At 50.5% G+C, this 129,399-nt stretch overlaps 9 protein-coding genes and 1 non-coding gene across 29 annotated transcripts; 3 read left to right on the forward strand and 7 right to left on the reverse strand.

The window, feature by feature from the left end:
- Positions 1–2,185: 2,185 nt before the first annotated feature.
- On the reverse strand, positions 2,186–6,702 carry POLR2H (RNA polymerase II, I and III subunit H). Its single transcript, XM_010959169.3, has 5 exons — positions 5,427–6,702; positions 4,422–4,505; positions 4,245–4,338; positions 3,474–3,557; positions 2,186–2,536 (listed from the first exon to the last, which is right to left on the reverse strand). The coding sequence occupies exons 1-5, from the start codon at positions 5,497–5,499 to the stop codon at positions 2,419–2,421; spliced, it is 453 nt and encodes a 150-aa protein (XP_010957471.1). The 5' UTR covers positions 5,500–6,702; the 3' UTR covers positions 2,186–2,418.
- A 190-nt stretch (positions 6,703–6,892) lies between these two features.
- Positions 6,893–21,786, forward strand: CLCN2 (chloride voltage-gated channel 2). Of its 2 annotated transcripts, XM_010959164.3 has the most exons (24): positions 6,893–7,677; positions 9,953–10,109; positions 10,251–10,382; positions 10,737–10,865; positions 10,952–11,085; positions 11,191–11,268; positions 11,351–11,429; positions 11,547–11,672; positions 11,773–11,857; positions 11,947–12,048; positions 12,932–13,016; positions 13,153–13,308; positions 13,701–13,770; positions 14,007–14,117; positions 14,340–14,553; positions 14,882–15,015; positions 15,289–15,461; positions 15,588–15,702; positions 15,933–16,006; positions 16,240–16,299; positions 16,441–16,479; positions 16,655–16,759; positions 20,989–21,075; positions 21,217–21,786. In XM_010959164.3, exons 1-24 carry the CDS (start codon positions 7,600–7,602, stop codon positions 21,409–21,411), a joined length of 2,718 nt encoding a protein of 905 aa, XP_010957466.2. In that variant the 5' UTR covers positions 6,893–7,599; the 3' UTR covers positions 21,412–21,786. The 2 variants fall into 2 exon arrangements, with proteins under 2 accessions (XP_010957466.2, XP_010957467.2); XM_010959165.3 differs by lacking the exon at positions 16,240–16,299.
- Positions 21,702–30,647, reverse strand: FAM131A (family with sequence similarity 131 member A). 3 transcript variants are annotated; one of them, XM_074366817.1, is made up of 6 exons: positions 30,131–30,647; positions 27,814–27,956; positions 25,490–25,583; positions 25,058–25,240; positions 24,773–24,889; positions 21,702–23,453 (listed from the first exon to the last, which is right to left on the reverse strand). In XM_074366817.1, the coding sequence occupies exons 1-6, from the start codon at positions 30,165–30,167 to the stop codon at positions 22,975–22,977; spliced, it is 1,053 nt and encodes a 350-aa protein (XP_074222918.1). In that variant the 5' UTR covers positions 30,168–30,647; the 3' UTR covers positions 21,702–22,974. The 3 variants fall into 3 exon arrangements, with proteins under 3 accessions (XP_074222918.1, XP_010957468.1, XP_074222926.1); XM_010959166.3 differs by lacking the exon at positions 30,131–30,647 and adding an exon at positions 28,556–28,761; XM_074366825.1 differs by lacking the exon at positions 27,814–27,956 and having other exon boundaries at positions 30,131–30,285.
- A 284-nt stretch (positions 30,648–30,931) lies between these two features.
- EIF4G1 (eukaryotic translation initiation factor 4 gamma 1) lies at positions 30,932–49,866 on the reverse strand. 9 transcript variants are annotated; one of them, XM_074366713.1, is made up of 33 exons: positions 49,718–49,866; positions 48,841–48,897; positions 48,525–48,618; positions 48,141–48,227; positions 46,868–47,044; positions 46,557–46,656; positions 45,346–45,458; positions 44,439–44,531; positions 44,168–44,234; positions 43,042–43,878; positions 42,681–42,769; positions 42,401–42,587; positions 42,175–42,308; positions 41,890–42,048; positions 41,557–41,742; positions 41,161–41,358; positions 40,796–40,942; positions 40,350–40,586; positions 40,048–40,152; positions 39,771–39,930; positions 39,467–39,567; positions 38,764–38,866; positions 38,426–38,528; positions 37,969–38,201; positions 37,707–37,825; positions 37,411–37,583; positions 36,965–37,090; positions 36,718–36,799; positions 35,076–35,174; positions 34,832–34,966; positions 34,622–34,703; positions 34,341–34,481; positions 30,932–31,551 (listed from the first exon to the last, which is right to left on the reverse strand). In XM_074366713.1, the coding sequence occupies exons 3-33, from the start codon at positions 48,582–48,584 to the stop codon at positions 31,367–31,369; spliced, it is 4,818 nt and encodes a 1,605-aa protein (XP_074222814.1). In that variant the 5' UTR covers positions 48,585–48,618; positions 48,841–48,897; positions 49,718–49,866; the 3' UTR covers positions 30,932–31,366. The 9 variants fall into 9 exon arrangements, with proteins under 9 accessions (XP_074222814.1, XP_074222804.1, XP_074222797.1 ...); XM_074366703.1 differs by having other exon boundaries at positions 41,557–41,745; XM_074366696.1 differs by having other exon boundaries at positions 42,401–42,605.
- Positions 39,647–39,722, reverse strand: LOC123618139 (small nucleolar RNA SNORD66). Its single transcript, XR_006726544.1, has one exon. It is a non-coding gene; the product is annotated as a small nucleolar RNA SNORD66 (small nucleolar RNA).
- Positions 49,867–54,009: 4,143 nt separating the features above from the next.
- PSMD2 (proteasome 26S subunit ubiquitin receptor, non-ATPase 2) lies at positions 54,010–62,565 on the reverse strand. The gene is made up of 21 exons (XM_074366859.1): positions 62,377–62,565; positions 61,873–61,929; positions 61,332–61,496; positions 60,428–60,549; positions 60,037–60,261; positions 59,580–59,738; positions 59,278–59,422; positions 59,035–59,095; positions 58,635–58,781; positions 58,355–58,461; positions 58,019–58,146; positions 57,720–57,807; positions 56,832–56,994; positions 56,611–56,712; positions 56,292–56,437; positions 55,962–56,045; positions 55,558–55,726; positions 55,371–55,465; positions 55,040–55,166; positions 54,499–54,617; positions 54,010–54,351 (listed from the first exon to the last, which is right to left on the reverse strand). The coding sequence occupies exons 1-21, from the start codon at positions 62,509–62,511 to the stop codon at positions 54,169–54,171; spliced, it is 2,727 nt and encodes a 908-aa protein (XP_074222960.1). The 5' UTR covers positions 62,512–62,565; the 3' UTR covers positions 54,010–54,168.
- A 5,494-nt stretch (positions 62,566–68,059) lies between these two features.
- On the reverse strand, positions 68,060–98,137 carry ECE2 (endothelin converting enzyme 2). Of its 7 annotated transcripts, XM_010947874.3 has the most exons (20): positions 97,886–98,137; positions 93,592–93,875; positions 81,072–81,158; positions 80,592–80,727; positions 80,167–80,382; positions 79,587–79,711; positions 79,324–79,470; positions 79,104–79,169; positions 75,402–75,590; positions 74,569–74,711; positions 74,071–74,185; positions 72,581–72,691; positions 71,607–71,705; positions 71,426–71,503; positions 70,775–70,878; positions 70,476–70,586; positions 70,291–70,358; positions 69,911–70,101; positions 69,706–69,801; positions 68,067–69,026 (listed from the first exon to the last, which is right to left on the reverse strand). In XM_010947874.3, exons 1-20 carry the CDS (start codon positions 98,079–98,081, stop codon positions 68,850–68,852), a joined length of 2,739 nt encoding a protein of 912 aa, XP_010946176.1. In that variant the 5' UTR covers positions 98,082–98,137; the 3' UTR covers positions 68,067–68,849. The 7 variants fall into 7 exon arrangements, with proteins under 7 accessions (XP_010946172.1, XP_010946174.1, XP_010946176.1 ...); XM_010947870.2 differs by lacking the exons at positions 93,592–93,875; positions 97,886–98,137 and adding an exon at positions 81,437–81,616 and having other exon boundaries at positions 68,060–69,026; XM_010947872.2 differs by lacking the exons at positions 81,072–81,158; positions 93,592–93,875; positions 97,886–98,137 and adding an exon at positions 81,437–81,616 and having other exon boundaries at positions 68,060–69,026.
- Positions 89,813–91,865, forward strand: CAMK2N2 (calcium/calmodulin dependent protein kinase II inhibitor 2). The gene is made up of 2 exons (XM_010947875.3): positions 89,813–90,195; positions 91,081–91,865. Exons 1-2 carry the CDS (start codon positions 90,027–90,029, stop codon positions 91,149–91,151), a joined length of 240 nt encoding a protein of 79 aa, XP_010946177.1. The 5' UTR covers positions 89,813–90,026; the 3' UTR covers positions 91,152–91,865.
- A 722-nt stretch (positions 98,138–98,859) lies between the features above and the next one.
- Positions 98,860–103,930, forward strand: ALG3 (ALG3 alpha-1,3- mannosyltransferase). 3 transcript variants are annotated; one of them, XM_074366896.1, is made up of 9 exons: positions 98,860–99,081; positions 100,674–100,773; positions 100,868–101,015; positions 101,125–101,285; positions 101,755–101,875; positions 102,306–102,511; positions 102,668–102,743; positions 103,334–103,479; positions 103,624–103,930. In XM_074366896.1, exons 1-9 carry the CDS (start codon positions 98,886–98,888, stop codon positions 103,784–103,786), a joined length of 1,317 nt encoding a protein of 438 aa, XP_074222997.1. In that variant the 5' UTR covers positions 98,860–98,885; the 3' UTR covers positions 103,787–103,930. The 3 variants fall into 3 exon arrangements, with proteins under 3 accessions (XP_074222997.1, XP_074222998.1, XP_074223001.1); XM_074366897.1 differs by having other exon boundaries at positions 98,860–99,044; XM_074366900.1 differs by having other exon boundaries at positions 102,668–102,744; positions 103,337–103,479; positions 103,624–103,870.
- Positions 103,924–115,703, reverse strand: VWA5B2 (von Willebrand factor A domain containing 5B2). Its single transcript, XM_074366907.1, has 21 exons — positions 115,544–115,703; positions 114,877–114,985; positions 114,522–114,667; positions 114,263–114,433; positions 112,185–112,404; positions 111,847–112,004; positions 111,202–111,333; positions 110,844–110,968; positions 110,288–110,443; positions 109,728–109,838; positions 109,439–109,647; positions 109,239–109,350; positions 108,568–108,753; positions 107,947–108,118; positions 107,546–107,859; positions 106,869–107,058; positions 106,405–106,761; positions 105,326–105,463; positions 105,158–105,241; positions 104,836–105,080; positions 103,924–104,749 (listed from the first exon to the last, which is right to left on the reverse strand). Exons 3-21 carry the CDS (start codon positions 114,658–114,660, stop codon positions 104,201–104,203), a joined length of 3,768 nt encoding a protein of 1,255 aa, XP_074223008.1. The 5' UTR covers positions 114,661–114,667; positions 114,877–114,985; positions 115,544–115,703; the 3' UTR covers positions 103,924–104,200.
- Between the last annotated feature and the right edge of the window lie 13,696 nt (positions 115,704–129,399).

The following is a 129,399-nucleotide window of genomic DNA, read 5'->3' on the forward strand; positions in this document are numbered from 1 at the left end:
GAGAGGAAAAGCTACCATGTAGGAAGAGGAGCCAGGAACCTAGGGTTCCAAACACTGCCACAAATACCCCCAGGATCATTAAAGGCATTCCAAAACAGAATGAAAGCCAGTGTGCCAGGAACCTTATGTACATTACCTTTTTTAACACGCACGTCTCTGTAAGGTGGGTACCCTCATCTCTACCTTACAGATGAGAAAATGGACTCAGAGAAGCCAGGCAAGTTCCCAATGGTTTCACAGCCTGTGAGCAGGTAAAGAAACACCCTAGGCTGACTTAGTCTGGAGCCCATACTCTCCCCAGTGTGGTGCACTGTCCACTGTATCAGTTAGTGACTCTATTTATTGGGAAAGATCTCCAAATCCTTAGGAAGTCAACACATCAACAGTTAAAGAGTTCTGCGTTGAAAACGAAAGCTCTTGGTGCAGGTGACCAATTTGGACATCTCCAGGTGTCCCCCACTCCAGTCACAGACAGAACAGTTGCCATAGAGAAAAAAAATCAACAAATGCGCAAAGCTCAAAAGTGCTGTCCAAATCTCAGGTGGTGTCAGTTTCTGCATGGAAGAGAATCAGTTCATCCACACTACACATTCCAGCTGCACTCAATGGAGTGGCAAGTGGACCTTTTAATTTACTGAAAGACTAAAGACTAAAGTAAGTTATATCTAACAATCAAATGAAATACTTATGGCACCTGAAAGCCAGTACCCAGGACGAAATATGTCAAAAGGACCAGAGACACAGAATTAAGGGCTCTCAGCACAGTCAGATGAGAGGCAAAAACTGCAAGAACTATGTAGCCAGAAAGTTCCAGGCATCCAGTACTGGCATTTGACTTACCCCAGGGCAAATGCAAATAACTCACAGGCTTCTCCAGTGTGAAGCTGCCCCTATGGAGGACCTAACCTGTTCCCAAATCATTCTGTCTGGCTGACTGTGTCCCTTCTTCCCTTTATAGAAATGACAAAAACTGTTACAAGAACACTCTTATCTGTATTCAACTGTACGTCAGTTCTCTTCCTTCTGTCACCCGGGGCAGCAAGACAGTCTGCTCTGCCACTCCTCAAACTATTATTGGTAATTAGGTTCACTCTAACCTAAATCTATTCTTCTCCAACCCCTGCAAGAAAATCTGACGGCAGGGAAAGGTTCTAGGATTCCATAAAAATTCATCCCCACCCCCACTTCATCTCCTATTTCCCTCTCCCATCACCCCCACCCCACAGTAAAGCAAAAGAAACACCTTTTCCTCCCCCCTGCAGAGGCCATTCATTTTCAACCCATTTCCCTAAATACTATTTCTAACACCTGATGTAAAGACCTGAAAATGATAGGGAAGGAAATACCCCAGGCATCCCAGCAGGAGGACCAGCTCCATGGCAAAACCAGGAGAGCAAAAAAGACAACTGCTTAATACACACTCACAATCTTTCTAGATTGTTACCCTGGGCTTCCCTTGTAAGCACCACCATTTCCTCAACTTTGTTCTCCCCCTACTTTTAAATTAGTGACTGCAGTCAGGCTGTTGTATTGTCCTGGGCACTGGCACTGGACTGCCAACCTCATTGGTATTGCTGCCCTGTCCACTTCAGTGGTCTGCCCGGCAGCTCCCCATTCAGTGTCACTGGTAAAAACCACCACCACTTACCCTCCCTCCAGGTCAGCACCAGAATGTAGAGCAGAGAGCTAGCTCCTCCACCTGCTTCCATAACCACCAAATTGCTCTTCCTCTCCTCTTCAGAGTCGTGTCCCATGCCTGAGTCTAAAAGCCTCAACCCAAAGCTTCCATAAGAATGATGAACATTTCCAGGCTATGCAAGTGACTCATTCAAGTCAACGTGCTCTGACTTCCTAAGCAATGGAAAGGGTTGGAAGGACACAGCAGGGCTCCTTGCCTATTCAAAATTCTATGCCAAATGGGTGGTATCTTCCGGCCTGGGGTGCCCTCAGGAGACAAAAGTACAATACTGTCTCCCAGATAGAAAATCACATTGGAGGACAGATGCTGGAGGTAGTCAGCCAGCAGGCTGAGACAACCCTCAACCCAGATACAAGAGGTTGATAGATCCTACCTGACATGTGAACATCTGGCGGTGGGCCAGAAACATGATGTACCGTACACAAACTGGAAAAAATGATTTTAAAGTAAATGGAAAAAATTTTTTTAAAAAGGAAGGGGAAAGAGTCTGAGAAAGTAAAGTTTAATTTTAAAAAGCATCCACATGAAACAACTTCTGATTCCTTTTAAGCTCTCCCATTGAGTCTTTCACAAGCAAGTCGGTTTCCCGTTGAGTCCAGACCTCCTAAAGATGCAGCCACAGTGGACAGAAAACAGGTAAACAAGAGCGACTGCTCCTTGGGCTTGAACGAATATCCATGACCTGAGTGACTGAGCAGCAAGGTTGGCTTCTGGGTGGTTCAAAATGCCAGTTTCTTCATCAGCAGATAAACTCTGGAATCCACTTCAAATCCATGCAGGTTGTTGGCATCACCCTGCAGCCTCATGAGCAGGCCCCCATAGGACACGTAGGCAGAGCTGAAACAGAACACCCAGTCCCATGAGTCTGAGGTCCAGAGCAATTGCTACTCTACTCAACAGTTCTCCACCTTAGCCTAAGAAAAAGAGGCACCCTCATAAAGTTTTGTCATCAAGAAGCAAAATTCAGACAAAGATGAATGCACAGACATGTGCAAGGCAGTGTTCTTTATATCAGCAAAGGTGGAAAATACTCCATGCCCAGAATAAGGGAAATGGTCAAATCAATTACAATATGTCCATTTCCTGGAATGTTACACAGCTATCAAAATGTTTAGGAAAAGCTTTAAATTGACTTGAGGAAACACGTTTTACATAACATTAAGCAAAAAGAACAGAACAAAACATTGTAATAAACAACATGATCTAACAGAAAAAAAGTACATAGGAAAAAAACCCTAGAACATTCAAGAATGTTTATGTAAAAGATTCCCTCTGGGTATAGAATTATAGGTGACTTTTTTCCTTCTTCAAGTTACTTCTCTGCTTTTCAAATTTCTTACAAAGGGCACATATTGTTTTAATAAGATTTTAAAGAAAAGAAAAAAATAGTTGAGCAGGGAAACCAAAGAACTGGGGATTGGACTGCAGAGTAGCAAAACACACACACACACACACACACAAACACACACAAAAACAAAAAAGCCTAGCAGTTTAATCACTTACGCTGCATTTAGTTCTTGGAGAAGTAACTTTCCTTTGCATTTCACACAGCAAGACGTTTCAGTTCTGACAGAGGACAAAGTGAGGAGCCTACACTTCAGACTGGAAACTGTTCCCAAAAGAGTTTCTTTTTGGGTCCTGCCTAGGTCTGAGATGCTTGGGGAGAGAAAGACCCAATACAGGAAGCCTAAGCAAGGCACATAGTTTTAGAGCTCAGTCCAAATTCTCACAAAAGAGAAGGGGGAAAGGGTTCTCACAAGACCATGGAACTTACAGGCGTGTTGCTGCTTCGGTAGAAGTTTCATCTCCCTCAATCCTATACACTTTCCCATACATTACGTACTCAAATTGGTCAGCCCTGTGAAACAATAGTGGCAGTTATTCTCAAAAGCAGTTAACAAAAAGAGGACCTTTAAAATGGTAACTGGTAGGTAAGTGCCAACATCATAACAACAGGCACTTTCCAAATGATGTCATTCACTCCTCACAGCAACCCTGTGAGCTAGGTATGACCATCTGTATTCTACTGATGAGGAAACTAATGCAAAAAGGTTAAAGTTATTCAACAAGTAAGTGGTACAGCTGAGATATGAACTGAGTGGGGCTCCAAAGCCTTCCCATCACACCAAACTCCCTCCCAAACAACAAACATAGGTCATTCAGTAGTCATTTCCTTAACTATCAAAAAGCTACAACTCAGGGGGGAGGGTATAACTCAGTGGTAGAGCGTGTGCTTCGTATGCACGAGGTCCTGGGCTCAATCCCTAGTACTCCATTAAAAAAACAAATAAACCTTGTTACCACACCCTCCCCTTAAAAAAGTTTTCAAAAAATAAATAAATAAAAAGCTACAACTTACATACATGTAATCACTGCTCTGGATAAACACCTGGATATCTGGATTCTTAGGTGCAGCAATTTCCTTAAGGTTACATAGATTCTACTAATAATCATTTATTCTACAAATTAAGTAAGGGTCTTTCTATACCACTTATCTACTTAGTCCTCAGGCAAACTTCAAGTACTCCCTTCTCCACTCCCTCACCTGGAAGGCCTATCATCTGTGGGGTTATATTCACCATCATCCAGAGTACCATCTTCATACAAGGTACTGGCTATGACCAACCGGAACTTGTCACCTGAAAATCACGGCAATATCAGAGAGTAAAGAACAGCTGAAACAGTAAAAAGCCTCTCACTATTGTCTGTGTTCAATACTTACCCAGGTCTACAGGGTAAATCTGAATGTTTACATCTAAGATGAGGTCCATCTTGAAAGATTCGCTCTCACAGTGCAGTCGAGACACTGGAGGGAAACAGGGAAAGAGTGACAGAGGTAATTGCATGGCCCAGGGCAGACCCTGCAAACTCACTTTGAGGGACTGTATGCAACAGAATACTCAAATCTAACCCAATCTGCATCCACTGGCTTCTCCTCTGCTCTCACAGAAGTGCAGGCCTAATCAGAATCAAATATACAAGGAGAGAAAAACTACAGCAAGTAGATAGAATCCCCAGAAAAGATTCAAAGATTCTCTGGCACCAAATACTATCTAGGTTCTAGGCCTGCTGAGGTAATTAAGAAATAACCTGATCTGGGGTCAAGTTATTCATTCATCCAAAGGTTTCATCTTTCAGTGCCAGGCACTGTACTAAGGGGATTATCAAGGTGTGTAAGAACTGGTTTTCATCCTAAAAAACATCTGTCTCCAAACAAAGGAAGAGACACCAAGGACAAACAATTATTGATCAATGTTATAAAAAAAAGAGGTGTGTATCAAGCAGTCAACTCTAACTCTAAGAGGATTTCACAAAGAACCAGATTCTGAGGGCGAATTATTCGCTGTACAGTCTTGAGTGGATTGCTGAGTCTCTCAGAGCAAAATGGGTGAGACACCACCTACCTCATGGAGACTCTTAAGTAAATTACGACAAAGTGTGTGTAAAGTGCACAGTACAGCGCCTAGCACAGAGTGGGTAGCGAAGAGAAAGATGCCCAGAAGTTCACTAGTGCCTCGAGAAAAGGCCGCCCAGGCACCGGGCACAGCATGTGTGAAGCCAGGGAGAGCTCAGAATCTCCGTTTCCACATCTATAAAGTTTCCTGAGGAAGGTCCCTACATCAGGACCTGTAGGGGCAGACCACGTGAGATGGGTGGACCAGGGGCCCAGGGGCGTGGCCCCAAGATTAGCCCCTTCCCCCAAACTGCCCCTACATATCTTACTTACCTCGGTCAAACTTCTTGCCCTCTGGATCAATGTCTTTCACATCAAAAATATCCTCAAACAGGATGCCCGCCATGGTGAGGAGTCCACGAGAGTAGAAAAGGCGCTGAGCGCGCGACCACGGCTAGGGGTACGCGCACCCCCGTCGCGTGGAGAAAAAGAGGGGAAAGACGAAAAGCAGCGCTTGAAGAGCGGCAGCAAAGAATTAGAATGACGCATGCGCACGGACAAGCAGTCACACGGCCACTTCCGCCGCCTGGCTATCGGGGCTTCTTAACTTCCGCCCCGAACTATTGTTTCCTTGAGGCGTCAGCTTTAAGGGCGGGTCTTAGGTCCAGATAACTCCGCCCCAGGGCGGGGACACCATAGGTCCCACCCCCGGCCGAGGTGGCGTGGTGGCACGTTCTCTCCGGAGGCTCTACTGCGCCCTCTTCAGAAGCCGGGTCAGGAAGACTGGAATGCTTGGGGGCCTATCCCAGCCAGGGACCTTGATCTCTGGCCCAGAGAAGCCCAGCCCTGGCCCTACCCTGCCGGTCAGCGAGCCTGCCGAGGCCACAGTCCGCGCGAAGGGCGAGCGGAGCAGAACCCTGCTCCCGGCAGGGCGCAGTACCCAGCCCCTCCAGCTGGCACCGAGGCCCCCCCAGGCCGGCCAGGGCCGGCTCGGCCCAGCTGGGTGTTACCCGAGCTGGGTCCATCCAGTTTGGGAATTTGCCATGATATTACCATGAGAAAAAGGAAAGCCTGCACTGTCCCCTCCCCTGGTATTGCACCCTCCTCACCCTTGCTCTCCTCCCTCGCACCGCCCCTTCAGCATGGCATTAACCCCTTCACACTGCCCTCCTCAAGCACTGCCTCTTCAGCAAGGTTCTGCCTTTACCCCTACCAGAGCCCTCTCTGGACACTGATCTCCTATGAGCCCCTTCATCCTGGCACTGTCCTCTCCTACGGATACTACCTCTTCCTTTACATTTCCCCTTCCTCTAGGGTGCTGGTTCTCACATTGCCCCCTTCCTGGTCACTACTTCCTCCTCCTGGGAACCCCCTCTGCCTCCCACGTGCCCATTCACCCTGGAACTGCCTCCTTCCCACACTGCCTGTTTCCTGGGCACCGGCCTCTCCCCTGACACTATCTCTGACACTGTCCATCCACCTTGCGCTTACCCCACCCTCTGCTCTATCGTTCTCCCGACCCTGATGGAGAACACAGAGCCCCAGCAGACTGTTCCCCGATGGCGGCTAGATGTCAGCAGCTACTCGGGTTTCTCCTTGGGCCTTGTCAGGGAGAAACGACCTCTGTTCCACCACGCCCGCCTCCCAGGAGCGGCCTCCTTGGCACCTAGACCTCCCTTCCCTCTGGCCTCACCCCTTGCCGTTCCCTCCCCACCTCCACCCACCACCCCGCCCCCGCACACTCTGCCGGCCAGATTGCTCCCTGGGGGAGCCGCAAAGAAGGGAAGGAGAAAGGAAGGGGGTGAGAAAGACCGAGGGTCCCAGTTCCAAGCACCCCCTTCTGGGCCTAGCGTCCCCCTCCAAGTCCCTCTAGTTTTGTTTCTCACCCCTCGACGGAGCAGAGGGGCCAGGCCAAGCTGGTCTGGGCCATTGGCCCCGCCGGAGAAGCAAGAGAGGGAGCCACTCCTGAGAGAGAGATTGGGCCCCAAAGTCTGATTGAGACGGCTCTGCAGCCCCCGGGCTCAGGCCTTACTGGGCCCGGCATCTTCAGTCCCCTCCCGCCCAGGCGCAGGGAGCCGCAGACCCGGCCTGGCCAGGCCCCTGCACGTGCTGGAGGACCCGCCTCGGCTCTGGCCCCGGACTCCCCTCTTCAATCACCGGCCTCTGCGGAGAGCGGGCGCGGGCTCGCGCGTTCCAAGCGCCCCCTGCTGCCTCTCCGGAGCCTGGGAGGCGGCCCCAACCTGGACCCCGGCCGGGCTAGGCCGGCTCCTGTGGATGGGCCGGCGGGCGGAGCAGCACGGAGGGCACCGCCCTCGGCCCGCCCGCCGAGGAGGGGACGCGAGCGGGAGGCTCCGCCAGCGGCGCCCGCCCGGGGCCCGCCACACTCTGCACTCGGCCGTCCGGGCTGCGGGAACGGGACGGGTGTGGGCGCAGGCTCCGCGGGTCAGGAGTCGAGTCCGGGCCAGAGCCCGAGCCGCCGCGGGAGGCCAGAGGGCTGTGAGCGGAGATGGCGGCTGCCGCGGGAGCGGCGGGGGTGGCGGAGGAAGGGATGGAGCCGCGGGCGCTGCAGTACGAGCAGACCCTGGTAAGTGAAGCCGAGCGGAGCCCTGAGGAATGTGCTCCTGGACCGCTGCTCCTGGTTACCCGTAGAAGCGCGAGGTCCTGGGGCCCAGCCTTATCCCACTCCAGCCCTCTAAGCTGGGGAAACTGAGGCTTGAGGGCCTGAGAGGCTGGAGGGCTAAGGGGTGGAAAGCTGCTTGCAGGTTTCTGGCCGAGGCTGGGGGCCTGCAGAGGACAAGGACTTCAGGTGCTAGTTCCAGATGTCCTGCCCTTTACCCACCCTCCAACATTTTCTTTGCTCCTCCCCACTACCACCTGGGTCCAAGTCTCAGCACCCCACTATCATTTTCCAGACCACTCACATCCTTGAACTTTCTGTACACTCCTATCTCCACCATCCAAGACGTTCCTTCTGTCTCTGCGATGTGCATAGAAGGATAATCAGACCCAAACCCAGCCCTGGCCCTTACTCCTGGGGTCTGGCAACCCAGCATTGACTCCAGGAACCCTTTGGTCAATTCTCTGGGACAATGTGGCCTGCCACCTTAGGGACAGGAGTTTTATGGAGAATGGGTAAAGCAGGAATGGGTGTGGGAATTGGGACCTTTGTCCATGCTGACTCTGGGTATATAGCCCCTACTCACCCCAGGACCGTCCCTTAACATCATTAGAAGCAGGGGTCCTGGGGCTTTGAGCTGACTCATGGCCACCACTGTAACTCAGTGTTTGAGAAACTTATTGCTCCTGCTTGTGTCATTGGGGTGGGGGACCCAAAGTCTAGGGAAGGGAGTGGGCCCTGTAGCTCCTTTTTATCAGTGCAGGCTGGAATTTGCCCAGGAAGGAGGCAGGGAAGGAATCGCTTCAGGAGGAGGGGGCCTGGGCTATAACTGAGGCTGGGAGGTGCCCAGTTACAAGATAGTGACTGGATGAAACAGGATGACAAGGAGAGGTGGCAGGGATGGGGGTGGAGCAAGGGTAGAGGGGTAAGCCTTTGCATAGGGTGGAAAGTGTCTGTCAATTTACACAGACCAAGAATGGGGCATTGGCCAAGGAAGCCAGGCACCTGGCCTCTGAAATCGTGTCTATCTTTACACCAACCACCTCTCCATCTCCTTCGCCTGGTCTCTATCTCTGGAATGAGTTCTCAGGGTCAAGCTCTCTCCCCAGTACTCTCTGCTTCAGCCTCTCCCCCTTGTCCTTCCAATTCCTTTGTCTTTCTCTCACACACTCACCTCCCCCTCCTTCGCTGAGTGTGCCTCTTTATACTCTACTTTCTCTCTTTTCCCCCTCCCTTCTGCCTCTCTGGTCTCCTTTCTCTTCTCTGCCCCTTCCCCCGGCCTCTCGTCTCCCCCTTCCTCCTGTCTCTGGTTCCCTTTCCTCCCTCTCCTTGCTCTCTATCACTCTCTCTCTCTGTGTCTCTATCTTTCCCTCCCTCTGCACCCCCACCCCAGCCCCAACAGGAGCCCTTTGTGTCCCGAAGCTCTGCGGGTGGCAGCCGGAATCTACTCCTCCCCACCCCCCAACACACGCCCAGCTTGGCAGGTCTAGCCATGGCTCAGCCACTCTCCCGTCCCATCACCCCAGTGTCTACAGTCACAGCCCAGCCATCAGCTTCTGCTGTCCCCCAGCCCGCCACTGGACTCAGGGCAGCTCCAGAGTGGTGCTGAGACCACCAAGCACTCTCCACCCACCCAGAGAGACTTTCCACTCCCAGCTGGGTAGGCAGGCTGGTGGGGGGTGGGGGTGGAGAAAGGGGACAAGGGGATTAGGGTGGGTGGGAGGGGTGCAGCTGAGTCGGTCACAGGCCAGAGGCCCAGCAGGAACGTGATAAGGATTGGGGCCCCGCCTGTTCCTAGGCCCAACGCAGCTGCCCCCAGTTCCCTGAGGCCCTTATTGTTACCCATGTGTCCTTGACCATCCCTTATTCTCTGACCTTCCCTCCTCCCACTTTCAGACTGCCTTAGGTTTTTCCATCTTTTCCTCCTCTGGAGCCTTCCCTCCCACTCCTCTTCAGTTCTCCTCCTACGCAGTACCACCCCAGGCCTGTGAGAAGAGGACCGATTATTCTGCCACCCCCAGAGCTGTGTCCCTGTACCTTGGCTGTTTCCATCACTCCAGCCAGGACAGCCCCCACAGTCTGCAGTGTGCATTGTTCCCACACCCTAAGCCGAAGTAGGGACTGTGGGTTTAAGAAGGGTATAATGTGGGAGCTGGGAGAAGGGGAGTAGAGGCCCCAGGAGCTCTCCCTTACATCCCCACTCAGCCCATGCCTGCTAACCCCCATCTCCTCTATTGCTCAGATGTATGGCCGGTATACTCAGGACCTTGGGGCCTTTGCCAAAGAGGAAGCTGCTCGGATCCGCCTGGGAGGGCCTGAGCCCTGGAGGGGTCCACCTTCCCCTCGGGCTCCCCCAGAGCTCCTGGAATATGGACAGAGCCGTTGTGCCCGATGCCGCAGTGAGACCTGGGTTGGGGCAGGGAACTTGGCTGTGCTGTGCTGAGGGGATCAGAGACCACTATAGCTGCCCATAGGGGAGGGGGACAGAGGGAGGACCACTTCGGTGCCAGCCTCCCCTTTCTTCCCTTCCCTGCTCCCAGTCTGCACCGTACACTGCCATAAGTTCCTAGTGTCCAGGGTTGGTGAAGACTGGATCTTCCTGGTCCTGCTGGGGCTCGTCATGGCACTGGTCAGCTGGGCCATGGACTATGCCATCGCTGCCTGCCTGCAGGGTGAGGACAAGGGCTGGCGGGGGAGTGCTGGGAAGAACCCATCTGCTTCCTCCATGCCACACTTGTCCAAGTATCTTGGCCACTGGCCACTCCCTCTGGACAGCCTTACTGCCCCGTCTTCAGGCATGATCATTGCCTCTCCCATAGCCCACAACTTCTTCCTTCCCTTGTCCAACTGACCCTCTTACCTGTAGTGATCTTTGTCCCAGTGAATGTCCCCAGCCTCCTCTCTACCCCTTGTGCCCGGGTTCCGTGTGGTATTCCCTGGGACAGCTTGTCACATCAGTACATCAGTGGCCAGGCAGGGCCTGGGTATGCACATCGGAGCTCCAGTAGCACATCCTCTCCCCACAGCTCAGCAGTGGATGTCCCGGGGCTTGAACACTAGCCTCTTGCTCCAGTACCTGGCCTGGGTCACCTACCCCGTCGTCCTCATCACTTTCTCAGCTGGATTCACACAGATCCTGGCTCCTCAGGCTGTCGGTACAGTAGGAGAGAAAGCGAGGGCAAGATGGGACCTCCTGAAACGGGCATATCAAGTGACTCTCCTAGGACTGTACCCTCTCCAGGGTCCGGCATCCCCGAGATGAAGACCATCTTGCGGGGAGTGGTGCTGAAGGAATACCTCACCCTCAAAACCTTTGTAGCTAAGGTCATCGGGCTGACCTGTGCCCTTGGCAGCGGGATGCCCCTTGGCAAAGAGGTGAGTGTAGAGTGGGGAACAAGGGAGCCCCCCCAAAGGAGGAGGAAGCCAGACCAAGATCAGGGGGTGCCCCTTCCACACTCACCACCTGCCCGCACCCCCTAGGGCCCTTTTGTGCATATTGCAAGCATGTGTGCCGCCCTCCTCAGCAAGTTCCTCTCCCTATTTGGGGGCATCTATGAGGTAAGGGGGACCCTGGGAGGAGGCAGAGGGAAGGGTGGGCTGCTGAGCCCACACTGACTCCCCTTTCTACCATTCTCACCAGAATGAATCCCGGAACACAGAGATGCTGGCTGCCGCCTGTGCTGTGGGAGTGGGCTGCTGCTTTGCAGCACCCATTGGGGGTAGGCAGTCAGGCCAGCCCAGCCCTGCCCTTGGCCTTGCCTCCTTTGCCCCTCTCATCTGCATCTGCAACCTTAGGCCAGGCCACGGCCTCAAGTGGTGCTCTCCCTGCACCGCAGGTGTGCTGTTCAGCATCGAGGTCACCTCCACCTTCTTCGCAGTGCGAAACTACTGGCGGGGCTTCTTTGCTGCCACCTTCAGTGCCTTCATCTTCCGCGTCTTGGCAGTCTGGAACCGCGATGAAGGTGAGGGGACCTGAGGCATGAGGGGAGCCCCCGAGATGGCTGGGGGTTGGAGACTCTCGTGGCTGCACCCACCTTCCTCTGTTACTCTGCTTCCCTTCAGAGACCATTACGGCTCTATTCAAAACCCGGTTCCGGCTCGACTTCCCCTTCGACCTCCAGGAGCTGCCAGCCTTTGCTGTCATTGGGTGAGGAGCTGAGGGAGTGGGGTAAGTTGGAGAGGAGGAGGTAAATGAGAGAAGACCTCCTTTCACCCAGGTGCTTCTTCCCTCTCCAGTATTGCTAGTGGCTTCGGGGGAGCGCTCTTTGTCTACCTGAACCGGAAGATTGTGCAGGTGATGCGGAAGCAGAAAACCATCAACCGTTTCCTCATGAAGAAGTGAGTTGACTCTGGCCCACTTTGGGTTGTGTGAGCATCATGGGTGGGGCGGGTGACCGGGGAAAGTGGTGAGACTGAAACGGCAAGTTGTGGCCCAGTCAAATAAACAGGCATTCCATTGAGAAAATCAGCCAATGGTGTCTCCCAGGCGATTGAACACTTCGGCTTTTATTTGAATCACCTGAAATGTATTTGAAGTTTTAGTCAGTGGGAAAGGGCATTTTGGGTGAAAGACTAAGGCCTCCTTGAGGCCCTTGGCCTGGCCCGGAGAACAGTGCTCCCTGGATGCTGTTTGGGCCTTACCTCCTCCCCTGTGGATTTGTCTCTGAAGCACAGCTCTCTCAGTCATGACCCTGAGGATTGGGAGTGGGGAGTCCTGTGACATGACTTCTGTTGGGACTGATATCCTTCAGAGAAAGGGCATCCAATAGAACCTGCTCCCTTGGGCACCTTTGGTCAACTTCATGTGACCTGAGCTTTCCTCAACACTGGCCTTCACTCTTATGTCACCACAGAGAAATAGATGGAGGCAGAAACTTCTCCACACTCACATAATGAGCTCTTCAGCTGGGGTTTCTGATGGGGGAGGAGTTGCAGCTCGGCAGTTGTCCAGAGAGGGCTGGGGATGGATTTTCTGCTGCTGCTGCCCACTTAGGGAGTCAGGAGCCAGCAGAAAAGCATTTGGGCTCATTATAACCCTGGATGGCCATCACCCTCAGGGCCATCATATCATGAACAGCAAAGAGGGTCTTCTCTCAGAACTGTGTCCTTTTATGTAAGAGCGAAGGCTCTCCTATGGCCTCGGCCCTGAGGTATGGGAGGGCACCCAAACCTATCACCAGTCTGTAGTAGGTGTTTGATGCTGTGAAACCTACATCTCTAGACGCCTGCTCTTCCCGGCACTGGTGACCCTGCTCATCTCTACTCTGACCTTTCCGCCTGGCTTTGGACAGTTCATGGCCGGACAGGTAACCCCAGGAAGAACAGGAATTGTGTTTTCTCTTGGGATGCGTCCCTTCTAAATCCAACAGCCCTTGCTCTCCTGTGGGCCCCTTCCCTTCATCTTGTCAGTTCCCCAGCCTGAGGAACCCTGTCCATCTATAGCTCTCACAGAAAGAGACACTGGTCACCCTGTTTGACAACCGGACATGGGTCCGCCAGGGTCTGATGGAGGAGCTAGAGCCACCCGGAACCTCACAGGCCTGGAGCCCACCACGCGCCAACGTCTTCCTCACCTTGGTCATCTTCATTCTCATGAAGGTGGGGCTGTTTACATATATATACCCAACATAGGCTTACTATGATTATGCCGGGCACAATCTAAGCACTTTCCAAATATTAACTCCCTTTAAGCTTCACCACAATGCTCTGACAAAGGTACTATTAAGTACCCTTGTTTTAAAGATGGGAAGTTGAGGCAGAAAGCGGTTAAGTAACTGGCCCAAAGTCACACAGCTAGATGGCAGAGTGAAGATTTGAACCCAAGCCACCTGGTTCCGGAGTCCTTCCCTTTTTCTTTACCTCTGGGGGATTCTGAGATAGCTGGGACGTTTGTGCCTGACTAATAAGGAAGGTAGGCTTCTGGGGTGAAGCTGGGGGCTGCCTGGGGCCAGGTGGCACCTCTCCCTGTTTGAACGGCCTCCTGCCTGCAGTTCTGGATGTCTGCACTGGCCACCACCATCCCAGTGCCCTGCGGGGCCTTCATGCCTGTCTTTGTCATTGGTGAGTCCTCAGCTGCCTATTCTCCCAGCCTGCACCCTCTGGCCACTCCTGTCCATCCCCTCTCTACCTGGGAATGGGTTTTGGTCCAGCCCCAGCCCCAACCCCGACCCCTGCAGGGAAGTCCTCTGCACTGAATGACCCACTGGCCCCTTCCCTACCCTCTGACCCTCTCTCTTCCTAGTGTCCCTGCCCTCCCCCTCCACTACCTGTTTCTCTTCCCACCCCCCTCCCTGAAGGAGCAGCATTTGGGCGTCTGGTGGGCGAAAGCATGGCTGCTTGGTTCCCAGATGGGATTCACACAGACAGCAGCACTTACCGGATTGTGCCCGGAGGCTATGCAGTGGTGGGTGAGTGCTCCTGGTCCCAGTCTGTCTTGGAAAACTCGTCAGGGCACAGGGCCTGAGGCTTTGGTGCCCCCTGCTGGCAGAAACTAGGCTTCCTTCAGATGCAGAAACCCATTCCCCAGAATTGTACTGAGTGGCCCCAAGGGGTCCTACAGGACTGTGTCTGGGTGGGGAGGGTCATCTGGGACCTGGGCACTCTGAGAGACTGAGTGTGGCTGTCCCCAGGGGCAGCTGCACTGGCAGGAGCAGTGACACACACAGTGTCCACGGCCGTGATTGTGTTCGAGCTCACAGGCCAGATCGCCCACATCCTGCCTGTTATGATCGCCGTCATCCTGGCCAACGCCGTTGCCCAGAGCCTACAGCCCTCACTCTATGACAGCATCATCCGAATCAAGAAACTGCCCTATCTGCCTGAGCTGGGCTGGGGCCGCCACCAGTACGAAGGACTGGGTGATGGGGGGGTGGGGGGTGAGGGAGGGGCAGAAGGCATCCTAGGACCCCCTCACACCCACCTCCAAGAAGGTCCTCAGCCAGTGAGGCTGGGAGATCAGCCACCCTGCTCCCTCCTAGTCAGAGCTGACCTTGTCCACTCCCTGGGGGAGCAATGGCTGGCCCACCTGATCAGAATAAAGTCAGTGGGTACTCCTTGATGCTTAGCCCTTTTCCTCATAGGCTTTGAGGCTTTCCTTATGGCCCTGGGATGGTTGTGCTCCGGCTACCCTCCCCATGCTGACCGCAAACCAAGTGCCTTTCTCCGCCCTCAGGCAGTACCGGGTGCGAGTGGAGGACATCATGGTTCGGGATGTTCCCCACGTGGCCCTCAGCTGCACCTTCCGGGACCTGCGGTTGGCACTGCACAGGACCAAGGGTCGCATGTTGGCCCTAGTAGAGTCCCCTGGTGAGACCAGGAGGGGGCCCAGGTGCTAGGGTCATCTAACAGGGTCATCTCCTAGGGTCAGGGTCATCTCCCAGGGTCGCTGCTCAAGAAATGGGCGGGGCAGGAGCTCAGGACAAGTCTCCTTGGTTTCAAAGGGAGTAAGCCAGCACTGCCAGCCAGGGTTTCCTCGAATGTGTGGCCTGTGTCCAAGGCCCCATGCTGAGTGTGAGAGAAGGCCAGAGGGTAAGAGGGCCTCATTCACGGCTCCTGAACCCTCCCACCTGCTCCATCCAGAGTCCATGATCCTCCTGGGCTCCATCGAACGCTCGCAGGTGGTGGCATTGCTGGGGGCCCAACTGAGCCCAGCCCGCCGGCGGCAGTACATGCAGGAGCGCCGCACTGCCCAGACCGCCTCACCCTCTGATCAGGAGAATCCCCCCAGCCCTGAGACCTCTGTCCGCTTCCAGGTGAGGGGAAAAGGCCCACGGTGGAGGCACCCAGACTTCCTAAATGTCACTGTGTAGACTGATTGAGAGGGTGACATAGAGGTGGTCTGGGGCCACAGGCTCCCCAACGCCTTTGTGTCTGTGCAGGTGAACACAGAGGACTCAGGCTTCCCTGCAGCCCGGGGGGAGATGCACAAGCCCCTGAAGCCTGCTCTCAAGAGGGGCCCCAGCAACACCACAGACCTCAAGGAGAGTCCCACAGGTGAGCCCATCTCCTGCTAGCCTTGTGTCCTCCAACAGAGCCAGAGCCCAGCCCCTGAGACCCACTAGGATCCCTGCCCAGCCTTTCTACTGGAGCACATCCCAGCTAAGATGCTGTCCAGATGGGCCAGGAGTCGAACTGGGACGCCTCTCCCCTTGCCCTTCTCACCTCTCCTGGTCCTTTCTGGCAAAGATGACCTTGCCCTCGGGTCCTTGTGTTTGGGAACACAGGGAACATGGAGCAGGCAGGCATTGCCCTCAGAAGCCTCTTCTGTGGCAGTCCACCCACCGAGGCTGCTTCAGAGGTGAGTGTTTGGAGCCTCTCCATCTGGCTCTTTCTTTCCAGCTCTCTCTCTGATGCTGAGACCACCTCTCCATTAACCCTGCAGTGCCTGCCTCCATTCTCCTGGCCCATCTGCCCTCCTAAATACCAGCTCTGTCCCTGCAGTGTGCCCTTCCTCCTGGCCCACCACTTTCCCTCACCTCCCTCCTCCCTATAACATCAACTCCTCTTCTCTCTGGTTTGGCTCTAACAAAGTTGGAGAAGTCAGAAAAATGTGACAAGCGCAAGCTGAAGCGGGTCCGAATCTCCCTGGCGGTGAGTGCTCCCTTTCTGCCTGCAGCTCAGAAGCACTAGACAGGGAGGGCCAGGGTGTAGGCCGGGCAAGCCTCCCCTGAGCTGGGGAGATACAGCCACCTCCCCAGCCCCTAGGTGCCAACCTTCCTTCCTCTCTCCTAGAGCGACTCCGACCTGGAAGGCGAGATGACCCCTGAGGAGGTAAGGTGTGACTGGACTCTGGACTCTGTTTCTTCCTGGGTGTGTTCAGTCATCACCTTGGCTACTGTCCCTGTGGGAGGGACCATGGGATAGGAAAAAGGGCAAGTCAACTTTTAGGGAGGTGAGAACAGCTATTGGCACCTTCTCCCTAACCCCCCTAGTCTTGTCCCCTCAGATTCTAGAGTGGGAGGAGCAGCAACTTGATGAACCTGTCAACTTCAGTGACTGCAAAATTGACCCTGCTCCCTTCCAGCTGGTGGAACGGACCTCTTTGCACAAGGTAGGGCCAGAGGGCCAGGGCTGCCTCGGCTCTCAAGAGCAAAGAGTGGGGATCTAGATCCTCCCACAAGTTTAGATTCAAGCCAGTGGGGAGAAAAGAGACAGCAGAGAGCTCTGTGCTAAGATGTTTTTCAAACACATTGCTTCAAACCATGGGAGGTTAGGAGCCAGGGCCCCTTAGCCTCTTCCTGCCTACGGTGGAGCCAGGCATCATTTTTCCTCTGCTCAGCCTTACCCCTAGGGAACTCTGAACCAAAGCAGCAAAGACAGGGCTTGAGCTGGGTGGAAGCCAAAAGGCCTCTGACCCTCTAGGGTCAGAGCTGGGCAGGAGGCTGCCAGCACCCAACAAAGCTGATACACCCACACTGAAAAAAATGGATGAGAAACAAGCAGGATAAGAAAATTTAATAAACAAGCTAACAAACATCTACGTAGGGGTGGAGACACTGTGGAGAAAAGATAAACAAAGATGAGAAGTGCCTAGTGGGGGGCTTGGAATGTCAGACCCCAGAAAGTCTGACTTAACGTAGGCCAAAGAAAAACTGGTAAGGACACAGGAAGATAGCTCAGCAGAAGGGCAAGACAGCCTGCATAAATGGGGAGAAAATTGGTGTCAAGGCAGGTTGCTGGGGGGTAAGGCTGATGCCGATGGAGGGTGGGGGCTTTCTTTGGAGGACTACCTCAGGGGCTCCCCAAGAAGGGGTGGCTGGCATCATTGGGCACCTTCAGGCCTCTAAGTGAAGGCAGGGAGTATGGGCACACCCAGCAGGCTGCTAGGGTGGAAACCTGGGGGGTTTAGCTAAATTGCTGACTGACTTAATGTGCGAGCTTCTGAGGCATGGGGTTGGGAAGGTGCAGAGGTGGGAGATACTCCCAAGGTCTGCAACTTGGGCAGCTAGCTTAGACGCAAGCTGTGCCCAAGAGCCAGCCTAGGACAGACAAACAGAGGCTGGGGCAGGAAGGACGGGACGACAACAAAAAGCAAAAGGTAATAAAGGCACTTATAAACCTTGGGGTAAAAACCTTGGATCAAAGTGAGTGGGGAACTGCAGTGCAGTTGCAAGAAAAAAAGAAGATAGGCCTGTGAATAATACATTGTATTTAAATAATACTTTTATTTAAAGCCTTTCTTCCTAAGACCTCTAAAGCTTTTCCATCATCTTACTTAATCTTCAAACACTGCATGATGATGATGATGATGCTGACATTTTTTTAGTGTCTGCTATGTGCCAGGCAGTGGGCTAAGTGCTTCACATGTTTAATTTAATCCTCACAACCAAACTGATGGTTATTGTGATATTCCAGTTTTTATAGATGAGGACACTGAGATTCAGAGAGGTTAAGCAGGTTTCCCAAGGTCACACAGCTAGTAGGTAGCAGAACCAGGCCTGGAATCCTAGATGGTCTGACCCAAAAGCCTGTGGATTTTTTAATAGCTTTTTAAAAAATTGGGGGGTGGGAGGAGTAATTAGGTTTATTTATTCATTTATTTTTTAATGGAAGTACTGGGGATTGAACCCAGGACCTTGTACTTGCTAACCAAACATTCTCACACTGAGCTATATCCTCCCCAACAGAAGCCTGTAGATTTAACCATTTTAATACATGGGGAAACTAAGGCAGTGAGGAGGTCACTTGCCCAAGTCAGTATGGTGGAGTCAGGCCCAGAGGCCAGATTTTCTGGCCCCTATCCCAGGAGTCTTTCAGAAGGCCACACTGTCCCTCTCCCTGTCAAATAACTGTTCCCAAGCCCAAGAAGTACGAGCCCTCCAATGGGCTCCCTGGTGTCTAATTAAATTAAAATGAAAAAAACAAAGTAGGTGTTTGTTACAAACTTGAAAAATCAGAGGAAGAAAAGAAGGCTTTGAGGAACCAACTAAAAAAAGTATAAAGAACTGGAAGCGATAAGAACATAAAAGATGAGAAGTCACAATGTCCTTGCCGGCCTGAGGAGTCAGTAAGTAGTAGCCCAATTAAGTCCAAGAAAGGAACATTGAGAGGGGAGAGAGAATACACTGGAGATGTTTTAGGAGCCTGTGCAACTGGACCTCCCCGTACTAGCCTAGCCGAGCACCTCATTCATTCAGGGCCACCTGCAGGGCAGCAGTTGGGGTGGGGGAGGGGTTGAGTGCCAGCAGGAGGCCAGTGGTTTGAACCGAATTCTCGCTCTACCACGTGGTAGCTGGCTTTTTAACCTTGTCACATTTCTTAGCCTCTCTGTGCTTCACGTTCCTTATCTGTAAAATGGGATCCTTGAACCTGTATCGTTTTTCTGAGGATTAGCATTGATAACGTATGAAGCACTTTCAACAGTGCCTGGCACATAGTACGTATCCAACATATGTTAGGAATTACTGCTACTACTTTTACTGAGAGGCGAACAGCAGGGGACTTTAAAAGATGGTATTATGCAGGAAGGGCTGAAGTGTGGAAGAGACGGATGTTTTCAGAAAAGGATGAGTGATTATATGAGGCTGGAAGCTGGGGTGCCTGGCAGCATCTGAGGCTGGGAAGACAGGCTGGAGTGGGCTTAGGAAGTGTGTTATGGGCCATGCTGGGGAGTCTAGGGTCTAACTCAAGTTTGGGAAAGCTCTTAGGATGGCAGAGCCAAGTTGGAGGGAAGTAGGACAGGAAGCAGAGCCCAGTAGGAGGTTGCGGCCCCTCCTGGTGAGGATTGTGAGGGAGTTGGGGAGAATGGCCAGGATGTTCAGAAAGTAGATCAGTAAGGTTTAATGGGACAAGTGATTTGCAAACCTAAAAGGCTTAACTTATAATCTGCCAGAAGCTCACTCTGATCAGGATTGTGAAGAACAGCAAATCCAGGGGAACTATTTAGTAGAATCCTTGGGAGAAGATGAGAGGGATTATTAAAACAGAAGAAGTCAAGGCCAAGGGATTAGTGAAACAGGAACTCTTAAAACAACAGCATGTTAACTTGTGGCACATAGGATTCAAGTCAGATATGAGGAGGAGCTCACTAACCACATGACAGTTATGACATAGGTAGCAAAGGAGCACAGAAAAGCTCATTCTAAAACTGAACTTCTAGCTCCTTTTATAAGTAGTCATGCCACAGATGAAGAAAGTTAAGAAAGTTCTGGAAGTCCTTTAGTAAAGGATTTAGCAACTGTATAAGAAATCATTTCTAAAGTGCTAAGATGATTACAATGAGTTCTTAGTAACTGGTACTCAAGAAGCTGGGTTATTAATGCCCATTTTGATTCAAACATTAAGCCAAAAGGTTTACAACTAAACTCAAAACAGTGTGATAAATGATAGGCCAAAAATTCCAGGAACTGCTGAGTCAGTAGAGTGTTTTTCAAGACATCTGGCCCAAGAAAATCCACTTAGAGCACAAGGGGAACTGGCTGGTAGTTTCTGAACCCTTGGTGATTACATCTGAAAGCTTGGAGGGCCCAAAGCAAGAAAAACATGGGGGGATGGGGGCAACTGTTATCCCCCTGGACTGCAAGGTATATGTCAAAAGGACCTTGGGTGCTACATAGGCCCCAGAAAAAGCAACCTGTATGAGAGATGCAGAGTGCTGCAGGCCAAGACTGAGATGTCAAAGCCAGGGTAAAGGGATTCCAAATGGGAAACGTGTGTCAGCCACTGAGGTGGGCTAGAGGCACAGGATTCAGGGCCAGTACCTCTAAGCGGTTGTGGGGTGTGTGGAACCTCCGTCCCGGGTATCTCCATGACTAATCGGACATCTGCACAGGACAACCAGGGCTGTGCTTCCTCCTTCTATAGTGTGATGACAAGTGACCTGGGCTGCAAGACCACTTCTTACCAATGACCCTGAGCGGTCACTTCAGCACTCAGCCTCATGCTGCCTCTCCCATAGAATCGGTATCATACTTACTTCTCAGGATACTACTGAAATTAAATGCTAAAGTAAGAAAGACCTAAGACCTAACCCAGTGCCTGGCCAGTCATTAGATGCTGGATTTGAACAAGTCATTCCCTCCTCTGTCCTTTCTAACGTGGGACGAGGATTGCTCCATCAACATAAGCAACATAAACACTCCCAGTATCGAGTTTCTGAGGCCTGGTTACAGAAACACTCTCATTATTCCTCTTTTTCCTCCAGTGGGCCCGTCCCCTTCCCCTCACCATCCATGGCACCCCTCCTACTCCCTACCACCACCTTCCTGGGTCCCTCTGGCCTGTAATTTAGAGCTGTCCCCTCACACATCAAGTCCAATGTGTTTTTTCTCCACCCCACAGACGCACACCATCTTCTCACTGCTGGGAGTGGACCACGCTTATGTCACCAGTATTGGCAGACTCATTGGAATCGTCACCCTAAAGGAGGTGAGATGATAGTGGCCATCAAAGCCACTTCCACATCCAAAAAGGCATGGAGGCATATGTCCTGCTCACCTGGGGAAGTGCTGGGGAGGAGTCTGAGCAGGGAGCTCCAAGTCCACACATCTGACCCTCTCATCTTTCCAGCTCCGGAAGGCTATCGAGGGTTCTGTCACAGCACAGGGTGTGAAAGTCCGGCCACCCCTTGCCAGCTTCCGTGACAGTGCCACCAGCAGCAGCGACACAGAGACCACTGAGGTGCATGCACTCTGGGGACCCCGCTCCCGCCATGGCCTCCCCCGGGAGGGCAGCCCTTCTGACAGCGACGATAAGTGCCAGTGATCCCCTGGAAGGGCAGCCCGGATCCTACACCTCTCCTGTTCCTCCTGCCTTGGGAAAGTGGGAGCACCAGCCCCGCTTCCAGACGTGGGGTGCTAGCTTCTCGTGGCTCATCCTACCTGGAATCTGACCCAGTGCCTACCTGCAGCAAGTGTCCCAAGGGCAGGAAGATCAGCACTGCCCAGCAGGATGGGGAAAGGGTCACGTGACCCCTGCTCCCCCTTTGAGGGGGGAAGGGGTAGAACTAAGATGGGTTTATACTGGAACCTCCAATGACCAGATGTATATAGAGATTTACAAAGATTTTTATATTAATTTAATAAAACAAATTCTTAAATAGAACAAAATAAACACCTAATGAGCCACTTATATATAGAATGCCTGTGCCCATCAGCTCTGTTCTTACCTTGGGCCCTCTCACCTGCCAAAGCCTACAAGGCTCCAAATTTCAGCAGCCACCCACACCCACCACGGCTGTAACACTCCAGAGCCCGCAGTCCATGGAATGCAGGATCTGCAGTGGCCATCACCATTTGTTCATCAATACCCTGGCTGGGGCAGAGGCCCCTAGAAAGGTAGTTTTGTCCTTTCATTCAGCCAAGAAAGGCACTACCTTCTTTCCTCCCTGAGGAGAGACACTCCTCAGGACTGTCCCTCGTTGGCACAACTCCTGCAGACAACTGCCCGGCCACTGTGTGGCCCCCTTGTGGCCCTCTCCAGAAGAACATCCAAATCTCCACTCTGGCAACCAGAGCCATCCCTTCTTCCAATGCCACCACCCTAAAGAGAGCTCTGTGTGAATGGGGCAGCCTGCTGGCTGTGAGGCCCCAGGATCCTGCCCCTGTGTCCCACAAGGGGCTGGGAAAGGGCCCAGACCCCATCACAGGGGCCAGGAAAAGGACCAAGAGAGTACAGGCTTTCATCATTCTGATGCCTCCCAGAGAAGATTCCACTGAAAGAACAGACCATACCCCTCTTTAGGAAAAAGAAGATTTAGAGACGATGGAGAGGTGAAGCACAGCACGAGCCCAGGTGGGCAAGGGGCCCTCGAGGGGTGGCTCAATCTGTCCGCTCCTGGAGGGTCAGAGCCGGCCCCCCTGGAGGGGATGATTCTGCCAAGCACTGCACATGGACTCGGAGGTGAGGAGAGAAGCAGAGAAGAGAGGCAGGAGGACGGGGCAGGGGAGGCCAGGCTCCCTCCCGCTCTACCCCACACAGCCCAGTCACAACCGCCCCCTTAGGGGTTCACATCATCTGAGGAGAAAATGTGTACGTGGTGTTTTTGATTTAAGAACATGAACATCACTGTCTGCCACAGCTGTAGCCATGCCCCAGGGGCCCCAGGCAAACCCCGGCAAACCCCAGGAGTGGGGGCAGGACATGCGCCCCCAGCCTGGCCCCTGCGTCCTCTGGAACACTTTCATGCAAAACACACAACGGAGTGAGTGCTCCCAGGAGCCCTCCAGGCTTTGAAGCTCTGCTGGAAGCCTCACCCGAGCTGGGGCACGGAGGCTCTGTCCCCAGCAGCAGCCAGGGGACACATGCCACCACCGGGCATGATTTGGGTCACTGTTCCTCTGGCTCCACCTCTTCCTCGTCTAAGGATACCACCCCAGAAGAAGCTACATCAGAGGCTTGCTGCTGCCATTCCCAGCTGCCTGCTGGTGGCGGGCAGAGCGGCTGGCAGTCCTTGCAGGAGGCTGGCTCCTCCTCGGTGGCAGGGGAAAGGCAGGACTCTGTGAGGGGCGAGCTGTAGAGCGAGTCCTGGGCCTCCAACGGGCCCAGGCTGCGGAAGGCACTTTCCCGGCTGGGGGGCAGTTTGGCGAGGAGCAGCTCGTCGCCCAGCAGCTGGGAAGCCAGGCGGGCCGGGGAGCCCAGCAACCCGTCCTCCAGGCTGCACAGACTAGAGCACAGGGTCTCTGGGGACACGGTCTGCGAGCAGTCGCTCTCGGGCTCCACGGAGCCCTGGCGCAGAGGCCGGGAGAATCGGTGGCCGGTGAAGAGGTCCTGGAGGTGAGGCCCCAGGGGCAGCTGCCCAGCCGTATCTGCAGAGGGAGAGGAAGGAGACAGACCTGCTAGCCCCATGTCAACTGGCCAGCCCGAAGGCCACGTCCCCCAGACTCCACCCTCATGGGAGCTAGATAACTTGGAGCAAGTCACTTAACCTCTTGGTGCCTTAGATTCCTTAATGGTGAATTGAGGGTTCTAACCTTATGGGGCTGTTGAGAGAATAACAGAGTGGTACACAGTAAGAAAGCAATGAATACAGGGATACCATACATGGTTGTGCAGGTTGCTCACTGCACAAGGGGAACCTGTCCAAGACAGTGAGTGAAGGCTGAGATTCAGCCCTCACTCTCTTCACCAAGTAGCATGCCCTGGCATGGGGCTGTGCCTGCCCAAAAAGGGGGTGCCTTTTTCTAATTTGCACAAAGGTTCCACGTGGGCTAGTAGTGGCCTTGGATAAATATTAGTTATTATCATTATCCTGGGGGTCAAAGCAAGCCTGGAACTCAAACAAAAACACTTGTGGTTCACAGCTCCACCTTGGCCTCAAGCATCCAAATCAGTCCCCTCTAGACCACAGCAGCAGTCACCAATCTGTTCTAATGTATTGCCCACCCTGGAGAACTTGTTAATTAGCTTGAGGGGTGGGGGTGAGTGAAGGCAATCTTCAAAGGCAAAGAGGTCAGGGGGGATGGTGGCCTGTGAGACTTGAGCCCAGAAGCTACAGAGAAAGTCAGCCATGTGGTTGAGAGAATGGAAGATGAAAGGATGGCCTTTGCACAGCTGCATGGCCCCCGCAGGGTCCCCTCTGCAAGCACTGGCCTTGGGAAAGGCCCACAGGCAGGTCTCAGCTGGAAGGCAAGGATGCTGAGCTGGAGCCAGCGGGCCTGTGGGCGGTCCAGGCCCAGCAAGCCTTCCTGTTTGTCTGGGGCCCCAGCCCCGGGAGGAGCTGTGCTGCCACAGCCAGCCAGGAGGCTGCCTTGAGAGGGAAAGGCAAGGCACTGCAGACCCTCCCAGAGATCAGCTGCACAGAAGATGTCAGTGAGGTCTCTGGGCCTTTTTTTTCTCTTAAGGACTGCAAGGCTCAACTTCCCAGACCGGCAGAGGAGGCTTAGCACCTATGGAAAAGGAACCACTCCATTTCCAATTGCTGACTGCCCACCCATAAGCGTGGACAGCCTCCTTCCTCTGGAATGTCGAGAAGTACCTGGACAGAGTCTGTCCCTCCCCTTCCTCCTTCCACAGGCTGAGGACATTCTGGAACTCCCCTTCCAAAACAAACGCTTAGCTCTGAATCACAAGGCTTATCAGGCAATTCCACCCCAGCTGGCAGCACTCACACAGGATGTCCCCTCACCTGAGTCAGTTCCCCCAGCAAAGTCCTCATCATAGGATTCATCCGTGGAGTCCTCACCATCCACTGAAGACCATGCCCGAAGCTTGGCTTCTGCAATGGCAAATTGCTCAGCCACTCCTGTCAGGAAGAACACAGAATTCATTTAGCAGAGAAAAGCTGAGGCTTGGGCACAGGAGAGGGGAGCCATTGGAGTGTGGAAAGACTCCAACCCCCACATCAGGCCCAAGGAGATGAGAGCGAGCATCCCTATGACAAACGTGTGGCTGACCCCCTTGCTGTACCCACCTGCTGCAAAGCGAGCCTCTTGTTCACCCTCGCTGAGGTCTGAATAGGAGGAAAAGGCTGATTCCAGGGCAGCAGGCGAGTCACTTGGCTTGCTCCAGCCCTTCCACTCAATGAGGTGAGCCACTCGGCCCTGGGCCATGGCGGTGGGCTTGGTCACGTGGTCCTTCACCACCTGGGAAATACCTGGAGATGGGGCAGAGTGAGGAAATCTGGTAAGGGCACAGGCCAGGGAGCATCTGGGAGGGAAGTGGAAGGGTGGTGGTAATTAGGGTCCACATATGCCTTTGGGTGGGCAGAGAGGGCTGGCATTCAGCTGAGAAAGGGAGGAAAAGGAAGATCCCAGCAAGAGCTCACAGGATACAGTCCCCAAGGGCATGGGCAAAAGGGAGAAGAAAGGACCAAATGGTCAAAAGCATGGGAAAAGATGCATACCATGCAGGGAGGATCTGGCCAGTGCAGCAATCTCCTGGATAGTTAGGGCTCTCCGGGACTTGGGCAGCATCGCGACTGTGTCTCCAACATTCACCTTGGGTGATAGCATTAGAGGGTGAGTGCCCCTCTGACAGCAGCGTCTCCCACACGTCTATACTCTACCCAAGGCGTCAAGGGGATATGGGAGCTGGGAAGAGATGTCAGGGTATTTCAAATGTCCCAGTGGCTGCTGGGATATGTAAGAGACTAAGAAGCCAGGATGAGCAAACTGTCCTCCTGGGGAGCAATGGAGACTCGGGCAGGCCCAAAGGAGCAGAACAGCAGCTAATTCTCCACCTTCCCTGCCTACAGAGGGGAAGGAAGCAGGTTGGCAAGTAAATGGAGTGGGAAGATAGAAGAGGAAGGGACAAGGGTATGCCATCAGGTTCCTCTGGGTCCTTTCCCCCTTGCCCCTCTCCTCCTCTCAGTTTTCAGACCCACATTCTAGCTGTTTCTAGAGCCTACAGGGCCACAAACTCAGCATGACCAAAACCAAACCCAATACTTTGTTCCCATTTCCAGCCCTGCTTCCGGACTTCCTTACTTTGCATCACCCCACCATTCTCCCCTGCAGCCTGGCTCCAAGCCTCAGCATCACCATCAGCTCTCCCCTAAGCCTTGCTGACCCATATCTGTTGTTAAGACCTAATGATTCCATCTCCAAACTTCCTCTTACACAACCCTCATCCTTTCTACTCCCGCTGCCACTGCCCCTCCTTAAGGGTGAGCCCTCAGTGCCCTTTGCCCCGATTAGTACAAGTGGTGGTCCCCCCAAGCTCTAACTCCATGCTATTTTCTCAGCCCAGAATGTTGTGTAAATGTACCCCCACACACACCTCCCATGACTGTCTGGCTCTTTGTTTCTCATCTTTTGGGTCTTGGCTGAACCACTCCCTCAGAGAGCCTTCCTGGCCACCATACCAGTTGTCCATCCTCCCTCTGTAGTCTGTAACAAGTCACCATCCTCCATCAACATAACCCCGTGTGTGCCATCATGGTCTGTTTCGTATGTTTCCTTATTACTTGTTGGTCTTAGCTCTTGTAGTTTGTAACTCTTTGAGAAATTCAGTGTCTCTCAGTCACTGCTGCACCCTTGAGTTTAGCACAGTGCCTGGTACAGAGTAATCTCTCAAAACACATAAGCTGAATGAATGAGGCAAATTACAAATGTGAACAAATTATCTTCCTGGAGTGCAACTGGTCACAACATGTCCTTGTTTAAAATCTTTTCTGGGCTCCTCCAACGCCCAATGAAGTGCAAGCTTCACAGTCAGGCACTGAAGGAACCCACTCTGTGAGGCCCTAGCCTCCTTCCAGGCCTGCTTGGAATCCACCCCTGATCTCCTCTGCCCAGGAAAAGCCCACTTCTCCACCTTCCCGGTAAGGAAGCAGCCCTCCTGCCTCCAGGCAAAGGAAAGCAACTTTCCCCTGGGCCTTGCCTGACAAAATGTTCTCTTATCATTTAAGGCCTGACTCTCAAGTGCCACCTCCTATTATGTTTTCAGTTCACAGTTTCTGTCTTCTTCAACGCCCCCACCCCCATCACAGCATTGCCTTTGCATCTTTCTTGAGGGATCTTGGGATGGTAAGGCCTAAATCTGATTCACCTGGGTTCCTTCCTCCACCCTGCACCTGGTTCAGTGCCCCCTGGCAGCCCCAGCAAACGCCTCCCTCAATGAATGAATGAAATCAGAGGCACATGCCCCCTCCCCAGCATTTCCTAGCTCTCCTCCATTACGTTCCACCCCTCAGAAAGGGACTCCGCCTACCCCTTGACCTCAAGCCCACCCTCTGTCCCTCCCCTTCAGTACCTGGCTGACAGGGCCCCCAAGGTGGCTCCGGCAGCTTCTGGCCAGGCCTGGGGGGAGGAGCACCTGCTGGGTGTTTTCTGGCTCGCTCTCCCTCCCTCCCATCACTCCCCTCAGCCACCGCCATCCGTGTCAGCGCTCCGCGCAGCTGCGGCCCAGGCCCAGAGAAAAGGTGTATGTCACCCTGGCAACCCATCACCATGCAACAGGGTCTCCCGGGATACGGCCCGGCCCGGGATGCGCTGACGTCAGGGCCCAAGGCGCAAGCAAGCCCGCCCGCTGGCACCGCGCCGAGCAGAGCAGACCGGCGCGGGGGCGGTCTTGCAGCCCTGCCGGCCGGATAGCGCCTCCGCTCGCAGGGAAAGAGAGCCAGAAGCAGACTGGCGAGGCGGGGGTGGAGTACACAGAATCTCTTGGTGTGGATGCGGGTGGTGGGGGCCGCCCCCCTTCCCTCTACCAACACGAAGGGCCCAGCACCTCTGGCAAGTCCTGGCTGTCCACGGAGGAAGGGCGGGAGGACCGGCTCCAGCCTCGGAGGGTCCGAGCAGATCCCAAGGAAGATAGAGAGAGGCCCCGAGGAAGTTCGATCCACTCCACAGCCCACGAGGGGTCCGAGGCCACTGAGGAGTGGGGGAAAGGCTGTTCAGTTTGGCTCCCATTTCTGCCAAGATTCCCCCACCTCCTAGACTATAAGCAACCACCTGGTGCTCTCCACAAGCCTGAAAGCCCCTGTTCCACAGCCCTGACCTTCAGACCCCTGGGGCCATTTTGTGGCAGCCATTGGCCACTGTCCTCCTCAAGATATATTCTGCCACCAAAACCCTAAGTATGAAACCTAAACTTTGAAAAATTCTGAATCTTCTCGGGTTTCTCAGCCTACCTATTCCTCTTGGAAAGCACACCACATTCTTCCACCACCATCACCACCCTCTCCCCACCACCACCTTAGACCTTTTGCAGGCTTGCTGCCTTCCTTCTCTTGGTTCTTTCCTCTTGCCAGCCTCAGCTTGTACGCAGTTCTTTACTCTTTTCTGACAAATCTGTGATTTTTTCCACCTTTCACCCCAGTCCCCTAAAGCTTTTTTCTGATGCCTTGTCTGGTCCTATTTCAGCCTGGTTCCCAGTATCTAAGCCAGAGTAATTTTCCTCTTGCCACCAGAGCACCCTACCCCTCAGCTTCCCATCACCTCCCAAATCACATCTCTGTCCCTGATCTCACCTCTGCGACTTGTCTGACAAGTCCATCGTCCTCCAGGCCCTTCACGCTGCCACAGAAACATTTTGCCCAGCACAGAAATCATAGGCATGCTGGCTGTGTTGATGCAGAGAACCAAAAGCCCAGAACCGCTCCAGGCTCAGCTCCCAGTTCTATTCCTATTTTGGCTCCGGATGTGGAGCCAGTCCCCTCCCCACTTGGAACCTGTGCCTAGTCACATAAGGAGAACACTTCTGCCTCATGGCTTTGAGGAGGTGGGAGCTGAGGCCCATCCCTTAGACAGTGCCAAGAGGCAATGTACATCACAACTGACCTTTAGCTGGAGCAGCCGTCTCTGTCCCTGAGCCTCAGCCAGCTGGTGGTCCCCAGAAATGCTACCAACCAAAAGGAAGACACAAGGTTACAGGCCATTCCTGGCCCCCAGCTGGTACCTAATCAGGGCTCTTCAGACCAGTCATTAGGTCAGCCAAGACTTCCTGAATGCCAAGCTTTAGCAGGGCCAGAGGGATCAGAGCAGCCTGCTGCTTCTCAGCTTTCAAAAATCATGAGATTAATTTAAGACTACAAATCCCAGAATTCCTCATGGGAGCCTAAGTAAAGCACAAATCTCAGCTAGTCTTAGCTCAAAAGAATCTCAAGTACCAACTACACTAATGCCTGTGTGACTGACCGCCTGCCCTGAAGACCCAGAACCCATTCCAAACCCAGCCCTCAACGTCACAAGTTCCCACTGGACTTAGGCTTGGAGAAATCCATGACAGTGGAGTAAAGTAGGCTGACCCACCTCAGACATCTAAGGCCAGGCCCCAGTGTGCACCACCATCCATGGGAACTAAGGCCCAAGTAAGGGTCAGCAATTGTGGGAAGGATGCCCTGAGGGCCTCCCTTTGGGCTCCTGTTTCCCTCCACAGGGTACGGTGATTTTTGTTTTTGTTAGGAGTGGGAGAAGGTAACTAAAACAGTTGTACAAGGTGAGAAGTGACCAAGTGCTCACAGGTGCCCCAAATGGGGCTGCGGGTTCCCTTCATCAACCAGGATACTCTAAAGGGGATGGTAAATTTAGTCAAAAACTCTGTAGTAGTAGGGTGCTTGGCCAGCGTTCGCAGGCTACCTCCTGAAGGGGGTTGGGACACAGCTAGGAGAAGCAAGTTACCAGCACAGGGCCACTCCCAGGACAGTGAGAGAAAAGGTGTAAGCTGAAGGGGGTGATTGTGAGTGGGGCAGTCGCCACGGGCTGAAGAGGGTTGCCCACCCCTCCCTAGGCTGTGCGCCTCCTGCCACCCTCAGCGGTGGGAATGCAGGCAGAAAGACCACGAGTCCACCCTGCAAAGCCCAGAGGCAGGCAGGCAGGCAGGCAGGCAGGCAGGCAGGCAAGCAGGCCTTGGGAGCGAGCCCGAGTCGGTTTAGCCCCCTCCCCGCTCCGGCCTGCTCCTTTCTCTTGCCGGGCCCGCCTCCCCAGTGCAGGCTCCTCCCTCTTCCAACACCGGCCCCCTCCTCAAGGCCCCCACCCCCCCGCGGGCCGCGCTCAGAGCAGCCGCAGCCCGACTCCCCAACCAGGGCCCGGCCTCCGCCTCTTACCCTGACCTGCCGGGCTCCGAGAGCCGATACAGCCCATGGCCGGGCACCCAGGCACGCTAGCCTGCGCTCGGGGCCTGGGCCATCGCCTTGCAGAGGGTAGGGCCGCGGCCGCCACCGGGAGGGGGTGGGAGCCGCGCGTCCACCACCGCTCCCGGGAGAGGGAACCGGGCCGGTGACGTAAGCGTGGGGGTGTGGCCACTCGCGTCACCACCCAAAGAAGGGTGGGGCGAAGCCGACGTCACGGCCACGCAGGGGCAGCCTGGAGCCGAGTCCAGCGAAAATGCTCGTCCTCTGCTCCCAAAGCTGACAGCGGAGAGACCCAAAGAGACGGGGGTACCAATGGGACAAAGCAAGGACAAAGACTCACTGGGTCTCGGGGTGTGGGGATGCACGGAAGACCTCGGTGCATCTGGCCCCCTTATTTCAGATGAGAGATATCGAAGCCATAGAGGGCTTCAGCTATAAACAGCCTGAAATCCAGGGCCTTCACACGCAGGCGTCTGCGTCACATTCCGGTAGGACACAGACCAGCAGGTGTGTTCCATGAAGCCCCCCCCCACAGTTATGTCTCCAATCTCCCCTCCTTATTATCAACAGGGAACCCCACCATGTCCACCTTGAAGGCCCAACCCCCTAGGAAAGCGACTCCCCAGCCCCGCAATCATGGACAGGGGAAGAGGCAAGAGGGGTGCCAAGTTACCACCGGGAAGTGCTACAGTGCCAGCTCTGGAAAGGAGGCAGCCCACCTATCCAGACTCCGTCTCCAGAGGGAGCAGGCCATAAAGCAGAGAGGCAGTGAGCTTAATTGAATTCATGTTTAATAATTACAGGCACCGTGCCCCCCCTTCCCCCTGCCCAGGCAGCAGCAGGGGTGGTGCAGGGGCTGGGGCATATGCCCCCAGCAGCGAGGACGGCAGTCCCAAGAGTGATTTTCAGAAAATAAAAAAAAGACCCCAGGGGCAGGCAGTGGTGCCCCCCCCAAGACACACCAAATTTCAAGACTTTATATATAATATATCTCTGTGCCCCAGGGGGAGAAGGACACCTGGCAGCATCCTGGAGGGGGGCCCCAGGCAGCCCCAAGCCATCCTGCCTCTTCAGCCACTTTATTAGCTCAGACACATCGCACTACAGGCACCCACTGCCACCGCCGCTGCTGCCGCCCCCCTGCAGTCCGGGCGGCTGGCTTGGCCATCGAGTGTCCATGGGGCTCCAAGTCCCCGGCCCCACCCACCCTCAGTTGTGGTCAGACTCCTCCTCCTCTGCCTCACGAAGCCATTTGAAGAAAGCTGTGACAGATTTAAGGGCCACGCCCTTGCCCTGCTGCTCAGCGGGGTCCTTGCTACTCTCCCAGCTATAGAAGGCATCCTCCTTCACCACATCCTCGTCATACAGCGCATCAAAGAACATCCGAAGCAGGTCTGCAAGCAGGCAGGATAACAGTTAGAGACATACTCCTCCCACCCCCATCCCACCTCCCCAGGGATCCCTCCCCTAAGCTCCACCGTTGAAACAGTCCTGACCCACCGTGTTCAAATGTGTCTGGTCATTCCAGAGCGACTAGGTCTCTGACAGGATGCTAATCTCATAATCTAAGAGACTGGTGTGGAAGAATGAGTCACTTGGCCAACACTTAAAACACCTACCCAGCCTCACCCCAGCAGCTTCAAACTTCTCCACTCAAGTTATATATAAATGGAGAAAATTATGCAGAATTTGTACTCCTGAATTTGGGGAATCACAGAAGTCTGAGATGTATCTCTCACAAAATTCAAGGGTATAAACTGGAACTTCATTCACTGGCCCCCATTACAGATCCTGACAAACCTTTTTTCTTTTCAAGACATGCCACCCAAAATGTGCTGCTGTGGTATACCTGACAAATTCTTGATCTCAACCTCCTCTTACTTTTCACACATCTTCTGAATACACACACCCTTCTCTGGCCCTGATACTTCCACACAAGCTATATAGCCTTTGCCAGGAACATCCTTTCTCTTGTCACATTTTAATCACCTTCCTAGTGCAATTCATTTGGCTCAATTCAAGCACCCTCTGCTTTGACCCCCTTTCTCCCGCACCCCTAGCTACTCGTAAGCCTTCCGAAGCACTTGTCCTATAGTCCCTGAACATAATCCATCCCATTCCTCACACTGCACTGGCAGTCTTTCCAAAGCAAACATTACATTCCTTAAAGCAAAGGAAGGCTGTGTAGTGAATACATTTCTTCTCAGTAAAAGAATAGATCTAGGTCCAGGCCTGGGTGAAACGCAGACTGAGCTGCCTAAAACAAGCTGTAAGCCAGAATGTTCCTCAGGGCACACACACTCTCAAATCCACAACCACTGCCTGTGGACAGCTTCCCACCCCCATCGCACAGCAATAGCAGCAAAGCTTGTTCTCCAAATCCCATGCACACCCACCCTGGGGACCCTATACAATCAAATATCCTTTCTGCCCTGTATTTTCAAGCCCAACTTTCTCTCGTTTAAACACAAAAACATCTTCCTTTACAACCACTATCTCTTTACAGCCGAACAAAAGTGGTTTTTGGGTTTTGTTTTGTTTTTTTGCCTTTTGACAAGAGATTGATTGAATTCAAAGATTTTGTCTACACTTGTTTTCGTTTCTTTTATTCCTGGTTCCGTCAAATATTATTCTGTCCTTTCCAATCCAGATTCTTCCCCTTGTTCCCCCAAATACTGTTTCTGCCAGGGTGGCTTCCATGTTTTCACACCCCAGAAGCCCTAATTTTCAGGCCTGCTCCTGTGGAACTCTCAAACAGCATCAAGTATTACTGACCACTTCCCTTTCCTAAAATTACTCTGCCTGTTGTTCAAAGGGTTCTGTCCTTTGGTCCCTCCCTGTAGGACCTCTACCTCCCTAAGGTTCCATCCAGTGGGCAATCCTATACCCTCCTGTGACTTACACGTATGTTAGTTGCCCTGTGCCAGCAACTCAAGAGACTGGCCTCCAGCCCTGACCTCTTCCTCTCTCCAAATGAATTCAGATACCCAGCCGTCTGCCTGAGATCTGTGATTACCCGCACGCAGGGGACCAAAAACTCAGCATGAGCAAACTCAACTTGATCTGGTGTTCCCTACTGCCAGGTGAATGGCACCCTAACATCTCACCTGCTAAAACCATCCTGGGAGTCATATATGACTTCCAATTTCTCATCACCCCCCCACACCCAGCTACTTATGTCTTGAATCTACCCACTTGTCTCCCATCTCCATTGCCACCAGTGAGGTTCAGCCACTACCAATATGCTCATGATCTGCTGATCCTGCCACATTCACACTCACCCTACTCCAAACCACTATTTCCACTAATGGCCAAGTATGATCTAAAAACTAAGAGAATGTGTAAAATCCTTACTTAAAATCCCACAAAGGCCTTTCCCTGTCCTTCGGCTAAAGCCTAAAACTCATCCCATGGCTTACACAGCCCTGCATATCCTGCCCACGTCCATCTCTCCACCCATCTTGCTGCACATGACTGGCTGCTGTGCTCTCCCACGCTGGCCTTTCAGCAGTTCTTTTACCTTGTGTCCTCTTTTCTACCGCAGGGCCTTCTTTTACATACACAGTTCTTTCCTGTCAACTCTCCCCCTCCCATTTGTCATTCAGCCCCCATTTGTCGATTCCCACTCATTCTCTCTGACTAGGTATACTCCCCCAGAGAGCATCCTGCAGGACCCATCTTCCAACATCATCTGAACCCATGCCAACATGGGAATTATGTTTGACCTAATCACTGCCAATATCCCAATGTCCTGGCACATACCTATTTGCTGAATACATAACCTCGGGCATGTTAACCTAAGCCTCAGTTTCCCAATAGGGAAAAGGGGGCAACATCATCTACCCTAAACAATAGTTGTGAGAATTGAGGCAAAGAAAAGTATCCCAGCCCTGTGCCAGGCAGAGAGAATACACGATACTTGGGAAATATTACCATTTATCACCTCTGCATTCCAGGCATCTAACAGCTGGCTAGGCACAAAATAGATAATCTTGAAGCCCAGATCTAACTCCTTCCACTTGTAGGTAAGGAAACAAGTGTTGCAGGGGAAAAACTGAACCATCGGGGTATTCTGCTCTCCAATGACCACTCACTTTTCTTGGCTTGAGACCATTTCCACGACTGCCCCCTACTGTCTGGTAGCTTCTCCAACCCACCCCCACCCATGTGGTCTGGCTCTTACTGGGAGGCTGTTCTAAGGTCACTACAAGGGCCTGGAGGGCATAAAGCGCCTGCAACTCCTTCTGCTCATCACACAGGTATTTCTGTAGCAGTTTCGCTCGCGCTTTCAGCACCGCAACGTCCACTCGGAGAGGAGTCTCAACTACAGGGAGGAAGACAGGGTCTAAGTGGAATAATGCACCATCAACCTGGTTCAGAACCAGACGCAAAAACCAAAACCTCCCTCCCTCCACGTGTCTGTTGGGCCCACCCTTGCCCCACTAACTCCCCGGTGCCTCTTACAGATAATTGCAGAATAGCAGACAGTTGTCATGAGGGCTCGAACTAATGTGTTGGATGCTACCTGCTGCTCACTCAGGTTGGACTGTGCAGGAGAAAGAGAAACAAATGGCCCGTAAGTTCTGAATTGTGCCTGAATTCTTGCTGCCCCCACCCACACGTCAAGAGCCACATCTCCTTTACCGTCTCCCCCAATATCCATGAGAAATATACCTCTATCCAGTCAAACACCCGCTGGTTACTGCTGTTCTCCTTCAGCAGCTTCTCCAGCTGCCTGCTCAGCTCCTCGGAGGAGAGCAGCCTCTGGCCAGGGGATTCTGACTCCTCTCCCAAAGTGTACTCCAACTTCTGCAAGCAAAAAGGCCCACAGTTAAGAGGTAAGTACCTCATGTGAGATGAGGGAAGAGGGAAGAGGCCAGCCCCAAATGCTAGAGTTAACCTAATTCCAGCCACAAACCTGTGCAGTGATGAATGCACCGACATCCTGGCCTTCAGGAAGAAATTCCTTCCAGCTGAGTCCAGCCTCTCGCCACAGCATCCCCACCTTTTTGGGACCCTGAAAAACATAAGACCAACTTAGCAACTCTTTATCTCCAAGACTCTTAGCAGCTCCACAAATGTCATCTAATAAATACATACTAAAAACCCACTAAATGCCTGCTAGCAGCTCAGGATGCTATAAAGGTACTGAATAGGAACAGTCCGTCCATGCCTATGGTCTAGTACCACAGACATCAGTCAAACAACCACCCGCAGTCACAAGAACTCATCCGCCACAGTGCTCAGATCTAGGGGGGATGGCCTGAGAGCCTCTAGGAAAGTGTCAATTAGCTGTCATGAGATTCTCAAAGAATTACTGGACCACAAAAGGTAAACAACCAAATCCATATATCTCATCCAAGCCTTCCACACTCATCTACATTTCTTTTTTTTATAAATAGCTTAGTTTTCATTATTTCAATAAATGCTTATGGGGGAAACAATTTCTAACAAGTATGCTTATTTGAGTCCCAAGCCCAGAAAATTTTAGAAGCATACATAACCCCTAACCACCCCCAATGCAAATCAGAAATCTTCACGTAAGCAGCAGCCTGAGTCCATTTTCCGTAAGGGGCAAGAGATGACAAATGCATCACTGTTTCACAGTAACAGATATTCACAGTGATGACATCAACCCATAACAAAATCACCATAGTTCACGGATTTCAAAAACGCTCATTTTAACACCACTAAAACCTTAAGTTGTCACACAGTTCACACATCATCACATTTAAAAAATATGATCGTAAGTCTTTTCTTTCTTAGCAGTGCGTAAATAAAGTGTACTATGATCTATGGTACCTTAGAGTCAATTAAATAAATAAGTAGTTCAACATGCTTTTTCTTTTAAACAGAAATTATCCTGCTACATATTTCTACCTAAAAGAATTAACATGATGCTGAAAGAACAATTCTTTTCAATTCAAAGTCTCATTCCTCTAAGTTCTAGATAATTCTTTCAAAACTATGCATCACTAGGTACCATACCCAACTTGCCTTTCCCATTTCACCTTTCCACTTCGCTAGTCAAAATTAACCTTCACAAAGCAGCTTTGGTTCCCTTCCAGGAAGGCTTTCTGTCATGAACCTACCAAACAGACACCCCCACCCTCAACCTCACAGTCCTTAAGGCACTCCATTTCAACTACTTATTTCACACTTTACTTCACACTGTTGTTTTTATTAAGCTGTCATTTCTTACTTTTTTCTCTTCCAACTTGTTTCCCAACTGTTTTATTCACTGCTGTGTTTCCATTGCATAGTATGTGGTAAATGTTTTAAAAGAGGCTAACTGAATGAATGAATCAATCAACCAGGGGCTTAGGGCCTTAGGTTCCCATTCTCCAGCCTTGGCCAGAACCCAGGACAGGAGCTGGCCTAAGGGAAAAGTGCCAGCCTCGGCATTTCCTCTCCCAAGTACCAACACAGCACTACCATCACCATTAACCCCACCCCACCAAAAGGACCATGAAACTTATTCAGGGTTACCACCAACAGCCAAAACTGCATGGTGGGAAGAGAAGCCCTCAACACATGACCCTTAAAAGACTCCCACTCACCATGCTTTTGCACAGGAGCCCCAGGATCTCTAGCAACAGGGAAGCAGCCTTGCCCAGGGGTCTCAGAGGTTTTGTAATCTCCCTACAAAAGAAAAGTCCAGTGTTGATAGCCTCCCACATCTTCTCAACACACTATCACACCCCTCCCTAGACCCACGGGTCTAAACTGCTAGAGCTCTCTTCCCTCTCCACCCCTACTCTTCTTCCTGTCTTAATCTCCCCTGAATTCCACCAAAGGGGGGCTTACCTGAACAGCTCCCCCATGGGCACCCCACCATCCTGCAGAATGGGCGTTACCAGTTCTGCTAGGTAGAGCCACACGTGAGGGATGTCAATTTCCATGTCTTCAGCCAATTCCAGGATTTCATACAGCCTGCAAAGAGAATTCAAAGTCAGGTCAACCTACGAAAGACACCCCACCTAGGAAAGACATACTCCCACCCTCCTTCTGGGGCAACAACGGCATGGCTAAAGGATCAACTGTGGAGCCCCTCAGGAACATTTCCTAAATATGGGACAATTATCTCAAGCTAAGCCTCCTTGTCCTTAGGTGGCTCACCCCATCCCTGCCACAAATAATGCTGACCAGGATGGCAGAGGAGCCTACACCCTTATCCAAGGTTCCACAGGTCCTAGAAAGGAGGGGAATTAGTGGGTATGTAAAAGGAGGAGGCCCACAGAAGTTGATCATACCCTTGGTAGTACTGAGCAGTGGAGAGGTGCCCAGCACAGAGCAGCTGGTGCAGCAGCCGCCCCATATGCTCACGGGCAATGGCGCTCCGCTCTAGTGTGGACTCGATGCCGTGCCGCACAAAGATGAAGAGCAGCGAGGGCGAGGCCAACTCCTGCACGCACTGCACTGCCTCCTGCAGGGGCGCAGGGCACAGGAGGGAGAGCAGTTACTGTCTGGCCCAGACCCTACACCCATGCCTGTCAGCACAGGCCCCTTGCCACCCACTACCAGCGCTCAGACCGCTCCCACTGCCTACCTTCATGTCATTGAGATGGAGGTATTCTTCAATGATGGCCCTGGATTTCTTCTCCAGCTCCTCTTCAGAAAGCGCTGCCTTTGGGGGGCTCACAGGAGGCAGGGCAGCTTCTCGCTTCACTGAGCAGAGAAAAATAGATCAGAGATTCTTCACTTCCAGTCCTCCTAGCACACAGGATCCGGAGCCCTGAAGACAGTCTGGGGACTGGCTAATCCCAAACCAGCCCATACCCTTCCCTACCCTCCCCGTCCCAGACCCTTACCAGCATCCCGCCCACGGTCCCGATCCTCTGTAAGGCTTGCTGCCTTGCGCAGTCCCTCAGGCTGGGAGGGCCGCTCTCTACTCCGCTCCTCCACTTCCTTGCTGAAGCTCCGCTTGGTGGCAGGTGTCCGTGCACGATCAAGCCGGTCCCCACGGTCACCTCCCCGTTCACTCCGCTCTAGGCGGTCTCCTCGGTCCCCAGCTTTCTCACCTCGTTCTCGGCTTAAGCTACTCCTGGAAAAAAGACAGGCACGTTATCTCTCACCTGAACTGCCCAGGTACCCTCTCAGTCAACTATCCGACATGCTGAGCAATTGTCAGGCCTTGTCCTTGGCATCAGGAATATGCCCCAGTCTCAGCCAGCTCTGAGCATTACAGGTGTGAGAATTCCTATGGCAACAGCCAAAACCCACTCAGTACTCTCAGTGTGAGGAACAAAGACACCAAGGAAACCTCACCTCTGTACCACACGTCTGTTATCTGTGCTTTCTGTAGGAACTGCTTGTTGAAGGGCTGAGAAGCGATTCAAGGTACTAGTAGCTGGACGAGCAGCTTCTGATGCTGGGGAGGCAGAAAACCCAAATAAAGTCTTTATTTTCTTACATTCTATTTCCTACTGGCCAGTTTAGGACACTTGATCCCAGTCCCGACACTAAAGTTGCTCACTCCCTAGTACCAAGTACACACTGCCAATATTATCTAACTATTCTATACTGAGAGCCTTCTGTACAGACAAGGCTCTGCCCTCAAGAGCACTGATTAATAACCACTCAGCTCCTTACAGTGGCCTCCATACCTGCGTCAGAGGGCTTGGCTCCTGAGCCTCCACTGCTGCCCTTGCCCCAGCTCAATCGCCCTCCAGGTGCAAAAAGCTGGTTGTTAGAATCAATGGAGCCAGGCTGAGGAAGGAAAGGGAGCGGAGGAGAGTCATGGGTCTGACCTAGCCAAAGCCCCAGCCATCCCCCACCACACACAGCTGCAAGTGGCCTAAACTGGGGGCCTGGCACACTTTTCCTGTAAAGGGCTAGATATTTTAAGCTTTGCAGGCCACACAGTTTCAACTACTCAACTCTGCCGCTGCAGCACAAAAGCAATCACAGACAATGATTAGAGGAATTAGTGAGGTTATATTTCCATAAAATTATAGACACTGAAATTAAAATTTTATATAATTTGTCAGTATCATTCACTTTTTGATCTTGTTCAACCATTAAAAAATGCAGAAACTTTCATCCTTAGCTTGTGGGCTGTACAGAAGCAAGGAATGGCTGGATTTGGTTTGCATGTCAGTGTCTGACCACCGGTCCAGACCAATGCGAATACATTCCCCTAGCGTTGGCAGTCCTGTCTAGAAATCTAACCAGTTTGTCTTAAGGGAGAAAATTCAGCTGTCATCTTCCCAACCTCAGAAAGTGAGGAGACTAAGATCCAAACCTGTGCTTAAGGCCTGTATGACCCCTTTATTCTCCTATTACCCTCTCCAAAGAACACACCCCTACCTTTGTGATCTTGGTAAGTCGTGAGGTGTCAATAGGGCGGCTGCCCTTGCTGATGGGGACTGTGTTCCAGCCACCATCATCCACAAGTGGAAGGCCACGGCCTGGGACAAAAAGGAAAGCACACTGGAATAATGAGTAAGTCCCAGCAACCCTGTTCCCCTGGGCTGCCCTCAGTCTCCTTTCCTCAGATCCTCAGTTCCATCATGGGGTCTCAGTGGCCCAGACACGTGGCACTAACAAGAAGTCATCAATGGAAAGCATAACCCCTCACACTGTCCATCCTCAGTCCCAGCTTCAAACTCACTGATGGGTGGGCCTGGAGGGCCACCCCGACGCTTGTCGCTGCCCTTGGCCATTAGCTGCTGCACTTTTATGTGCTCCCGATGCTCCTCCATCTCAGCCTCCTTGTGGATCTGGTCAATTGTCTTGGGACCCTGGTCCCCTCGGCGTGGCACCCAATTGCTCTGTGGGGACAGGCCAGTCACAAGATAATTACATCAGAGAAGGCCAAACAGCGTCAGGATCTGGTGGCTATGGGGTCAGAGGCAGCAGACAAACAGTGCAAACGAGAGGACGCATACCCGTCGCAGATCCAGTACATCTTGCAGCATAAAGCGGATCCGGGATGAAGTCTTCTTTTCCTTAATGATTTTTTCCATCTGGTTGAAATACTGATCCATTCGGGGCTAGCAAAAAGCAAAGGGATCAGGTCAGGAACTTCTAAGACCTCACCTCTCAGCTATAGGCCCTGCCCCTCCACAGGCCTCAGCTCCACCACTGTGCCTCAGTGACTTACACACAACAGCTGCAGAGGGTGCTTGTCAGTGGACAGCATACGACATGTGCTCTCCCATATCCCTCTCCCATATCCCAGGACCCCTACCTTGGCCTTTTCAAAGTCCAGGTCTTTGCCAATGGTGGTGAGCAGACGGCAAAGGCATTCGAGGGACTCTTCATCATGGTTCTTAAGTAGTTTAACCACACAGTCGTGCATTATCGCCTCCGTTAACATCTTCAGTTTGAACAACTCCCCGATGAACTTTATGTTCCCTAAAGAGCGCCGCCGGGCAATGTCTCGAGCCTCTTCTAGCTCTTCCTTCAGGCGTCCCCGTTCCTCTGCCTGCCGGTCATGGGACAGGGATCACATCAAAAAGAAACCCAGCCACTCGGCTAAAACCGTTCTCTCCTCCACTAGCTAGATTTCTAAACCTAGCAGCAAGAACTCATGTCCTAAGGCAGAGAAACCCCTCAAACACCACTATCCCCACCCCAACTTCTGCAGCTGAGTAACATCTGGGTGGGCAGTGGAATTGGGGGATTTTCTCTCACCGTAGCAGCTTCATCCATCTCTTTTTGCTTCTTCTCAAAAACCTCATCATCATCTTTGTCCTTTTCAAACTCCTTCTGACATCGATTCAACAACAGTTTCCGGAAGTTCACAGTCACTGTTGGCTTTTCTGTAGTGGGCACTTTCAGCTGTATGTCAAAGAGAATGTCACATTCAGACCAGTCCAGGGCAGAGAGAACCCTCCAAGAGTCTCCAACTACCTGACCCAGGAAGACCTCTGGCCCTGGCTCTGCCTCCTTCTGGCTGCCACCAACAGCACAGGCTGGAGGAGAACCAAGAAGCTGGACTCAGAGTCTTAAGAAAAGAAGTGAGAAGCTAGACCACTTAGAAAACAGTGGAAACTAACCGCCATGAGGCAGCGGCACATGTTGGCATAGGCCACAGAGAAGTTGGGCTCTGAAATGGCCTTCTCGAAGATAAGGTCAATGACCCCTTTGAGGCGTTCCTCAGTGTCGATGGCCAGCTGTGTCACTTGCTTCATCAGCTGCTGGAACATCTGGGGTGTCAGCTTATTCAAGATGGAGCGCACCCTGCGGAACAGGTCCTGGGAGGAGAGGGGACAGAGAAGACACAGGATCCAGTGAAGTTCTCAGAAGAACAGGGGCCACTGGGAGGGATGGAGAGGTTAGTGGGGACTTAGATAGAAACTAGTGATGAGAATGGACAGAGGCAAAGAAGGTAAGGCTGGCTCGGAGGGCAGACCTCGGGAAGACATGGAGACCAAAGCACAACTTGCAGGTACCTGGGTTTTGCTACCATCAGCATCCTCTTCCCCTCGGTCCTTATCAGCTGCCGTCCGCTTGCTGCTGGGTTTCCAGGCCTTCTCAGCTTTGTTCAGCTTTATATCTTCAGTCATTGACACTGTGGCAATAATCTTGCGTGGTTCCTTTCGGGGCCCCTGCTGAGAGCGCCGGGGTCCCAGACCAGCCTGCTAAGCAAGAAATGGGGAGAAGACACAGAACTAGTTAGCACAACCTGTGACACCACTACCACACACTCCAGGGCAGGCTTCTCCCCACCCCATAATGACATACAGGGAGTCACCACCCCCACTCCCTTTGCCAGTCCCACTCACCGGCCCTCGGGGCAGCTCCCCACCTGGCCCACCCCTTGGGGGCCCACGGTTGCTAAGGGCTGGTCGGCCAAGGTTGGCAAAGGACGGAGTGAAGTCTGGGCCACAATTTATGCCTTGAAGTCTAGTAGGATCCAGTGACCGCAATGGTGTCTTATTGGCCTGTGAAAAGGATAGGGAAGGTTATCAGAAACAGGCTAGGGCTACTGACCACTCTTTCAGGACCTCAGTCTCCTCCTCAAGCCAGCCAACCAGCCCAAACTCCCCCTTTCCCTCAAGCCTACCAACCTTATCCAACACCACGTCACTGATATGGGGCAATCCCTCTGGCTTCTGCATACTGGCAAATATGAACTGAAAGCCAAGCAGGAACTCACGGTCATAACGCTTTTTCTCCTCAAGGTTTAGAGGCTTCCACTGATCTGCAAGGAAAACAGGATGAAGCAATCACACTGTTCTCTCCTGAGGCCCTGACAAGAACACCTAGCCCTTTTCAACCCCTCCTACAGCATACCTGACTTATATTCATACTTCTGTTCCCCGGGCTGAATGTTCTCAGCATTTTGAATCTTGTCTTCCTTTGAGTCCCAGGTCTCATCTGCCTCCTCAGGCCGTGGGGGCACACTGGTGCCCTCAGGCTCGGGGCTGGAATTACTGCCTACAGGAGGCTGATTTTCCACTTCTGGTACTCCTGGGTTCACCTGTAACCATTGGACATTCTGTTTTGGTTGCAGTGTGACCACTTCCATACTCAAACCTTGCCCTTCTCCCTCTGCTACTTTCTGCTCCCTTACCTCCTTGAAAGCATCCAGAAGGTCTCCTACAGTCTCCTTCTTATTGAGCTCCTTAATCTTCCGTCTCCTCTTTGGCACAGATACTGCCACTATTTAGGGGATTAAAAAAAAAAAAAAGGAGTGGGAAGAATTTAAGGAATACCCCTAACCCCTGGGAAAAATAAAAAGTAGCCACTGTACAGTAATTCCTTTTTAAGTCTCTAGATTTAAAATCCTTTAATTTAAATTCCTTAAAAGCCCTTAGGTTCCATTACAGGGCTTCTCTGACCCAGGCACAAAGGCACAAATGGGACATCACCAATGAAGAACAAGAACCCCACCCTCCAACCTGCCCCACCTCAACCATCCAGCCACACCTTACCTTGGGTGGCTGCCGCCGCCTCCAAATTCTGGGACTGGTGAGCTGGAAGAGGGGTGCTCTCTGGGGGGAGTGGTTCCTCTCCACCCTTCTCACTCTCAGGTTCTCCTGCTTCTCCTTCTTCTTCCTCTTCTTCCTCTTCCTCCACATCCTCCTCCTGAGCAGGGGAAGCAGCTGGGGGAGCCACAGCTGGAGTGGCAGCTAGGACAGTAGGGGGAGCCACTGATGCTGTAACCTCCTTGGTCTGATCCTCTGGCTCACTGACCGGGCTTAAGTCCACAGCTGGTGGCGAGGGGGCTCCATTGAGCAGTTCCTCGGGTTGGGCAGTTGGAGCAACAGGCATGGGGGATTCAGAAGGACAAACTGAGGGAGGGAGAGGGGCAAGCTCCGGGCTTGACTCCACCTCTGGTTCCAAATCTTCAGATGGGACCGTGCCATTAGGCTCAGGAAGAATTTCCACCTTGTGAGATGCCAGGGGGGTGGCAACCTGGAGAGGACTGGAAGGGAACTCAGATTCTGAAACTTGTTTGCTAAGCGTCACTTCTACTTCCAGTATGGGTTCAGCAAGGGGAGCAGGTTCTGGAGAGAGGCAGTATGGCTCCCCAGGTTCACAGGGCATGGGGGTTGTTGATTCTTCTACAGACATCTGTATCATCCCCGTTGTCATAGTGTCCCCAGGAATAGACCCCAGGACTGCAACATTAGGCTCAGACCCCGGTTCCAAGATTGGGGGTGGTGATGGGGTCGGAGAAGGTGATGAAGGCTGGGATTCTGAAGGGCTGTGCTCTGGGCCAGGCAGCCCTGGCCGGTCCCCAATGATTGCTCCCTGCGACCGGTCATCTGCACCACAGGAAGAACGAGTAATTAAAGGCAAGTCTTTCACTGCTGTTGTTCCTCCTCCCAGTCAAAGCATTCCCAGCCTAACACCTCCTGCTCTGCCACAATCTTCTCCCACCTAGGTCTTTTCCATTCTCATCTAAAATCCAATCCACCCTCACTCAAAAATCCCATTACCCAAAACCTAAGTCAGCCTTCTCTGGCACCCGGTTCAAGTTGCTCCACTTCCTTGGCATTCTAAATTGTTTCACCCCTTTCCCCATTAAAAGCTCTGCCCCATCTGCTTACTTACCTGGCCGGACAATGACAGCAACCTGGGGTGTCTCCCCATTAGCCTGAGGCTCCAGACCGCCTCCCGTCTGCAGGACACAAAGGGTTACCAAGTTTGCCCTGAAGAGTCCCACAACCCTTCTTTACTAGAGTCATTTCTACTTTAGCTCTGCCTAGAAATCCAGGAAAGCAGGGAAATAAATCCCTCAGTTGAAGAAAAGATCAAGGAACCTGGGGAGTCCAGGACAGAAAAGCCATCTCAGCCAGGGCATCACTCAAACAACAGACAGTACCTGGGGAGGAGTGGGTGTGGAGGTGGTGCGGGCCCCAGACATGATCTCCTCTGTGATATCCTTCCCTCCTTGATTTGGATCTCGAATTCGGATCTGGGAAAAGAAAGCTATGGGATGAGTGGGAAGCAGGAGGAGCCCACCTCTCCACCCTGCCCCACTCCTAAGACTCCAGGCCAACCCCCCCACCCGCCACCAGGAAGCAGGTGGGTGAGTGCCAGAAACCCCATGAGTTCTACTGTCAACCCATCCAGCTGCTCTTGTAGTCCCTGCCCTGGCCCCCATCCCTAAGACACCCCTGACCTCACAGAGCAGCCCCGGGCATCACAATGCCCCTCCCTCCCTTAACCCTGCCCCACCAGCAGTCCCCGAGGCAGTGGCTGCACACCCTGGGGACAAGGACCCCCCTCTAGCACCCATCCAGCTTACTTGTGGCTTGTCTGCCTGATCTCTGGGGGCAGGGCCCAGATCCAGAGGGTGGAGCCAGGGTGACTCAGCGGCTTCCCCAGCCCTGGCACCCTATTCTGGGCACCACGCCCAGGGCTTGAGGATTGAGCAGAGGCGGAGGCCTCAAGAGCTTCCAGGACTGGGGGGGGATGGGGGGGTGGGGCCGCAGAAAACAAACCATTTCCAAGGCTAGCCACCAGAAACCCAAAACCAAACTTAGATCTTTCAGACCCCAGAACCAAGGTCTCTCAGGAATTTCCCCACCAGCTACCTCAATCTTCCCGTGAGCTGCTCCTACACTGAAATCTTAGTTACCTTAAAGAACCTGAGCACTTCACAGATCCCCATTCTCTGCCTACTCTCACCTGAAGATCTCCCTCAACTTCCTGCTCCCTGACCCACAATGTGCTTGACCTTGATTCTCCCTTTCCAAGATATCCTAGAGCCCCTTTCTGCTACTCACCGTCTTCCGCTCCCTCTTGGGAGCAATCTGGGGTGGCTGGTTCATCAAAACCGGGGCGGGGGCCACACCAGTGGGAAATTGCTGCACACCCTGGGCTGGGTAGTAGGCGCCAGCTTGAGGGGAGAAGAGGGTGGGACACAGAAAGGAAGGACAGTGGCAGTGTCAGGGCCCAACCACATACAAATGCCTGTTTGAACCCCACCCACCACCCAAGAACCTCTCATCACCCACAGGTGGCCCTGTGCCCTGCCCCACCTCCCTCCCCAAGGGAACTAGGTGTCTATCAAAGCTGGGGAACCAGTCTGAACTGCGTTTACAAGAATTCCTGACACTGACACACACACACCCCTTGTAGGCAGGCACTCCTTCCCCACCACACACTAGCTACCAGGACTACGTCTGTTCTTCTTCTACCCCATAAGGTATGGTGTTTGCACCCCACCCCCAGCAACACATACACAAATACTCTGAGAGAGCAACTACTTAACCTGAAACAGAATCAGGTCTTTGGCTGGGAATGATAAAAACAGATTTGCCAACCCTGTTCCATTCAACCTGAGTCCGGTTCCAGTCTCCAGCCCTTTGCTAAAGGGGCAAGGAAACAAAAAGTAACATTATGAACCGGGCCCAGGATGAGGAAAACTTCCTTAAAGCAATGGTCTCCAAAATGGGATACATTCTTTAATCTCATCCATAATCTCTACTTGTTTGTTTTTGACAAGCAACATGAGTGTTATTTGTTTAAATTGTGCATACATATAAACAAACAAAAGCATACATGTATTACAGGTACATACTCAAAATTTTTCCTGATGATCAAAAAATTTTGGAAACCACTGCCATAAAGAACAGACTAATCCTTTCCTAGAACATAAATGAAAAACAGCTACAAAAACCTCCCAAATCCATGTTACATCGGTTCCCCCCAACCATGGAATGAGAGTCACAGGAAATATTTATTAACAGGCCCTCAAACTGGTGCCTAATCTATATCCCTTGACACGGGGAGGACTCCAACTCTCAGCAATGGTATAAAATCCCCTTCCCACCAACCCCCCAGTACCAGTTACATATTAAGCACCAATCGCTACTATCTCTTAACTTTATCATTTTTAGACCAAGAGACAAGCCTGGGAAAGGTCTTAGGAATTAGTAAGCAAGTTTAAATGCTCCCTGGGACACAGTCTCACCTGACTCCCTCCCCTGCTTACCGTAGGTCCCAAACTCTGTAGGGCTTGCACCTGGATAGAAGCTTGGGGCTCCCGGCTGCACAGGATACTGCTGTGTCGGGACAACATATGTAGAACGTCCCTGGTGGAGGGGAAGGGGGAGAAGGAGGGGAAAGGAGTTGAGGGAGCTATGAATACCACAGACTACAAAGAGAATGTAAGGCAAGACAAGACAAGCCAACTCTGGGTAATGACCAGAAGGAAGTCCCACCTCTCAAGAAGAGATGGGACTAGAGGGTCAGGGTTGGGGAGGTAAGGATAGGGATACAAGGTTCTGTAGCTTCCAGCCTCACCTGTCCAGGGATGTAGTAGGCCCCCTGGGAGGCTGGGTAGGAGATCTGGGAAGGGATCATCATTACTTGGGATCCAGCAGGGTAGACATGGGCAGCAGGACCAGGGCGGGCAGGGGCTGCACTCTGCACTCGGGAGGCTGCACTGCTCGGGGGCTGGGCCCGGCTAGGGTAGAAGTGCTGTCAGGAGGGAGGAAGGCAGTTGGCATTGGGAAGGGGAGAAAGTGGACAGCAAACTGGCCATTGCAGTACGTCTGTAGTCTGGAGAGAAGTACCAGGGGCTTCGGAGCATGGGGACCAACACTTCCAAGACCCACTTGACCAACTGATGGTTAAGTGGCCTCTTGTACTCACATGTGCCCTCCAAATTCAGGTACACACTTCGCACTCTATATTTACTCCCTCCCTGCCATGCATACTCACATCACCTCCACCAGGCTATCCGTCTGCAGAGATTTCCTAACATCCAGACGCATCATGCCTAAGTAAAGCCTCTTTCAGCAACATACTCCCCAGCATGCATTACTCCATCCTAAGGTACTGAGAAGCTAACCACTAACATGCAACAGTCTCCCAGTTCCCAGGTACACATTCTGCAAGATTTACCCCTAACATGCATTGATCAGCTTCAGACTGAGGACCTGGATCGCAAACAAATCCCCACCCTGAGGACCCCCAGTCCCTGTGTCTAGTCCTTGACTAGGGTGGATGATAGGGTGAGACCAGGAGAGAGTCCACGATTAGCAAAGGGGTATTACCTGCAGAGACCTGAATCCTCCCTGAGAGCACATGGGGACAGGAAAGAAGAGAATTATCCCCAAGGTGATGGGGGGGGGGGGGATGAAGGAAGCAGGACAAGAATCCTCTCCCACTTAGTGAGGAAAAATTTAGAGAACAGAGAAAGGCAAGAACCAACTGGAGGGTATCCTGCCATAGTCCAAAGAGAAAGAAGGGATGGGAATGGAGCAATGGCAACCTCCCAGTAAGAGGAACTAGGAAGCAGGAGTTGGCAGTGGGGCCCAAAGCACTGCTCCCAATTCTCAAGGCACCAGGACCCCTAGTAATGCCATCCCCACAAACTACGTACTCCCCAAGGGACCATCCACTGTAAATAATCAATAGTGCAAAGTGCAGAGCTGCATGAAAGAACACATAGCAACTGTCAGGACACTGGGTAGGTACAGGGCCTTCATAGTTTCCATCCTAGGCCCAAACTGGCCTAAGCTTTACATGGCTCCCACCCAGGCCCCTTACTCCCCTCCCCACAGCCCCTCACCTGGCGGGGCTGAGAAGGCGTGTTCATTTGTGTCGCTTGAGGCGTACTGAACACCACCGGTGCTGTCTGCCCCGGGGGAAACGCTGGCTGAAGGGGGGGAGACCAGAATTCAGCAAGAGGGGAAACCCGGGTGGGGCAGAAACTCAAGCTGGTGAACTAAGGGGAGCAGATCCGTGGCAAGAGCCTCTACAGTCCACATGTACCCTCCCCATGACAGCCCCTGGGAACAGCCCAGGGGCCTTGTCTCAATTTGGCAGCAGGAAGCTGCACTTTGCCCTGACACAGAAAGGGGTGGGAAAATCCAGAGGCTGAAACCTGTTCCTGACCCAGCTGCCTGGTCTCCCCCACTCCCACCCCAGTCTCTCCTAATTCCTCCCTAATTACCTGTGGGAGTCCAGGGGATGGGGCAGGTGGGGGGCCTGTGGGCTGTGGAGCTTTGTTCATTTCATTTGGTGCCACATCAGGGTCCCCCCAGCACCTGTTGGGAAAGAGTGGAGCTCGGAAAGGGGAAGGGACCCAAGCTTAAGGCAAATGGAATGGGGGAGGGGTTGAAGCAAAGGCTAGGTCCCACACCGAGCCCCGGAGGTGCCAAGGAGGTGAAGGAGCAGAAGAGATCCAACTTATGTCCCCACCAACACCTTGTCAAACCCGCATCACCTCCAACCACCCCCCTGATCTGCTGAAACAGACCCTCACTCACCCCCTCGGTTAAGAATAAATCCACGGTGCGGCCTACAGGTTCTGGGCATCCGAGGGCCTGGGGTTGGGAGGTGAGGGGTATCAACCTGGCTCCGCGGGGCCCAAGACCAACCAGACCGGAAATTCCAGGTCTCGCTGGCACCAGGCTCCCGGATCACAAACGGAGCTAGTAGCTTCGGCCGTGGTGTCCCCACCCCCCACCCGGGGACACCGGGTTCGGGGCCTGGCCCAGGGGCACACAAGGCACGCCTGCCGCGGATGGCTGCGGGGGCACCCGCGCGAGGCCAGAGGCCAGGCCTGCCGCCGCCCAGCAGTGGAGGCCAGGAAAGGCAGCAGTTGGGCCGTAAGAGGCCAGGCGGGCGGCAGCCGAAGAGGACCCGCTTTGAAACAAGTGAGGGTCGGCCCGGAGGGCGGGCGGGGCCGGGGGCTCCTCCCTGCCCGCCGCCGCCGTCTCCCTCCCCTGCGCCCTCCCTGCGCAGCGCCGGCCAGTGCCAAAGAACAACGTGTCACTTCCCGGCGGCCGGGCCGCAAAGGGGGGAGGGGGCGACAGGCCAGGAGCCGCGGTGCCTGCGCCCGCGGAGCCTCCTCGGGTCGGGCCGAGGTGGCACTTAGCGGCCGGGGAACCCGGCGCCCTCCCAGCCCGCGGGCACCGCATATTCCGGCCCCGCGCTCCTCCACCCCCACCCAGCAGCCAGGCTGGGCCAGGCCGGGCACACGTGGGCCGGGGATCGGGCCCTGGCGGGCCGGGGCCCGGGCTAGGGCCGCGGGGCCAGGGCGCCGGGGCGGCGGCGCAGGGTACCCGGTCCCGGCCCGGATGGCGGCGGATGCGGGGGGAGGGGGTGGGGGGGCCGGGTCGGGCCCGGACATGGCGGCTTTACCTTCAGTCTCCTTCAGTCCGCGCGGCCGAGCCCCACGCAGCCGCACAGACGTAGTCCACAACCATTTCCGGCTCCCCGCACGGATCCCGCTCGGCGGCCACCGCTTCTCCGCAGGCGCAGCCGGCGCCCCCACGTGACCGGCGCAGAGGGCGGAGCCGCGCCGGGCGCTGCGGAGCACATGGGATTTGCCCCGCCTCGTCATGTGACAGCCAGTGCCCGCCCCCGTGTCCCCTCCCGAACTTTGGAACTCTCAGACCGACACTCCTCAGCGTCTCTGTTCCGCGGTTCTTTATTTCATTCATACTTTGAGCAAGCATTTATTGAGTGCATACTGCGTGCCAGGCGAAGTCCTGGCTCGGGGCTGAAAATACTGAAATTAAAGACTCAGTGCTGCTTAAGTAAATAATGGTACGAATACGGAAAGAAATACAAATTAGGCAGCCTTTGAAAATAATGTAGATTAGAACATTGAGAGACCTATTAAACTGAATGCTATGCTAAAAGGATGGAAACATTCTAACTAGGGAATTAGTAGATTTGTCTTTTTATAAAGATCAGCCACTCCCAGGGAGGAACTGAAGTCAATCATGGAAAGTTCACTAGTGAGGGAAGAAGTAATTCCAAAACCCCTCCCTGCCCGGTAGCCAGAAGATTTTGTACGCCTGAAGGGACATACTAGAGTCAAATGTCAGAGTCTCAGAGTCAGCCTGGATTTTACTTCAAACTCCGCTATTTATTCTTTGGCGATGTACCCACTACCTGCCTACTTAGAACATGTTGTAAAATGGGAAGATTTGAAACTAGGCGGTCTGGCTCAAGTCTGAGCTTTTACCCACACGCTTTCACTCTATTGGATTGTGGGGATTAAAGGAGTTAATTCTTGTGAAAGTGCTTAAAACAGTGCCTAAGTACCTAGTAAAGGCTGTTTTCTTTCTCCTTCCTGCCCCTCCCTTTCTCTCTCTTTGTATATATACACATATAATCTCAGAAGGAAACATTTTCTCAGCACCAATGATGAATATATATATGACCTTTGTGATCTCATTAAATACTCACAATTTCCTGCGAAATGAATTGTATTATTATTCCCACTGTATATGAGTAATTGAAGCTCCAAAGAAAGAGCAAAGTAGGCACATAGAGAAACCCTAATGAGAATGAAAATGCAGGTCTAGAGTGTTCTCTGTGACACTCTTCATTTGAGTTCAGTGTCTTAATCATGTATAGCTGGCTCCCTTCTCTACTCTTCTTATTTATCTTTCTCCCTAAGTAAACTAATAAGTGAAAATCAGTTACTGCCTACAGACCGATTCAACCTACAGAAATCACTCTCAAACTCCAGAACAAGGTACTGCCTAAAAGCCATCTTCACCTAATCACTCTACAGATATCTGAAATTGTGTATGCCCAGATAGAAATAAAATTTGTCATCTCTTCTTACTTGATAGAGTCCTCCTTTTGCCTCCAAACGTGTTATTGCTCATGTATTCTTTTTCAATGAATAGTGCCCAACCAGAAAATCTGGTATTCATCCTACATTCCTTCCCATCCACATGTTACATCTCATCAGACATCAGATCCTATTGGTATTTGGATCAAAATCAAGTCCTGTTGATTTTGTCTTTAAAAAAACTCTGCCCTTTCCTTCTGCCCTTTCCCATCTCTCCATTTCTACTGCCCTATTTCAGGCATTCATTTCCCTTGCCTGGTCTCCAGGCCTCTGTGGTGAGCTTTCTCACCCAGATAGCTAGCTGGTCATGTCACTTTCCTATTCTCATTCATTGGCCCGAATTGAGAGATATTATCAATTTCTTAGTGCAACAAAGCTCTTCCAAATCTGATCTAACTTGATCTGAGCCTGTCTCTGTCTCCCACCACATTTTCCCCTACGTCTATATGCTTAGCAAAACCAAATTACCCATGGTTTCTGAAAACAAATAGCTTGTCTGCCTTCTTGCTTTGGCTACTCCTTCAGCTGTATCCTACCCTCTTTTCCTCTGGATAAACTCATCTTCCTCCGAGAATCAGTTTCCTAAAATAATCTCCCCTCACTTAACCAGGTGCTTAGGCCCTATTTCAATGATCCCAGCATATCTTGTTCACACTCCAGAACTGATCACAATTTAATACAATTGTTTTCTTTCCCATTATGTAAGTTTTGTGAGAATAGGATTTGTTTATTCAATATTTACACACCACAAACTAGAATAATGTCCAGTGCAGAATAAGTAAGTCTCCGTTGATATTTGTTGCTAAATGACTTAATGTGAAAGTTAAGAGCCACTGTGAAAATTTTACTCTAAAGTACAATCAGTGACTCGGAGAGAGAATTATCCTTTTATTTGTCTTTTTTCAGTTTACAATACTAATTTTTTTCATGTTTTACAACTTTATTTAGATATGTTACAGACAAACTATACATACTTAAAATGTACAATTTGATGAGTTTTGACAGATACATCACTACCATTAATACAATCAAGATGCTGACCAATTCCATCACTCTCAAAAGTTTTCTTCCTTTGTAATCATCTTTCTCTTCACTCCTGTCCACAGATAACCACTGATCTGCTGTTCTGTCACTAGAATTGAATATAAATGAAAATTTGTATTTATGAACTAATAGAATATGGACTCTCTTTTTTAATCTGGATTCTTTCATGCAGAATAATAAATCTGAGATTCATTCATGTTGTTACTTGTGTCACTTGTTTCTTTTTATTGTTGAGGAATGTTCAGTTGCATGGAAATCACATTCTAATTTCTTATTTTAACATCACCATTAGAAATCAGGTGAGGTACACAACATTATAAATCAATTATACTTCAATTAAAAAATAATATAAAATAAAAGCTTAACTCTCCCAAAAAAAATCAGGTCAAGCAATTACTATATCCCCACTGTAGAGATAATAGAGGCTCATCAGACACACTGATTTGCTGAAGACTATAGCAGTTCCCATTAAAAGGGCTTTACAGGTCTTCTGACGCCCAAGTCCAGCACTCTACCTTTTATACAGGTTTCATACAGGCTGCCAAGTAAGAGCGGAGAAGATAATGCAGACCCTCAATCCAAAGTTGTTGCATCTCCAGCTAGCCCAGAGCCTGGACTACAACAGGGTCCACTTCACAAGTCTCCAAGGCTACAGAGACATTAATGTAGTGAATAAAGCATAGCTTTGGAGTCAGGGACTTAGATTCCAATCCTGGCTCTACTACTTAGTATGTGACCTTGAATAAGTTACTGAACCTCTCACCAAAACACAGGGATAATACTTATCTCTCCAAGTTGTTGTGAGATCTCATTATTACGTAGAACAATTATTCTTTCAACATTTATTGATGGCTTAAGTACCGGTCACTGTTCAGTGGTTAAACCCACAGTAAGTGTAGGATCAATGCTAGCAGTGATCTGAGAGAGACACATGTTCTCCTCTGCTGCATCCACAGGGGTCCAGCCCCCTCACCCCCGACAGCAGTGTAGCTATGCTTGTAGCAGCCCCACCAGGAAGAAGCACCACAGATCGAGTGATTACATTCCAGGAAGAAGCCCACATCTTTCCCATTGCCCTACTAAGAGGAAGGTCAGGGTCAAGCTTCTTTCAAGGACAGCCCAGAGGTAGATATTAACATGAATGAATCTCTCAAATAGCAGCTTCTCCAAAAGGACAAGAGGGTCATCCCTTTCATTCAGCAGCACAGAAGTCCGGTTGGAGTGGGACTGGAGGGGAGGGGTATAGGTGAGTGGTAGAGTAAGTGCTTAGCATGCATGACGTTCTGAGTTCAATCTCCAGTAACTCCATTAAAAAATAAGTAAGTAAATAAATAAATAAACCTAATCTCCCTCCTTCCCCCACCAAACGACAACAACAAAAAAAGAAAGAGTGAGGCTAACTCTGCTGCCTCTTAAGAGCAAGGATCCTTAGTCCAAAGTCAGGGAATGACAGGCTTGAGGTGGGTGTGCATTGGTGGGTGGGAATAGGCAGTATATGGGATCCACAAGCCCTAGAAAGTTGTTTCTAAGAGTTTTTGTAAAAATTTGTGTATACACCTCCTAGAAAGAACCATTACATATATCAGCTTCTCAAAGGTTCACGTCCCTAAAGAGGAACCACTGTTTCAAGATGATTACGAAGGTGGGAGAAAGGAAAGGGTCTTAGTTTTTCCCATTCAGGGCAGCCTCCCTGCTAGCCCAAGCTCAGAGTTGCTACAAACAATACCCTCTCACATCCACTCCCTACCCCAGTCTGGCCTCCAGCCACAATACCCCAGAAAACAGACACAGAGAGATCTCAGGGATAAAGGTCTTTATTCAACAAAGTTATCTCAGTCAGTAACAAAAGAACAGGAGGTAACAATTCCCCCAAAGGTCTGGAACAGTGTCCACCCCTGGCAACAGGAAGCACAGCCCACTGACATATCAGCTACAGCTCAGAGCCTGTGGTGGCCATTTAGAGGTCATAGTTGGGGTTCTTCCGAAGGATAACAAAACCTTCCAGAATGGGGGTGACAGGAAGAAACTCCTCAGTGGCCAATTCTGCCCGCTCCCCGTGAGCCAACAACACTGGGGTTGTGTGTGTCTGGAACCCTGTGATGGTCTTCGGCTTGCCGGCCTGGCCCACCACATCCACTGCCTGTTGGGTGAGAAAGCTGAGATGAAGGAACTCTGGATAGGAGTGCAGCAGCAACCCAGTGCCCATACCAGTTGCAAAGAAGCAGGGATATATGCATTCTGTAAGCTCTAGAATACAGCCTGAGCCCTCCCATGTTCAACCCCTCACCTGGCCCACACGGACAGACACTGGCAATGGCCGCAGCTCCTCATCGAATGTGACCAGCATTCGGGGCTGCATGGCAGCCACCAGTCCATACAATACATAGTGTGACTTGCCTAGGATGACTGAAGGAAGAATACAGGACAAATGTAGTTAGAGGCATCAGGGCAGACCTGGCCTAAACCCTGGGACCCACTCCAGCCCTTGCTCTTTAACCCCTCAATAACACTGCTGAACCCACAACCTTCCCTACTACGAACAGGAGATGCAACCACCTTACTCTGCCTACAGCCTGCAGACTTGATCACTTTTCCCCAGTCACTGAGGGGCAGAAACTGGGCTCAGTTTTGCATCCTCAAAAGAAAATCTCTTTGGGCCAGATCAAAAGTGTAGGAGATGAAAGTCTTATGAGGCTCAAAGAACCTTAGGAACCCAGAGTGGTACAGAGTTAACTCAGAGTCTTGCTCCTAAGTTCCCAAGGTGTCCCTGGTAGGGGTGGAGAAAGGGCACCATGTGCCACCATAGAAAATTCCTGACAGCAACTCACTGTTGCGGACATCCAGGAAAGAGACAAGCACAGTGAGCAGCCCAGCCACAGCCACTTGACTCATAAGCTGCCGGTCACTGTGGTAGGGGCAGAGGGTGAGCGTGCCCTTCCCTAAATGTGTTAGGCCCTGAAAAAAAAGAGAGAAGTGGAGATGGGGAGTCACACCTGAGGAAAACTCACATAACCTGGCCACAAAGAAACCCCACAACTTGCTCACATTCTCCCTTCCAGGCCGAATGCAAGGTCCCCTTCACATAGCGTTGGGTCTCCCTTTCATCACAGACACCTCCCTTGGCACACTTGCTCTAAGGAGAAGAGTTCTATTCTTTACCTGCGCCAAGCGCACCATGAAGAGGTTGTTGGGGTCCTTAGCATGATACTGGGCTAACTGGCGCAGCATTGCAGCCAGACGGGCATTATTGGTACCTGGAAATGTTAAGCATAATTACAGAGACTTGAAAAAAGGGCCTCAACCTTTCCCCCAAGGTGCTTATGATCTCTTTCTGATTGGTACTCACCACTGCCCACCATGCCCATGGCAAAGATGGAATTATAGGAAACTTCTGGATCAGCATCATGAGAGAATTTGCTTAGGGTATCCAGGATGTTGAGTCGTGGATTTGAAACAGAGATTAAAGCCAGTGCTAAAGGCACAGCCCTTCGGAGTGTAGGCTCCCCGTATCTCAGCTGGTGATAAAAGAAAGTAACAAGGAAACTACAGAAAGCAGCAAAAACAAGCTTGGTTTTAGGAACTGACTGACAGGTAAAAGGGGCCTTAACCAATTTTTGTAGAAAGAGCACAGCAAAAAGACCATTTCTCCACTGAGAAAACTCAACAGAGAAGTCTCCTGGGCATCAAAGGAGGACCTGAGAGGAACTTCAGGTATCAAAGCCAATATAATTCCAATCTTCTCCTACTTACCAGGTGGCCAAAGGTTCGTAGTGCCATCTCTGCACCAATCTCCTCCCCCATAGCAATAAGGGCGATCCCCAGCACAGCCACTCCCTGCAAGTGAAGAGGCAGCAGAACCCAATGAGCTCAGGGAACTAAAAACTCACCCTTGACTCAAACCCCATCTAAGAAAAGAAAAAAAAAAAAAAGCCGTCCTGTGAGGCACACCCTGATCCCCCATTTTTGAACCCAGTCTCATGCTATACACAGCGATACCCAGAGGGGCTCAAAAATGAGCGCAAACCCACGCTTATCTTTTCTCAGAGCCTCATGTGGACTGTGCCCAACTGCCCACAGAACCTGATGTGCTCCCATGTCAGCAGGGGCTTCCTTCTTGTCCTTGTCCTTCTTTTCCTTCTTGTCTTTGTCCTCCTCCTTTTCCTTGGAGTCAAAGTGTTCACTGCAAATGTGGAGCAGCTGCTGCACCTTCAGCACATTCCCAGAACCTGTGGCAGAGTGTAATGGCAAGGAAGGGTAGAAATGAGAAGACACCAAGGAAAAGCTTACTCTAGGAACAGAAGCTAAAGAACTGAAGGCAGATCAAAATGACTGAGAAAGGAGAAACTGTCTGAAAAAAGGTCCAAAAGTGAAGAGTCACCAGAGAAGAACAAAGACAGACCTGCATAGGCACACACATCCACCAGCGTGTTGGCAAAACTGCGGAACGGCTCTGACACAACCTCCAGTGCAGCCAGGATGGCTTCGATGGCCTCTCCCTTCCCTACAGGAGAGATTCAAGGGGTCAGAGGACACATAGTCCCTTCCAGCACAGCCTGACACATAAACCCTCCTTGTTGTACCCAGTTACTATCAGCCTTTTTCCCAGAGACACCTCCTCACCCAGGTGGTTGAGGCCCAGTCCAAGAGGAAGCCAACGGGCATAAGTGTCCTTGAGCTCAGTCTCTGACTTCTCCATGATGGTCTGAAGGATAGTGGAAGTGACATCGCCATTGCAGGATCCCACTGCTATCATTCCACATGCTAAAGCTGTCACACCTGCCACCTAGAAACAGGAAAAGCATTTACACATGCAAAGTTATTAAAACAGTTGTTTACCTATCTTGATTCAAAATAGCCAATTTCATAGTTCACTGAAACCACATAAGGTAATAATCCCTTTCTGGTGGTAGATCAGAATAACAACAGCAGCAACCACTCACTGAATACTTACTGCACATCAGCCACTACGCCAAACGCTTTGTGTACTATTAACATTTAATCCTCACAACGCCATGAAGCAGGTCCTGCTATTATTCCTCTTTTATTGATGAAAAAAATGATACCTGAAGAGATTCAGTTACATGTCCAAGATCACACTGCTTGTAAGCAAAGGTGGCAGAATCTGAACTGAGGTTTTTTTGACTAAAATCTTTGCTTTTAGCCACAATACTATATCTAACAATCACTAAAATGATTCTGCACAAGTAAGAAAATTCAAAGTTGGCTAATGACTAAAACAGTGAGTGAGAATTACCCATCCCAAGCTAGGTTAAGTTACTCCCCACTCTATTCTGGTACTTCTTCATGGATACCAAGGGCTGGAACTCAACACCAAAATGTTAACTCTTTATCCTCAATATCACCTGAAGTCAATTCCAGGCAATTTTACTGAAATGATACACCTTCCCCTCACACACATACACTTTTTTCCCACTATTTATCACAGAGACTGGTAGGACTAAGAGCACCTTCCCTATCTCCCCTAAATAACCAAGAGCCTCTACTCACCTCCATGCTGGACTTGGAATCTCCCATCACAGGTAGTAGCAGTGTTAGAACATCTTCACGATTGGAACCAGCATAGGCCAAGCCAAGCCTGCAAAAGCCAGGGAGAGGCAGGTCCCCGACACACATCCAAGGATAACACAAGGAAGAAACAAAATAAGGCTTGGTCATTGCAACAGTCACCAAGAGCCAAAACTCAACAGGCACAGTGGTAGTCTTTGGCAATACAAAGGTGAAGGGCCCAATTCTGTTTTCACAGAGCTTACAGTCTGAGCACCACCAGGAGAAGCAAGAAGCCTTACCCAAAGATGGAACCAAGTCTCATAGTATTGCTGTTGTGGAGGACGTAGTCTGAGAGCAGTGCCAAAGCAGGGTCACACTCATTCCGGACCCCAGAGTTCACGATGCCACAGGCCAGGAGGGCTCCTGACTGCAAAATGCAAACAGATTCTTCACTCAGGGTACTCTACATTCCTCACCACAAAGGATGCAACATGGGCCTCATTACAGCACTGCCTTACTGGAGTTTAAAACCAGGTAGACCTTACCAGTGAAAGGGAAGCCCTGAGGGCCCTAGAACATTGGCAAGGTACAGGGGAGACTGGTTGTCCACGTTAGTGGATTGTGCTCAAACCCACCTTGATATAATCCTCAGAAGAGTACAGGTACTTGTCAATCTGGGTAAGGCCACCATCCACATCCCACAGTAGAATCATGCCAAGGGATGCAGCTGCACTCAACATCCCTAAACCGAGAAAAAATCTTTCAGTCTTAAAATGGCCCTGCCCTGAGAAAACTGTTATAAAGAGCTCTCCAAAGACCAGCCCTGGGGATCCCTTGTCAGGTTAACATATGAACATAGGAGGACAACACAAGTGACCAAAGCTACACCAACATAAAGTAGGAACAGAATTATACCATGGTCCTTGTTCTTGTAAAGCCATTTGTTGCCATCATCAGTCAGGAGCTTGTCCTGGCCAAATGCTGCATTCACAAAGCCGTTCACAAAAGAGGAGGCCAGGTTCATTCGGGCAGAGTCCACTTGAGAGCCACTGCCCCCAAACCCTGCAAAGGCGAGAAATGAAGAAAGAAAGCTTTAGAGTAGGACAAGAAAGGAACACGACATGGCAGCTTGTCTCTGATTCTGAGGTGGCCCCCTAGGATCTTCTATCTATGCCCCCAACAGTGACCTAGAGAAAAGGTATGTAGGAATTCTGAGTTCTATAGGACAAGCATGTTGGGCCAAGCCATCACTCTCAGTACAAGGGACATAATTACCAATCCTCCAATCCCCACACACATGGGGATGGCTACTCACTGTTGTTCTCTAGATGGGTTTTATAGATGTCATCAGGTACCTTGGGCTCCATGATGTCCAGCTGAAGAGAAGTCAGAGGGTCACAACTGCTCCCCCAGTCCTCCCCTAGCTGTCCCTTCTGTTATCCCATTGAATGACAATTCTAACCAAGGAGAGTCTAGTCAGAGGCACAGTCAGGGAGGTGAAATGCCAAGCAGAATCACAAGCAAAAACCTTGATGGAAAAGGGCAATGAATCTCTCACCTCCCGAGCTAATGCCAAGAAGTTGCTGTTGAGCTGTACATTGGACATGATCTCTGTCAGGTCTTCATACTCCTCCACATCTTCACTCAGCTCTAAAAACACCCCATGCCGGCCTAGCATGAATGCCATTTGCTTCTGTACAACCCTGTGGGAGAGAGTCATCACATCTGCTCAACCCTCATCCACTAAGGGCACAGAAAAACACTTCAAGCCCTAACCACAAACTACAAGTCCCAGCACTTCATGCAAATGTCCCATCCATGAGCTTATCTCTCCCCCTGCCAACTTCTTCCTTTACATACACATCCTTGCAGGAGGTAAAAATATCTTCTACCAGCTCCATGTCATTGAGCATCAGTGCCAATCTTAGAGCTTCAGGGAAGCGACTGAACTTTCGGAACACACCCAAGGCACAACGCAGCAAGGCGGAGTTCTCAGGCTCGGGTACATAATTCACACAACTACAAAGGTAAAAGTAATAAAGGAATCAGAAAGTCCCAGACATTCATTTATCCCATTTAATTCACTGACCCAAAACAAATATACTGAATGCCTACTATATACTAGGCATTATGCTAGTTCTTGGGACTACTAAGGAGACATGCTTCTGTCCTCAAGAAGCTCACAGATGTCAACAAGTTAACTACAGCTTGATTGCTACCTTCAAAGCAGATGCTCTTGGAGAATAATGGAGGCACAACTGAGAAAGAAGTGCTGGAGAGGGTAGGCCTGCCACCAATCCCTACCTTGCTCACTCACCTGGTGAGATAGAGGCAGACCTTGGCATATGCATTCTCATCAATGTCTTTTTCCAGCATATCCACCTGCTCAATTTCCATGAGTAGGTCGCAGGCCTCGTGCTCTGCATTGTGGGCCATGTTGTAGGGGACAATCTCCTTCACCAGGGTCAACAGTGGCTCCCGCTGCGTCTTCTCTGCATCATCCAGCTCCTGCCACTCCTTAGCCACTTCTCCTGCCAGATGCCTATGGACAGGCCCAAACCATTAGGGGAGCACAGATTCATGGGAAGCACTTCCCTGTGGATCAAGGAATTCAGTGTCTGGGAAACTCAATGCACTGGTACTTCAAGAAAGAACTCAGAACTATACCTCAGAACTCCCTTCAGACTCCCAAAAAGAAAAGGTCTTACCTGACGTACTCATGACCCCATGATGCCAATTCCTCCTGGGAGCCCACTAGACGATATTTGAGGCACTCACGCTCCCCACTCATGGTCATGGCCAAAACTGAGATAATGTCAGCAGCAAAACGCTATAAAGAAACAAATCCTTTGAAGTCAAATCTAGGGTAAAACTAATGTTACATTATGGAATCAACAGCACTGTCACTATCCCCAAAATTAAATGTTAATTACATTACCAGCCTTGATACTAAAAATTTAAACATGTTATCTCAACTAAGCCTCATAATAACCCTAAGGTTAGTTTGGCTGTCTCCCTTTTGAACCAACATGGCTGAAGGGTGGTAACAAGGGGAGAGTGAAGAAAGATGGAGACTGAATTTTATTCCAATTGCAATAATAAAACTATTACAAGGTTTTAAGGAGAAAAGACTCATACACTAGAAAGATCACTATGGCTGCTGTATGAAAAACTGTGTAGGAGGTCACGGACAAAAGGAAGAGTCAGTTAGGAGGCTGCTGCAGTAGTTCAGATGAGAATTAGAAATTTCCTGGATTAGGATTGTATCAATAGGCAGAAAAGTTACTGAACTGGGGCTATATTTCAGAGATGAAACAAATGAAAGTACATGGTGTATAAAGTACAGACAGAAATTAAGGTTAAAAGTAAGTTAATAATAAATAGGCCATGATAATGGTATCTCAAGGTGCAACATAAATGACAGAAATACTGTTTTTTCTGAAGACAATCTTCCTGTCAGTTCTTATGTGAGCATTTTGACTATGATGAGCTCTGTTCAACTAGCTCAGATCTCAGATCCACCAGTCTTCCTGTGACTCACCATGTGCCCCATGGTCTAGATGAAAAGGAATTACTAAACTAGGCCTCCACCAGCTTTGGAAATAGTTTTACCTTATTCTCTCCAGGGGCCATGTTCTCATAGATTTCCTTCAGTTTGCCATAGTGTGGACGCAGAAATTTGAGAGGCTTGGGCACTGAAGTCATGGAAGTTGTGGAAGAACGAATCTGCCTCCGCAGTTCCTCCAAGGCTGGTCGGTATAGGGACGTGTCCTTTTCCTGATCAGGAGACATTAGGGCTCAGACAAAAGGAGTCTCATCCCTTAAGTCATAATAGAGGTATTTAACAACTCCTCTAGGAAAGTTAACTGTGCCTTATTGATCTATGATTGCCCAACTCCCTGCACACTGCCTGCCACAAAAACAAATGACTCCACTTAAAGAGTTCAAGAACTGCTTCTCCTACAAGAGAAAACTACAAAATCTTTCAAATATCTTTTGTTACTCCCCGACCCTGACGATAACATTGTCATAACACAGACCCTAAAATACAGTTCATCTCTCCCTATACCTCAGAGTTGTTGCACCAAGTTGAAATAATTCAAAGAAGGAAAGATCCACATATGCACCTGCTCATGATAACATTGTGACTCACCCCGAGTCGTTCCACGAGCATCTCCAGTTCATCCTGAAGTTGTTTGTCCTCCTCAGACTGGAGATTGGGGGAAGAAGCTCATCAAGAGAAGGAATCCCAAACACATCCTCCTCCCATTCACCCTAGGGCAGGTGGAGAGTAAGCCTGCCTCCTTAGAAGGGACCAAGTGCACAAAGGAAGAGAGCGGGAATGGGAAACCCTGATGGGAAGGCAGCCTGGCTTCTGGGTCAGGCTCTGCTTGGACGCCGTTCTAAAAAACGGGGTGACAATGACCCGCCCGGGCCCACCTCACGAGGCAGTAGAGAGGACTGGTAGAAGCGGCGGAGGTGACAGCGCGGAATGGAGGATGAGGGACAGAGAGGCGGGGTGCCGGGAGCCCCGAGGGCCGCCCCATCCGCCCTCTCCGGGGCGCCGTGGGGCGGTTGGGAGTCGGGCCCGGGGCCTGAGGAGCCGTCGTGACTCAGCCTGCGGCCTCCTCCGCCGGTTCCTGGGGCCGCGCCTCACCAGCTCCTGCTCTTTGTCCTTGTCCCCGGCATCCCGCCGCTCCTTGCCGCTCGGCTTCTCGTCCCCGCCACCGGGGGACGTCGCTGGGGGCTGCTGGGTCTGCAGAGGTGCCTTGTCCCGGTTGCCCTCCTCCATCTCCGCCGCCACTGCCGACCGGCTGCGCGCGCACCGGCTGCGCGCGCACCGCCCGCACCGCCCCGTTTCCCAGATGGCCTCGCGCGCGTCGCCCACGGCGCCCCTCTTTCTCGAGAGCCCGCCTGCGACCGGAAACGCCGCGGAGACTCGCCCACCCCCGCGGCCTGGGACTCCCAGCCCTCGGATCCCGCCCTCCGAAGTCGTCTGAAAACTACAATTCCCAGCCTCCCGCGCGCCATAGGCGCCGCCCCGGCTCGGACCTGGAGTTTCCTGAACGCGGTCTGGGATTCAGGTGCGCCCGCGGCTGTAGATACTGAGCCGGCTGCGAGCCGAGACCGCCAGTAGGTTTCCACATAGCAGTGTGAATACTACCCACAGTGACACCCCAGTTGGCTGTGTGGTGGGACAAACGGACGAAATTCTTGAAATCCAGAACGCTTGATTGCCGTCTGTTTGAAGTCTATGTAATCTGTCTAGCCCCACACCACTGTGGAATATTAACCTCATAACATTCCCCAGCCAGATGAGTGCTCTAATATTACCATGAGGATGTGGATACCACCTTAAATCCACGTGCGGAGCCAGTGGATCTAATGCGAAGATCTGGAGTTAAAAATGGAACAAGATAAGGTTTTGTCCTCAGTCTGTCTTTTGTCTTCCTCTCCCCTTTATGACTTAGAAGAAATGTAACCGACACTGTTTATGTCAGAACTGATTTTAAAGTGTATATATTGTTCACACAACCTTTTGAGTTTGGTAGGATTGTGTCCATTTTACAAAGGAAGTCGTATAGTAAGTAGTAAAATCAGGATATGAATCTTGACCTTTCAGTCTCTGAAGCTCTTGACTGTTTCAGACAAACCTCAAAGTTCTTCAGTTTGGGCTATGCGTATGTGTGTCCAGAAGGTGAGAAAACAGGAAGAAACTCTTCTCCCCTTCATATGATGAGAACACTCACCATTTGGCCTGGAGTCTTATTTAATGGGTTCTGAGGCAATAAAGAATGCAGAAAGTGTTGGGGGGGGGAATAAATCCTGGCATAGCACAGATAGCACTGAATGAATGTTGGCTAAATATTTATAGAGATATAGATGTAAAGGTCTGATGTCCATTTTAAAACGTGTTGCTCTTTTCCACTCTGTGCTTGGATTCCGAGGATGACCTTTCATTTCCATCACCAATAGAAATTGGGCGGTCCATACCTGTTCTGCCTATTCTGTCTCTGGCTTTGTCACACTTTCTTCAGTCATCTGTAGATGTATTTCTTCTAAATCTCTTTTTCCATGACTTCCTTCTGTCAGATCTCAGATTTTGTCTCAGTCATATCCCAACCAGTACCTTAGAAGAGATGAGGTGATGTGGCATAAAGCACAGGCTATTTACAGGCAGTGACTCCAGATGAAAAGTATCAAATATTTGTTGTACTATGTTTCAACTTTTTTGTAGGTTTAAAATGTTTCAAAATAGAAGTTGGGGTGGGTGGGAGAACATAAACTTTAGAGAGGACAGATCTGGTGTTTAAAACCAAATTCTGCCCTTCACCAGCTGTGATACTTGGGCAAGCTTCCTAACCTCTCTCAGCTTGGTTTCTTCTGTGAACTGTGGGTAGTAAAGTATCTCCCTCCTAAGTTTTTATGACAATGAAAATAAGACAATGTATAATAAGTGCCAAGCTAGTTGCTTGGCAACTGGAGAGGAAGCAGTTGTCATTTTCCAGCTACCTCAAATCTGCAGGGCTGTCTGTCCCTTGCTTGCCACCTCCAAGCACTCAAGACCCAAGCCTCTCTGGCCAAATGCAAATGTCTGGCAAGTATATTCAAGGCCTCACAATAACATTGATATCCTGCCTCAAGCTTCACTTCAGTCAAATTGCTCTCCCAGAAGCACTCCTTCCTACCATTTGGCCAAATCCCCAGCCTTGTAGTCAAATTGCTCTCCGATCAGGGGGTAGCCCATCACCTGTCCCTTCCTACCACCTTCCTTCAAATTGCATCCACAAACCAGCTGTGCTTCCCCCAAATTCATGGCCTGAGCTGTAGAGCTGCACATCTGCTGGATGGCTCTACTCATCTGAGACTCTTTCAACCCAAAACATCACTTTTGTAACACCAGAAATGCTCCAGGCAGGATACAGCATTGCACTATTTCCACTGAGTTGCTACATTCTTTGTGTGATATTTTTCCAAATCAGATTGCACTGTGGCCCTTCATACTGCTAATTCCAGGAATGAAAGCAGATGTTACAATACCTTCTTTTTCATACCTACTGTTACAACTTCCCTTCTCCAGACTCTTACCTCTCCTTATGCCCCCTTTCATCTACCCACTTCTGATCAGCCTAAACATTTCACCATCTCTGAACATATCCTGCCCCTTCGAGCTGATAAACCTTTTCACATTGCTATTCCTTCTGTATGGAATACCCTTCCCTGTTTTCATCTAGCAAATTCTCCCATCCTCTGTACTCCAGCTCAGTACCACCTGTGCAGGAACCCTTTCCTCTTCTATCCTTCAAGTTACTCATTTCTTCCCTGTGCTTCTACCGTGCTTGGTACATACCTCTCCCTCCCACTTCTCTGAGCTCTTAGAGGACAGGTGCGTCTTACTCATCTTTGGGCCCCTAGCACCCAATCTAATGCTTGGCTTGTGGTAAGCCTTAACAGATATTTGTTGGATAAATGAATGAGTGAAAGGCTTTGCATTTATCTTCAGAACATCTTTGTGTGCAATGGCCCACTCAGGGCTCTCTTTGCAGCCCAGAGTTCAGCATTGGGAAACTGTCAGGTGTCTCCATTTGTGAGTCATGATAGATCTACTGAAACTGTGCTTATCTTATGGGAAACTCTCTTCCAACTTGACATTTCCAGAGTACTTCCAAGTGTGAAACCATACTGTGTGGCACATGTTACCTTACTAATAACTGCTCTCATGTGTCCACCCAGGAGCACCATCTTTTATTCCCCTTTCTGCCCTAACACACTAAAGCATATCACAGAGAGAGTAGGATATAGCTCAAGTAGTAGAGTGCATGCTTAGCATGTATGAGGTTCTGGGTTCAATCCCCAGTACCTCCTCTAAGAATAAACAAGTAAATAAATCTAATTACCTATCCCCACCAAAAAAAAAAAAAGTAAAGCATATCACAGATGCATACTTATCAGCATACTTATCAGCTTGGCAGGCCACTAAGGGTGAAGGTTATATCTGTCACCTGATGTTCACCTTACCTTGCCTCTGGAACCAAGCACCTGCAGAGTGCTCAACAAACAGTGCTACCTGGCTTAATTTCAGCTCAAAATGTGCTTAGGTTTTCTGCAGCTGCCTGGCTGCCACATGTACCTGGCCCAGGTGGCCCAGGTGACCCAGGTGAGCTGGGTGGCATAGAAATGCACCTGCTGGTGATGGCCTCACTTGGAAGCACAATGAAATTGCCCAGAAGACACATATATATGCTTAAGTCAAAACTCTGTCATGACTTAGAAGACTAAATGGTGGTGATTAAAAGCATCTGAGTTCCAAATTTGACTTTAATGTAATCTGTCTTAGCTGACACTGGAAGTTGTGTCATCTTTTTCCTTAGTTTCTTCAGTTGTAAAATAGATACAATGATAAGGCCCTCCTTACAAATTGTTACAGGAATTTAATGAGATGATGTTCTTAAAGTGCTTAAGCACAGGGTTGAGCAAAAAAGGGACTTGGTAAATGAGGGTTGCTTATCATCATCAACATCACCATCATCATCATCATTTGACACTTTGACCTTTTGCAAAAATGGGGTTTTAATGTCACAGTGGCCAGCTAGTCAGTATCCTAAGATGGCCTCTGAAGTCAGGTGTCAGGGGAAGGGCAAGACTTTATGATGCCAAGCCTCTCTCCTCTATCATTACACTGACATTATAAAGCTCATTCTCTGGGCAACACTCAAACTTCACAAGCCATTTCTTAATATTTATTTGGGTTCCAGAACTTGCTTAGCCTTTGAAGTCACTTCTTAAATTAAAGTTGATCTCGTCCTCAGAGATCATCTCATCCAACGCACTTATTTTACAGACTGCTAAGGTTACTGAGATCTGAGGAGGGAATAAGCCGTGCCTGGTGTCACACAGTTAGGGGCTGGCAGAGTTGCAGCCAGAACCTTGTTTCCAGACGTGACTGCCCTCCTCTCTCCAATACATTTTGCTGTCCCTCCTAGACTTGTGCTCTCAGAGCAGAGACTCAAGCCATGCTTCCCCTTGGTCTTGGAGTTCCCAAGGCCACTTTGCTCTGAGTAGCCAGCAATTTCCTTCCCTTGGTGAGCAGCCGCACTTCCAAGTAACTTGATAGAGACCCACATAGAGCTCTTTATGGGGACAGTCTGATGCTGGGGCAGGATTCAGACTGTGGGATATATGCTGGTACCATCACCCAGGGACCAGTGACCAGGGACCCCAGCAGCAATCACTTCCAGAGCTTCCCTCTTACCCTTCCAAACGAAATACAACCACTCCTACTTACACCTTGGGGAACACTGTTTTTAAGAGAATTGAGATTGAGATCTTTTCCACTGTTTTTCTCTGGTTCTCATTTTACAGATAAGGAAACTGAGGCATTAAGAGGTTAGGGAACAGGCTCAAGCTCTTACAGGTATCAGAGCTTCAATTTCAATCCAGGTCTCTGACTACAGAGAAGTGATTAGGGTGAGATCTGTAAAATGGAAACTGGAGCACTTATAAAATATGTTGCTGTGAGGGTCAGATGAGCTCACGAAGGTGAAAGTGCCAACAGAAGAAGGGTCACCAGAGGGAAGGAACCATCTTATTCATCTTGCATCACCAGTGCCTGGCACATTATTGGTAATCCATACACTTTAAAAAATCATCTATGAATGTATAAATAAATAAACGAATGAGTGACTAAAGAAATGAGCCGCCTAGCAGAGGTGCCTGGAACACAAGAGGTATTCACTAGATGCTCCTTCTCCCTCCCTCTTTCTGGAGGGCGGCAGCTGTACCTGGAATCTCTGTGCCTGGCACTTGGTAGGCCTCAATGAGCGTGTGTAGGTGGGAATGAGTGGGTCTCAGGAGCACTAGCCTTAGAGGACATGAAGAAACGCATGTCCCCTCAGCCACAAGGAGAGGGTGGTGCTCTGAGCTCCAGAGAGTGAAGTGTTATCTTACCAGGTCTTCCCTCCACTGCAGGGTAAGGACCACCCATCTTCCAAGCCAACCCTGGCCAAGCAGTTACCCAGACTCAGTGTCAGGCCCAGCTGCACGCACCAGTGGAGGGCTGTGGTAAATGCTTCCAGCTGTAGGACAGCTGGCGATGGGGACATGGGCTACCAGTAAGCAGAGCATGTACTCCACCCAGGCAGACTCAACTTCATTCTATTCCTACATCCTGCCTCTCTTTCTGTCTTCTTGGGGCTTCAAATTTCAGACCCCAGTGTCTGGTAAGCGAGTAAGTGAGTGTCTAGAAGAGTACCTGGCATACAGTAGGTGCTCAGTAAATATTGGTAGAATGAGTAAATGAAAACAGGACCAAAGGAAGAGACAGGCTGACTGATGCATGTCTATTTATTGGCACAGGGTCCTACAGGGCCAGGGTCACTCCCTCCCCACCCTGTTTCCTGTAAAAATAAACTCTATCCTTCCCTCTCCCTGCTCTATCTGCTTTTCTGCTTGGTCCAGGGAGAATCAGTCACCCCCCCCAAGACTTGTACCCCAGGACACAGGAACTAGCATCCCCTACACATGTACACTTCTCTGAGCCCAGGGGACCCGGGAGGCAGCAGGGAGGCTCATAAAGGCCCTCAGGCTTCCACTAAGAGCTGAGCACAGCTGGTCTATCAGCGAGGGATGGCAGCAGTATTAGGAGCAGCAGCACGAGGAACATGGGGTGGGGGCAGCCCCTGAGGGCAGGACTGAAAGGAGCTCAGTCTATTCTGGAGAGAGCACTGAATGAGCCTCGGGGCACACCAGCCAGGCCCTGCGTGGTCAGAGGGCGGCAGGCATAGCAGGCCCCATGGTCACCCAAGCCCAGTGAGCTTGGGACCAGAAGAGGTGGACTCCTTCCTGTGGGAGCCGGTGCCCCCCCACCCCATCCCAGCCTCCTCCAGGCAGGGTGACACGGAAGAATGTCACAGTGAATGGTGGGGGCTCTGCTGGAGGCAGGGGCACCCCCAAAACAGAGGCACGATGTGGTGGTCAAAAAGGGACCAGGACTCATGTCATCTGTGGTATAGAGGGGCCAGACCCAGCCTAGCTGGCATTTGCCTTCTCCAAACCCCAGAGCAAACAGCCTTGCCGGGTGAGCTGCCCCAGGCCCTGGCAACAGCGGGCCATTTCTCCCCTGACCCAGGTCTACCACACCTCACACAGCTGCCCTGAGTTCATGGGGGAGCCGACAGGGCAGCCGAAGTGCCGTAGGAAGTCACGGGAGTTGGAGAGAGTGCCCAGCACGCGGAAGCGGGCAGGGCTGTGGGGGTCGGTCACCAGCCCCTCGTGAGAGCTCTCGGGTGTACGGACCGAACACCACACCTGCAGGCCAGGACAGACATGGGGACATGTGGTGTCTAGTTCGGGCAGGGCCACAGACTCAGCTGCAGCAGAGCCATCCCTGGGACACCCACTACCATGTCCCAGCCCCTCAGCTCTGGAGGCCTCAGGGACACAGGACAGGGCTTAGCCAGCCCCAACACCTTGCTATCAGCACCAAGGCAGAGGAATGTGCCCTCCTCCCAAATTCCTTGAAGGCCTTTCAAAGGTACCCTGGATACTGGGTTGCCCAGGATGGATGTGTCTGAGGGGAAGAAGCCCAGCCTGCAGAGGATGCCTGCTGTAGTGCGAAGTACCTGGAGGAGACCCTGCTGAGTCTGCCACTTACTTTATTCCTGGGTAGCTCTGGACGAGCCACTCTGTCCCCGAGCTTCCTCCTCCACAGCCACCTCACAGGAGCATCATAAGGATCAATCCTTCTCCCTCCTCCCCCCTCAGGCAGGGCACCCTGCCCTCTGACATCTGCAAAAGCCTCCTGAAGCCTTCTCCCTCCTCGGGCCCCATTGAGAGGCTCTGACCACGAGGCCTTCCCAGACCACCTTCCACACTCCAACTTCAGTTCCATTTCCCAGTCCCTTTTCTGCATGCCCCAGACTTCTAATGACATGCCCAGGAGCAAGCAGGAGAAGGGCAGATCCCTGGCCTCCCAGGAGGGCAATACCTGGGCAAATCCCACAAAGAAGAGCTGGTGGTTGGTGAGACCCACTGCTGGCAGCTGCTGCTCCTCCCCATGCTTTCTCAGCCATGCTTTGTAAGCCTGGATTCGGGAACAGGGGTGTCAAGTCCATCGGGGCCTGCCCCCTACCTCCACGCAGAGCCCTGCCCCCCAAGGGTGGGTAAGCCTCAGCCCCTGGAGGGTCACTCACGTTGTAGGCAGCCTTAAGCCCCCCGTTGTCAGCAATGTTCTCCCCCAGGGTCTGGCGGCCGTTGAGCTTCTCCCCGTTGACCTGGTACTGGCTGTACTGCTCCTCCATGCAGGCCGTGTGATTCCGGAAGGCTGCCAGTGATTCATTCTGCCACCATGGCCGCAGGTTCCCTTCCTTGTCATACTCTCGCCCTGAGGAGAACTAACCTTTGCATCCCACTGAGACCAGAGCTCAACCCTTGGGGGCATGAGTCCTCCTCCCTTCCCATGAGCCTAAGGCCACAGACCCCCAGATCCCTGGGGCCTGCTCCCAACATCCCACGGTTTTGCAGGAGCCACTGGGAATTCTAGGCTGGAGGAGACAACTGCATGGACCTCTACCTTGGTCATCAAAGGCATGTGTCAACTCATGGCCCATCACCACACCGATGCCACCAAAGTTCAGGGCCCTGGTAGGGGAGGAATGCGAGTGAGGACATGGTGGAGGGATGTCTAGATCCCACCTTCAGCCCAGCTCATCCACAGGCCCAGGCCGCAGCACCCAGTGCCTCCTGCCTCAGACACACTTGGGGTGGTTGCGGGCATAGAAGGGAGCCTGCAGGATGCCAGCAGGGAAGACGATTTCATTCTTGGTTGGAAGGTAGTAGGCATTCACTGTCTGGGGGGTCATGCTCCACCTGTGAGAGGTAGAAAGTGAGGGAAAGCCTGAGTCTTCTGATGCCCCTCCCAGCCCAGCAGCCCCAATCTACATCCTGCAAGAACCTTGGCCTTGTTTGGGATCAGTCTTGCCACTACCCCTCCCCCAGCCTTGGAAACCTCCCTCACTTCTCCTGCTGCCCCAAGTGTCTGTGTCCCCTTTTCTTACTGGTCCCGGCTAGGGGGCTTGCGGAGCTGGTCAGCCATCACCTTAGCAGAGAAGTTGTACAAATTTAACATGTTCTGGAAGAAGGAATCTTCAGAGACTTCATACTATGGGAGTGGTGAGAAGCAGAAAGCAAGTGAGATAACACTTTGGAGAAGTCAACAGTCCCAGTTTGGCTACTAATTAGCACCTTTCTGAGCCTTAGTTTCTTCAGCTATTAAAGAGGAGTGACAATCTAATAAATAATAATTGCCAGTATTGAAAGGGCACTTGTATTGCAGCTGCTTTATTTTTTTATATATGGTCTACTTTTATTCTCACAACAACCTGATTAGATAGGTGCTAATAGGACTCCACTTTACAGATGAAGAAACTGAGTCCCAGAGAGGTTATATAACCAAGGTCACAGTTTAGGTAGAAACAGGATTTGACCCAGGTTTGACTGCAAATCCCTGCTTGTGAACATTGCATTCTACTACTGTCCGGCCTGCAGCCTGGCACACAGCCAGCACTTAAGCAATGCCAGTTGCCTGCACTTGCCTCTGAAAGGAAACCAACAAGCACATCCTTGCCTCCCAGTGCTTGAGTCCTGATTACTGAGCCCTGTGCCCCCACCAGGGCTGAGGTTCAGTACTGGTAAGCAGGGGTACTCACCCCATCATAAACATCATCCAGCTCTTTGGGATCCAGGATGAAGTCCGGGAAACCAATCATGTCATAGATGGCATCTGCCTAAAGAGACCAGGTTAAGGGTTTCCCTCCCCAGGCCCCCCCCCCCAAACTGTATTCTCCATCCTCACCTCAAGATGGCGCCCCAACTCTGGCCACCACTCACTTTCTCCTTGGCTGCCTGGCGGGTCTTCTCATCCATCCAAACCAGGTGTCCCAGGGCCTCCTCAAAGGCAGTCCGGATCTCGCTGATCATCCCCTCTGCCTGGGAGTGAGGGGGCACAAGTCTTCCTCCCACTAGCATTAATGCATCCTTTCTCCCCATCCACCCTAGGGTCCCACCCCGTTCTTCCATGGGAGTATGTGGGAGTACCCAGACTCTTGAAAGGCTGAGCATCTGGGGAGGATGAGAAGGAAACTTGATTTGTGAAGGTACTGGGGCTGTGGTGGCTTTTTTTCTAATTAATCAAAACACTGACAATAAGTTAAGTGAATTAACATTGTAACAATATAGTATGTTGATTTTTATCTGATTATAAAAGGAAAGCATTAATAAAAGAAAATTTGGAAAATTAAGAGTTGAAGAAAATAAACCACTTAAAATCCTATCCCTCAGAGATAACTCCTTTTAACATTTTTATCATCCACTTCTAGTATCCTTCTCTGCTGAGATAATCATATATAATACGAAATTATTTGTGCAACATATATATATTTTGTAACCTACTTTTTTTTCACTTAACAATCATCAGTTTTAAGGCTGCCCCATAATTCATCCTAACCACAATGTTTTTCCAGTCCCCTGTTTTATTTTCCCCTATTGTAAACAATACTACCATTTATATCCTTGTTGGTAATACTTTAAGCCCATACGTTATTATCTCCAAATGAATAAATATTATTTTTCTAATTATATAGGTAATATAAACTCATTGTAGAAAACTTGGAAAATATAGAAAACTTTAAAGGAAAAAAAATCCCTCATAATAATCCTAACCATCCAAAGGAATCACTGTTAATTTGTTGATAAATTTCTGTCCAGTTCTTTTCCCTGTATTAACATGCAAATATAAACAGTGAATCTTAACTAAAAGAAGGGGTGGGGTTTGAAAGGCCTTGAAGGACCCCTTGAAGACTCACAATTTCCTTGCTCTGCCGGTCGAATGTGGCCTTCACAAAGAGGGAGCCCAGAGCGAAGCCGAGGGCGTCATCCGTGTTGGAGATGCAGGTCTGCCACCTCGGCGTGCAGGACTGTAAGGGGTAAAGAGCCAGGCCTCCCAGAGATGGCTCTGCCCTCTAGTCTGAGGGCCTTTCTTTGTGTCTGGGGCCAGCCCCTCTCAGCTCTGCACCGTGAAGGCCTGGGTCTGGGGTGCCATCTCTCCCTCGGGCTCCAGGGAAAACAAAGGGCAGTATCACAGAGCAGTGAAACCTCAAGAGGAACATGGGTGCTGCCCACTCAATTCACAGCCCTCTCCTCCTCTTATGTTTATAGAGGCCCACCGGGGTCCAGACATTTCTTTGCTCAGATGCACATCTCAGTCTTACATCCAGTCAGTCCCCAACACCAGAAAACAGAGTCACCAACTTCCTCCATCTCCCTATCCCTACATTCAATCTATCACCAGATTCTCCTACCTCTGCTTCTTAATCTCTCCTCCATCTACCCTACTGTCACTTCTCTGCTCTATAACACTATCATCTCTCGCCTGAAGACTGCAGTGACCCCCTAACCAGACACTCTGACTCCATTCTCATGCCCTTTCCCCTGTCCCTCCCTCTGTCTTCTATTTAGCTGCAGAAAGATGATCTAATACATAAATCTTACCAGGTTACTCTCCTGTTTAAAACCATCCCAGGTTCCCTATCCCTGAAAGGATCAAGGCCAGGCTCCTAACCACAGCATTCAAGGATTGAATGCCCCACTCATGGATTGCCCCAGGCCCACTTCAACCACCCTCAGCCTCTTGGCTGCCCTGTCCTCAAACTCATACCAGAACACATGCAAACCCACCATGCTCCTTCTAGCCTCTGGGAATCTGCACATCCTGTTCCTTCGGCCTGGAACACCTTCTCCCTGGCTTCCTTGGTAAACTCATTCTTCAAATGTCACCTCCTCAGAGAAGCTTTTCTAATGACCCCCCACATGCCAGGTAAAATGTGCTGTCCCCACCTCTGTCCTATAGCATGAAGAAGGTCTTTTATTCAATGTGAGCACTTATCACCCCAAAATATAATGTTTGTGTACATGTCCACTTCCCCCACTTAACAGGGCATCTTGAAACTAAGAACTGCACTTACTCATCTTCTTCTTCACCATCATCATCAAAGCTGAGTGCCTACACATACCATGCATGGGGTAGGTGCTTCACTTACATGAACTCAGTCCTCACCACAACCCTGCAAGAAATTCTTGTTTCACAGGCCAGGAAATGGGAAGTCAGAAAGGCTGGCGATACACTCAAGGTCCCATAGGCCAAAAAATGGATGAGATGGGATTGGAACCCAAGTGAGCTTGATTCCTAATCCCGTGCCCCATGCTACATCATGAGGCAAATAGTGTCTGAAACACAGTAGGTGTGAGGCATCAGTTTGACTGAATTGGAAAGTGGGAGCAGAATCAGAAAGCCCACCTTCTTGGTGCCATAGAGGATCTCTAGCAGCTTCTCTTGTGCAGACTCAAAGCGGCGGTCCAGGCTTGAAGTTGTCTTCTGCACCAGGTTCCAGATCAGGTAATTGTTCAGGACACTGGCATGCAGGTAGCCAGAACATAAGGAAAAGGCAGGTGAGGTACCATTTCCACTCCAAACCAGCTCCACTAACGTGCAGACAGCAGGAGTTCTGAGAGGCATATGTGGGAGCTGTCCCAAAATCCCTCTCTCTCACCCTGGGACCACACACCTGCCTGAAGAAGTCAGGTTGGAGCAAGGTGTGGAAACAGAGATCACAGGTGGGCCCCCGAAGCCCTGGCCTAGGGCAACAGCCTACAGACTTTCTGTTTTGATATTTGGAAGGCCCGGGGCCTTGTCAAATGCTGCTCTGTGTGGGCTGTGCCAGTCCCCTATGCCCAGCCCCCGCCTGGGACCTGCACCGAGGCCTGAGCCCTACCCCCGACACCTTGGGTTCCCCACCTTGGCTCTGTGCGATTGATGAGCTCTGACACCTGCTGCAAATAATCTGTCCCATACACCACCACGGGCTCAGAATCACCCAGCTCCAGCGGTGACAGCAAGAAAGACAGGAACTCCAGCCAGTCCATGGAGGGCGCCAGGGCCTGTGAGCAAAAAATCTCAAGCCTGCTTGCCTGCTTGGCTTCCAACAGACCCCTCCTCCACTGATGTGCTGGAGCTGGGAGCCCTTTCCATTGCCATGGCAACAGCTACTAGCTGCTTGGTGGCCCCCTTTCTATAATAAATTCGTTCTCAGGCTTATGTGCTTCTCAACCTGGGAACTCAAATCACTTATTATACCACTGGAAGGAAAGCCACTGTGTATGGTGTGATAGCTGGGATGCAGACATTCAAATATTTTCTAAACAGTTGATACTCCCTTGCTTCCATCCAGGGTCCCTACATACCTGGCCTCTCCTCCAGAACCTCCCTCACCCCATTTCTCCATAATCCAGCGACTAAGAGGTTGATGCCTGGCACAGTAAGGATCCTTGAGGAGATTTCTCTTCTGATTGTTTTATCAACATCTTATACAAGCTGTCATAGATTTAACATAATCCCTCTATGTGTCCCCATGCAACATGAAAGGGACCAAGGGATGGCCTAGTGGGAGGTGTCCTAAAATGGACACCATTTTTCCTTCCAGGATAGCAACAGTGCAGCTGGGAAGCTCAGAAAAAGCAAGGAAATGAGGAAAGAACTGGCTGCCTCCAGAAGATGGCATGAAGGGAAGCCGGGCAGCCTGTGCCAGGGGCTGGCCCCTCCCAGCTGGCTCTATTCCCTGCCCGCCCCACCTGCAGCTCCATGATGCTCATCTTGTGGTAGATCTTCTCCTCATCCCGCCGCTGGTCCTGGGGCACTGTGATGTTGGCCAGTTGTATCTCCAGCTCCAGCACCTGCCGCATCTGCTCCCGCGTAGAGGCTGGCTGTCCGCCCAGCAGCATACCCAGCTCCTCCATGTAGTCCAAGTAGGCGGTGAGCACCTGTCAAGGATCCGAGTCATCCTCACAGCCCAGAAACAAGTCCTGCCCAAGGCTGAGAGGACTGTTCTGGCTAGCACCTCTGCTCACCATCTCTTCTGGGGACCTTCCCCACCGAAGTTTTCTTGGATGCCCCTCATCATTTCTATCATACTGTTTATCACCACCTACTAGGATCTTGTTTATTTGTTTATGCACTTGTTCATTATCTGTTTCCCCAAAGAAAAGGTAAGTTCCAGGAAAGCACTGTTCCGAGTCACAGCGGCTCATTCACCACTATATCCCAAGGGCCTGGAACACTGCCTACTGTAGAACAGGAACCCTATAAATATTTGTCCAGTGAATGGACCTGCTTCCCATACTGCTCTGCCTTCCCAGTTCCTAAAGCTATTCTATTTTCCCAGCCCTTCAGTGACCACATGCCGTCACTTAACAGCTGAGTAGACCCCATGGGGAATTTGGTCTACAGTGGCTTCAATTTCCTTCCACCTCTCATCCTGCCAGGCCTCAAAACTTGCTGCCTTCCCCTCTGGTCTCCAAGGAGAAGAAAAGCACAGAAAAGAAATATGTAGTGACCACATGTATACACACGTATCAAATTCTCTGCTGGGGCTTTACATATAATGTCTCTCTCCTCCCACCCCCACCTTGCCTCACAGCAACTCCATAAAGTGGGTATTAGTTCAGTTCCATTTTACAGATAAGGAAACAAGCTTGGCAAGGTTCCACGATTTGACTTATACCACAAACCAGCAGATGGGAGAATCCAGGGCCACAGGCCAAGCACTACCTGGGCCCAGAACAAACTCATGTCGCCTCACTCCCTGCTGGCACTAGAGTGGCATGGGAGCCGGGGCTGTTTACTCTGTTCTCCACTGAGGTCTCTGGCTTGAGCACAGCATCTGGCACATAGTAGGTGCTCAATAAATATGTGTCGACTGATGGATGAAAACCTGTGAACAGACCCTCATCTCTGCTTGGCACCAACTCCCTGTGGCCCCTTCCCTGTGACCACTCCTCACTCGCCCTGAAGCCCTGCCCTGGGCTCCTTTCATTGCTAAAGGGCTTCTCCTCTTCCACTCTACTGAGAAGTTTCAGATCCTTTAATATCCATTATCTGCACTTCAAAATCTCTCCTTTCACCCACCTCCCCTCCTCCTTGCTGCTAATGTGAGAGAAAGAGGTTTGAGTGTCAATTTCAGTCACCCTAGCTCCTAAGGATGGTTGGTTCAACAAATGATCCTGCCTCCCATCCCTCAACTCACTTACCCCTTTCTCTCCCTCCCTCCCTCCCTTCAGCTTAAGATTTACTTTTGAGACTTTCCTGAACCCTGCTTTGCTCCTCAGTTTTTATCCCAGCTGAACCTTTCACCCTGCAGCTTCCCTTAGATGCTGGCACAGGAGATTTCCTGCCCAGGACAGCCAGCGGCACACTGAGGGCCAAATCAAGGCTTCTCCTGCCCTTTCCTGAGGGCCGAACCATGTGGTTCTCTCCTGAATTCTCAAAATTCTCTCCTCCTCTGTCTCAGGTGATTACAAAACCACACATCTGTTCACACCACTCCCCACTTTTGAGTTTTCCTTTCCATCTCTTTTGGGATAAATGCTAAACTTGACCCACAGTGTTTATGTATAATGTGACACTGCATACCTATCCACAAAGACTTGGGCCCACTCTTCCCGGTCTGTCAATGAGTCACACCCCCTTCCCACCTCAGAGCCTTGGCATAAGCTGTTCCCTTTGTCTAGAACCCTCTCCCTTCCCCACAGCCCACCTTCACCCTAGGACCAGGCTGGCTCCCTGCTGCCGCACTCTCAGAATGCCACGCTTCTCCTCTACGACAGTTCCAACAACCGCACACAGGAGAGCTGTGCACTGAGCCATTTCATGCCGTCTCCCCCACTGTGTGGCAATGTTCACCACATGCAAGGGGAGGGTCTGGCTGAGGGATGTTCAGTAGGTGTTTGGGAGCGAATGGGAGAGAGACAAACGCCACTTCTGGTTGTCCTTCTCCACAGGTGTCCCTCTTCCTCTCTCTGCCCTTGAAATCCAAGGATCTCCTTCTTCCCCTTCTCCAGTCTTGCCCTTTCTCTCACTTCTCCCAAACCTTTGTCTAAGTTTTCAAGGAGATGTCCCTCAAGCCTTTCGTTCCCTCCCGGCCATGCTGTCTCCCGGACTCCACACAGCTTTCACAGCTGCCTACGGACCTCTCCACAGAGATGGTGTCCAGGTCCCTCACACTCACACATCTGAAATGAGCAGCTCCCACTCCCTGAGTGTCTGCCACATGCAGAAGCATAAACTTGTATCCTCTCCCTGCCCCCCAAGCACCACAGTGGGTAGATGCCACGATCTCCATTTTTCAGAGGAAGAAACAGCTTCAAAGAGCTCAATTAGCTTGTACCAAGTTGCAGAGCTGGGGCTAAAATCAAGGTCTGATTCCAAAGTCTGCCCTTTTCCTATGATATCATACTGTCCCCTCTTTCCCAATGTGCTCTAACCTGGTTCTCCATCCAGGCACCCCTGATTCTCTAAGGATCCCTCCATCCCACCAACACTCAGGTGCACAGCCTCGACTGTCTTTACTTCTTCCTCTTTCTAATCTTCTCTTCTAACATCCAGTCACCAACAGTTCATGATTCAGACTTGATTCTGTCTCCTGCATCCTCCCCTTCCTGACATTCCCTCTGCCACTTCCCCTATTTGGGTCCTCACAGACACAGAGCCTGGAGTGCTGCAGAGACTCAACTGATCTCCAGGCTGCCTCTTTTGCATCTACTTTTCACATCCAGCCAAACTGCCTTCCCAGAGCACTGCTTACTAGGTCACCCACCCTCTGCTCCGGAGCAGGCAATGGTTCTCTGAGGCCTACCCAGTACACTCAGTGTGGCATTGCAGGTCCCCTTCATAACTGGTCCATATCCACCTTTCCAGCCTCTCATCTGCTTTGAGCTCTACATTTTGCCAAACTGGACCTCTTTCCGTGGTCCAAATACACCTTAGCTTTTCCTTCTTCAACACTTTTGTTTAAACTCTGAGCACGCCCTCACCCACATCCTATATGTTCTACAGGACCCAGCTCAAATGCAGTCTCCTTAGGAAAACTTCTCTGGCTTTCTGAGCCTCTCCTGAGCCCTAGGGGCCCCCTTTGAGCCTTGTTCTCAGCTATCTAAGTCCACGAACCCATCTGTACTGAAAGCTTCTTGTGACAGTGGCTCTGAAATGTACATCTCACAGTAGGCGCCTATAAAATGTTTTCCTGGGAGAGTAAGAGAAAAGAAGGAAGGAAAGAAGGGAAGAGGAAGACAGAAAGGAAGGAAGGATGGAAGAACGCAGGGAGGGGAGAATGAAGAGACAAAAAGAAGGAAGGGTAGTTGGAAGGAAGGGTAGCCGGCTTACTAGGCAACAGGATAGGCTCCCCTTCCCAACTCTGACCCTGGGCAAAGGAAAAGGTAAACAGGAATCATCCCAGCTCAACAGGGGGTCAGGGTGGGTATTCTGAGAATGCTCCTTACTTTCTCATTGGCGGTCCTGTTTAGGTAGTAATCTCGAGAGGGTAGAAAGAGCCCAGACTGGTCCACCTACAATAGCAAGGTAAGGTGTGAGCCCTCCCCCTGCCCAGAACCTGCATTCTTGTGCAAGAGTGGGTCACTCCAGCCAGCCCATCACAGGGGAGGGGAGTCGGATCTCAGCAAACAGTCCTAAGTCCCATCTCACTCTTCCGCAGCCTGGTACCTGGATAACGTTGCTGTTGGAACTCTTAGAGTCGGCACTGATGTAGACAGTGAAGAAGGGAGTGGCCCTGTAGGTCCCTGCTACTGCCTTCAGCACTTCCATGAAGTTGTCCCGGTCCCAGGGCCCCGTAATATTCCAACCACCGATCTGAGTAGAGACCACAGCAGCATCTATGGCAAGGAATCCCCAAAACTTTCTGGGGCCACATCCTCTCCCAAGGCTTATCCTGCTCACTCCCCTCCCAGTCCACCCAGGGGCCCTACCTTGTCAATGAGGTCTCGAAGAGGCTGGGCTCCCAGCTCCTCGATGCGCTCCACCTGTAGGCAGGAGAGGTAGAAGCGCTGCGTCTTCCGCTCAGCTTCGCTGCTGGAGTTGAAGGTGGTGTTTTCTGTGGGGTAGAACACAGGTCTGGGTGGAAACTATGCTAACTGCTGAGAGGGGTCCTGGGCCCTTGCTTGGTCCCTCTCCTTGCCATCTCAAGGGGCAGTCCTCCTAATGTAGACCCAGGAAGACTGCAACAGCAAATTATGGCTTCTTCTCCCCTGTCCAGGAACACCCTCAAAGATCTCTAAGCGCTAAGGACTCTCTAGTGCCTACCACACCTCAATAGTGCTCCAGAGTGCAGAGAGTAGTCCCGTCATTATCCTCAGAAGTCTGCCCCCTCAAACACATCTCCATCCCTCAGAAACCCCCTGTTCTCTGCATCTCCTCCACCAGGAGTGCTAGCAGTTATCCACTTACTCATTCACTCATGGACATTTACTGAGTACCTACTAAGTGCAGGCCCTGTGCTGTGCACAAAGCATGTACTTGGCACAACATCTCCCTAACAGGACCACTCACCAAGCAGGTGCTTCAGTATGGCCTGGTTCTGGTCCCAGAGGCTGTTGAAGGTGTTCCAGCGAGAACGCCCATCAGGCAGAGGATTTCTTCGAATCCAGCCTCCGCAGGAAAACTGGTAAAAGTCCTCACAGGGTCTCACCCCACGGTCCAGGGACTCCAGGATTTTTCCAGCCACTCGAATGCAGGCCTCTGTGAGGCAAGTGCTATGGGATGGGTCTGTAGCAGAGGACATGGTGTGGGAAGGGAACTATCAGTCAGTCTGGGAGAGGCAAACGCTTTGGAAGGGGCCATGACAGCAGGAAGGATGGAAGGAGAGAGGACAGCTAGGGTAAGGCTGGCCCCAACCAGAGAGAATCTTGGCAGCCCCTTCAGCCTCCAGAGTCCACACAGCTAGTAGGGCTGGTGACCTGAGAGAGCCCACCTACCTCTGTGGTACTGGACCCCCAAGGCCACGAAGCAGCCCACAAGCAGTGCAGCCAGCAGTAGAGAGACACCAGCCAAGACCAGCTCCAGCTGAGTGTGCGAGCCCAAGAGGTGACCTGTCCTCTTCCGGAATCCCACCTGGGGAACACAGGAGGACCACGAGCTAGCAAGCTGCATGTGGCTGATCCAATCACAGAAGTCCTCCCAGAGGGTGAAGGCACAGGCAGTTTCCAGAGCGGAGCAGAGACGCTAATGGGGTTAACTTGGGGCACAGGGGTAATGAGGCAGGCTGAGTAGAGCCCCAAGACCGTTTTGTGCAACGTCATGGCTTAGAATCGCCTCACCATAGTCCTAGCGCAGAGGCCAGAGATGGAGCAGAGGTGGGGGCAGGTGACCCTCCAGGGCAACCTAGAGCTCCTGGGTATGCCAGGCGTCATGCCAGGGCGGGGGCCTGGTGAGTCAGGGAGAACCCCCTTGCCCACCTCCACGGCGTCCGGGGAGGCCCCGCCCTCTACGGGGGTCTCGGGCGCGTCTTCATCCCGCAGCGTGGCGCGTTTGTACTCCACCATCTGCCAGACAGTCGGGGGCGCCAACCCAGGTCAGGCAGAGAGGGCTGCGTGCCCACAGCTCTGCCCCGGCGCCCCTCGCCCGGCCGGGTCCCTCCTGCCTGCAGTGAGGGCCCTTTCCCTCAGGCCGGCTGGGCTCTCCGGCCCGGGTCCCTCCGACCCCCGCCCCTGCAGTTCGCAGCCCCTTCTCCGCGAGCTGGAGCCCCTGCCCGACGCCGTTGGCCCCTCTGCCTCCCCCTGCTCCCCGGTCCTCTTCTCTGGATCCCAGGGCCCCCACTCACGTTGCCGCCTCCACCCAGCTCCTGCAGCGCAACGCTCATGGTGGAGTCGCGGCCGGCAGCACCTTAGGGTTCCCGGCGGCTGGCCCTTGCCCAGGCCGCGGCCTCGGCCCCCAGCCCGGCCCCGCCGCCGCCCGCCATCACAGCCGTGGCCGCCGCAGCCCCTCGCTCGGCGGCCGCCGCCGCCGCCGCCGCCGCCCCCGCCTGCCCGCGCCCCCCTCCCCCCGCGGCGCCGTGCCCGGGGTGGGGGGACGTGGGGGAGGGGAGGAGCGCGCCTCCGCGCCCCGCCAGCCGCCTGGCGCCCAGACCTCGCTCCGGGTGCCCGCGGCCCGCCCCGCAGGGCTGCGCCCAACCGGCTGCCCCTAGCCCGGAGCGAGCCGCTCTCTAGAAACGCCAGAGATCCCCTATGCGTTGGTCAGCACCCCTATCCCAGCAAAACCCTCTTACAAGCTACCCATAATTTACATTCTTTTGACCCCCTGCAGGCCCAAACCCTGCAGATATTTCTTGACCCAATTCCCCAAACTGCGGGCTCTCCCCATCCCCTTTAAACACCTTTAAGAAATGATGCTCTCATGAGGAACATCTCTAGTTGTCCACGAGGACCCTCTTCAACCAGCACACACAGAGCGGCATGCAGGAGGTAACCCACATGCAGGGTGTCAGCACATCTAGACAGGGAGCACATAGACCCAAAGTTCACAGGCAGGCACTCAGCCAACCCATGGTAAACACACACACACACACACACACACACACACACACAAGACACTAACAGAATGCATACAGGGCATACTCACACACAAGGTATACACGCACAAGGCGTCCAGAGTCAACACACGAAATGCACTGAGGTTCTGGACACACACACACAACAGGCATACAACACACACACACAAAGTGCTCAGGCAGCACGCACACACAGCCCACACTCTGACTCTACCCTTATATGTTGCTTCAAGACTGCACTTTTACTCTCCAAGATAATTGTTGTCATCAGATCATCTCACAAAGGGAGGGTTACAGATGGTGACAAATCGGCAGGGAAAAAAACAGCTATGCACAGATATTTAAAGAAAAGACGTGCTAACACTTCTAACTTGAGGAAAGCAAACTACTTTATTTGGGAGGTTTACAAGAAAAAAAAATCACCAAGCAATATTTAACTGCAAGGCAATAGTGTGGCATCTATGTGTCTGCCATCTGCCTTCCATATTGTCATTCCTTAATCAGGCCTGGTGGTGTTGCAGTATGCTTCACTAAAGAGTGCCTAGTGTTTCTTTTACTACAATTTTTTAAAAAGTGCCTCATCCTCCTCCCTCCTCTTTAAAAAGAGTACATGGATTTGACCTGAGAAGGCTTAGAATGGTGGCAAATGCATCCTGTATTTCTTGACTCTCACCTCTGTTCTCAGACATCTTTCTGCAGTTGGTTTTAACATGGAATGCTTTTGTGGCTGAGAAAGGGTAGATGATGAATGGATCAGGCTGAGAAATGTCGGATTGCTTTCTCTGGCATTTTCTACCCCCAAATGGCATGTTCTCAAACAGGAGACAGTATGATGTCATAATTAAGATGAAAGATGCTGGATTCAGTCTCAACTTCCTCACTTGTAAGGTAGGAATAAGAATGGTACCTATTTCAAAGGACAGTTGTGAGAATTAATGAAACAATACTTGTAAAATGCTCAGGACAGTGTCTGGCACATAGTGGGCATTGTATCTGCTATTATTATTGTTGGTTTTGTTGGTATTGTTATTAAAATCCTATAGGTAGAAATGAGAATTACAAGGCTGGAGGAAACCTGTTCTATTTCCCATATCATAGAGTAGGTGGATGGGAGCTAAGTTGGTCAGGAATTATCTGATCAAGGAGCTTTCACATCCAGCCTCACTGTGGTCTGTAGCAGCATGGCCTTGGGATAGTCACTCTGATGACAATGTGGCATCATAGCACTCACCTCTTTGCTCTCTCCCCACCAAGCCTGGATGAAGGGAAACATGGCAGCAGGGTCAGTCTGGCCTCATGGGAAATTCCACTACAATGTGGCCATATGAGTGGAAGCAAAGTTACTTTATAAGGACTTCCCAGTAATAGGCCCATTAGAAATAGTCCCATGGCTGCTTCAAGGCCATGCTGGAAGTAGCACGCTTATACAGCCCTTTACCAGATGAAAGCCAGTGTTCTAGTGGCTTTACATTGATGTACTCATTTACTCTCATGAAGCCATTTTACAGATGAGGAAACTGAGGCATAGAGAGGCTGCTCTGCCACAGCTAGCAAATGGCAGAGCTGGAATTCAAACCCAGGCATTCTGACTCCTTTCTGGAGAGCAGTTTAGCCATATGAATCAGAAGAGGATATACTTCTTCCCAACATTATCAGCTACTCTTCTGCCACATCTTCTCTGGTAGAGTGAGGAGAAGCACATAGACTTCAAGCCAAACAGACCTGGACTCAAATATGGGCTCAATTCTTTATCAGGTGTATAATCTTTATTAAGTTACTTAAAAGCTCTGACCCTTCATTTTTCTCCATCTGTAAAATGGGAACACTTATTCCTATCTCAGAGAGTTGCTGTGAGAATTAAATGCAGCCACATAAGAAGGAATCTGTTACCTACTTTTATAGTGTTTCCAGTTTCACTAGGTTTCACCTAAATGGACATTTCTTTTCCATGCCTCTTTCATGACCCAAATCATTTATTAGGCTCACAACTATTCCTGACTACATGTTAGGTACTCTATGTAAAAGATACCTGGAGGTTGCTGTATTCTATAATACTATATTTCTTTCCTCTGTGTCTATAACCTTTGACTCTGTTTTATTCTCTCATTTTATTATTTTTTCCTATTTATTCCTTATTTTCCTATAAGAATAATCCCCCCCCTTTTTTTTTTTTTTGGTCTTTTCCCCTCTGAATTGTGAACTGAGAGGGAATAGACAATGCTTTATGTATTAATTTACAAGGACAGTATGGTCATGAAGATAACAACAAACATTAATGTCCAGTGTTGACAAAGATGGGGAATATGTGTGCTTTCATATATTGCTGGTGGCTTATTAACTGATAGAATCTTTTTGGCAATATGAATCAAAATGTATGTGCAGATATTCTTTGACCCAGAAAGTCTAATGCTAGGAAATTGTTCCATAACATAATCATTATCTATAGCATGTTTGTATCAAGTAGCTTTGGCTGCATAACAAACCTTCCTGAACTTCATGGATTAAAATAGCAAACATTTATTATTTTTCATTTTGAGTAGGTTGATGGGGTGGGGTCAGGGTCAACTGAGCAGGAGCTGAATGGCTTCTTTACATGTTTGGGCCTCAGCTGGGATGACTGAGCCCTGTGTGTATGTGATTTCTCCTTCCCCAGTAGGCTAGCCCAGGCTTCTTCATATGATGGTCTCAGGATTCCCAGCAATGAAAAATGGGGCAAGCCACAGTACATAGACACATTTCAAGCCTCTGCTTGCATTATATTTGCTAATGTCCCTATTGAGCAAAGCAAGTCAGATGGCCAAGTCCAAATTCAGGGATGGAGAAACAGATTTTACTTCTTGATTGGAGGAACTACAAAATATTTGGGCCATTTTTCTCTTATGACATTTTTTTCATCACAGCATTGTCTATAATAACAACAAGAACAAATAAAAAAAATTGAAAGTGGGTATTCAATGGCCAAGAGTAGACGACTTGTTAAACAAATCAAGCATCCATACAATGGGATATAATGCAACATTTACAAGTGATGGAAAAGAGTTAATACTACTAGGAAATGTTCTCCATATAGAGTTAAGTAGGAAAGAAAAAGAATCACAAAATCTCACATTTGTGAAGCAAAAAAGTATAAAAGCATAGGTTACAAAAAAAAGAGAGAGAGAGATTGGAAGGACATGCAACAAAATGTTAATATGAATATATCTAATGAAGAAGTTACTTATAACTTCTTTATGCTTTCCTGTATAATAGCTAACAATTCCATTGTCTAGCACTTCCCTAAGCACTTCCTGAGTTTTAACTTATTTAATCCTCACAATGACCCCATAAGATAGATTCTACCAATATCATTTTCCTGTTTTACAGATGAGGAAACTAAGAAACAGGGAAGCTTAATAACATACCCAAAGTCATACATCAAGTAGAAGGCAGATCCTTGACTTGAATCTAAACTCCATGCTCCTAACTACTAATCCCCTTTCTAAGTCAACAGATTTGTCTGGGGCTAGAGGGTGATGTTTGGTAAATGGACTATGTCATTGGATTGAAACCTTTTTTAAAAAATCACTAAAATCACTATTTACAATAGCCAGGACATGGAAACAACCTAAATGTCCATCAACAGATGACTGGATAAAGAAGATGTGGTATATTTATACAATGGAATACTACTCAGCCATAAAAACCAACAACATAACACCATTTGCAGCAACATGGATGTCCCTGGAGAATGTCATTCTAAGTGAAGTAAGCCAGAAAGAGAAAGAAAAATACCATATGAGATCGCTCATATGTGGAATCTAAAAAAACAAGAACATAAATACAGAACAGAAACAGACTCATAGACATAGAATACAAACTTGTGGTTGCCAAAGGGGAGGGCGGTGGGAAGGGATAGACTGGGAGTTCAAAAAGTGTAGATACTGACAGGCATATGTAGAATAGATAAACAAGATTATAATGTATAGCACAGGGAAATATATACAAGATCTTGTGGTAGCTCACAGAGAAAAAAATGTGACAATGAATGTATGTATGTTCATGTATAACTGAAAAATTGTTCTCTACACTGGAATTTGATACATTGTAAAATGACTATAACTCAATAAAAAAGTTTTTAAAAATTGCTAAAATCTTTCTATTGCCAAAGTAATATACCCAGAAGTATATAGAACAAAAGATGAAATTCATCCTACTAGGATCCCAGTACCATCCTCAGAGATAACCATTAATAGCAGTTTGGTAGGTATCCTTCTGCTCTTTCTTTTACGTGCATTTACATCCCTAAATACACTGTGTGTGTGTGTGTGTGTGTAGGTATATATGCATATGTGTATACTTTTCTCAAACATATGAAATCATACTCTTCACTTGTTATTTGGTGACATTTTGGCACGCCTTATAAAGATCTTACTATGTCAGTCCACACAGATCTACTTCATTCTTTTTTTGTAATGTATCAGCCTCTGCTAAACAGAAGAGTCCCAGAAATACCCGCATGGTATGAGCTTCCTTTGAGTGGACAGGGTGGGAGCAAAAGGCCCCCAGAGAATTTAAGGAAGGAGAAATATGGTCATGAGAGATGTAAAAAGATGACCCCAAAGTGCTTGTAACCAATGTGTTTGCTTCCTAGGACTGCTATAAACAAAGTACCACAAACTGGGTGGCTTAAAACAACAAAAACTTATTCTCTAACAGTTTTGGAGGCCAGAATTCCAAAATATAGGCTGGGCCATACTCCTTCAGAAGGCCCTAGGGAAGAATCCTTCCTTGCCTCTTCCATCTTCTTGTGGCTCCCAGCAATCCTAAGTGTTCCTTGGTCTGTAGCCACATCACTTCTACCTCTGCTTCCTCACAAGGCCTTCTCCTGTGTGTATGTCTTGTGCATCCTCTTCTTACAAAAACAGCAGTGATTGGATTTAGGGCCCATCCTAATCCAGTATGATCTCATCTTAATTTAACTAATTAACATCAGCAAAGATCCTGTTTCCAAATAAGGTCATACTCTGAGGTTCCAGGTGGACAGGAATTTTAGGGGGGAACCTGTTCAACCCACTACACAGGCCTACAATTTCCACTTGAATGAAAGGGCCATTAATACTCAGATGTCAAAAGGCATACTTTTCTCTTTAGAACATATGGCTATGTGTCAATTCCACTAGGTTTTGAGGGGCTTTCAAGAGAAATTCAAGGTATTCTCCCCAAAATCCCAACACACTTCTTTTCCTCTTAGCTGTGAAAATGAATTTTCGTCTCATGGGCAGGGATGCAGAACATCAGAATTTTAAGTAGAGGATTATAATTTTAAAAACTCTACCCATATTTTCACAACATAGTTGAAGCTTATGTATTACTGTGTCTTTACAATTCTGCACTTAGATCTTTTGCTTTAATCCTGATCCAGTGTGCACAGCAAGGACAGGAATAAGATTATTTAAGAAGTGAACCAAATGAATTCCAAGTTAAATTGTTCCTCCAGTCTCCTTCATTCTTGGGTGGAGAAAAGAGAATTGTTTCAATTCTGCACGTAGTGCTCTCTTCTTATTCTTGGCAAGAACCCTGATGGCCACTTTAACACGTTTGGTGAGGGGCAGCTCATTACCTCCCGAGACAACCTACTTCACCTCAGGACAAGTTCATTTACAGAACTGTCCTTACTGTAGGCTCTGTCATCTCTGGGCTTCACACTAAAACATGGGGGTTCAGAGAGGTATGCATATTATGCAAATGTACGAGGAAAAGATTGGAAGGATATATATGAAATGTTTTGTGTGAATTTCCTAAAATGTTACAAGTACAAATGAACTAATTAAAAAGAAACTGTAATTGTGGACTGTCAGCTCAAGGTCACGCAGAAAGTGGCAGAGCCTGGATTCGAACAAATCACTGGACAACCTCCCATAGAAATGGAATTTTCTGGACTCTCTCTTAGTGACCCTGGATTCCAGCCTTTCTTGTCTTTCCAGGTCTGGAGGCTCCTTTCACTGGCAGCTGGGCCTCCACCTCCAGCTTCTGCCCTCATCCCAGAGACTAGAATGCAACAGAGCAGGACTTGATAGGGATGGGTCCCTGGTCTGTAGTGTTGAGTGAGACTTGAAAAGAGGCATCCTCTCGCGTTCCCCATTCTGGTCCCTGAGAGCAGCCACCAGAGCATTCGTCATTTCGTGCCTGGGATTAACAACTGGGGAGTTTTGGAGCAAGGAGACCTAGCACCAGGCAGCCTCACCAGCTATGTAATTCAGAAGGAAGGAGGTAAAGCGCTTCAGGGACGGTGGGGAGCCCTCCACCTTGAATGTGGACTGAGCGCCCGGATGATTATTACCCTGAGCGCTGTCGTCAGTGTCGCCAAATATGAGGACCCCCACCCCGGTCCCCCAAGGCCAATGATTGCGCCAGAGCCCCTGCGCGCTAGCGAGCAAGTGACGAAGCCGCTGACAGCCGGAGCCGACGGGGGAGGAGGGTCGTCGGGGTGGGAAAGAGGGCGTGTTACCACCGGTGCAGCTAAAACTGTCACATGACCCTCCGCAACGAGGTGGTAGGGGGCGCCCTTTATCACTCCCCCTCTACCTCCTGACACACACCGGCGCACGCCGCGTCCTCAGGCGCTCCGGGCTTCCCCGCTTCACCTGCAGCCAGGGCGCCCCTCGCAACGCGGTCATTCATTTCTCTTACACCGCACGCGCAGCGCGGGCCTCGGGGACTGGGAGAACCGCAGGGCACCGTGGGCGCTTTGAGCTTGAGTTTCGGCTCCATTCTCTGTCTCTCCTAGGAGAGGTCTTGGTAACCGGGCTGACGCGCGGGTACCAGGCCTGACCCCCACCCCCGGCTTTGCAGCTGACGCCGAAACTCGGGCTCAAAGCGCCCGCCGCGCCCTGCGGTTCTCCCAGCCCCTGAGGCTCCTATGTGTCACCGTGGAACATAGAGCCAAGCATGGAGACAGACACAGAAGGGGAGAGACACTTAAGAGACAGCCGTAGAGAACGTGACACAGAGTTATGGGCCACCGAGACACAGATACGGACGGACACATAGAGATAGACTGACAAGTGGGTAGGTAGAGACAGAAACAGGACAGTCAGAGAAATAGACTCTAGAGGAACAGTTTAAGACCCGAAGAGCAACCCTACACAAGAGCCCGCCAATGGCAGGGACAACAGTCACTGAGCTATTCCCGCGTCCTGCGGGTTCCCGCAGACCTCCCGCGGTATCCGACCCTACCGCGCAGCGCTTCCAGTGTCCCCTCTTGCAATGTTGGCTCTGTTCCTGCCTTCTGGCCCTGACCCGCCCCTCAATTCCCAGTCCCCCCAGCTTGCCTCTCAGAGCCTCTGTGCCAGACTCTTCTGCCCCTAGGGTGCCAGGCTAGCTCCTGCCCTCCCCTAGTCCCGCTTCTCCCCGCTAGACCCTGCACGCGATGGCCCGTACCATTCGCCCTGCCGCGACTCCCGCCACTGTGCAGGACCCTCCCATTTCGCTCCTTTCCCTCCGCAGAGAACTGGGCGCGCTCCTGTCAGCACCCCCTCCCGCCCCGCCTCCCTCCCCTGGCCGGTGTCCGCCCCGCCTCCACCGCGCCCCGCCTGCCGCTCTCTGCGGCAGTCGGGCGCTCATCGTCATTCCGCTCTCGCCGCCGCCGCCACCCCCGCCCCCCGCCCCCCGCCCCCGCCCGGTCCCCGCCGCCGCCACCGCCGCCGCCGCCTGCCCAGCGGCCCGGGAGGCGGAGGCGCGAGGGAGGAGGCCCCGCTTGGCTCCGCAGCCCCGGATGCTGCATGACTTCATCCTTCCGCTGGCTCCCCTGCTGAGCTAGGGCCGGTCCGGCAGCTAGCCCGCCGCCCGCGCCCCGCCGCAGTCCCGCGCCCACCCCGCGCCCGCCATGTCCGAGATCCTGCCCTACAGTGAGGACAAGATGGGCCGCTTCGGCGCCGACTCCGAGGGCTCTGACCTCTCCTTCAGCTGCCGCCTACAGGACACCAACTCCTTCTTCGCGGGCAACCAAGCCAAGCGACCCCCCAAGCTGGGCCAGATTGGCCGAGCCAAGAGAGGTACGCGGCGGGGGCCCGGAGTCGTCACTTGACCCAGAAACCCTCCGCCGGGCGCCCCCCGGCTGCAGTTCCCCGCCAAGCGCCCGCAGCTCTTGCCGCAGACCAGCGCAGCCAGCCGCTCGCGGGCTGGGGCTTGAGGGGGGAGGGTCCCTGCTGCAGTGTTGTGTCCCCCTCTTCCCCTCTCCTGGGAACGCAGTGCCCCGGATTCGATGCTCACCACCTCTGGAAGTAGAGCCTTGGCACCCGGGCGAGGGGGAGGGGCTGGCCGGGGCATTTGGGGCTGCCTGAAACTGGGAACGTGGGGCGACAGGTCGCTTCTTCAGGATCAAACGCTGAGTCGGTGGATGCTACAGAAGAACCTTCGGGTGGGGAGGGATGTCCGATTGGAGAGTGGGCAGGAGGCCGGGGGTTCGGTTGTCCTGGCTGTTTGCATGGTGGGGGGTCTCTGATGGTGCCAGGATGGGAAGGGTTCAAGCCGCAAGAGGGTTAGATTGGGGAGAGGGCCGGAATAGATGGAGATTCTGTGTGAGGAGGGGGGTTCTGTTGAAGTGAGGGTAGACGGGGGGATCCCATAAGCAAACGCTTTCTGATCAGCTCAGATGGAGGAGAGCTCAGGCGGCGGGAGGATTTGGACTGGGAGATTGAACGGCTGGAGCCTTTGGAAGAGGGGCGTTCCTCCACAAAGAGAGGAGGGGATCTGTGGGAACTGGGGTCAGCAATGGGTTGAGTCGGCAGGAGAGTTTGGATGGCGAGGCCACTGTGCCATGGGGGTCCGAGGGCGTCGCTGGGCCACAGGCAGTAGCTGAGCTGGGCGCGAGGACCGGGGGCCTATTCTCGCCGCCGCCCCCCAAGGCCGCGCGGCTGACGCGCTTTCTCCCTGCGCAGTGGTGATCGAGGATGACCGGATAGACGACGTGCTGAAGGGGATGGGGGAGAAGCCGCCGTCCGGAGTGTAGACGCGCCGGCTCAGGCGGCGGGCTCCGGGCCCAGCCACGCGGCGGCCAGGACTGCGGGCCGGCGATGCGGCTGCCGGCGCCCCCCGCCCCGGCCCAAGCGCCCGCGGGCGGGGGCTGCAGGGCCGCGCCGCCTCCGGGTCGTAGTCGCTGCCGCCGCCGCCATGCACTCCGGAGCTGTCCGCTTCAGCACCACAGCGGCGGCGGTGGCGGCGGCGCGGACCGGCCCGGAGCCCGCCGCCGCGCTCATGCACTTTAGAACCTCGGGCCGCAGCCCCACCCCGCACACCGGAACGGACACAGAGACCCGCGGCCCTCAGCCCCCGGCCCGCCCCTTCCCGCACGGCTCCCCTGCCCCGCCCCTCTCCGGCAGGTCTGGTCTGCAGAGCCGCTGCCGGCCGGTGTCGGACCTCGCGCGGCCAGGGATGTTTGGCTGCGTACTTGCATGAGCTTCCCACCCACCTGAGCCCAGCCCTCCAGGCCGCTCCTCACACCACCCCTGTCTGGCGTGACCCCAGCCTCAGCCTCTTTCTAAGGGACTTCCTCAGCACATTTGTATTTTTATATCCGACTCTTTGTTTACTGATTCCCCTCATGGTTCGTGCCCTCCCCCTATGGTCTCGGCCTCTCTCTTCTGCGCCTGGCAGATAGGACGGTGTTGGTGTTGAGGCTGGGATGAGACAAGCCCCCAACATGGTAACCAACCCCATGGCCGGTCTGTCCATGCCTGACCCCAGGTGGCTCTCTGGCAGACCCCTCCCCTCAAGGTATCACCTTCCAAGGGCCCAGGTCTGATTTTACCTTGGACTCCTGCGTCCTGCCCCTGGAAAGCCAAATGGGGACTGCTCTGCATCTTTGGATGACACCTGTGGCCCTGGAGATGTTCTCAACCCAGGGGTGTCCTTTGTAAATGTTCCTCCATCCTCACTGTACCAGGAGTGTGTGAATAAACACAGACCTCCCTGTGTGTGTGTTTGGCCACTGCTTTGGTCTGCTCAGGAGTCAGGCCCAAATAACTCCAATTCCTTTTGGGGACGGGGCAGGTACTTGGGAATCTCAGGTGCATGTTAAAGGCAGAGAAGTGTTGTCAAGCAAACTCAGGCAGGCCAGCCTGGCCTAGGAACATCATTACAGTGTGACTTCCTTGGGTAAATAATACAACCTAAGCAGGATAGGTCACCAGAATTGTGGCTGGAACTGGGGTCAGAAGCATAAAACAATCTAGATTCAAAGTCTGTAGTCTCCTGTGGCTAAATCCAGGCTGGATGGGAGTCAGTAACAGGCTGCAGGGATGCAAGTTCCCAAGTCTGGCTGGCAGAAGAGTTGTGCTGAGCTTTGCCCCAGGGATGTATCACTGGTGGTTCAGTATGGTGGGGGAGGAAGTGGGGGAACCAAGGAGAGATCTGAGGAAGCCAGAAACCTGCGATTTGGGATCTAGTTTGACCTGGGCTGTATTTTTTTCATGTGGGGTTGCTTCCATCAGCTCTATCTTAGGAATGAGGCTCCTGGGATGTGAGCACCTTAGACCCAACCCTAAGCCCTGAGTCAGGAATTCCAAATACTTGAGCCCAGGACAGAAAGGCAGGGAGGGCTGGAGGACCATGCTTCTGGCCTCACAGTTGAATGGCACTGAGGAAGTCTTCATGATCTGAGTCCTGGAGGAAGCAGGGTGGAGTGGGAGGTTGAGGGGGTGAGAGGATCTGGGCCCCAAGGGCTAGCTGGGCCACACTGAGCTCTTTGCCCTTGTGCATGAGGTAGAAATGGAAGTGGAAACTGTTGCCATAGGTTGCATGCTTCAAGGACCAGCCATAACGGGCTTGGGCATAGTGTCTTGTCCGAAAGTGAGGGGCAGCAGAGGTCATTGAGATGAACCGGCCCCCATGGACCAGCACCCGGCTCACCTGCAAGGCAGATAGAGAAGCCACTGGTGAGGAGTCCATCTCCAGGTTCTCAAAGGTCAGTATTATTCCAGACGCCCTCCCACTGAAATCTCAGGTGCTACTCTACATCCAGTAGCTCAGGGCTTTGCATGGCAAAAGAATGAGGCTCCTCCACCCCTGGTGTTTCCATGGGGAAGGGCCATATTCTAGTCAGGTAGGAGCATGGGAGTGATGTCAAGTGCAGGGGGCACTACTTTCCTGTCAGCTGCTCACCCTCCCTGTCATGGGCTCCCACACCTCCCTATCTGGAACCTGGCTGCTACTTCATCTCTATGGCAATCCAGTAGTCAATCATCAGCCTCTGTGAACCTAGCCACTCCAGCCCCTATAATCTTGACCCAGATTAACCCTCCCCTTCCTTCAGGTAACCACAGTCCTGAGGGTGACCCACTACTTGCTCCAAACCATGTCTCCTTTTGGCTTCTGAGTTCTTCTAGTCTTCTGAAACCTCAACCCCTCATCTCCACCTCTTGATCTGCCCTCCTCCCTTGTTGTTCCCTCACCTCACTCAGCACCTGGTCCACAGTGTGGACACCTTCAGAAGACACAGTCCAGGGATCCTGTTCTCCAGTCAGCAGGGCATCCAGGGTGCCCTTCTCGAGCACCACGTCAAAGGAGCCACTGGGGAAGTCCAGTGCCCGCACGTCCATGGTCTCCCAGCGCAGCTTGGGCACGTGGGCATAGCGAGCCCGCATGGCGGCCACCACTACTGATGAGTAATCCACACTGGTCACGTCAGGGAAGCCCGCAAGGAAAAGCTCATAGCTCAGGGCACTGCTTCCGCAGCCTGGGGTGAGAAGGGGTGGGTGGCAAAAGGGCTACATTAGCTTTGGTTTTTACCTTCCCTATTATCCATCCACTCCTGGCCTGCTTTCTCTCAGCCCAAACCCTCTCATACTGAGGGAGAAGCAGCATGGTACAGAAAAGAGCATGAGCCTTGGTGTCATACAGACCTGGGCATATATCCTGGCTCTATCATTCCTAGCTGTGTGGACTAGGGCAAGTTGTTTGCATACTAGGAACTTGGATTTCCTAGTCAGAAAAATGAAGATAACAATACCAAGACTATGTGCAGGATATAATGCACTAAACTTAAAAACTAAAACAGCTAGAAAGTAGCTGAAGGAGCACTAAACTTAGGAGTTCAAAGATCTAGGTCCTGACATCCCTAGACATCCCTGACATACTGCCAAGAAAGGTCATTCAACTCTGACCCTCAGTTTCCTCAAATTTATAATGGGGATAATATTGGCATTGTTAGGACCACAATATTATTAATAGGATAATATTAGTATTATCCTAATCCCTAACTTCTCAGAGATTCTCTGACAATATCAGCCCTGGTAAGACTTCATGTTAGGGGTTATTTTCTTACTTTGGCTTCCAAGGCAGAACTAACAAGGGAAAACTAAGTGGGGACACCCAGTGGAGCTGGTTCCTTGTAATTCCTTTGTGTATGAATGAGCACTACATATTGGGTTCTACTGATGAATAGAGTCCCCAGCCTCAAGGAGCTCATGCTCTGGTGAGAGGTAGAGATGTGTAATCAAGCAGTTGCCACATAATGTGGAGTGTTTCAATAGGGACAGGCTGTGGGAACACATAGGATATAGTCCCTGTCCCCACCTTAGGTGTGTTGGCCAACAGGTTCAGGGGAACTGACAACCAATCAGTGTTGAAGAATCATAACACCCTGGTGAGAAGTGCCTAGAAAGCAGTCCCAAAGAGGTTGAAGTTAGAGGGGTGGATGTGGACCTATGGCCCAGTGGGCATGGATTCCTTCAAAGATCTGTTGGTCTCTTCCAGGCCCTCTTGTGGTCAGTATCAGCCTGAGAACAGGCCTGGTTGACAGCTCTTGGTGGCCTCAAATGGGGATCCCCAGCTCCTGGGATTAGATTGCCTTTAATCCCCATTTGCCTCTCTAAGAGGATCACAGGATCAGCTGTTGGTATAGCCCTAATCTAGCAAGTGAAGCTTGGTACCCGAACAGGGCACCCAGAGGCTGCGGGCTGGTCCTCTGCTGACCCCGAGGTTCCTCCTCAGGCCCTGGGGCTCAGGAAGAGTAATATCTCATCTTGGAAAACCCAAAGTGTGCTTCCCAACACTGCAATCACAACAGGCTCTGGGATAGGGGATAAGAGTGGCTGAACAGGAGACCATAACTCAGTTCAGGCTGAAATCCCACTGTGTTCTTTGACCCACAATGCCTTCACCACACAACACCTGACCTCACATGCCTGTAGAGCTCTGCCTAACTGTGGACAAACCCAAATTTCCTTCCTTTGTTCCCCTTGGTACAGGAAAGCTATCTTCCAAGACAACTTCATTAATGATGAACGGAAAATAGAACTTGACCACAGGGCAAGTTATGCCTACAAAACAGTGAATTCAGATCCTGCTGCCTCAGTGATTGGGGGCTAACAACTAAGATGGGGCTTGGAAAGGCTACTTCTTCCCTAGGTGGGGCCTTAGAAAAGCAGAACCCTGGAAAATTGAGCCCGATCCAAGAACCCAACATATGGGAGCCCAGGGCAATGAGGATACTCTCTCAACACCAAGAGACTGAGATGTAAGCCAGAATACCAACTCGATAATTTATAATAGGAAAACAACAGCCATCATGGGGTCTGGACAGTCAATCCTCTGGTCAGTCCCTTCTGTCTCTATAGGAAATACATAGTGAAGTCAAATTATAATCAGAAGATTATACAGAACATGGAGTCAAGTAAGGAGAGAGAACCAGAGAAGTATAATGACAGCAAGGTTGGGACAGCCACATACACTCATCTACCATGAGGAATCTAGCCCTAGGGACCAGAAACATAAGTCCTCAGGCAGGGCACTCTTTCTTGGAGCAGTCCTGTAGAAAGTGCCTCTCTGACTCCCATTTTCAATAATACTAATGATAGCTAACAGTCTTTGAACACTGGATCCTATGTTAAGTACTTTATAAAGATTATCTCAGTTCTTTTCACAGTAGCTCCATTCAGAAGATACTATTACAACAGCCATTACCATTTTCTAGTTGTAACAGAAACTGTATAGCCTGCAAAGCTTAAAATATTTACTATTTGGCCATTTTCAGAAAAAGTGTACTGATCTCTAACCTAGAGTAGGTCTCATAATACTAACCTCTAACCTCTAGGGGTTGTCATGAGGATTAAATAAGTTGGAAAAGGCCCACCACATTCCTTAGCATCTATGAGGAGTTCAATTTGTTCGTTTAGATGAAATGTAACATAGGATACTCCGCAAGCTGTGGACCCTGTTCTTAGATCTTGGGAATCCTGCTTGGAAAGTTTTTCTTTTTGATTTTTAGACGTTTTCTCTCCTCTGTCCAGAAAAGGATACCTCCTAGTCAAGCAGATTTTAAGAGAGTGTTACTCTGCCAGTCACCAGCATGAGAATCAGCCTGTGGGCTTGTTGAAAATACAGACCCCTCGGACCCACTTGAGACCATCCCTGGAATTAGAAACTCAGGGTGGGGTCTAGCTTTCCAGGTTATTCTGATGAACAGTAAAGCTTGAAAACTATAGATTTACAGTAAGTCTATAAGTAAATGCAATGGCTTAAAAGCACAGAATTCAAGAGTTTTTAACCTCTGGGGGAAAGAAGTTTAGGGGACCACACAGAAAACCTTGAATACTCAAGGATTTTTATTTTGTCAGGCATTTTTCTAGATATCTTTCATACTCACTCATATTAAAACCCCAATAAATAAGTATGTACTAATTTCCCCCCCAAAACTGAGAAAATGGAGGCAAAGAAACTTAAGTATTTTGTCAAGGATTCCACACCTAAGATTCCATGATTTTGCCCGTGATTCCACAAGTAAGATGACATGTGACAAGATTCCAACAGAATTCCCTGCCTCCAGGGTCCCAGTTCTTAAGGACTAGGTTATACTTCTAGTCCTAGGGATGTTCTATTTCTCAAACTGAGTAGAGAAGACATACATTCGAGTTATTATTTATACTTTACATATATACTATATTCTAACCTCATATATGTGAAATATTTCACTTAAATATACACGTGCTTTAAAAAATACCAAAATAAAAACTATAATTGGAAGGAAACCCATTGTGTAATCAAACTTCACTAGAGCCCCCAAGGTTGGCAGTGGGAGAGAACCCCAAGGAGAGGGGCAGCTGGACCTCTCAGAGCTCCACCTTACATCCCAGTACTTGTTCCTCTTGGGAAATCACTTCAATCTCCCCTCAGAGGGCGCTGTCCTCACCCTCACTGAACACGGGAAGGCAAGGGGGTGGAGGGAAGAGGGGAGGCATGAGACCAAGTTTCTGATAGAGCTGAGAGAATGAAGAGATAACTCTCTAGGTGACGATGGCTCCTAGTGCCCAGCGGCGCAGACAGAAAAGCGCTAGGCATTGCGCTTGAGGTGCCTGCACATGCCTTATCTAACTTGAGTTTGCAGCTCCATTTCTAGAAGTGAATCCGAGGCTCGGAACGAGTTCACAACTTGCCTAAGTCATACAGCCAACTAGCGCTGGGACTTGAATTAGGTCCTCTTAGCTCTCCAGTGCTTAAGTCAGCCTCCCCACGGTCCAGAACGGGGTCATGGGTCACCTCACTCAGATTCAGAGAGTCTTTCTCCCGGGGGTCCCCGGACTAAGAATCTCGTGGTTCCTGTTTACCTTGGCTAAATACTGCCATGATTCTGGAGGTACTGGATCTTGACTTCTGACTGAGGCGTCCTCTGAGAGGAGCAGGTAGAAGTGAGGGGCGGGGCCGGTACAGCCAGCTCTACCTGGGCTGGACTACCCCGGGACTACCCACCTAGCACAAGGATACGGTCTTCGGGCAGCAGCTCAGGCTCTAGGAGGTCACGGAAAGAGGAGAAGTCCCCGAACCACTCGTAGGGGGCAGAGTCGGCAGCGCACCGGTAGCGCTGGTCCCAGTACTGGACCTCGCGGTACCAGCAATTATTCTCTGGTAACTCAGGAAGGGGCGCCGAGAGGCCTGGAGAGGCCATGCTGGCAGTGCCGGACCTGCAGAGCGGCAGACTCCACCTCTGGGTGGGACTTGTCACCCATATGTAGCCAATCGGAATAGTGGCATGTAAGAGGCGTGGCCCCTGTGTCTCCACCCAGCACCCGCAGTTGCTCAACAGAAACACGTGGAACTTCCGTCCTCTGCTAAACGCGCTTGGAAGAATCCTCCGGGTGGGAAAACCATATCGTTCAGACTCTGAATCCTCCGGCTGCACTGCTCACAAACTTTTGAGAACTACACTCACGGTGTCAGACTCACTCGAGTTCGTCACTGTTCTCATATTTTCAGTTTGACTGGCTCCTTCCCTTTATAAGTCTGAAAGTTAATGAAAAATTAATTTCTTCCCAGTTTTGAGCACCCAGAAGGCTCTAAAGGGTGGCGGGAGTAGCGCGGACACAGGTCTTGCTTTCCGGGAAAGACTGGGATGAACACAGATTATTACCAACCACAGGCGAAGTGTTTTATGCTGGGCGAGGAAGGGGAGGAGAGACAGGGCGCCCCCAGGAATGTTACTTTTCTGGGCAAACGCTGGATCCATATTAGCGCTTGTGTGACCAGGGGTAAGTATGTACTGTGGAGTAAGACTATTCCTGCTCGTATGGAGCGTGCAGTCCATCAGGAGAGACAGATATAGAAGAAGTACATTTTAGTGGAGTAAATAAGCACTCTGCAACTCCAGTCAGCTCTCAGTCCTTTGGGACATGCGGCGCGGGGAGCGGAACCTAAGTGCCGAAGTGTCGGGATTCCCGGGGTAGCGGTCCCACACCGGCGGCGCACCGTCAAGATGGCGGCGGGCTTGAGGAAACGCGGCCGGCCGGGTCCCGCAATCCGGGCGGCGGGACTCTGCGGGCAATGGTTACGGCGCGCCTGGCAAGAGCGGGGCCTCCTGTTGCTGGAGCCGCGCTACACGCTGCTGGTGGCGGCCTGCCTCTGCCTGGCGGAGGTGGGCATCACCTTCTGGGTCATTCACAGGGTGGCATGTGAGTGCGCCGAGGGGGAGGGGAAAGAGGGAGGGGGACCGAACCCCCGACTCAAACTGGAACCCAGATTCGGAGCGCAAACTTAGACCCCTGATCCACTCAGTCATCAATTGCAGACCTGTATCTTTTAACCAAGTCCCAAGCCTGCTGTACAGAAAACCAAACCGGATTTTAATTCCTTCCAGAAAACCTGGGTTCGAGTTAATGTCCTGCTGCTCCTGCTGCTTGTGTCTGTGGCTTTGGACACGTCACTTCCCTTGTTTGGTCTCAGTCTTCTTATCTGTTCAATTCTACTCTCTCTAAGTCTCTTCTCAGCCATGGCACTTTGTGACGGTTGAGTCTGGCATTATTGGTGGCTCCTTTCCACGCTGAAAACATTGGGCTTAAGGCTTTCTTGATAAAGGCGGTTAATTCAATACATACTTATCGTGTGCTTATTATATGGTTAACACTATGCTAAGTGTCAAGGGTATAGTGGCGAAAAAGATAGACACATCTCCTGCTTAGGTGTGTGGGCCTGGACAAAGATCAGTTAGCAGAAAATTGCAGAGTATCATTATCATGATAGTAGTAAGACTATAAAGGGTGCTATAAAGAACACAGAAGGTCACTTAAGTCAATCTTGAGGAGTCAGAAAATGCTTCCTAGAGTTCCCCCTTGAAAGGTGAGAGCTAGTTAAGGAAAGAGAGAAGTGGGGAGGGGAAAGAATGCTCTAGGCAGAGAGAGCCCTGTATCAGAAAGCTCCGATCAAAAGAGAAAGTCTCGTTTCTTTGAGAAACTGAAATAATTTTTTAGAGCTGGAACATAGAAATCAAGTGAGGGTAGTAGTGAAAGATTGCAGAAATTGAGACTAGGTTATGAATGACTCTGTAAGCAGTGTTAAGGAGATAGTTAGCATGGTGGTTAAGAATTTGGGACCCCATGAGTTCCAGTCTCAACTCTGCCCTTCCTATCTCACCAATCTTGAGCTGGTCACTTAACCTCGTTAACTCATAATTTCCTTTTCTAAAGAAGAGAATAATAGAATTTTGTCTCTATCTTAAGAGCCCTGAGGAATTGAAGGGTTTTAAGCAGAGAAACTGATATTTCTATTATAGGAAGAGCTCTCTGGCTGCAGGGTGGAAAATATATTGTGGTAGGGTGAAAGTGGAAACTGGGAGCCTAATTAGGAAGTTGTTGCATCATTGAGGCTAGAGATTGTGTGAGGCCCAAATTAGAGTGTGTGATAGCAGAGAAGGATGAAATAGTAGAGATATTTAGAATGAAGAATAGGCAGGACTTGATGACTAGGGGTTGGAAATGAAAGAAAAGGACATAGATGTTTCCCAGGTTTGTGATCTGGGCTGCTGAAGGCTAATGGTGCCATTCATGGAACCCAGGAATGGAAGTAGATTTGGAGTTGAAGGTTTCAGTTCCATTACAGACATGTTTGAGTTTGAGATACCTGGATTCACCCGGAGAATGTCAGATAGGCAGTTAGGTAAGGGATTGTGATAGAAGTCCTGAGAATGAGCTAGAACTCTGTGCTTTGATGGGCTGGGGCAGATACATTTTGAACTTGGAAATAACCACACCATCCTGTCCTTTTCCAGATACAGAAATTGATTGGAAGGCCTACATGGCTGAGGTAGAGGGCGTCATCAACGGTACCTATGACTATACTCAGCTGCAGGGTGACACTGGACCTCTTGTGTGAGTGGGGATAGGAGGTTCAGCGAGGATGTGAGGGGCTGACCAGATGCCAGCCTGGATAGCTTGACCCAGACTCAAATTCCTTCTCTTTCAGATACCCAGCTGGCTTTGTGTACATCTTTATGGGGCTATACTATGCCACTGGCCGGGGCACTGACATCCGTATGGCCCAACACATCTTTGCTGTGCTCTACCTGGCCACCTTGCTGCTTGTCTTCTTGATTTACCACCAGACCTGCAAGGTGAGTCCTTGCTGCCAAGACCAGGGAGCTCCAAATGGGGAGGGCTAGGGAGTGGGGATGGCTGAAGGCTGGTGAGCTAACCGTATTCCCCACTGTGCCCATCTTTCAGGTACCTCCCTTCGTCTTTTTCTTCATGTGCTGTGCCTCATACCGTGTCCACTCCATCTTTGTGCTGCGGCTCTTCAATGACCCAGTGGCCATGGCGCTGCTCTTCCTCAGTATCAACCTACTGCTGGCCCAGCGCTGGGGCTGGGGCTGCTGCTGTTTCAGGTCAAACACCCCTCCTTTCTGGCCCCCTCTCTCACTTTATGTATTTCTATCACTTTCTCCCCAATTTTCTGTAACAGAGTAAGTAAGGGAGTGGGTCAGTTAGGGCCACACTAGGCAAGTCCAGGAGCTATAGAAAGTCTTCAGCCCCAGGCCCCAACACACACACACCCTCTTCCCATCCCATTCCTTCCAGACAGCATGTGTTGTTAGAGTTGGTCATTGCATTCTAAATACTCAGTATGTTTGCTCACTCAATCTGAATGTAGAGACAAAGTATCAGCTTCCTATTCCCAGCCTCCCTCTAGTCTGCCTTATCCTCCCTCCAGCAGTTCTTAGTGTGGGCCCCACCCTGGATCTTGCTGTCAGGGGAGTGGAAGAGTTGCTGTGGTAATGGTGGGGGGTTCATCTTTGGGTGGGGTGCATGGCCCTGGAGCTGATCTCCACCCTTCCTCTCCCCTACCCACCCCAGCCTGGCAGTCTCTGTGAAGATGAACGTGTTACTCTTCGCCCCTGGGTTATTATTCCTTCTACTCACGCAATTTGGTCTCCGTGGGGCCATCCCCAAGCTGGGCATCTGTGCTGTCCTTCAGGTATTCCCTCCTTACCCCTTCCCCTTTCTAATGAAGGGGAGGCCACTCTGTCTGGCCTCCTTTCATCCTTGAGACTTCTCAAAGTCAAGAGTCAGAGTTTTGGAATTGATTCTGGGCTGGGCAGCCACTGCCTCTGGGTTTTGGTTTCTTTAGCTATAAAACAAGGACATTGAACTAGATGGTCTCTGAGAGCCTTTCTGGCTCTGCTCATTTATGACTTGGTGAATCCAAACTTAAAGCACTGTTATTACCTGCTTCCTTGGCTTGTTTGGCCCAAGGCTCTGGCCTGGGGGTGGACTGGCTTTCCTGCTATTCGTAGTGGGAATTAGGGAAACTCTGAGACTTATACCCTGTTCCCACTTCTCCCGGTGATTGGCATGAGGCTAGGGGTGAGCCTGGACATCTCTACTGATATCACATCCATCCTCAGGTGGTGCTGGGACTACCCTTCCTCCTGGAGAACCCTGTTGGCTACGTATCCCGCTCTTTTGACTTTGGCCGCCAGTTTTTATTCCGCTGGACAGTGAACTGGCGCTTCCTCCCCGAGGCCTTCTTCCTGCATCGTGCCTTCCATCTGGCACTTTTGACCGCCCACCTCACCCTGCTGTTGCTTTTTGCCCTCTGTAGGTGGCACAGGTGAGAAAGGGGAGCAGTGCCATGGGCAGAGGTGAGGGAAGCAGTGAAGGGCCTTGGCTTTAGGGGCTCCTTAGGGGAGATGTTGAGCTCATGGGGTGTGCTTAGAGCTTGGCCCGTGATGGGGGCTTGATAAATGTCTCAATGGTTTCTCCCCAGGACAGGGGAAAGTATCCTGTCACTGCTGAAGGATCCCTCTAAAAGGAAGGTTCCACCCCAGCCCCTCACGCCCAATCATATCCTTTAAATCATGGGAAGGTAAGTTGCCCTCTGCAGGTACAGACGGGGTCCTAGTCAGCTAGCCCTGGATGGCTGGTGATCTGGGGGAGGGAAAAGGAGGTGTCAGTAATAGCTGCAGGGACAATTTATAGAGCTCCTGCTCTTTACCAAACACTATATTAAGCACATTTTACTCTTAATTCTAAATATTATTAGTTACCATGTAAGTGCTCACCCTCTGTCTGGTGCTGTCCTAAGAGATTTATATGCATTGTAACATTTAAAGCTCACAGATCCTGAGGTAGGGAGTTATTTTTATTATCCTCATTTTGCAGGTGGCAAAGTAAATGCTTTCTATAAGAGGTTAAGTAATATGCCAAAGTCATACAACTAGTAAGTTATGGGCTCACTAGGCCTTATGCCTGTAGGTATTACTGTCTCCACGTAATTGAGGAACAGGTCAAGAGAAGTTAAGAAAGTTGCCCAAAGGTATGCATCTAGGAACAGCAGAGCTGCGGGGCTATCTGACCCAAAAAAACTATTGCCCCTCTGCTTCGAATCCTCCCTACCCGTTCTGTACCTGCCCTTGGCCTTGACCACCGCCTACAGATTGTTTCTACCCTCTTCACCTCCAACTTCATTGGCATCTGCTTCAGCCGCTCCCTTCACTACCAGTTCTACGTCTGGTATTTCCACACACTGCCCTACCTCCTGTGGGCCACACCTGCACGCTGGCTCACACACCTGCTCAGGTACTGGCTGGGACAACCTGGGGGAGTGGGAAGGGCCAGGGAGCTCCTCATCCCAAGACTGTGACCAAGGAGGGGCAGAGGGTGAGCTGAAGGGCTGCAGGCCTAGAAACTGGACAAGACCTGGAGGTTATTTCTCATCTCCAGGTTGCTGGTGCTGGGACTCATTGAGCTCTCCTGGAACACGTACCCATCCACGTCCTGCAGCTCTGCTGCCCTGCATGTGTGCCATGCTGTCATCCTGCTGCAGCTCTGGCTGGGCCCCCAGCCTTTCCCCAAGACCACCCAGCACAGCAAGAAGGCCCAATGAGATCCACCTTTTCCCCTCCGGTCCATTCTCAGGACCCTGGATGGGGATGGACTCTGCCCTTCCCAATAAACCTTACAAAGTCCACTTCTGTACAGACCAAGCTGTGAGGGGCAGGCACGTTGCAGATAAAGAACTCATACAGTTCTAAGAGGCACTTTATTGCATAGGATTGTGGGACTGTGGCTCTCTCCCCTTCCACTGCACTGCACAGAGCTCAGAAGGGACATGGGATGGGAGAAGCGGGAGAGAGCACAGGCAGGCACTTTCTGTGGGGGCAAGAGGATTCTGTGAAGGGGATGAGAAGCAGTGGGGGCAGGCTGTCACCAGCCTACCCCTCCCCAGCACCGAGAAGCTGGCCCTGGGTGGCAGTGACTTGAGTCTGGTGGGGGTGCTAACCCAAGCAACAGGCGACCCTCACATGTTTGCTGGGCTGTAGCACAGCAGGTGCAGCTGCAGGTTCTGGTCCCAGTGGCGTAGCAGCAGGAAGAGACCCCGGGCTGCAGCCTTGAGGTTGGCCAGGTCAAGGCCGTCAGGCAGGTGCTGTGCCCGCAGCCAACAGTCCGCCTTAGCTGCTGCCAGTTCCCATTCGCCAAAGGCAGCGGCACAGCGGTGCTCCAGCCAGGCAAGCGCCACAGCTGTGGCCCAAGTCCGGCCACGCAGGTCCACACCACCAGGCCCTTCGGCCCCTTCCGAGGCCTCGGTGTCTGAGCCCCGCCCACTGTCTACCTGGCCTGGACCCTCGGAGCCTGAGCTGGGGGATGGGCTACAGGAGGCCGTGGCACTGTCGCCTTGGCCGACACCGTGTCCTAGAAGTGCCCAGGGAGAGGAGGCCGAAGTGGGGCTCAAGCTGGCGCGATGCGCTGCGAAGGGAGAGGCGCGGCACAGGCGCTCCCGTGAGATGCGCACCGCGGCGCAGAAGAGCGCGTCCAAGCGAAAGGACCCAGGCGCCTCCTGCAGCCGAACCTGAGGAGAGAGGAGGTGGGGGGAGAAACGAGCTGAGACAGTGCCCTGGCCCTGGCCACGCCACCCTCCACCTCCCGAGTCCTCACCAAGGGCAAGTAGTCGTGGGGGCTGCCTTCACTGTTGCTGTCATTGGCCTGGCTGCTGTTGGGGCTGCAGAGTCTATGGCTGCCTGGGCCTCTGGCCTTGCGACGCCCCAGGCTAAGCTGAGAGGGAGGCTGGGGGGACAGGTGATGAGGACTTCCGGGGGCCACTGCAGAGTCTCCCAAAGCAGAGTTGGAGTTGCCATTTTGATCCAGGTCCCAGCCACCTGCCAGAGAGCCTCCCTGAAGTTCTGCACTGGAACCATTCAGTGCCAGTGGTGGTCCCTAATCCCGGTTGCTCCCTACCATTTCCCCCAATTTGTGTTACCTTTAGAGTGGACAACTGTGGGCAGAGGAGCTGCATCTAGATGGCCCTGAGAGCCAGGAGAGGTGCCTGGGGGCTCGGCTGGCTCTGCGGGGACACACAAGACAGGGGTAAGATTTGTCTGGGGGGGTGGCCAGTGAGGTGAGAACTGGCACCCGGGAGGGACCATACCTGAGCTCCGCACCTGCAGGGCTGTGGGCAGGACTTCCCTGGTGGTGGCATCCACAGCTACAGGGCAGGTGAAGCAGGAGGGAGCAGAGCTGACCTTGCTTGTCTGAAGGGCTCGGAGCCAGGACCTCCGGGCATGGCCTATGAAACCAAAGAGCAGCATGCTGAACAGGAGGGGGTGCACTCCCACCACTCAGTCTCTACTAAGGGCTTCACAGGAAAAAACCTTATAATGCTCCCATAGCTTCTCCCTCTCTGCACTTTTGAACAGAGTGGAGTTCCTTCTCAGGGCCAGCTCAGAGTCCCCAGCTTTGATGATAAGTGGTTAGGCTGAATGCTCAACTCCCTCGTAGCAGGGCTAGGTCCCCTGGATATCCACAAATTCAACAAATTCAACACAACCCAGAGGAAGCATTGACTGGTACCTTTTCCATCCATTCATTTCAGCACTATCCAATAGACCTCTATCTGCAATGATGGAAATGTTCTATATCTGCATAATCCAATATGGTAGCCACGTCACATGTGACTATTAAGTCACTTGAAGTGTGGTGAGTGCAACTGAAGAACTAACATTTTAACTTTCATTTTTTAGAAGAATATTTTATTTTGCTTTTTTTCCTCTCGTTAACAAAGGCAGTGGGGATTGAACCCAGCACCTCGTGCATGTGGAGCATGCACTCTACCACTGATAAAACCTCAACCCCAAAACTTTACCTAATTTTAACAGTCTTCCTAAGTGACAGATTTTGTTTTGTGGGCCCTGTGAATCACTACAAGATGACATTCCCTCTCTGTTTGCTGCTAGGAAGCTTGCCAATTTTGGGGTCCCATGCCTGCAAGGGCACATAACCTCATGGTGTGCATCTTTAATATAACCTCATTCTCTGCTTCCTCTCATTTTTCCCTTTCTTGTCCCATTGTCTTGCTTAATCTTATTTTCCTTGTCAGTGTGGGTGAGCCACCTCAAATTATTAATGAGCAAGGTGAGATATAGGGAGTGATCACACAGACCCATGCCTCTGCCACTCTCTGCCCCATACAGGCTTCCTGATCCCTGACTGGGCCCACCAGCAACTCACCCTGGTCAGTCATGGTCTCGCCCCCTCCTCGGAGAGCCAGCTGCTCATTGTCCCGGACCACAGAAGCTGCTGTCAGTCGATGGAGTGCTTGATCCCATGCACTTTCTCTTTCAGGGGGTGATGGAAGCTGTGAGCCACCATCCACAGGCCCCCATAATGTCTCCAGCCCAACACCCACCTCCCAGCACATAGGCTGCTTCCCACACAGGCCCCGGATCACCACGTGGCAGCGTGGAGCCTGGGGAGGCAGTGGTACTGGGGGAGTGGCCAACTCCCCATTGTGAGGAACAGCTGTGAACAAGAACGGTGGTTCCATCAACATGTCCCAGTCCATGGGAGCCGGGGAGAGCAGGTTTCCTGGAGAGAGACAATGATAGGACCAGGGGCAGTGTGGTGCCCTGGTTACCACCTCCCCAAAGCCTCCTTGGTGTCAGAACCCAGCTAGCTCCCCATCCAACCTTTACCTGAGTCATCCAGGCCCTGTCCCAGCTGCTGCCCTGGCTCAGGGCCTGGCCCATCTGGTGCTACACCTAGAGATGGGTGTCGGGGATGGCCAGGGACTGGGTTGGCCCGGCCTGGGGGTGATGAGAGGCTTCGACCAGCCAGAGCTGCTCTGCATCGACGGCCCAGCACCTCAGCACTCAAGGCCCCAGTCTGCACGTAAAAAGTGGGGTTCACTGGTCCAGGAATACAGAGCTCCTGGCCATCAGACATACAGACACAAATGGTCACATTGCCCCTTTGTTTGAAGCTCCGAATGGCTGTTCATCACCCTTACGTTTCTCATGGCCCCTGGCCCCCTTCCCAGTGCCGTGTCACTCCATGCCCTATTTCTCACTTAAGGTTGTTGCTTGTCCTATTTTCATTCATGTCTTCTCCCTTTTTACCTGGCTAACTTCTTATTCTTCAAGAGGTGGCTCTTTACTTCCTGACTCTCTCAGACAGGGTTAGTCACCTTGATTCTGAATCCTAGTAATGCCATGTCCTGGGCTCATCAGTATATTGTACTGTATCATATAGATTTACCCATCTAGTTCTTCAGCTAGACTTACTAGTAACCACTGCATAATGTATGGCATACAGCAGATGGTCAATAAACATTTGCTGGATACATGGGAGATGGATGTGGATTGAATCTCACCTTGACTGGAGCCAGTGGGGGTGGAGGCAAGGGGCAGGAATGGGAGCCTGCAGGTTCTCCCCAGGCCAGGCTGCGGCAGCCCTGCTGAGAAGGGGGATCCAGGGGAGCACTGCCTTCTGGGGAGCCAGGGCCCTGGGAGACTGGGGACTCGCTGCTGCCTGTGGAGCCTGGGCCTGGCTCTGGGCTGGCAGAGCAGTGGGTGAGCACATACTGCTCCCGGATGTATGAGGACTGGAAGATGCGGCGCCATATGGCTGTTTCAGAGGAGGGGTTAGGTCCAGGGTCCGTAACTGGGTCTGTCAGAGCATCAGTACCTATTGCGAGGCAGGAGAATAGATCCTGGCTCTTGCCTCTCTCCCAGTGCCCACTCCTCCCCAACGCACATACACCCGGGCACTCACTCTGCTCTGAGTCCCCAGCAGCCCACAGGCTGGACAGCTCTGCTGACACAGTGCCTGTTCCCAGTGGCTCTGAGGTGCCAGTGGGCTCAGTTCCAGGGCTGGTGGCAGATGGTGCTTCTTCTGGGGATGGGAACACGGAACCGCCCAAGCTCTGCCAGCCAGGCTCTTGGCCCTGGAGAGGCATAGACATTGGGGGGAAAAAACTGACTATAGTTACATACTACCTCTTTCCAAACAGGATTTATGATGGCTCACTGCAAGAGGCAATAAAGTTAATAAACCAGAAATGAAAGCCCAATACTGAAGGAGAAGGATGCATACGTGCTGACCATAGGGTTACTAGAGCTGCTGTGGCTGAGCTACAGGTTTTGGCGAAAACCTTGCAGCAAATGCTGGCACTTTTCTGTATGGCTGTTGCTTTAGTGCCCAAGGGTAGCACATGACAGCTCAGTGGAAGACCTTATGATGGGGGCAGTCTGCAGTCACCTGGGGTTAGGGCAGTGTGGTCTCTGGGGAGGCTTTGTGGGTAGTAGTAGGAGAGTCTGGCAGAGAGAGGCACAGGGAATAGGAAATGGGTTTTGAAGAGATACAGGGGCTTCAGCCATCCCAGCCCTGGCCTACCCCAGGGGGGCGGGACCGGAAGCCATCCACCCTGAAGAGTGAGCAGTAACCGAGCAGCTGGTCCCCAGGGTAGAGTGCTGGGATCTCCCGAGGCGTCAGCAGTGCCTCCACCGTATCAGGAACAAACCAGTCTACAGAGACGTCGCTCAATGCGGGCTCCAGTGCCTTCCGCAGAGCCTGCACCAGCTGTGGGGTGTGACCAGAGGGAGGTCATGGGAGAGAAAGAGGCGTCACACAGTCAACAGAGCCATCTGCTGAACCTCTGGCTGAAGGGAGCAGGTGAGGCGGGGGCCTGGGGTGTGAACAAGCGAGGGGACTGAGCACTCAGTCCTCAGGGCTTGGTGCATCTCCTGGCCTAAGCCATGCCGTGTAGACGAGGCAAGGCTTTTCAAGGACATGGCTCAGTACCGAGACAAAACTGAGAACAAGATTTTTGAAGGAGTCAGAGGCCGTGGCCCCCACACCCTTGGCCTCCTGCAGCACCCCACAGCAGCACAGTGGGTTCTCCCCTGATTGGCCTCTCTAAGAAGAGGCGGGATTAGAGTGGAGGAGGAGTCCTGGTCAGGGTGCCAGGAGACCCCACAAACTGACCAGGTTCTGTTTCAGACTGAGTGCAACTTGGGAGGAGGACTTGAGTAATAGGGCACAACAGGACCCAGGTTCAAGCTCACCTTGGGCTGAAGCCTTTCCCCAGGCCTCAGGAAGTAGGCCTGGCCCCGGCTAAGAGCAGACAGGCCCTGGAGCAGCTGGCGGCAGGCAGGCCCCAGCCCAAAGGAGAAGCACCTGACGAGAGAAGGGGAGCAGCTGTGACCACCAGGAGCCTCTTTGGGGAGCAATCTCAGGAGCCTGGCTGTGCCCACCCCCTCCTTACCTGGCTGCCCCCCTGTGCCACCTCACGAGCTCCAGGGTTTGGTGGGTAACGGTGGCCAGGGGTGAAGCAGCGGTGAGCAGGAAGAGCTGCCGAGGGTGGGCCCTGTGCTGGGGCTGCCCCAGGGCCCAGTCCAGCACAGCCAGCACATCTGGAGGGCCGACCACAGCCTGCAGGGCCTCAATGCTCTCACAGATGAGCTGCACGGCATCCTGGAGGAAGAAAGCACAGGCTGGGCCACGCTGAGCTGAAACATCTCTGCTAGGCCCCCAGATCCCTGGGCCACACTCACATCACTGCAAGGCCGGCTCTCTGGGAAGAGGGGCTGCACTGACGTGCCAAACATGGCCAGGTTGATGAGTGTCTGGGGAGGGAGCGACTTCACAGCCAAAATGATGGCATCCTGGGGAGGGCCAGGAAGGGCAGGGTGAGGCAGGCCCCACTGGCACCAGGAGAGAACACGGGACCCAGATTGCCTGCCTTCTCCAGGCTGTGTGTAAATTGAGGGGCCGGATGAGGTAATCTGGGAGGAAGCCCCGTGTGTGTGAGTCTGTGTGTGAAAAATCTCTATGAGTGAGACCCTGGGGTGTGAGGGAGACTCCGAGTTCCTGTGAGAGATATTTGTGTATGTGACCCTGGAGGTGCTTGTGAATCCCTGGGTTTGGGGTTTGGGGTGACTGAATGTACCTCTATGTATGAAAGAGGCTCTTGGAATCTGGGAGAAATGCATGGATGTGTGAGTATGAGAAAGAGAGAGAAGGTGTGTATCTGTCTTCGAAGGCTGCCCCCAGCCCACCTCAGACCCACTGCCCCACCCAGCCCCAGGCCTGCCCATGCCGCGCCCCCACAGGCCTTGTGTGCCACGCTGCTGCCATCCACCAGGAAGAGGAGCTCCCGCGAGGCTGTGCCCAGGTGTCCAGGCTTGGAGCTCAGGTCCGGGCAGAAGCTCAGCACCAGCACGGGGTTCAGCAGGATGTCCTTGTGGAAGCGTCGCTGCAGGAACCACACCTGAGCACGGGACCCCGAGTCATCCTGGGCTGGGCTTAGTGCAACTGCGACCTGGGCTGGCAGCAGGACCTAGCCCCGGGGGTTTTCTCAGTCCAGTCCCCTCAGAGGGGCACCCTTTTGTATTCATCTGAATAAAGGCAAGGGCAGAGGCAAGTGGCTGTCCTCTGCCTTTGTCAGTCCTAGCCCCCATCCTCTGAGACACATCCCAGGGAGACTTGAAAGGGACCTCCTGTGACAATACCCATCAGCCCTCTGGGATGGTGGTGGCAGCTACTGAGAGGGCCCGCTGAGAGCAGAGACCCCCTATCCATCCCAGCATAAGACAGTTCACCTGCTTCTCCTGCACTAACGCAGCCAGCAGTGAGGCCAGGGGCCAGGCCAGGACCCCAGGCAGCCATACCTGCCGGTCCCCATCACTGTCCCTTCGCTGCAGCCTCTGGAAATCCCGGCGGGCCCTCACCTGGGCCTCGTATTCTGCTGAGCTCAGGCTGCCAGCCTCCAGCATCAGGTGTGGCTGGTGGGGCTCTGGAAAGGAGGGGACCCAGTTCTGTCAGGGAAGCCCTTGTCTCTAGACCCCAACTGCTCAGTCCCATTATCCTGAGAACCTTGCAGGTCCAGCCTCCCTGTACCACTGGGCTCATCCTCACACATTTGTCACACATTTGACTTGGGGCCCAGAAATCTATACTTGAAAAATGCTACCCAGCTGGTCCTGAAGCAGGTCAGAGCTGGCCCACTGTATGCCCTAAGTCTCTCACCACTGGGGTGCAGCAGGATCTCCAAGGCCCGGTCACAGTGGTGGCCCTCTGCCAGTGTGACACAGATGGTGGCTGCAGAGCTGGCATGAGGGGGTGCATCTGCCCGCAGAGCATGAGAGGGGCTCTCCAGGCCTGAGGGACATAGAGGTAAGGAGAGGTGATGATCACTCCACCCCAAGCCAGTACTAAGAGCACAAATATCACCTTCTCAGACAACAGTGGTGGGGGCCAGGACTGTGACGGATTCAGCCCAGCTCTGAGTCCAATGAATAGGGTGGACAAGGAGGGATTTGCCTGCCTTCATAGACTGGGAGATGTATTCCTGGCTGGTCAAAGAGTTATATAACAACCAGTTGCTGATTTCACATTGTCCTCCACCTCTTGCACAAGGAAACGTAACTTTATCACTTAGACCGGTCTCATTGTAAGCATTTCTCTTCTCATTGGTGAGTGGAGTGGAATATAAATAAATTACACTGACAATCCTAGGGGTGTGTGTATTGTGTAGAAATGGCCAGGGGATGATCCCATTGTGAGACTGGAAGTTCCTAAGGCTTAGGTCCCTGTCTTCCTTTTGTCCCATGTTCCTCTCATCCCTGAGCCTTGAGTTATTTCCCAGTCAGCTATGCTGGGAGGGACACCCACCTGCCAGCAGGCATGGCCCAGTCACCAGCATCTCAAAGGAGAAGGTGTATGGGGCAGGGCAGCGGGCAGGGCCTGAGAACACGTCCCGAGGGGCAGCTGGCTCCTCCCAGGCCGGCCCTTCCCCCTCGGGGCTGCCCACTCCGAAGCAGCTGGTGGGGCTGGAAAGGAACACCAGGAGGGTCACTGGGCCACCTCCCAGGCCCCTAGACCCTGTGGCTGATTGGCCTCAGCCCTTCCCTACCCTGCCCATCCCCCGGGGCACTCTGCCAAAGCCCCCTCACCCGCACTAGACCCAGAGTAGCCGAGGGAGGGACGAAGAGAATCACCATAGGCCCAACCTGTCGTCACAGAGCCCCGGAGGCCTGGGGGGCCCCGGCGGGCCTGGAGGGGCCAGAGGGGTGAGCACAGAGGGTAGAGCCACGTGCAGCACCCCGTCAGGCCTGGAGGGCAGCTCCCGGCTGCTGTGCAGGGTCACTGTCATGGTGCCGGCCGCGGCGATGAGGCCTGTGGGCAGCACCAGCGTGGACCGGGCCTGGGCCAGATCCAAGACAAGATGACCTATGATGAATGAGGAAGGGGGTCAGAGGGGGCTGGAAGCAGGGGAGATGGGGGAAGATAGGGGTGGGAGCAGGCACTGAGTCAGGGAAGCTTGGGCAAGGGGGACTCTATGAGGTTGGAGGGATGCTGGGCTAATGCACTGGTGATGCAGGATGGAGGCATGAAATGAATGATGGTAGAAAGAGAGGCAGGTTGATGGTAGAAAGATCTGGCTGTCATCAGGAAAGGCAGCAGTGACACTGCTACTATTGGAGGGCTGAGGAGGAAGAGGGGGCATGTCCACACCACCCCCGAGGTCCTGGGGTTCCCATACCCTCTGTCCCTCTTCCTTTACCTGCTCCAGTCCATTCAACCCTTGGGCATCATCTTCCTAAAGAACCCTCACTGACATCTCCCATAGCCTGGGGCCCACCCTGCTCACAGATCCCCTGCTCATGAATGGTCAGGGGCTCTCCACAGCCCACTAGGAGTGGCTCCAGAATTTTCTACCGAAGAGGGGTTCAGGAACAGTAATCTACTTAGAAGCTAGCTGGAAGACATTTGAATATCAAGCACACCATTTTACTTAGATTGCGGGTTTGTTTGGGGACTGGTGGAGTCCTGGGCACCATGTCACCACTGCTGCTAAAGGAAAAATGGCCAGGTGTAAACAGTAGCAGTCAAGGTCACCAGCCTACCTTTACAGCCCTCCTTCACCTCATTTCCCTGCAATAATAATTTATCCATTCTTTGGAAAAATGCTTGCTGAATAAATGAAGGGAAGAAAAAAATGGAAGGAAAAAAGGAAGTTAAGAAGAAAGAAAGTGGCTTCCATCCCAGGCAGCTGGGGCTTGGGACAGAGCACAGTGCCAGGTTTTGAGACTCCGCTCTGTGACTTTTAATTCTGTCCTTTGGTAACTCTCTTGATTAGAGGAGCCTCAGTTTCTTCATTTATAAAATGGGGGTCATAATAACTAAATTTCAAAGACTGTGGTGAGGATGAATGAGATAATACACACAAAGCATCCAACACATAAGAGGCTGTTGCTGTTACTTTTGTCATCTATGAAAAGGGGAAGGAGGACAACACTTGCGTTACATACCTCTCTGGATTCAAATGACATGACACCAGTGACTGGGCTTTGTCAACTGTGAATCAGTATAAACACGAAGTATTTTATTACCATTACCCAGAATCACTTACTTCCAAACTTTTGCTTACATCATTGCCCCTGCCTGAAGTGTCTTTCCTATCCCCTCCACAGCAGTACAACCCACCCTGCCTTTCAGTCAAATGCTGGCTCCGTTTCCTTCTGGAATATTCCTCGGGCCTCAGCCCAGAGCTCACTCTAGCTTCTAACTACCTGCTGGGCTTATGCCAACTCTCAACACCACTGGATTCTGTCCCTCTTCTTACCCAGATGGTAAATCCCATGTGCAGGAATCAAATGAATGTATAAATAAATACATGAAGGAATGAAGTGCAAGCCACAAAACCTAGCAGAAGGGCGGGCTTCCATTCCCTCACCGAGCACGCACGGAGCCCCCTTGTGCCACATTCTGTGCAAGATGCTGGGGCTTGGAGATGACCAAAACCCTGTCCTAGGCTCAGGAGCTAAAGCTCCAGAGAGGGAGAGAGGCGTGTGGACTGCCCGCCGTGTCTGTCTACCTGGCTGCAAACCTCGGGTTGGGCCTGGCTCTCATTCCCCCTGGCGCATGTCAGGTGCCCAGTCCTCGACTGTCAAATAAAGGGATGAATTAATGAATGAAAAAAACAGTGGCTGGAGTGGGGACAGGGAGGGGCGGGATGCAGAGCGGGTGCAGGAACTAGAGTGTGGCTGGCTTTCAGGGAGGCGGGGCGGGGGCGCCCCGGACTCACCCTGCGCGCAGCGGCGGGGCGTTGAGGCCCCCAGCGCGGGACCCAGCGCGCGGCAGCAGGCGGCCTGCGAGCGGCGCCGGCTCTGCAGCTGGAAGGAGACGCGCCGTCCTGCCGCCTCTGCCTCGAAGCCCGAAACCACTTCGGCCTCGGCCAGCGGATACACGAACACGCCTGGTGAGGAATGGACACACAAGCGATGTCGGACCATGCCTGCCAGGCAGGCGGTCCCCACCACCCTGCGCCCCCGCCGAGGCCTCACCGTCCACTGGCTGCGGCTGCGGGTTGTGGTAGGTGAGCCGGGCCCTTAGGCTGAGACAGGGTCCGTTGGCGCAGGCCCGGACCCAGGAGTCCGTGAGGGGCAGCGGCGTCCAGCTGGAGGGGCAGTACAGGCCAGGCATGGTGCCCCTGGGGAAAGGGGTGCTCGATGAAGGCTGCGCAGGGTGAGTCTAGGGCGCCCCGCCCTCCTGAAAGCCGGCTGGGAGAATCTAACTCGGGCACTGGGACGCGGACAAGCAGGGGACGCCAGGCTGAGCCGGAGGCTCCGGTCCAGAGGACAGGTGGCGTAGGGAGGGAGGCAGGGCCGAGATGGAGAGATGGGCATCCTCAACCGTTACCTGGGAAGCCAGGGCGGAGCGCAGCTCCAGGCAGCGCGTGGACCCGGGGAGCGGAGGGTTAATATTTAACTGGCGCTCCGGGCGCCCAGCAGTCCCGCCGCCGGCTCCTCTAGGGGCGGAGGGGAGGAGGGTGTCACAGCTGTTCCATCACCCCTTCCTGGGCCTCACCGCCACCCCCATACCTGCCGGCCCCCCGGGGCTCCCCGCGGCTGCCAGCTGTTGGAAGTGGAGCGGGTGGAGAGATGGAAGATGCTCTAGGTTGGGAACAAGGCTTTAAAGGGCCAGCATCCTCCTGGGTGCCCCTAGCCCAGCAAGGGATAGCAGGGGAGGGGTGGAATGAGGAGCTGAAGGGCCGCAGTTTTCTCTCCGGCGCCTCAATTGTGAGGGGCGCTGAGAGGGACTGCAGGCGGCAGTGGAGGGGGTTGGGTTGGGAAGAACTAGATAGGACGCGAAAGGAGGAGGTCTTACGGGGGAAGCAACACCGGGAGAGGTGTAGAGGCAGGGGGATTCCGTGGGATTCGTCCAGGGCATCTCCCCACGCTGGCGGGACTGATTTGGGGGTGGGGTGCGGCAGCTAGTGCCGCGGACCCCACAGCTGAGCCGTCAAGGGATGCTGCAGGCTGGGTCTAGGGATCTTCCCCCTCCCAACCGTCAGCCCCAGCCTCACCGTCCCGTCCTCTGCGGAGTTCTGGGAGCCACGACGGGACCAGGGTGGATTGTGCCGCCTCTGGGACCAGGGCCACACTCAGTCTGGGCACCTGCTGGGCGCCCGCTCTGGACTCCGGCTGCGGAGGCTCTGAATCCGCGCAGGGGCGTCGGCCCTGCGGGTGCTGGTCCCGCCCCCGCTCGGAAGGCCGCCCCTCCAGCCCGCATCGGCCCCGCCTGCCGCTGCGGCGGGGCTGCTGCTCCCCGCCCACTTCGGGCGCGGTACCGCCTCCGCGGCAGCCCTGGCCGCTAGGGCCAGACCTGGCACCGCAGTGCAGGGACAGCGTCCCCGCCGCCGCACAGCCCCCTACCAGTGCCGGACGGAGGCCTCCAAGGCCCCACCCTTTCCGTCCTTCAGGAAATGAGGTGTCGGGCAAGTGCGGCAGAGGGGCTCAGTCTGCGCCCCCCACAGCACTGCAGCAACCCCAGGTATCCCAGTATCACCCTACCCTACCCCCACACTGGCTCAGCTTTTCATCACTGCAGTGACCCTCCCTCATCACTGCAGCGAAACCCAGGGCCTCACCACCGTAGGGCTCCCCTCCCCCAAGAAGCCCAACCCTTTCCTTTGCAAAGTTCTCTTTTGTCACTGCAGAAACCGCCCCCATCCCTGCAGGTATTTTCAGCTGGTGTGATCACTTTAGTGACCACTCACTCCAAGCAGGGCTCCCCATCACTGCAGCGATTCTCCCCCACCCCCAGTCACCCTTCCCACCACTGCAGCGCCATCTCCTCGCTTTTTCTGGGGGTAGGGAGTGTAGGCAAAATTGTCTTCTGAGGCTGTAACTTCCTGGTACCTTCGGTTGCCCACCACCTTGTAAGTGAGGCCTTACAGCCTGCAGAGCCTTCTGGTAGCTGCAAACTGTCCCCATCATAGCAGTGACCACCACCCTATCACTGCAGAACCTGAAGGAGAAACCATCCCTGCTTGTAAAGAGTTCCTTTGTTACTAGCTGAATTTTCATGCTCTTGATGGTGTTACGCTGCAAAAGATTAGAGAAGTCCATAAAATCTCTCCCAGGATCCCTGAGGGAGAGTCTGGGAGCCCTGGGGAAGGGGGTCACCTAGGCAAGCTTTCTTGCAGAGTTCACACTCAGATTCTGCGAAGAGAGCTTGAGGAGAGCTAGGAGTGGGGGCCAGCTTTCAAGCCAGACCCAGGGTTCTCATCCTTCCCTGTTCACTCTATCCTGATTCCAGTCACTGTCACCATACTGGCAACAGGGGGGTATCCCCTGGCTCTTTGAGCACCAGAACCCTCCACCCCAACCCTTTCCCTTGCCAAACCACTTAGCTTGGTGGTGATAGCTTGGGCTTTTACCAGGGAACTTCATGGTTGGAAATGCACAAGGATGATACAGGAGGCACAGCACCATCACGATGATCCAGGGCATGGGGGGCCCCAGCTGAGTCCCAGCCTTATTCTTTCCACACTCTCTGAGCCATGGTTCCATTGACCCCTCTCCTCCCTTCTTTGCTGAACCCTCCCCCAGCTTCATTCAGACTAAGTGTTCCTCTAACAGGTTTGGGGGAGAAACAGTAGATGGTGAGTGAGTGGATGGACCCTCCAGGTGCTCCAGTTCTTGAGACAGGACCAGCCCTGGCTCTGAGGGCTACATGGAAGTCCAGGCAGTGACCACCTCTCCATGGGTGTTTTGTGCTCTGTCTCTTCCACAAATGAACCAAGAGTTACATGTGGCCCTCAGGGAAAACACAAAGCTTCAGGGGGCAGTCATTAAGGGGACTCAAACACATGGAAATGAACAAAGAGGTCCCTGTATTGGGTCCTGAGGAGACCTTGATGTAAAACAGTGTCCCAGGAAAATGGTTGTTTGTCAATGACTAGACAACACATTGGTAGAAGCCAAGCTTTGGACGAGTCCTGAGATCCTGCTGAGAAGGCTGTCTCAGCTGAGGCAAGTGGCTGGACAGATAGGTCAGCAGCTCAGCCAGAGGTGTGAAGCATCCCGAAGGATGGGGCAGGGCCAAGCAGGCTGCGTGGCACTGGGGAGGAGGAGGTTCTGTGGAGGGGCTCTGAGGCCCAGCTCGGAGGAACTCGTGATGGGGCTGCAGCATGGCAGGCAGCTGAGAACAGGAAGGGACTGCACAGCCCCAGAGGGTCCCAGAACCAGGTTTCAGGAGATGGAGGAGATTCTAGGAAGGGCTAGGAATGGCCTGGAGCCTGGGTGCTCTGCTATGTGCCAGGCTAAGGGGAGAGGGTAGGTGATATAGAGCTACAGTCTTGAAAGGCTCACACTCTGCTGAAGAAGGCAAACACATGGCTACAGTAGACAAAGATGAGGGCTGCATTACAGGGGTGTCATGGGTAATATAAAAGCTTTTAACTGAGAGCTTTTAGGAGAGGCTTCTAACCTGGCAGTGGGGGTTGTGGGAGTGCCATTTAAGCAGAGTTCTAAATAGGAGTTATGCAGTCATAAGGAAGGTGCTTCAAGCAGAAGGATCAGCTCATCAAAAAATGAAAGAGCCAGAGGGAGTAAGGAAAGGATTAAGTAGGTGTGCATTTGTTTTTTTCTCTTTGTTAATATTTGTCAAGCACTTACTATAGGCCAGGCATTGTACTAAGCATGGATTATCCTTTTATGATTAAAACAGCCTGAGAGACAAGCAGTATTATTATCTTACAGGTGAGAAAACCGAAGCCAAGACAAGGTAAGTATCTTGCTCATGATAAGCTAGTAAAGTGGTAGAACCAGGATGTTGAACTCAGATGGTCTGGCCTCAGAACCCTTGGACCCTTGTTTTTAAACTACTACCATAGACAATACGATTTTCTTGATATTTATTTCCTGGTTTAGTTCTCTTCGATTTTGGCTAAATCTTTCTTTAATTAAAAGTTGAGATATAATTGACATATAACGATGTATTAGTTTTAGGTGTACAACATGATGATTTAATAAATGTATATATTGCAAAATGATTACCGCAATAAGTTTAATTAACATCCACTTAGATTCCCTAAATCTCTTAATATATCTCCTTTTTTTAAATTTTATTTTTCACTTTTTATTTTGGGGGGAGGTAATTAGATTTATTTATTTATTTTAATGGAGGTAATGGGGATTGAACCCAGGACCTCGTGCATGTTAGGCATGCACTCTATCACTGAGCTATACCCTCCCACAATATACCTCCTTTTGAAAATTCCCATTGATCTTGGCTGACCTCAAAAAAAAAAAAAGGAACACGTGGAGGAAGGACAGGGAGACCTAGTACCAAGTCAGGGGGACAGAGGTAGGAGCTGGTGGGGCCCAGGCAGGGAACAGGGCAGGAGGGGTGGTTGAATCTATAGCCTACATTTTCCTTGTGAGCTGCTGAGAGCCTCTAGAGGTGACTCATTTCCACCACAGGCCCTGGCACACAGTAGGTGCACAATAAATGTTGGCTGACTCACAGTGATGATGTGAGAAAACTCACTGGCTCTGTTAGTGAAATTGACCCTATTTTCTAATTTCTGTGTAGAGCAGGCTGCTGGGCCACCAAGTTTCCTGTCCAGGATATCTGCTCACCTTGGCCATCACCAGCCTAACCTATAGGTTGCTTTTCCTCTTATCTGGCCCAGGAGGAAGGTTTGAACCTGCTTCCCAAATCAGGAGAACACTGCTCACATCAGGGCCATTTTTTTAGATTCCACAAGCAAGTGATATCATATGATTTCTCTGTCTGACTTACTTCACTTAGTATGATAATCTCTAAGTCCATCCATGTTGCTGCAAATGGCAATATTTCATTTTCATGGCTGAGTAATATTCCATTATATATATACCATTATATATATATTATTATAATATATATTATACCATTACATATATATTGTATATATACACACATACACACACATATACACAGCTTCTTTATCCATTCATTTGCTGATGAATACTTAAGTTTCCATGTGTTGGCAATTGTCAATAATGCTGCTATGAACCTTGTGGTGCATGTATCTTTTTGAATTAGTGTCTTTGTTTTTTTTCAGTTAATTAGGAGTAGAATTGCTGAATTGTAGGGTAGTTCTAATTTTTTGAGAAATTTTCATACTGTTTTTCATAGTGGCTGCACCAATTTATATTCCCACCAACAATATAGGAGGATTTCCTTTTCTCCACACCCTCCTGAGCATTTACTGTTTGTATACTTTTAAAAATTTGTATACTTTTTGATGATAGCCATTCTGACAGGTGTGAAATAATACCTCATTATGGTTTTGATTTGCATTTCTCTAATAATTAGCGATGTTGAACATTTTTTCGTGTGCCTATCGGCCATCTGTATGTCTTCTTTGAAAAAATGTCTATTTAGGTCTTTTGCCATTTTTTGAGTAGTTTGTTTTTTGTATTAAGTTGTATAAGCTCTTTATATATTTTGGGTATTAACCCCTCATCAGTCATACCATTTGGAAATATTTCCCCCCATTCTGTAGGTTGTCTTTTCATTCTGTTAATGGTTTCCTTTGCTGTGCAAAAGCTTTTAAAATTGATTAGATCTCATTTATTTATTTTTGCATATATTTCTTTTGCCTTGGGAGAGAAAGAAAGAATTTCTTTCTATTTTCTAAGAAAATATTACTACAGCTTATGTCAAAGAATGTTTTGCCTGTGTTCTCTTCTAGGAGTTTTATGGTGTTAGGTTTTACATTTAGGTATTTAAACCATTTTGATTATGAGACTGTCTTTTTTGAGGGAGGGAATGGTAATTAGGTTTATTTATTTATTTTTAATAGCGGTACTTGGAATTGAACCCAGGACCTTGTGCATGTTAAGCATGTACTCTACCACTTGAGCTATACCCTCTTCCCTAAGCCATTTTGAATTTATTTTTGTATATGGTGTGAGGGAATGTTGTAATTTCACTGATTTACATGTAGCTGTCCAGCTTTCCCAAGAGAAAAGACAGAGACTGTCTTTTCCCCATTGTAGTTTTACCCCACAATCCAGCAATCATGCTTTTAGGTACTTGACCCAACTTATCTGAAAACTAATATCCACGTAAAAATCAACACAGAAGTGTTTCTAGTACCTTTATTCATAATTGCCAGAAACTGAAAACAACCAAGATGTCCTTCAATAGGTGAATGGATAAACAAACTGTGATACATCCATACAATGAAATACTACTCAACAATAAAAAGGAATGAGCTATCAAGCTCATACACAAAGACAGAGACAAATTTTAAATGCATATTACTAAGTGAAAGTCTGAAAAGGCTGCAGAGTGTAGGACTGCATTTACAGGCAAAACTATAGGGATAGTAAACAGATTAGTGGTTATCAGGGTTTGTTGTGGGGGAGGGTGCAGTGAGGATGGAATAGGTTAAATACAGAAGATTTGGGGGGCAGTGAAGCTATGTTGTATAATACTGTAGTGGTATATTACTATTAAATACTATACATTTTTCAAAACCCATAGAATTTTACAGTACAAAGAGTGAACATATGTAAACATATGTAAACTTCAAAAAATCATTTAGGAGGCTGGGAGATCCCAGGATGGAATAAAGAATGTGACAAAAGAAACCAACTATATTACAAATGTATGAAACAACCTCACTGAAGGAAGGAAGTAGGGGGAGTGGTGCTTACCTGTTACTTTGGAAATAAGTAGAGTCTGTAAGACTAAAGGTAAAGGAACTGTACATAAGCACCATACTCTGGTTGATAACGTTGTTTCCCAGTGGGACATGCATTAACAATTTGGAAACAACTATACATGTATACCGGTTATGAAAAATTAAGTGAATTAATGGTGGATGGTGGGAGTCAGGTTTTTGACTGTTGGAGTGGGTGGTTGCAGGCTAGCAAGGGGAGAAAGCTACAGTCATCCATGTGGTACTAAATTAGAGTTGGAGACATCATTATGAACGTGGTTAGCTTACTATAGATCCAGATGGCTACATATAGAAATAGTTATAAATATGTGTTCGTATACATAAACCCATAACTATTTGTATGTGATTTAATTATTACCTCAAAATACCAACAGAATCAACAAGCTGTTGTAGCTAGTGAGAGAATTCAGCAATGCAGCCAGATAGATCAATCTACAAAAATCAATCGGACATGTCTACACCACCTGTAGCCAAGTAGAAAATGCAATAAAAAAGACGCTTTCACAATGGTGAAAAAACTATAAAGTATCTAGGAATTTACTTAACCAACACTATATGAGACCTCTATGAAGAAAACTTTAAAGCTCAAAAGACACAGAAAATGATCCAAATAACTAGAAAGATATTCCATTGTCTTGTTAGTTAAAAAAAAAAACAATATTAATTGTTCCCCAGTTAATCTATACATTTAATGCAATCCCAATTAAAATCCATAAGGATTTTACGGAATGTAATAAACTTACTCCAGTATATATACAGAGAAATAAAGTTTCAAAATGAGCAAAGTCAATATATAAAAAGAAAAAGAAAGAGTGGGGCTTACCCAACCAGATAACAAGACATACTATAAGACTACAGTAATCAGAACAGTGTAGTACTGTTGCGAGAACAAATAGACCAATAAAGAACCTGACCCACCTGTGTGATATGATATAAAAGAGAACATAATATGCAATAAATGTGGCACCACCATCACTAAAGAAAGGATAGATTGTTTGGTAGATAATATTGGAAAAACTGGTTCATTATATGAAGAAAGGTGAAAACCATGTTCCTATACAACAATACATACAAGTAAATTCTAGAGGATTCAACCTAAGTAAGAAAAACAAAACTATACAGTTAACAGAAAAATAATGTAGAAAATCTGTGTTTACTTAGGAGTGGTGGGGAAGGACTTGAACATTTCAAAAAACAAACCATTGTTGCAAAACACTGATTATTTTGATTACATAAAAATTAAGTATTTCTTCTCCACAAGATACTCATTAATTACACAGGGGAAAATAGCAATTTAGAGCATAGAAACCTGGCAGACACCACCTTAACCAAGTAATCAAAGTTAACATCACCAGTAATGGGACAAATTGACATCACATGCCTCCTGATAAGATGTACTGAGAAGGCACAGCCTCACTTCTGTGATATGCCTGCCAAAAATGCACAGCCTGAATCTAATCATGAGGAAACACCAGACTAACCCAAATTGAGGGACATTCTCAAAATGAATGTCCTGTACTCTAACAAAATGTTAAGGTCATAAAAGATAAAAAGACGGACTGAAGAATTGCTCCAGATGAAAGGAGGCTAAAGAGACTGGAGAGCTAAATGCAATGTGTGATCCTGGATCAAATATATATTTTTTCTATTTATATAAGGGAAATTGCTGGTACAATTGGCAAAATGAGGATAAACTAGATTAGATAATATTACTGTATCAGTGTTTATTTTCTGACTTTGATAATTACACTGTGGCTATGTAAATAAAGTCCTTGTTTTTAGAAAACAACATATTGGGTACTTAGAAATAAAGGAACATTATGTCTACAACTTACTGTTAAACAGTTTAGGAAAAAATATATACACACACACAAATATACACAGAGGAGGATAAAACAAATTTAGCAAAACGTTAACATTTAGGAATCTGGCTGAAGGAAAAAGCACAATTCTTTGTAATATTCTGCAACATTTCTCCAAGCCTGAAATTATTCTAAAATAAAATGTTACAAAAATAAGGATTTCTGTTTAGTGAGACACTAAGGAGAGAGTTAATGGCTGCTACAGTGAAAGAAGTTGTTTCCCTACCTATAAATTTCTAGGTTTACATGTTCATATGTGTAAAGATAAAGTTCGGAAAGCTAGGTGTGGAACTAGTAACAATAGTTACCTCTTTAGGGAAAAGGGAACTAGAATTAGGAGGGAGAGGGGATATTAACTATTTGAATGAATCACTGCATTCTTCAACTTGTTACAACACTCATGTGTTATTTTTACGTTAAAAATTTGTATTAAATTTGAAACAATCTCAAGCATACAGAAAATCTGAAGTACAGAACAAAGAACTCCCCGCCATGAACCATTTACAAGAAGCCAATTTATGTCCCATCACCCTTGATTTAATCTGTATTTGCTACAAACAAGGACATTCTCCTAGATGACCACAGTACAACTGCCAAAATCAGGATCAAAATCAGGAAATATTTTTTTTAGGAAATTAACACTGATACATCTCTGCCGTCTAATCCTGAAACTCCATTCCAGCTTCACCTGAAGTCCCAGTAATGCCCTTTATATTAATAATAATAAAAAAATCCATTTCAGATCATCTTGTAGTTTTTTTCTCCCTGGAGTCTCTTCTTCACTTTGGAACAGTTCCTCAGTCTTTTCTTAAATTTCATGACCTTGACATTTGAAAGAGTACAGAATATTTATTCTGTAGAATGTCCCTAAATTTGGGTTTGTCTCATGCTTCCTTATGACTAAATTCATGTTACATATCTTTGGCAGGAAAATCACAGAAATGATGCTGTGTTCTTCTGGTTGCATTCTATTGGGTGGCACAAGATTTTGATTTTACATTACTGATGATGTTTTATTTTATTACTTGATTAAGGTGGTGTCTGCTAGGCTTCTCTACTGCAAAGTCATTCCTTTTCCTTTTATAATGAATAAATGTTTTTTGTGGAAGTATTTTGAAAATATGTAAGTATCTCATTCCTCATCAAACTTTTCACTTATTCATGTATGGACTCATGGTTCCCTATTTTATTTAGGGGTTATAATATCTTACCATCATTATTTATATTGATTCTCAAACTGTCCCTAATTTGTCCAGTGGGAGCACTTCAAGCTGACTTTTCAGTACTCCTTTGCTTTCTAGGACAAGATTTCTAGGCTCATCTTGTATCTTTTCTCCCTCAGCCCTAGAATCAGCTCTTTCCCTACAGAACCCTGGTACCTTATAGTGAAGAATGGTGTTTAGAAGTCAGGATTTGGGTACTGGGTGTGTTTATTGCTACTAGGGTGGAAGTGTCAATTTTCCAAGGCCCTCTCAATAGTCAAAACTGAGACAGAGCTACATACACACTTAAATCTGTACTTATTTCTATTACCTATCTCTTTGCATTGAAAACCTAACGTTCACACCAATATCTCCAGTTTTAATCCAGCATCACAAGGTTTATTCATTTTCTCCTTTTCTATGTTTGTAATTTCCTCCTCCAACTATGAGAAACCTGGCTCTCCTTTTCTCTTCAATATGTTTATTTTTATGATTAACCTCCCTGTTGCCACTGCCCTTCTGCATTCAGATGCCTTTCTCATTCTACTCTGTCTACAGCACTCTGTGTTGGGTTGCTGTCCCCCTGCCCCTTCAGTGAATACCATCCTTACCCCAACCTTGCCCAGTACCCTGTCCTGGTGGTCGGTCCCCTCCTCAAGAGTGCCCTTCTTGCCCTGCTTGGGCTCTGAATCTCCACACCAGGCTGCACTTCCATCCCCGTTCCTGCAGGTACATCATCATCATCCTGTTGGGTCTCTGATACCTGCAGCAAGCCATACACATGCGTGGATGTCCTCACTTCACTCAGGCTCTGACACCTTACACTGCGCAACCTTCATACACAGATGCTCCCTTCGCCCTGTTCAGGTCCTGACATCCTGCTCTGGGTTACTGAGGTAGCCCCCACCCTATTATGGACAACTACTTTGCTCTACCCCATCTAAAGACTTCAGGACTGAATTGTTCAGGAAGGAAAGAAGAAGACTTTAATTTTTAAAAATTCAAGAGCACTGTTAGGGCAATGAAACTACTCTGTGTGTTGCTGTCTATAATGGTGGTTACATGCCATCATACATTTGTCCATACCCATAGAATGTACACCACCACGAGTGAACCCTAATGTAAACTATGGACTTTGGGTGGTAATTATGTGTCAATATACATTCATCAATTGTAAGCCCCCCTCTAGTGGAGGATACTGACAATTGGGGAGACTACATATGTGTAGGGGCAGGAGTATATGGGAAATCTGTGTACCTTCTCAATTTTGCTGTGAACCGAAAACTGCTCTAAAAAATAGTCTTTTAAAAAGTTAAGAATTTTACTTCTTGCAAGGAAATGCATCTCTATGATGTGATGTGTTGATTTACATAGCATAATCACAATCACTGAAAAATGTCTGTATGAGTAGCTTGACATTTTGCACTACTAATTCTATAAGAAAACCTTCTATAAACTGCAAAGAAAATGAAGGGAAACCAAAAACTGAAACTTACCCTGTCATAAATACTAAAACTATCACAAAATAGTAGCCAAACATTACATTCCTCCTGATGGGAGTACTGACACTAATAAGTACTATCCTGGGGTGGAGACGGGGAGTGGTGAGTTGCAGGAAGAGAGGAGCAGGATTCACAGTGCAGACAAATTATGAGGGTGTAGATGAAATATGATTAACCTGAACCATGAAGGATAATTGTTGAAGCTAGGTAATGTACACATAGGGAGGGGTTCATTATTCTATTTCTCTACTCTTGTACATGTTTGCAATTTTCCATAATAGTTTAAAATATATACTGTAAAATAAAAGTGAATATACAGCATCAGTAAAAAATTCAAGATCAACAGGCTCCCTGACTTCAGACTACACTACAAGGCTATAGTAGTCAAAACAGCATGGTACTGGCATAAAAACAGACACACAGACTAATGGAACAGGATAGAAAGTCCAGAAATAAACACACACTTACAGACAATTCATCTATGAAAAAGGAGGCAAGAATATATGATGGAGAAATGACAGTCTCTTCTGTCAGCTACATGTAAAATTGGACAGCTATATGTAAAAGAATGAAATTAGAATATACTCTAACACCATATACAAAAAAATAAACTCAAAGTGGATATAAGACCTAAATGTAAGACTGGATACTATAAAACTCCTAAAGGAAAACATAGTCAGAACACTCTTTGACATAAACTGCAGCAATATTTTTTTTGATTCATCTCCTAGAGTAATGGAAATAAAAAAAAAAACAAATGGGAACTAATTAAAAAAACTTAAAAGCTTTTGCACAGCAAAGGAAATCATAAACAAAACAAAAAGACAACCTACAGAATGGGAGAAAATATTTGCAAATGATGTGATCAACAAGGGATGGATTTCTAGAACATACAAGTAGCTCACACAGCTCAATATCAAACAAACAAACCAAACAACCCAATTAAAAAATGGGCAAAAGATCTAAACAGAGAATAGACATTTCTCCAAAGAAGACATTCAGATGGCCAACAGGCACATAAAAAGATGCTCAACATCACTATCATTTGAGAAATACAAATCAAAGCTACAATGAGATAATCACCTCATACTGGTCAGAATGGCCATCATCAAAAAGTCTACAAATACTAAATGCTGGAGAGGGTGTGGAGAAAAAGGAACCCTGCTACACTATTGGTGGGAATGTAGTTTTGTGCAGCCATTATGGAAAACAGTATGGAGATTCCTTAAAGAACTGAAAATAGACTTACTCTAAGATCCAGCAATCCCACTCCTGGGCATATATCCGGAGGAAACTCTAATTCAAAGAGATATATGCACCTCAATGTTCCTAGCAGCACTATTTACAATAGCCAAGACATGGAAGCAACCTAAATGTCCATTGACAGGTGACTGGATAAAGAAGTTGTGGTATATATACATATAATGGAATACTACTAGGCCATAAAAAGAGTAAAATAATGCCATTTGTAGCAACATGGATGGACTTGGAGACTGTCATACTAAGTGAAGTAAGTCAGGCAGAGAAAGAAAAACACCATATGATACTACTTACATGTAGACTCTAAAAAAAAGACTCAAATGAACTTATTTTCAAAACAGAAACAGACTCACAGACATAGAAAACAAACTTATAGTTGCCAGGGGGGAAAAGAGGTGGGGGAGAGATCAATTGGGTGTTTGGGATTTGTAGATACTAACTACTACATATAAAACAGATAAACAACAAGGTCCTGCTGTATAGCACATGGAACTATATTCAATACCTTGTAATGGCCTATAACGAAAAATAATATGAAAAGGAATATGTATTTATTTATTGTGTAAATGAGTCACTATGCTGTATGTCAGAAATTAACACAACATTGTAAATTGACTATACTTCAATTTTTAAAAAGTGGTGTATACTAAAGGACTAATATTTAATAAAATGATAATTTTTACCATTTCAAAAAAAAAGTATATGGGAGGATATGGGGTGGGGGAAACCCAAAACTGATTAGTACCACATTATGTCTTTGATTAAATTTTAGTGGTAAAATCATTATTTAACAACTTATATTTGTTTCATAGATAAAGTCTTTCAAAACACGGTGGTATGCACTGGGTGGGCTGGCAGGCTGCTCAGACATGGCCCCCAAGGGCCCCGTGTCTGCTGAAGTCACCCCAGCATAGCTCCTCAACAGCTTAGATTTCGAACATCAGCACGGCCGGGTGTCTCTCTGTGCTTCAGTGGGCAAGCTGGAGCTTTGGGCCCAACCTGACCTCAGAAACTCATAAGCTGGGCAGACCTAAGCAAGTTTAGTTTAGTTTTGTCTTTTTTAAAAGATTTATGGGTCTCCATTTTCTCGTTTGTAAAATAAGGACTTTTCATACCTCATCAGATTGTCATGAGGATTAAATGAGTTAATTCATGTACAGTGCTTAGAATAATGCTTGGAACATAGTACCCAGTAAATTATTATTCTTGGATCAAGCCAAGGGATTCTGTCTTACACTGCTGAAACTTAGAAGAGACTGATGTATAAACCAGATGTCAGTTTATTAATTTATCACTAGAAATATAGCCAACAGGGGGCCTGAAAATCCATCTTTACTGGTCAGTACATTCTTTTTGGGTGAGAAAGGCCACACAAACCAAGTCACAAGCCAAAGAAACCAGATGGGGTGGAATGGAGTCAGGGAGTTAGTGGATGGAACTGAGGGGCCAGTGGTGTCAAGCTCTGATGGACTAAGGCACTCAGTGCTGCTGAAGGGCAAGACCTTCTAAAGGGACAAGTCACAAGACAGAGTCAGCCATCTCTCAGGCTAGTCTGGGGACCCAATGACCAATGCTTGGTCTCTCACACCCTCCCCCCTGCATTGCAGGATTCTGGCCTTCTTGATTTGAACCACATTTAGTGTGCTCTTCCAGTAACTTGTGTTCTTCTCTAGCTAAAGGTACCCTTTAAAGAACTCTGCTGGGTCTTAAATGTACCAACCCTGAGACACACATTCACCAGCAAACCACAACCTCTTGAATGACTTCTACATCTCGCCACTGTTTGCTGGTTCTTATTAGTTTTACAATAAGACAACTCTACTTCCAAGTTCTGGGCATGCCATACCTATGTTCTTACTGCAGAGTTCATGCGGGAGGAAGAATAAGAAATCTGTGGTGGTGAGAAGGTTCAGTATGACTATGCTCAAAGGCCTCTAGCAGTCAAGAAAAACCTAGACTCCTACACTGATGGAGAGTCACTAGCTAGGAACAAAGTATTGAATGATGGAACAGACTCAGTATAAAATATTCATAAAGAACTAGAGGAGATAAGTATGTCTGTGTATAGAAGAATTCAAAGAAAATATCGCTGCAGTGGGAAAAGAATCCAAGAAGGGGTCCCTTCTAGGCCCTAGGAACAAAAGAGGAGGTGTGGGTACCTGTCTATTTAGTTGAGGCACCAGGACTAAACTTTCAGCCGCAAGGCATTGTAAGCAATGTCTCACTAAAAATCAGTAAAGCAGTGAAGGGCACAACAAATACTAATAATCATAATGGCTAACAATTATGGAACTACTAGGAACCATAAGAGTTTTGCTTGTATTATCTGATTTAATATTCACCATTACCTTACCATTGGTCTATAACGATGATTA

This window comes from Camelus bactrianus, chromosome 1, assembly GCF_048773025.1.
Source record: "Camelus bactrianus isolate YW-2024 breed Bactrian camel chromosome 1, ASM4877302v1, whole genome shotgun sequence".
Classification (NCBI taxonomy): domain Eukaryota; kingdom Metazoa; phylum Chordata; class Mammalia; order Artiodactyla; family Camelidae; genus Camelus; species Camelus bactrianus.

Bases quoted from the DNA above. Each gene is read 5' to 3' on its own strand.
- POLR2H (XM_010959169.3), bottom strand. From the start codon at position 5,499: ATGGCGGGCATCCTGTTTGAGGATATTTTTGATGTGAAAGACATTGAT. The intron at 3,558-4,244 runs GTGAGGGAGTGG...ATTGTTTCACAG, and splicing joins ACAGATGATAGGCCTTCCAG to GGCTGACCAATTTGAGTACG. The intron at 2,537-3,473 runs GTAAGTTCCATG...GTTCTGTTTCAG, and splicing joins ACCGAAGCAGCAACACGCCT to CTCTGCCTACGTGTCCTATG.
- CLCN2 (XM_010959164.3), top strand. From the start codon at position 7,600: ATGGCGGCTGCCGCGGGAGCGGCGGGGGTGGCGGAGGAAGGGATGGAG. The intron at 15,016-15,288 runs GTGAGACCAGGA...TGCTCCATCCAG, and splicing joins GGCCCTAGTAGAGTCCCCTG to AGTCCATGATCCTCCTGGGC. The intron at 16,007-16,239 runs GTGAGTGTTTGG...GCTCTAACAAAG, and splicing joins CCACCGAGGCTGCTTCAGAG to TTGGAGAAGTCAGAAAAATG.
- FAM131A (XM_010959166.3), bottom strand. From the start codon at position 28,643: ATGCCTATGATTTCTGTGCTGGGCAAAATGTTTCTGTGGCAGCGTGAA. The intron at 25,241-25,489 runs GTATGCATCTTT...CCCCATCTCCAG, and splicing joins GGCCAGATCCTCCCTGCATG to GTATTTCCCAGGTGGTGAAG. The intron at 23,454-24,772 runs GTGAGGGGACAT...CTCCCTCTGCAG, and splicing joins TGCTGGGGGAACTGACTCAG to ATACGGCTGGGCAGCTGCCC.
- EIF4G1 (XM_074366684.1), bottom strand. From the start codon at position 48,584: ATGAACAAAGCTCCACAGCCCACAGGCCCCCCACCTGCCCCATCCCCT. The intron at 42,049-42,174 runs GTTGGTAGGCTT...TCCTTTTCACAG, and splicing joins GTGACGTGGTGTTGGATAAG to GCCAATAAGACACCATTGCG. The intron at 36,800-36,964 runs GTAAGCCCCCCT...TTTCTTTTGTAG, and splicing joins CCCATGGGGGAGCTGTTCAG to GGAGATTACAAAACCTCTGA.
- PSMD2 (XM_074366859.1), bottom strand. From the start codon at position 62,511: ATGGAGGAGGGCAACCGGGACAAGGCACCTCTGCAGACCCAGCAGCCC. The intron at 60,262-60,427 runs GTAAGACCTTTT...GCCTGTCCATAG, and splicing joins TGGGGTCATGAGTACGTCAG to GCATCTGGCAGGAGAAGTGG. The intron at 54,352-54,498 runs GTGAGGGGTTGA...CTCACCCAACAG, and splicing joins TGTCTGTCCGTGTGGGCCAG to GCAGTGGATGTGGTGGGCCA.
- CAMK2N2 (XM_010947875.3), top strand. From the start codon at position 90,027: ATGTCCGAGATCCTGCCCTACAGTGAGGACAAGATGGGCCGCTTCGGC. The intron at 90,196-91,080 runs GTACGCGGCGGG...CTCCCTGCGCAG, and splicing joins GATTGGCCGAGCCAAGAGAG to TGGTGATCGAGGATGACCGG.
- ECE2 (XM_010947874.3), bottom strand. From the start codon at position 98,081: ATGGCCTCTCCAGGCCTCTCGGCGCCCCTTCCTGAGTTACCAGAGAAT. The intron at 81,159-93,591 runs GTGAGGGAACAA...ACTGTCTGGCAG, and splicing joins TGGACCAGGTGCTGAGTGAG to ATGGTGGAGTACAAACGCGC. The intron at 71,504-71,606 runs GTGAGTGGTGGC...TGGTCTCTTTAG, and splicing joins GCCAGGCAGCCAAGGAGAAA to GCAGATGCCATCTATGACAT.
- ALG3 (XM_074366896.1), top strand. From the start codon at position 98,886: ATGGCGGCGGGCTTGAGGAAACGCGGCCGGCCGGGTCCCGCAATCCGG. The intron at 102,512-102,667 runs GTGAGAAAGGGG...GTTTCTCCCCAG, and splicing joins GCCCTCTGTAGGTGGCACAG to GACAGGGGAAAGTATCCTGT. The intron at 103,480-103,623 runs GTACTGGCTGGG...TCTCATCTCCAG, and splicing joins TGGCTCACACACCTGCTCAG to GTTGCTGGTGCTGGGACTCA.
- VWA5B2 (XM_074366907.1), bottom strand. From the start codon at position 114,660: ATGCCTGGCCTGTACTGCCCCTCCAGCTGGACGCCGCTGCCCCTCACG. The intron at 107,860-107,946 runs GTGAGTGCCCGG...GCCTCGCAATAG, and splicing joins TGCTGGGGACTCAGAGCAGA to GTACTGATGCTCTGACAGAC. The intron at 107,059-107,545 runs GTGAGATTCAAT...TTTTACGTGCAG, and splicing joins CCCCACTGGCTCCAGTCAAG to ACTGGGGCCTTGAGTGCTGA.